This window comes from Peromyscus maniculatus, chromosome 8, assembly GCF_049852395.1.
Source record: "Peromyscus maniculatus bairdii isolate BWxNUB_F1_BW_parent chromosome 8, HU_Pman_BW_mat_3.1, whole genome shotgun sequence".
NCBI lineage: Eukaryota > Metazoa > Chordata > Mammalia > Rodentia > Cricetidae > Peromyscus > Peromyscus maniculatus.
In genome coordinates this window covers 90,486,818-90,606,767 of record NC_134859.1, presented here as the reverse complement: position 1 = coordinate 90,606,767, position 119,950 = coordinate 90,486,818, and the positions used below count along the sequence as shown (strand labels likewise).

Genomic DNA, 119,950 nt, shown 5'->3' with positions numbered 1-119,950 from the left:
CAGCAGCCTTGGTCCCCAGAGGAGCAGTGTGCCTGGGGAACCACTGGCCTGTGTGGCTGGCCATGGCTCCAAGCGGAGTGAGTGGCTCTCTAACCCTCACCCGGCTGCTCAGTTAGCTGACTGCGAAGGAGGCGCCTCCCGAAAGCTCCTTCTGAGCACGGATATCGGATATCCGGTGTTTCTCCGTGTGTCGACGTCAGTCAGAAACTTAAAGGACAAGGACTCGGAGCGTGAAGACGCGGGAAGCAGTGGAGGTCACACCCACCGCTGCCCCTTAGGAACGGTGTATAGACTCAGTGCCAAGGCCTGGGCTGTGACAGCCTATGCCATTTAAGCCAACAGTCCACCACAGCAGCATTGGTTACATTGTCTTCTGCTAGGTGTGGTTGGACAGGCCTGTAATCTCAGCACTTGGGAGATCCAGACAGGATGATTCCTGCAACTTCAAGGTCAGTCTGGGCTACATAGTGAGGTCCAGGCCTCTTTAAACTACATAGTGACACCCTGATAAAATAAAATTTAAAAAAAAACCCACAGGACTTGGAATGTAAGCAGAATGCAGCCTGCTCAAATACCCTAGACCACACATCATAATAACCTATTAGACCTTTGCAGCCTCTCAACACCTTGCCCTGCTACAGAGAATAGGGATATGGAGACACACAAACCTTGCTGTGGACAAAAGCCAGCATCCATATGGAAGGTGATGGCCACTCTTCCCAAGGACCAGCGGTGGGCAGGCACAGTACTGGGCACTTTAGTTACAATGTTATCACAGGGACAGAAACCCCTAAGCCAACTCCAATGCTGTACTTAAGGGGCAGAGGTATTGACCTTGATAATAGTGTTAGAAACAGAAAGCAGTTGACAGGAAAGCAGGGCTGGAGGAGCCTCTGCTCCTGGACTTCTCAAAGCCTGGGCTGGTCTTTCCACACAGCTGTTCAACAGCACATTGCTCATTTCTCAAAACAAGATTTGAGATATGTTATTCTCCACCCCAGAACTCGCAAAGCAAGCACCTTCTGGATCCTTTTGGTTCTTATTATTTATTTTGGTTTTTAGAGACAGGGTCCCACTCTGTAGCTCTTACTGTCCTGGAACTCACTCTGTAGACCAGGCTGGCCTCAAATTCACAGAGATCCACCTGCCTCTGCTTCCCGAGTGCTGGGATTGAAGGTGTGCGTGACTGTGCCAGGCTTCCATATCCTTTAGCAGATGAGAGAAACAGTGTTAGAAGTCAAGAGCTGCAGGCTCTTGCTTGATCACCTATTCCCATTTCTTAGGTGTCCACGTCCCTCTTATCATCCCTCCCTCCTCCTCTGGCCCTCACATTGTCAGTTCTCCTGGGAAGGAAATGTCGATGCACCTGGCCCTCTGGGCCATCAGAAGCATCGCTCGTAAGGCCCCAAGTGAAGTGGGAAGAATGAAAGGCAGGGAGAACAGAGCAGCCCTCAGACAAGAGGAGCTTAGGCCTTCTGTGTTTAAGAATTTATGGTTATCTAGAAATTGCCATCGTTCAGATAAAGAGTGTTACTAGAGTTGTTAGGGTCTAAGCCTATGTCCTAGAAACTCAATACAAGCTAGGCTCAGAAGGCAGATAGAGGAAACAGTCATGAAAAGAAGAGAAAGATTTATTCAATGTGGCCACACTGGGAAGTGGAACTCCAGGTTCAGTGATCCTTCTCGAGTTTATCTTTTTGGTCCTGGCGTAAAGTTTAGGTTCAAATAGAGGGCAAGAAGTATGCATTACTAAGCAGCCCTGTTCACAGTATGGCTCCGCCCACCGTCTTATCGCTGTTCCATCTCTCTGGCTGACACCAGGCTTCAACTTTGTCCTTTTCCCATCACTAGATTCTGGGGAAATTTCAATTTCTTGGAAATCACTATTTCAATAATGTCCTAGTTAGTGTTACTATTGCTGTGATAAACACCATGACCAAAAGTTAGTTGGGGAAAAGGTGTTTATTTGGCATAAGCTTCCACATTAGTGTTCATCAATGAAGAAAGTCAGGACCAGAACTCAAGCAGGGCAAGAATCTGGAGGCAAAAGCTGATGCAGAGGCCACGGAGGAGTGTGCTTATTGGCTTACTCCCCATAGCTTGCTCAGCCTGCTTTCTTATAGAACCCAGGCCCACCAACCCTGGGATAGCACCACCCACAATGAGTTGGGCCCTCTCCCATCAATCACTAAGAAAATGGCCTACAGGTTTGCCTATAACCCGGTTTTATGGAGGCATTTTCCCAGTCGAGCCTCCCTCCTCTCTGATGACTCGAGCTTGTGTCAGGTTGACATAAAACTAGTCAACACAACTAGTCTGGTATCCCAAGTGAGAGGGACAATATCTTCATCTCTGTGAGGATAATTATAAAAGCAGGGAAGTTTAAAATGGCTCAGTCTACAACCCAAATCTTTGCCCAAATTTCAGGAAAACTAATAACACCAAGAAATAATTTATTTCTTTTCTTTCTGTAAGTATTCTCCATTCTAGGAGTTAGGGTTCATGGGAGCAGAGAAGGCCATGTGCAGATAAGGACAGGGACATCAGCGTGGCTCTCTATCTTGCCCCTCTCAGGGTTTGCTGAGCCAGACAGAAGCTAAGAGAGTGAATGAATCCTCTTCTAGCTCACTCATATAAATTAATCTCCCCAAGCTCATCTGACTGCACCCCCTACCCTAGCCTACAGGAATGGGAAGGGACATAGGCAGGCATCCAGGCCTATGTTCCCACAGAGAATAAGTGCATAGAAGGCAGCCATAGACATCCAGGTGGCAGCAGGCATAGGTATGACCTGGGCTGATGTTTACACACACACACACACACACACACACACACACACACACACACACACATGAGCTGATCATGCTGTCTTTTTTCTATAGCCATCCTCCTATCTAGCAAGAGAGGATGGGCAGACCATCCATCACACACTTCTACCATGCCCATTATTACCAGCTGAAGAGGGTCAAAAGGTGGAGGGGGCATGACTGTACTGCCTCCCCTGCCCCTTCAGGGGCTCACTGTTCTTGGGGAAACCAAGCTGTTCATGCCATTCCATGACTTCTCTCCCATCCGTCACTCTCGCAGTTCCCCTCCTCCACCTGTGTCTCCTCTCCCTGCTGACATGGTAGAGACTAGACAGAGGCACTGTTTGTGGCTGCAGTCCCACCTTCCAGGGACAAAGGGAAAATGCCTAGTTTGAAGTTACACCAGAACTCTGGGCTGAATCAGATTAAGCCGCCCCCACGTGAAACTTTCCTCATCTAGGGAGAAGGTCCTACTGGACCCAGCTATTCCTAGAATTAAGACAAAAACAGGATAGAGACAAAATGCCAAAATTTCACCATACTTTTTCATCATCTTACAGACCCAAAAGAGAAGTTCATTCTTTTTAACAAAAGCAGTTTCTAAGCACCTGTATTTGTCAGGGTCTTCTAGAGGAACAGAACTGATGGACTTGATATATATGTTGAAAGGGAATTACGTTGGCTTCCATAGTATAATCTGGGTAGTTCAATAGGGAAAAGTGAGGCCCTGGCTTTCATCTCCCTCTGCTCCCTGAGTGTGGATGCAGTGCAACCAGCTGCCTCACGTTTCTCCACCATCACCTCCCACCATGAGGACTGTTCCCAGGAACTTCTTTAGGCCACACTATGCTGTCATTGTGACTTTATATATAATATTGCTGGGCTGGTGGTATGGCTCAGGGGGTCAAAACACTTGCCACAAACTGAACAATTCCCAGAATCCACAGGGTGGAAGGAGACAACTGACTCCTGCAAGTTGTCCTAATATCCACACACGTGTGAAGGAACAAGTGTGCCCACACAAACATATACACAATGTGCAGTTAAAAAAATACAAAGCTTGTGTTTGGTGGCTCTACATCACCCAGCAAAAGTGATACCTGTGACTAAAGGTGGTAGAATTTCTCTGCTAATTATATCTCTGATGGTAACATTTCTTAAATTATACAAAGAAAGAACTAAAAGATGTGTTTCAGCTATTAATATCTCCAGATTGTGATGTTGTGGTTCAAACAATGGAGAAACCAGCTCACTGGGCCTCGAAGACAATTCAGTTGACAGCAAACACAGGAACTCTATCATCAAGATGGCTCTAAGATCAAGTATCAGAAGGTTCAAAACGTGCAACTGTGAAGCCAGGAGCTCAGCCTTGTGTGGTGAGTGAGACCCCATTTTTACAGAAGGGTCTGCCACTCTGCTCAGTGACTATCTCATCATGGGCTGGATATACAAATTTTATCCACACTGCTGGCTGCAGAGGGAAATATGGCCATCAGCCCCACTGAAAGAACCTTTATAAGTCAACTGAGGCTAGTTGTGACATATGCTGGGATGAAATCTTATATTGCAATACAGGTCTTCATAGCCAATGAGCTGTCCTGTTTCATGCTACTATGCTTCTGGGAGTTGGAACAGAAGCAGCTTTATTCCAACAGATTAAACAGATTATAAAGAGTCATGAGGAAAACACAGTGCCCCTTACCTCAAGGCTTCATAGTTTGAAGTGCATAAAGAAATAGCATCAGGAACATTTCTGAATCTACATAAGGCTACAAATATGTGGGAACAAAAGATTGATGGGACACTCAGGGATTACAAGTTGAACAAAGAATCTTTTGACATTGTCAGATAGAGGTAGAAGATGCTCTTCAGCAGCGACCACCAAAGCCAGGAAGGACTGAGCCTCCTGCCAGTTAAGGTCTGGCCAAACAGTGAGTCCACAGAAGCAACTGAGCAAGTATGGAGAACCTGCTTGCAAGGAAAAGGTGAGAAAACACATGCCCCAAAAACAGCAAAGACCATCAGACATCAGAGTGATGGGGGGCAGTGAGAAGAGGTGAGAAGGGTCACCTCCAAAGATGTAGGGCTAGAGCGGGATCAGCTGAGTTCAGTAGAGCCATGGCCCAACTTGAGACAGGCCTCATTCTTCCTGTTGCTGAGCCTGGTAGCTCAAAGACTGTTGAAAGAGTTCATTCAGGGACAACAAAAGAAGTCAGGCAAAGACAACTCCAGCTGCTGAGAAGTGCCTCAGTTCTGACCAAATGAAAGTCCTGACAAGCGAACTTGATCCATGCTTCTATATTGAGAGAATTTATGGTGATATTTTATTTGTACTCAAATGTTATTTGTATGTTAATAAATAAAGTTTCCCTGGGGTCAGAGCTATTAGCAAGCCATAGGAAAACAGGGCAGTGGTGGCGTACACTTGTAATCCCAGCACTTGGTAGGCAAAGCTAGGTAAGTCTCTGTGTGTTCAGGGATATAGCCAGTATTGGATACACATGACTTTAATCTCAATACCAATCAATAGAAAACCTGGAGGTCTATACAGACAGGCCGTGATGAGGCAGTCATGTGGTTGGGTTTACAACCAATGAGAAGGCAGAACAGAAACACTATAAAAAAACAGACACAGGAAGTAGCTCTGGTTCGGAGAGGTAGGACCACAGCAGGAGGAAGGGTAAGGTTTTAGCTCTTAGCTCTGACCTCTTGGCTTTCTTCTTTGCATTGGTTCTGTGTTTCTTATTTAATAAGACGGTTGGTTACATCTACAAGAATTGATCCTAAACTCCTCAGCTAAAGATTGACCTAATGTTGCAGGATATTTGATCACACTGTGAACTTGGAGATTGCATTATTTACTGGAAAACCCTGAGCTGTGCTGTGGCTCAGCCCTAGCACACACCTTTAATCCAAGATTTTTCTGCTTGAATATTGTAAACAGGATTAAATAAAATCAACCACAGGTCAAGAGGCAGAGCAAGCAACCAGTTGACAGGAAAAAGCCATAGAGAGTGACAGGAAATCAGAGGATGGAGAGATTCACAGGACATAGAAGAGAGGGACATCTGATTGGAAGAATTTTGTTTGAGACAGCATAGGAGAAAGCTCTCTTGCTGATATGTCAGCTGAGGAGGAAGGTCAACTGGGAGCTTTCTCTGCCTCTCTGAACTTGCATGTTTTCACCTCAACATCTGGCTCCCAAGTCTTTATTGGTAAAATCAAATGATTGAAATTTAGTCAAAAACATTTGGTTCTCCAACGTGTAGCACTTCCACACAGAGAATCACACCAACTGCAGACAAATAGAGAAGACAACAGATTTGGTAAGACACCTGGAAAGTCCTCAAGGAGTTAAGTTATATTAAAAGTAAAATTCTTTCCCACATTAAGGATGAGAAATACCATAATAGAGGGCATTAGGACCCTGTAGAGTGCTACTTTAGATGGCTTGAAAATAGAAGCAGAAAATAAAAAGATAAATGACTTAACTGAGATTGACATAATATCAACTATAATTACTATCAGTCTAGTAACATTTTATCCTTAATAGCCATAGTGGGGTTTTTGTGCCAAGTATGAAAAGTGGACTGATAAGATAAAATCCTTAGAAAGGCATATAAATGAAAATGAGAAAAATACTCAGACACAGAGGAATTTAGACAAGAACCTACCATGCCACCACATGATGAAACTGAAGAGAATAGCCCAAGGTTGTTAAGAAACCAGCCTTAGTTTATCCAGTCACCACACAAGAACTACAAGGAGACTATAGGCACCCTCAAGGTTATCAAGAAGTTAAATGTAATCCTATAGAAATACTAGATTTGAGAAGATTTAAGGAAATGGTCATTTTATATGGTGTGCATTCATCCTATGTGAAGCAGATGTTAAAGGTGTATTAAACTCAGAATTATCCCCCAAGACTGGAAAGACTTGGCAACAGCAATATTGAAAACTGGTCCTCAGTTACAGTGGCGAACATGGTGGAAAGAGGAAGCTAAAGCCATAGAAAAATGAAATAGTGCTAGAGGTATTAATATTTGCCAAGATCAGTTTTTAGGTGAAGGCCAATATGTGGAGTTGCAAAGGCAGCTTGGATTTGATGATCACACCATGGTGTTATGTCATTTAGCACTTTAAATGCTTGGGACAAGGCTGAAGAATCAGGAAAGAGGTCTGAGTCATTTACTAAAATTATACAAGGTTCAAAAGAAGCCTTCACTGATTTTTTTTTTGCAAAGATTGATTCATCTATAAATAAAATAGTATCATATCCATAAGTCAGACAAGTATTATTTGAATCTCTTTTGAAAATGCTAATTCAGAATGCAAAAGGGTGAGTACACCTTTAAAGGCAAGATCAGCACCAATAGATGAATGGATTAGAAATACTGCTGATATTGGACCTCACATTTATCATACTACTTTGATAAGTAATTTCTAAAAGTTTTAAGAAAAATTAAAATATCAGATGTTCTAATTGTGGTAAGCAAGGTCATTTGAAAAGGGATTGTAGGCAAGGCATTCCTAGAAGCAATATTTTTTTTCTAGAGATAATCTAAAAAGAAGCACTCAGGAGTGTGCAGAGGTGTAACAAAGACCAGCATTGGACTAATAAATGCAGATAGATCAACAAGGGATAGGCAAGGTAACCCTTTGCCATAGGAAATGCTGTAAGGGGCCTCCCACAGACCCTGATATCAAATTCAATGCAATCATTTCCTGTCATTGTTGAAGAAACTCATCTACAGAGCAATTAAAAGGCTTAATGCCTATTGTTAAAAACAACACTGCTTTGGATGTAATAAAGGATAGAATAGCTTCAGTAAATAAAGCAAAAAATTCAAGAGAGACTAGAAAACAAGTATTTTAGCAAACTGCTATAAATGATCAGAGACCAAAGCTAAAACTACAAATAAATGACATTGAAATTGAAGGATTATTAGACATAGGAACAGATGTAACAATAATTTCACCAAAATCATGTCACCCATATTAGCCTCTCTGGGAGGTAAGTATTCATCTTCTAGGAATTGGAATTTTATCTCAGGTAAAACAAAGTACAAGGTGGGTTGTTCAAGTGTATAGGGCTAGAAGACAAATGGGAAAATTAAAGCCATATGTGGCTAATATAGCCATGAATTTATGGGGACATGATTTGTTACAGCAATGGAAAACACAGATTAACATTCCTCAAATCTCAGAAACAAATCATAAAGTAAAGAATGCTTTTGAGAAAAATATTAAAAGGTATTACCAAAACCAGTCATGGACGGTTCAGGTTGTACATAAGCAGGACACAACAGTGGTTGGTCTTTTAAAGGTACCAACTTCCCTACCATCGAAGCAGTTAACTGATAAAACCTATGTTGGTGGAAAAATAGCTTTTGACATCAGAAAAAATGGCATGCACTAGAACAGCTGGTACAGGAGCAGCTAAATGTTCAACATATTAAAGAATCAACCAGTCCTTGGAATTCTCCTATATTTGTTATTAAAAAGAAATCTGGAAAATAGATAATGATAACAGATCTGAGAACTATAAATAAGGTGAATTATCCAATGAACGCTTTAACAGCCTGAAGTCCCCTTGCTTTCTCTATTACCTAAAGGACAGTCTATTATAGTGATTGATTCAAAGGACTGTTTTTTTACTATATCTTTACAAGAACAAGATAGAGAAAAATTTGCCTTCACAGTGACTTCTTATAATTATTCCCAGCCTGTTAAAAGATACCATTGTACCACTGGAAAATTTTTTCACAAGGAATATTAAACAGCCCCACCTTATGTCAATATTTTGTACAACAGCTGTTAGAAATAATTCATAAACAATTTCCTCAATCTAAAATCTATATGGATGATGTTAGGCGTGGTGGTGGTGGTGGTGGTGGTGGTGGTGGTGGTGGTGGTGGTGGTGGTGCACACCTTTAATCCCAGCACTCAGGAGGCAGAGCCAGGTAGATCACTGTGAGTTCAAGGCCAACCTGGTCTATCTAAGGCAGGCACTAAAACTGCACAGAGAAACCCTGTCTCGAAAACAAAACAAAACAAAACAAAAAACTATATGGATGATATCTTACTGGCTGATTCAGATGCAGATACCTTAGAAAAAAATGTTTGATAAAATAAAGAGAATTTTGCCTTGCTGGGGATTACAAATTGCTACTGAAAAAATATACAAAGAGGAGATTCTATCAATTATCTAGGATATAAGATAGGTTTACAGAAAATTTAACCACAAAAAATACAAATCAGGAGAGATTAATTACAAACTATTAATGATCTCCAAAAATTGCTGGGAGATATTAACTGGCTATGACCCATAATTGGATTAACTACTCAAGAGCTAAGTAATTTATTTCAAACTTTATAAGGTGATAAGGACTTAAATAGTCCAACAAAATTATCAGCTGAGGCTGAGAGAGAATTGGCTCTGGTAGAAAAGAAATTACAGGATGCACACGTGGATCGCTTGGGTCCAAAGCTTGATTGTATTTTAGTCATTTTGCCTTTTACTCAATCTCCCTCAGGAATTCTGATGCAGAGAGAAAATCTTAGAATGGTTATTTTTAGCACACAAACAGCATAAAAAATTAGACTTATGTAGAAAAGGTTTCTAAATTGATTTTGAAAGGAAAAAATGAGACTTTGTCAATGAGCAAGAACAGACCCAGCAGAAATTGTGGTGCCTTTTACTAATGCTGAAATTTTGTCATTATGAGCAGAAAACAAACATTGGCAAAGAGAGTACAGTAATTTTTTGGGAGAGATTAACAAATATCCCAAAAGCCAGACACTTCAATTTATAAAAAGAACTAATTGGATTCTCCATCATATAGTAAAAGGGACACCAATTTCTGGAGCCCTTACATTCTATACTGATGCAAATAAATCAGGGAAGGCAGGTTATAAGTCAAGAAAAATAAGTAAAATGGCTCAAAGCCTTTATGATTCAGTTTAAAAAAAATCAGAGCTAAATGCCATTCTTATGGTATTATTAGATTTTCTGAATCTCTTAATATAGTTACTGAACTCTCAATGTGCAGAAAGAATTATTTTACATATTGAAACCACTGAACTTATTCTAGATGATTCAGAATTAACTTTGCTATTTATTCAACTACAAGTAGTCAGAAATAGAATCATCCATTGTATATAATACATATCAGATCCCATATGGGTCTACCAGGCCCTCTAGCATAAGGTAATGGTAAAATTGATCAGCTATTAATAGGAAATGTGTTAGAAGACTCAGGATTTTATAAGAAACATCACGTTAAGAGCAAAAGTTTGAAGGAAGATTTTTCTACTACTTGGCAACAAGCCAAGGAAATTATAAGGAAATGTCCTACTTGTTCTTTGTATAATCAAACTCTAGTACCTGCAAGGAAGTAACCCAAAAGGTACCCAAATGAAATTTGAAAATGGACGTGTTTCATTTTGCAGAGTCTGGAAAATTGAAGTATGTGCACCATACCATAGATACAAATTCAGGATCTCAATGGGCAACTGCTTTAAGTTCTGGAAAAGCTGACTCTATAATTACACATTTATTAGAAGTTATGGCTATTATGAGGATACCTGTACAAATTCATTCTGATAATGCTCCAGCATATGTCTCAAGTAAAATGAAACAGTTTCTTGCATATTACAACATAAAGCATATTACAGGTATACCACACAATTCCGCAGGACAAGCTGTTATAGAAAGATCTAATTTCACTTTAAAAGATATGCTTAATAAACAGAGAATTCACAAAACAAGAACTACATATGGCTGAAAGACATTTAAAGAAATGCTCAACATCCTTAATCATCAGAGAAATGCAAATCAAAACGACTCTGAGATACCTAACCTTACACCTGTTAGAATGGCTACGATCAAAAAACACCAATGACAACCAATGTTGGAGAGGATGTGGAGCAAAGAGAACACTCCTCCACTGTTGGTGGGAATGTAAACTTGTACAACCACTGTGGAAATCAGTATGGCGGTTTCTCAGAAAATTAGGAATCGCACTACCTCAAGACCTAGCCATCCCACTCTTGGGCATATACCCAAGGAATGCTGATTCATACCATAAAGATACATGCTCAGCTATGTTCATAGCAGCACTATTTGTAATAGCCAGAACCTGGAAACAACCTAGATGCCCGTCAAAGGAAGAATGGATGAAAAAAATGTGGTACATATACACAATGGAGTAATACTCAGCAGAGAAAAACAATGAAAGCATGAAATTTGCAGGCAAATAGATGGAACTAGAAAAAAATCATCCTGAGTGAGGTAACCCAAACCCAGAAAGACAGTTATGGTATGTACTCACTCATAGGTGGATTCTAGATATAAAATAAAGAACAATGAGACCACAACCCATAGAACCATAGAAGCTATATATATAGCATGGAGGTCCCTAGGACGACTGTGGCTTATAATAAATTTCAGTTTTACTCAATTATTGAAAAAAAATAGCCAAATGAATGGAAACACATGAACTATGAACCAAAGGCTGAGGGGCCCCCAGCTGGATCAGGCCCTCTGAATAGGTGAGACAGTTGATTGGCTTGATCAGTTTGGGAGGCAACTAGGCAGTGGGACCAAGTCCTGTGCTCATTGCATGAGTTGGCTGTTTGAAACCTGGAGCTTATGCAGGGACACTTGGCTCAGTCTGGGAGGAAGGGACTGGACCTCCCTGGACTGAGTCTACCAGGTTGATCGCAGTCCTCGGGGGAGGACTTGTCCTGGAAGAGGTGGGAATGGAGGGTAGGCTGGGGGTAAGGGGAAGGGGTAGGAGGGGGGAGAATAGGGGAACCCATGGCTGATATGTAGAACAGAATGGTATTGTAAAATAAAATATATATAAAAAAATAAAAATAAAAGATATGCTTAATAAACAGAAAGGGATAATAAAGAACCCAAGAGATAGATTACACAGTGCTTTATTTAAATTTTTTAAATACTAATGGATAGGAACAACTACTGTGGAGAGACATTGGATAGTAGCGGAAAAACTGCTGAATTAAATCAGCCTGTATATTTTAAGGGTCTTTAAAATATTAAAAATTGAGGTCTTTAATTTTTTTATTCCATTCCAATAATTTTTTTAATATTCCATTGACCTCAGAATGAAAACCAGGAAATGTGTTACGTTGGGGAAGAGATTTTGCCTTTGTTTCCACAGAAGAAGAAAAGCTGTGGATACCATCAAGATTGATAAAGATCAGATTCAAACAGGAGAGACCTCCTGAATAAGGAGAGGCTATAGTTCAGAGTGCTTGGTTAATCAGTTCAAACTAACTTATAAAAACTAACAAATGCCTTTGATCAGGCATGAAAAAATAAAAATAATATTTTTGAATGATAATTTACCAAAGGCACACTTGCCTTACTGGCATGAAATGAAAAATGTGTTCTCTTAAACCACATGTCTTTCTTCCATGTTAGAATGTTAGACTGTAGATTGCCACATGACCCACACCATCTTGGATATCAGCTTTTGAGTTTTCTTCTTAAATAAAAAGGATATGTTTGGTATTAAAAACACAGTTAAGAGATTTAAAATATTTTAAGTAAATTAAAAGGGATACTATAGTTGAAACTTGTTTTCTACATCTCTAAGAGTTGGAATGATTTGGAGCTGAGATAAAATATTTGAGCAGGGCAATGGTAGTCCATGGCTTTAATTACCAGAGACAGGGGGACCTCTATAATTAGTTATTTTCTAAATTCAAGAGTTACAGTGAAAAAGGTGGTGGTGCACACCTTTGATCCCACCACCCAGGGACAAAACTCAGATACAGCTCCTAATTGGTATGTTTGCACACTAGAGAAATCACATACCATATTTACAGATTATTACAAAAACCCTCTACTCTACAGGGTTACTAGAAAGGGAACTAATTTCCCAATAGGGACAGGAACAAAGAGCAGCTTTTGTGACTGCCAGTAAGCTCTTCTCAGAGCATGCAACCCTGACCAATATCGAACCAGATGATACCTTAATTGTAGATATCATATTAAATGGGGAATTGGCAACTGGGACTCTTCATAAAGCAAAAGGGAGCCCCCAAACATTTGCCTGTTGGCTTCTATTGCAAATAGTTCCCATATACGAAGAATATTCCCTCTTTGAGAAACAAATCTGGACATTTTAAGTAGCATGGAGAACTCTATACTCAGTCATTGCCAACCACCCTATGGTCATAAGGGCGCCTCTTAAAATGATGGATTGGATATGTCTGAAGGCAGAGTCCTTGCGGGCTCAGCCATGGAAGGAAAGCATTACAGTGGAATTGGTACCTGTCTGAATTCCTTCATTACCAAAGGGGTCTGTGCCTTCCTGCACTGAGGAAATAGCTCAGTTGCCCATAATCTCCATCCCTAAACTCCCTCCCCCCTCCCCCCAAAGAGGCACCTATTGAACTATGAGGACTAACATAATGGTCACAACATTTGACTAATGCATGGTTTACTGGTGCTCCATCAACCTCTGATGAAACCAGAACTAATGGGAACAGCAGCCTATAGACCAGGGGATGGAATGGTCAATACTGAGGAAGGAACCCCAAAATAAGTACAGCACTATTGGCTATAAGACAAACAACAAGGAAAATATCTTCTCCAATTCATGGTGCATGTGCTGTATACAGCTATGTGGTCATCAAAATGGAAAACCACTAACTGGCAAGACCTAACAAAGACAAATTTTATGTAGCTCAAACAGGCAAGACAGACAAAACATCTGAAGATAATGAAATAGTGGACAAATTGGCATCATGTTTAATTAAGACTAGAATATTAAAATTTGTCAGAGAACAAATTCAGAATAAATCAGAAAGAATGGTAGATTACACATTTGAAAAGCTTGAAAGTTTACCCATAACACTGAAAAATAAGGGGAAATGGAGAATCAAATGAAACCAGGACAACCCTATGAGAATCACTATTACAAGGAATCCACATCAAGGTGGTGATTCACACCTTTAATCCAAGCACTTGGGAGGCAGCAGTGGGCACATTAAAATTACAATGATTTAAATTTATAAGCCTTTTTCAAAAGACAGGCTAAAATGCAAAGTGAATGTCCTTTGTGATCTAAAAATAAATATACTTAAACCTTGAATTTAAATATAAAAGAGAAAGAGAATATAGGTATATTTACCCACACATACTAAGATATATTTGGTTTCAAAATTTCAAAGGAATTTTTTTAATTGAAAGATATTTTTTTCTGCTGCTAAAAAAAAATTTGCCCTAGGAAAGATATATAACCTGCCAAAAAGGAACCCCGCAGAGTTAGGGTTGAGACAGGGTTTTGTCTTTCTCTCTCCCAGAGAATAAAGGCATCCAAATAAGGAATCCAGAGACCACTGGACAAGTGAGGCATCTGAAGAAGAAAAAGAAGGACGGGTCATCAAGAGAAAATGTCCCAGGAAAAAGAATAAATTGGCCAAGTGGTATCACCCACCTCCAGTGTTCCATCTAGCCAGGATTGCCACTAAGCTGACAAACACCACCCAAAAAGATCAGCTTCGGACTACAAACTGCTCAGGACATTCCAATTGATGAGTTCATATGAGACTGACACAGACATTTTACAAAACTTTGAACTCAGAAATACTTAATCCTGAAACTAATAAGTGCAACCAAGAGGGACATTGTAGAAAGCTTGGCAGAAATAGCTTCATTATTATAAATAATGTTACTGTGTTAGAATTAAAACCTTTCCTTTTTATTCGACAAAAAAGTGTTGCAGGATATTTGATCACACCATGACCCCCGAGATTGTGTTATTTACTGGAAAAACTTGTTTCTAGTTGTGGTGTGGCTCAGCCCTAGCACATACTTTTAATCCAAGAGCTTTGTGCTTGAATATTGTAAACAGGATTAAATAAAATCAACCACAAGTCAAGAAGCGAAGCAAGCAACCATTTGACAGGAAAAAGCCATAGAAAGTGGCTGGAAGTCAAGAAAACTGGGAGAGAGACTCGCCAGAAATAGAGAAGAGAGGGACATCCGGTTGGAGGAGTTTTTGAGACAGTGTAGAAGAAAGCTCTCTTTCTGGGACAATGGCAGAGGAGGAAGCAGCTGGGTGCTTTCTCTGCCTCTCTGAGCTAACAGGTTTTCACCCCAACATCTGGCTCCTGAGTATTTGTTGATAAAATAAAAGAATGCCAGAGACTTAGCTAAACACAATTAACAACTGCACTCAGACCCGCTCTGTTGCAAGCCTAAGAGAAACATCCTGAACCTGCACAGCCTTCTACATCCATGGAAGCAAGTGGTTATGCTGATTTCTGGCGCCAGTTTGGAATGAAAGGAAGCACCAGCATACCGTCTCTTCAGTAAAGTCATTCTAGACAAAGACTTAAGAAGGAAATGAGGAATGTCAGGACAAGAAGCAACTAGGTTTCAGGAGTTTTGGAGCCACAGAGCAGGATTTACAAGTCTCTCCAGCACCAGCTCCCTCCCAGGCCAGAATTCTTTACATCCTTTTAGATGCCCTTCAATCCCTGTGTCAATAAGTTTAGAAAAACAAAACAAGTGCCAATCTATCCTCACCGACCCTCAGCCTCCTAGGCCAAGACTCTCCATGAGTGCTCCAAACAGGGGCAAAATCGAGAGAGCCCCCAAGTCCAGGAAAGAACAAATCCTGGAAGTGTGAAAAACCTGCCAAGACATTCGGCTACCGGAGCTTGACTGGAGAAGATTTGTATTAGGAAGGTATTCAAATGGCTTGGGAAGATGATGGGGCTGACCTGGACTCCATCCAGGTGGAGGAGGCAGCAGCCCACCTGGAGGGATGCTGAGGATCTCCACTGTGCAAGCGGATGGAAAGGCATCACTCGGGGGTGTCCTGCCAGCGGTGCCAAGGAGATCTGTGCCAGCACAAGCACACCTGATGCCTGCTCAGACCATGAGCGTCCCAATGACGGGCCTGATGTTGAAGGTTGAGAAGACAGAAAAGAAACTACAGAACCATCCTCCTGTTCTCACCAAAGCCCCAAGTCCAGGTTGACTTATCAACAGGGCTTCGTCCCTCTAAGAAGGAGAAGCCATCAAGCCACTCTGCCACTCTGCCTCTCCTGGCAGAACACCAGAGCTACCACGTGCACCAGAGAGAGAACCCAGATTTCTGGACTGCATTCGGCCAGCACTGCATACTCCAGCACCATGAACGCACATAGCAGCACGGGGTGACTCCAGGCACCCACCCCCCTTCGTTTCCCACTTCCACGACGCTTGACAAAGGATCACTCCTGCCAGGATTGGTCCTCATTACCCAATTTTTTAAAAAATTCCTATTATGTGTTACGTGTAAATGTCATATCAGACACAAAGGACAAAAGAAAACCCGTCAGATGACTAGCAGACCTGATATGATCCAGGGATTTAGGCTTACCAACTATTTCTCTTTCTTGAAGCCTGCTTTCCTGCCTGCTCAAGCTCATTAATACCAGATCCTAGGAATGAGCCTTTCAATCACCGTGGAATGCTAGACAGCACTTGATCTCTTCATGCATGAAACGTGAAGCTTGACCAACAGGGGTGATGGCCAACGAACTTTCCACAGGATTCCACAGGAAGAAACTGCACCTGTGTTAAATCAGCTACACAGCTGACTGACTGTGAGATGCTAAGATGTTACAAGCGGGGAGCCAAAGAATACCTCGGACAGTCTTTGGTCCTTTAAATAGTTGTTTAGTGCCCACCTCTGCCTGTGACCTGACATTCTTGTGACCGCTACCATCCTTTCATGTTGATGTGTGTTTTGAATGAGAAATGTCCTCCAAAATGGATTTCAACACATGGTCCCCAGTTGGAGGTGCTGCTTGGGAGGGTGGGGTGGGGGGATGGAGCCTTTGGGAGGCGCAGCCGCGCTGGAGGAAGCACATCACTCATCGGGCGTGGACTAAAGGCTTTGTAGCCCCGCCCCCACTTCCTGCTTGCGTTCTCTGCTTTGTGTGTGGCTGAGACTTCCTGTTCCTGCTGCCGTGCCTTCCCCACCATCATTGATTAACCTTCTAGAATCAAAATAAATCATTCTTCTACAAGTTGCTTTTGATCAGCAACAGCAAAGTGACTAATACAGAAGAAAAATCTGCAAAGTTCCAACACAATATCGAAAATGTCCTCAAATGAGACAACTGAAAGCCTGGCCAAAACCTGTTAACCTCAGAGACCTAGACACTGGCAGTACCAGTGCTCCTTTCCTGGGGTGCCTGCCCTACCTCTGCTTCTATCACGTATCCTTGCCTCCCCCTTCTCAATAAGCTTACACAGTTTTTCTCTTCCAGAATCCAACAAACCTGATTATACATGGTTTCTGACAACCACTGCTACCAAATTCATTCAAGAAAAACACTATAGTAATAGTTTCCAAATATGATGCCTTTTTACCTGAGGAATTTCATAGACAGTTCCAAATGGAGACTTCACAACCTTAGGAAAAACTAGGAGAGACTGTATCTGCCCAACTCAGTTCTATGACCCTATCCAGTAGCTCCAAGAAGACTGAATATCTTCCTTCAGGAGCAGACAGGCGCAGGAATAGCTTAGCAACCTAGGACTCCACTGGGCTTGGACTATAGAGACATGCTCACTAACAAGAGACTAGTGACGTGGGGCCCTCGCCTGCATCAAGCCGCATACACAGCACACTTCAAACAGTGGAGTGCTACTCTTTCCTCATTCCACCTTAGTAACTCTTTTGTGACCAATTTTCATTCAAATATATTCTAGAACATACTTAGCTATGAGAAGTAGAGGGCCAATCCAGCCTGAACTGGTTCTGGGTGCATGCCCAGCAAGGCAAACTCTGTCCTTCGAGGTTTTAGGGAAAATCTCATATTTATTATCTTATATCTATACATAATTGGCATGCACATGATTCCAATCAGATGCACAGTGGAAAAGAATGTTTGAACCAAGCAAAGACTTAAATAATCCAAGCCTATCAGTCAAAACAGAAAGACCACCCACAACCCACCACTAACAACCAACTCTGCTGCTCCCCAAACCCATGAAAGGAAGCTGCAAGTAGTGACCATTTTACAACCTGAGAGTCACAAAGTCCACAGCTACCTGTATGATTGTATTGTCTCTGAATAAGATCTCCTTGCCACTTTGCAATCTGTGTGTGCCTGAATTCTTTACACGAGACCCCAGGAGTCCAGAAACAGTAATCCAGGCAGCGATCCCCAGCAGTGTTTCTACAATCATTTCAGCTGTAAGCAGCCAGGTGGAGAGTAAAGAGTAGCTCATCTCCCATACAATTTTCAGGTCTCAACTCTTTTTAATTTCACTGATTTATTTCATTGTATATGTGTGTGCACATGTATAGATGTGCGTGCCACAGAAGATTTGGAATGGACATGCAGGGGGTCAGTTCCCTCCTTCCACCATGCGGGACTGAACTTGGGTCATCAGGCTTGGTGGCAAGTACATTTATCCTCTGAGCCATCTCAGCAGCTCTGGCCTCGGCTCTTGGGGTAGAATGTTGAGTGGCTAGACAGGCATTAGCAGGCTTGGAGGCCAGTGAAGATAGATTCCTCTCTGATCATCAGCTTTAGGTCCCAGCTCCAATTTACCATATGAGGAACAGGGCTTCCTTAAGACCCTCTAAGGGGCAGCTGCTTCCTCTTAGTTGAAAGAATAGAATCTTACTTCCCCCTCAGGCCCTAACTAGATATGGCAGTCTAATCAGTCTCTAGGATTAGAGATTACATACTATTGTGCCCTCAAAATGCTCCTGTCAATTGCCTGGTCAGGAAACCACCCCTCAGGAAAGCTGGTTTACCCCAAGGCTTGCTAAGGAGATGAGAGGAATAATTATCCCCCTAGTGAAATAATACACACACACATGCCCCTGAAAGCCCTCCAGACTTTCATTGCTAAGCCCGCCCTCTTTTCTCATTTCTAATTCAAAACCATATCTTTCTTTTCCCCTTTCTATGTCTTCCTTAGATGCTGACCAAAATCATAAGCATGCTTGCCCTAACACTCTGAGATTTCTGTTTTCTCTGAAGATTCCCATTCAACGGCTGCTTACAGATTTCCACTGCTGACTTCTTACTTGCCTCCCTCCAGCAGTTCGTGACTTTACAGCTTGCCTGGCGTGCTTTTGTCTTTCAAGCTACAGTAAAATGACCCTCCAGCTTCCTTCTGAGATCTTTTTAAAATTCTTTTAACAAGACTAAGAACATTGTTAGCATTCCCTGAACTACTTTTTCCCTAATGTACAAGATGCAGGTGATAACCTGGGTTCTTTTGCAAAATGAAAAAGATCATTGCAAAATGATCTGAAGAGACCCTCCTCTCAAACTTTCATACAAACTTTGAATTATAATAAGATAAGAAAGTCTATGTCACAGGGACAGAAAAGGAGGCTCCTCTCTGTCACCCACGGGAGCCTGAGGCATCTCCTAATCTGTTAGAAACCTGGTTCAGGCTAAATAAGGATTTGTGGCTTCAATTCAGAAAAGAATATCAGGGTGAGTCAGTCCAGAGTAGAGTAGAGTTGGGGTTTTATAGGAGATATTTTTCTGTAGGCCTAAGCGTGAGGGTTAAAAGAGGTTGGGAGTCAGAGGCAGGCAGATCTCTGTGAGTTCGAGGCCAGCCTGGTCTACAGATCAAGTTCCAGAACAGGCTCCAAAGCCATACAGAGAAACCCTGTCTCGAAAAAAACAAAGAAAAAAAGAGGTTTTCAGAAAAAAAAAAAAAAAAAGGCACATTCAAGAGCATGGGTGTGTGTGGCAGAAAAAGAAGAGGAGAGGAGAGGAGAGGAGAGGAGAGGAGAGAGAGAGAGAGAGAGAGAGAGAGAGAGAGAGAGAGAGAGAGAGAGAGAGAGAACTACTCCATTACTCCATTGTCGTTGCAGTAACACACATACTACACAAACCATCATTTTGATGGGGTTTGAAGGGTCTTTAAAGGTGGCTAAGGGACAGAAATCAGATCCCAAGGTGGTTCCTGAGGAGGAGCTGGGCATCTGAGAGGATTCCAATTGATAAGGTAAAAGTCTGGCTCTCAGGGATGAACCAGTAGGATAGCTTTGTTGTAAACAAAGATATAAGCCTTGTTTGGCTGGAATTCCCAGGAAACCTCTGGGAGGAAAGAGTAAACTTAGTGCTACTCAAGGTCATATACACTCAGGCTTCAAACCCGGTTCATGGCTATTTCAAAATTTAAAAGCTCTTTATTTTAAATTATTTATATCTATATGGGGGGCAGGTATTATGCACCTGAGTGCAGGTGCCCATGGAGGTTAGAGGCATCTCATCTCAAGGCCCTTGGAGCTGGGGCTACAAATGGCCGGGAGCCACCTGACATGGGTGCTGGGAACAGAACTTGGGTTGTCCTCTGGGAAAGTGGGCTTCTGTGAGTGACAGAGCAGAGCCTCCTCCTAGATATAAACCTTCTTAACCACTGAGCCATCTCTTCAGCCACCATTCCCCCCTCAAAAAAATTTATATCAAAGGAATATTATCTCTTTGTCAACAACCTTCACAGCACAAGTTCATTGTACTGGAATCCTTGCTTCTCAACTGGCAACAGGCTTCAACTAGACTCTAGGTGAAGGGCCCTCTTTCCTTCCTGTATCCCCGTCATTTTCCCCGTCTTTCTATCCTACCTCAACCTATTTTCTGGAAAATTCATTCATTTAAAAAAATGAAGGGCCGGGCGGTGGTGGTGCACGCCTTTAATCCCAGCACTCGGGAGGCAGAGCCGGGCGGATCTCTGTGAGTTCGAGGCCAGCCTGGGCTACCAAGTGAGCTCCAGGAAAGGCACAAAGCTACACAGAGAAACCCTGTCTCAAAAAAAAAAACAAAAAAAACAAAAAAAAAAAACAAAAAAAAAAAAAAATGAAGGAAAGTAATGATGTGTTAAGGAAGTTGCCATGCTTAGTCAGCAGTCTAGGTTTTTTAAGATTCCCAATTTAAATTTTTTGAAAAGAAACAAATCATCCTAGACAGAGGAAAATGGCCTTTCAGAACTGGAAAATAGGGAGAAAAGGCTCCATGGAATGAACAGCATCTTCAAGGGACCAGGAAGCATACAGAAAAAGGTACTTTAACACTGGGGGGGGGGGGGATGGAGGCAAAACTGAAGCAGACAGACATAGGGAAAATGTTAGTGACCTGAGAATCTCACTTGGTTTGTGGGCTATGCACATACACATCTATTAATCCACCCAGCATTCCAAGATCCTCCTGTTCACATGCTATGTATGTGAGTCAGCCAAGACCCGTGCCTGAATCAAGCTGCATGCGCATTTGATTCTGAACAATTGAATAAACTTCTCCCCTTAATGACCATCAAGCCATGGGTTCTATTCAGTCATATACCAGTTACAAGGATGGAGGAGCCCTCTGGCTTGAACTCATTTTGCATGTGTGGTGGTTTGAATGAAAATGGCCCCCATAGACTCAAAGGGAGTGGCACTATTAGGAGGTGTGGCCTTGTTGGAGTGGGTGTGGCCTTGTTGGAGGAAGTGTGTCACTGGGGTCGGGTTTTGAGGTTTCAGATGCTCAAGCCAGGCCCAGTGTCACTCTCTCTTCCTGCTGCCTTTGGATCTGCATGTAGAACTCTCAGCTACTTCTGCAGCACCATGTCTGCCTGCATGCCACCCTACTTCCTGTCATGACAACAATGGACTAAACGCTCAGCACTGTAAGTCAGCCCCAATTAAATGTTTTCCTTTATAAGAGTTGCTGTGGTCATGGTGTCTCTTCACAAGAATAGAGACCCTAACTAAGACAGTGTGCGTGCGCAATAAGGCAGTCTTTTAAGTGAACTTTCAGGGAAAAGTCCCTATTAGCCTTCTTGTGCCCATGCGTGATATATGTGCATATCCTGAAAAGGAATGTGTAGAAAAGAGGTTACAGAGCTTAAAAACTGTCTATCGAACTAGAGACCACCCCCAGGCAGTAACCTGAAGCCCTGCCTACCTTCACTCACACGGTCCAGGTAACTCTTAAGAGCAAATTTCTTTCTGTGTCTGTGATTTGCTTTGACTAGAGGATTGTCACTACTTTGCGATCTGCCCACACCTCTATTGTGTTCTTGAATAAGACGCCAAGGACATTTGAACCTTTTTTTTTTTTTTTTTTGAAGCATGTAAGTCCTTCATGGTTTGAACTGTAGAGCCTCCTTTGCTGCTTTAACATAGATGATTAAAACTTCACTGGAGAGAAATAAGCTAGACTCAGAAAGATAAATATTACATGTCTCTCTCACATCTAGAAGATAAGCTAATGACTGTGTGTGTGTGTGTGTGTGTGTGTGTGTGTGTCTGGGACCAAGCCCAGGACCTTGCACTTACTAAACACGTACTCTGCCACTCAGCTAAATCCTTAACCCTTAGATTGATATGTAGCATGAAAGTAGAAAATGAACTATGAGGGGTGAGAAAGGAGTCTAACCACGGAGAACAAGAGGCAATAATGGGAAAAGGGCAGATGGCACGTTTCCTCTCATATGTGGCATCTAGATTTAAGTGTATATATTATATATAAGCATATATTACATACAGTAATATATACATACATACATGTGACGTGAAAGGAAATGTATGACTTGATGGGGAGGGAGGGGCCAACAGAGGAGGGAAGGGGAGTGGCGTCATAATAAACCCACTATTGATGCATTGAAACAAATCACCCAGTCACTCCCTGCATCCTTATTGAAAATCCCATCCTTATCGGAGGAGTCCCTGCCCTGTAGATGCTGAGCCCAGTGACACGTGACATGCACGGGGTCTGCACATATCCCCAAAAGCCACAGTGGCCACCTTACAGAAAAAGACTCCCCAGAAAGCAAAACAAAACTCTTAGGAGTTTTCCAAGTCTGTTCTAAGGGCCCCACAATGCCTCTGGGCAGATCTTTGGATGTGGCTTGTCCTGGAGCATAGCCAAGGCACCAGCATAACAATAGCTCCACTTATCCTTTTCAACAAACATATCCCTTTAAAGAAGCCACCCTGGGCTGGAGCATTTTGCCCTCCTTCAGACCAACTCTCCCATGCAGACTTGCTGAGGTGAGGGAGGGGCTGCTCCTGCGTACCTAGCTGCTTTATCCTCCAAGTGCAATGCCCAAGTCCACAGCACAGCTGACAGACTCACAGAATTTCACCCTGCAGACTGCCTCTGATGAGCGAATCGTGAGTTGTTTCAAGGGCTCAACTGACTGGGCATGGTGGCTGATGCCTTGCAATCCCAGCATTGGGAATACAGAGGCCAAAGGACGATCTTGAGTTTAAGAGCAGTTTATACCATCCGGCTACACAGTGAGGTTCAGACCAGCTTGAGGTGTGAGACCCTATCTAAAAAAAAACAAACAAACCTGTAAAAGACATGTCTAGCACCCGAACACACGTTAGCTATCCTTCCTGAATCCAAATAGAATAGAAAAACTCAAGAGTGTATTTTCTAGAAACTTCTGACATCTGCATGCTGCCAACCCAGGGAGAAGGTCAGAGGTCAGAGCCAACCCAGGCCAAAGGTACACAAGCTTAGGGTCTCACAGCTTGGGACAGTGCTGACCCAGGGAAGAAGTCAGAGCCTACCCAGGACAAGGGTGTATGCACTAGGAGTCCCAGAACTCAGGGCAAAAGCTGAAGGCCCAGGGCAAGAACACACAGGCCAGTAGGTCCAGAACTCGGGGTGGAGGCTGCTGACCTGGGGAGACTTTGCACTTCTTTTTTTTTTTAGCCCTCCTCCCCCCCAACCACGGTGCTACTTGTCCACCGTGTGGCTGATCTCCGTATTGGTGTTAACACAAACATCATGGTTTTCTCTCTTCTTTTCCATTCTCCTCCTCCAGGCAGCTGCCAAGATTTATAGCTTTCTGCTCTGGGGTTGGTTTTTCATTTAAATACTTATAAAATTGTCCTCAAGTATTTGTCTCGGTTTGTTCTTAAATTCTTTCATTAGCAAGGCTAAGAACTCAAGAGAGGGTGGCAATTTCCCTGGTAACATGGGAGACTCCAAACAGGGCCCTCTAAAACCTCTGGTTACACATGGCAACTATGAAAGGAACCCCAAAAAAGTTTCTCTGAGGACAAAACAGGTTTCCACACTCCAGGAGGGTAGGCAGGCTCATTTTGGTGGTTCCCGCCTCTAGTCGTTGCTGGGGAGATGCAGCCTGCGGGCTTCATCTTCTCTTTCCTCAGATGTGTGGGCTCTGCCTCAGGAAGCGGGAAGGGGGTCCTCATCGCCCTCCCACCCCAGGCGGCCTTGTGGCTTTTCTTGGGAGGCTTTCCTGTGTTTACGTGGCTAGCTGTTGGCTGCATCATCCAGGATAAATAGCACCAAGTTTAACCATTCCCATCTTCGCTCTCTGGGCACGGCACCCCCTTCTCTTACCCTCACTGTTCATGCTGTATCTGTGCCAACCTAACTTGGGTGTTCTTTTCGTCAAAAGGGGTGGTTGCTGTTAGGTCACGTTTTCTGGGTGTCTCAAGTGCCACGTGATAAGGTCAATGCATTTCCTACATTAGACTAAGGAGGTTCGTTGGATTTTAAGGCCTTATTTTACACAGTCTATCGCCTGGGTTCTAAAGAGAACTTGAGGCTTTCCCCAGCCGTGTGCTTCCGACACTGGCCAGCTGCCCCTGGGAAGGACTGCTTTGAGATGGCTGGACCTGGGGGGCTCGTGTGAGACTGCGGCTGTGCAAGGGCCAAGATTGGGGGGGAGGGGGGCAGATGGGGACACAGATCCCACTCGGGATCCCTATGACAGACTGCATTGTGCTAGACAAGCTGCTAATGATGGGCAGGCAGCCACACAGTCATCTGTGGGTTCAGGTTAGTTGGGCAGGGGGTTAGGGCACTGGCTTTATGGGGCCTTAATGCCTGCTCTTTCTGCCTGACTCTCTGGGCCTGCTTTCTCCTCATACTTAATTGTCTGCTTTTGCTGGTATTTTTCTTTTCTGGATTTGGCAGGCTCTAGATTAGGGAGTCTTTCATTGTTGTTTTGAGGTAGAGTTTCTCTGTGTAGCCCTGGCTGTTCTGGAACTTGCTCTGTAGATAGATAGGCTGGCCTTGAACTCAGAGAGCTTTGCCTGCCTCTGCCTCCCGAGTGCTGGGAGTGTGTGCCACTACCTCCGATGATGGAGTCTTACATCCAAGTTATATATGCAGTAAACTACACAGAGCTCTCCCAATCCAAGCAGATTGACTGACATCTCTTTAAGTGGGGGATCCACCCCAGGCACTTTGCTTTTCTCCCACCTAGATCTTAAAATGGGATATGGATGGAAGCTTACAAAGTTGGAACAACAAAAGGGTCAGTGGGAATGTGAAGGGAAATAGCAGAGGTTCAACCCACGAGGGAGCAAATGGAGCAGAGTTTGTGAGTGCGAAGTGGCTGCCTGGCCAGCCAGCCTGTGGATGAGCTGTTTGTCCTCGGCCCAGGCATGCAACCTGGCTGGAGCCAGAGAGAGGAGGAGAGTCTGAACACATGGCATGGCACTTCTGATGCCACTGAAGACCTAGCAAAGACATCAGACAGTTCTCACGAGACAGAGAAACGAGGCAATCCGTGAGCAGCACAGAAGAGACGTAGGTTGGAGGCAAAGCGAGGCTGCCTAGAGCCTGTGAAGACAGTTGAACTGGAGCGGTTGGGTCTGGGCTGTAAGCTAGACACTCCCCGGCTCTAGGGAAACCTTGCTGGTGGCGGCGTTGCAGGAGAAGGGATTGAACATGCTCCATTATCATTCTGTAAGTCCCTCATCCCCCAAATGTCCCTTATTTTATAACTACAGCATGTGTTAGTATTGTCCCCTTCATGTGACAGCAGACAAGACAAATTCGTGTTCAGGACAATCAGTGGGGATTGTGTGATGGAGGGGAAGGCAAAGCCTGGGGCCAAAGTCCCCAGCCATTCCACAAGCTCAGAGGATCTCCAGACTGATGTTCACATCACCCCCAAAACTGACTTAAAATGATAAGCACCCACTCCTTGCAATGTATTTAGTTAAGAGTTCGAAAGTAGCTTGAGCAATTCCAGCTATGAGTCTTTGATGACACTGTTTGATTTGGGCCAGGGCTGTGGCCATCCAAAGGCTTCAGTGAGGCTGCAGGATCCATCTGCAAGGTGTTTCATCGCCCACATGGCTGGCAAGCGGTGCTGGTTTTGGTGAGGCCCCCTCAGTTCCTGCCTACGCTGGTCTTTGCCCCCATGCTACTTGGCTGAATGTTATTAAAATGTGGTGGCTCAAGAGAGGTGGAGGAAAAAGAAGAAACTTTTTATGGCCTCGCCCTAGAAAGCACATAGCATCACTTCTGCCTCAGCACGTGAACAGTTAAATGCCAGTCAACAAATCCAGCCCACATCCGAAGGTAAGGGATGTTACACGCCATCTTTTGAAAACAGAAGTCCCAGAGGTACTGCGATCGTGTTGACACACTGCTGATGGAGCGAGCAACCTCTTTCTCTGCTCCTCCACTCAGTTCTGGCCTTCCACACCAGCTCCTGCTAACTGTCTACAGACAGCTACAGGGAGTGGGCGGGGCCTCATGAGCCCCACCCCCTAGGAACTGTTAACTGCCTCTAAAGCCGCAGGGAAGGGCAAGGACTCAAGAGTCTCTCTCCCTAGGAACTGTTAACTGCCAGTAAATCCTCAGGGATGGGGCAGTCCTTGTGGGCCCCTCTCCAGCTTCACAACAGGAAGTTTCATGAGCTGATCTCGTGCAAGTCTTCTCAGAGCTGCTGAGAGTTCAAGAGGCAACTGACATGTCGTATCTAGGGGACAGCTTTCCACAAAGCCACTTAGATCTGTGTTGCTCGTTTTTTCAAAGCAGGTTTTCAGTAACCGTTATAAGTTTCTACCCCACAAAAAGGACAGGGCAAGCATTCTCCCTCCTTTGCACATGAAGTTAGAAGCATCACCTGCTTGTGAGCGTACACCTGAGTCAGCTGTCCTCAGTTCTGAAGTTTCCACATCCAAGGGAAGGGGATGCTAGGCACCATCTTTTGAAAGAGTCATGGAATTTGTGGACCCATTTTACACTACGTAAATGGGTGCGGGGTGAGCACACTTTCCTCTGCTGCTTCACTATTCTCAGGACTTCTGACACAAGTGGAGAGGGAGGACCCACACCGAGCAACTTCCCAGCTCTCTGGGGACACCAGCTACGTGTCCCCAAGTCAGCTGAACTGGGCTCTAGCTGGAGTTGGTGGCAGACTGCCCAGAGAAGGCTTGGCTCTACCAGGGGCCGTTGAGATGGCAGTCCCAGTCCAGGTTGTCACTAGTACCAGCTGGACGGCCACCTCAGGGTTGGTCACCTGCTAGGAGGACTTGCCGAGCCCCGGAAAACAGTTCTCTTCCTACTGCTGATCTGTTCCACAAAGAATTCAGGGGTGCAGTGAACAGCCAGGGTAGGGGGCGCACAGGTGAGGTGAGCTGGGAAGGCTCCCATGGAGTATGGAGCTGGGGGGCAGAACATTCCTTCCGTGTGTGTGTGTGTGTGTGTGTGTGTGTACGTGTGTGTGTGTGTGTGTGTGTGTGTACACGTGTGTGTGTGTGTGTGTGTGTGTGTGTGTGTGTGTGTGTGTGTGCTCATCAACCCAGAACCGTTCTGACCCCGTGTTTGGAGACTTTTATGGGACCCTTCATCAAAGCCCAACTGACTTTTGAGACATGGTCTTATTAGCCCAGGCTGGCCCAGAATTTGTAATCCCACATCCTCAGCATTCCAAGAGTGGGGGTTTCCAGTGTGAGCCACCATACCTGGCCTGACTGTTTATCTCCACCTCCTCACCTCTCCCCAGGGCACATGGGCTGGAGCTGAACATTGCAAGCATGGAATTGTGGCTTGGTCTTGCTGATGACTAACCTTAATCCAGAAGCCCACCAAAAGTCACCTCATTCAAACAAATGGTACTCAGGTGGCAATGAAAATTTCCAAGTGATTTAGGAGCTCTGTGCCAACAACTGGGTGGCAGGTACCAAATATGCATTTCCTGATATAGCACAGTCCCTCAGACAAGACACTAGAAGCCATTCTTAACATTTTACTCCAAAAAGACTAGTTTCTTGAATGTAATGTTAGTGTGTCCTTGTTTATTACAGTAAATTAATTGTATGAAAGAATGGGTTTCATTATGACTTTCTGCTTTATTTGTTAACGCTGTGTACCGGTTGTGTATGGGTTTGTGCATGTGGGTGCAGGTGTCCATAGAGGCCACAGGAGGGCCTCACATCCCCCTGGAGCTGGAGCTAAAGCTGGTCATGAGTCACCTGGCGTGGGTGCTGGGAACTGAACCCAGGCTCTCTGTAAAAGCAGTACACGTCCTTTGGTTACTGAACCACCTGCCCCCCCCCCACACACACACACTTGTTATGTGTATGACACACTTCGATCATAGTCACCTCCTCTGTCACCGTGTCCTCTCCTCTCCCTACCAGAGTTCCTCTTCCACTTCCCCAAAAGTCTGTCCGATGCTGTTGTGTCTCCAAAGGGATTTTGTCCAAGTCATTAGTGCTTTTTGTTGAAGGTGCTGGGGTTGGTGACAGCTGGTAAGGGACTGTACCTCTAGCTTTTAGTTTCCTTTGTCACAGCTGCTTTCAAGATAGTCAAGGAGTCGGTCATCTGGAAACATCGGTCATTTGGAAACACTGCTAAGGTTAGTCTCATTGTTCCCCAGGCTGCTGACTGGAGTGTGCCTAGCACACTCACTTAAACTATACCAAGGTACCACAGGGTAGGCAGGTAGCAAAGATTCTCGGGCTTCTTCCAAGCTGGAGGTCACCAGGGAGAGGAGTTGGTGAGGGGCAGGATAGAGCAGTGTAAGGAAGACTGGTGTCTAGTTAAGTCTGACAGGGAGGCTGGGTTCTCACCTTTGGGCTTCCCAACACAGATAACATTGCCCAGATGGACACCCACCTTGTAGCCCAGGGCCTCTTACCAGGCCCCACAAGCTCTGGCTCCTAATGTCTTGGTGTCATCTTGAGACCTGGAGGATAGGAAAAAGGGAAACACACCCTAGTCGCCCTGGGGGTGGGGGTGGGACTTGAAGGCCACAGCAGAAGTGGAAAGAGGATAAAGTAGAGGCTTTCTGTTAAATGATGCCATTGAAGAAGGGTTTGGTGCACAATGTGAAAAGTTTGGGCATCTGCAGCTGAAGAAAATTGAGATTTAGATGTGTGGATGCTATGGAAGCTTCAGAGGAAGGCAGTATCCATCCCGAGGAAGATGCAGCAATAAGGCAGATCCTGGGGGAAGCCAGAGGGCTCCGTGCATCAAGGCTCAGCCAGGGAGTTCAGCCCTAAGTTCAGTCCCAGGGACTGGGTAGAAGTTTCTTCTACGTGGTAGAAGAAAAAACCCCTACAAATGTCCTTTGACCTCCACATGCACTGCACACGGTGGCACGTTCCCTTCCAACACACACACACACACACACACACACACACACACACACACACACACACACCGCCAAATTTCATTTCAAGGGTTCCCTTTGACAGTACATATAATAAAGTTGGAATGATACTGAGATTAACATGACCCTGTTCAAGGATGACACCCACATTTGTGCAGCATCCCATATATGTGTGTATGTGTGTGTGTGTGTGTGTGTGTGTGTGTGTGTGTGTGTGTATTATAATACATATATAATTTAGCTCTGAAAAAAGAAAGTCAGGAGCCTCATACATGGGCTACCAAATTTGCTCTGGCCTTTTTGTTGTTGTTGGGGTAAGGGATTGAGATAGGGTCTCAACACTGTAGCTCAGGCTAGCTTTGAACTCACTTTGATCCTCCTGCCTCAGTCCTGTAAATGATGGGCTTTAGCTCTAAAAATAATTGTTGGGGTTTTTTTGTTGTTGTTGTTTCTTTTTGAGACAGGGTCTCATGTAGCTCAGGCTGCTACCCGACTACTATGTAAGAAAGACTTTGATATTATGACCCTGCTGTTTCAACCTCCTGAGTGCTGGGATTACAGGACTGTGCCATCATGCCTTGGTGCTGGGATGGAACCCAGGGGTTCATAAGCTGGACAATCACTGCCAACTGAGCTATATCTGGACTCCTTTTTACTATTGTATATGTGGAGTAAGACTATGACAGAGGGGGGCAGTGTGGCAAGACCATGGCACTGGGGGGGGGATGGGGGGGCAGTATGTATGCAGAGGTCAGAGCACAGCTCTATGGTGTGGATTCTATCCTCCAACCTTTATGTGGATTCTGTATATCAAACTCAGGCTTGGGTCGCAGCAGCAGCAGCAGCAGCAGCAGCAGCAAGCACCTTTATCCACGGAACCATGTGGTGCCCTGCCCTGGACTTAACCACATTATTCCATAAGCTTCTTTCTTAAGCAACTGTGTGCTGGTTCTTTCTTTTGGCATGAACTTAGACTCTAATAAAAAGGAACGGGTTAGCCATTGCCACAAAAAACGCGGTGGAACAAACCGTTCTGAAATGTAGGGGTTAGAACAAGAATCTTTGTTGGTCTTCAGCTGGCTATGTTAGTGACGCCACAATGCTGGCTGGTTTCCAACTCCCTGCAGCCCAGTTCCACCATTGCTGACTCCACCATCCAGGCTGGAGAGGCAGCAGGAACCCGAGAGAGGCTCTTCAGTGACAGCAGAGAGCAGTACGAAGTCAGGAAGCCTCTGCACATGCTCACTTTGTTCTTCCTGGCATAGGCCAAAGCAAGCCACTGGGTGAAGCCCAAAGTCAGGGGACAGGAAAAGACGACCCAGCCACAGTGAGACTGGATGCTGGGAAGTGCTGGAAACCGGGGCCGGGAACCTGTGTGAAGAGCCCTGGTTTGGAAACTACATAACCTGGGCTCATTCCTCTCGTGTTCACCATAGTGACAGGAAGTGCCTTCTGGACTGAGTTCTCTATGGGGTCAGAAACCCTGACAGGGCAAGAACCGTATCTCCTTCCTCTTCAAGTCTCTTCCCTTACCCCCAGGGCTTAGTACCAAGCCCTGCCTCACAAATGACTTGGGAATATTCCTGAGTGCAGTTCAGTCTGTTCCTTCAGCTTCCCCATGTGACTCGTGAAATACAGACCAGCTTATTGAAGGTTATCACGTTCCGTTCAGTACTTCCTCCATAAACTATAAAGAGACTGTGCCCTTTAGAGCTGAGGTCTGTGTCCAGAAGTGCCTGACACCAAACTCTGAATCTATTGCCTCCCAGGGGAATTCCAGAAGGAAGGGCTAAAGAAGAAAACAGGCTAATGACATCTATTTCCACAAACGCAGCATTCAGGAGGCTGAGGAAGAAGATCAGGAGTTCGAGACCAGTCTGGGCTGCCTAGTGGGTTCAAGAATAGTTTGGGCTACATAGTGAGACAGGGTCTCATCTCTCTTGGGAGCCCCCCCAAAATATTCTCTCATCACCTGAAATGCCCTAAGAAGGCCGTCTAAAGGCGCAAATCTACTCTGCGGCCCGCTTAGGTAAGGAGAACTCCAGGTATGATGAGTTTGCCTATCAACATGGCACCGCTCCTTTCAAGGCTCCTTGGGGCACCCATCGGGCCAAGGCAAGGCTCGTTCGTACCTACCAGACATTCTACTGCACCTGCGGCCTTCCTAGGAGACATTCTAAAGGGAAACCACTGAAGGAGGATTCCGATGAGCCCTCAAGCGGGCCACCGCTACCAGGCTCAGGCCACGCGGGTGGGAAGGGTACCCTAGGCGGTAACTTGTGACAGTTACTCCCTAGTCCCTAGTCATTCAGTGTCGAGCTAATTCAGGGTTAGGCTGAGAGAGGGACGGGACAGTGAGAGTGTCATAAGGTGTCTTGATTATAATGTATGTGGATTATTTTAGATCTTGTTATAAAAACTAACGGCCCCTGGCCTCCAGGCCCTTGGTGGTGGATTTTTAAAATGAGGGAGAGATTAAAAAAAAAAAATCTACTTCTAAGTAATGTAGGGGTTGGGAAGTAAGGCTAGATCAGCAGAGTGTGTATGAGGTGAGATCAAGCATCATGCGTTTTTGTTTGTTTTTGGTTTTTTTTTTTTTCATTATTTGTTTTGGTTTTGAGACAGAGATTCTCTGTATAGCCCTGGCTGTCCTGGAACTCACTTTTTAGAACAGGCTGGCTTTGAACTCACAGAGTTCCGCCTGCCTCTGCCTCCTGAGTGCTGGGATTAAAGGTGTGCCCTACCACTGCCCAGGTCAAAATAATAGTTTATGTGTCTTTAATTTGTAATACTTCTTCTGAGCCATTAACTGTGCCACCAAAACACTCAGACCCAATCCGTCTGCAGCCATGGAGGATGGTTCACTTCTACTGAGAGAACTATTTGTAGCACGGATCTTAAAAGGTCTTATTAATAAAAACAAACCTAGTGCCAGTTATTGGGGTGGATGCTGGAAGATCAGAGAAGCAGAACAAGCCACAGCCAACCTCACCAACTCCTCAGCTGATCCTGTTTCCTCAAACTAGAAAGCTCTGTGTCCTCATCTGAATGGCTCTCAGCTGAATTGCTGCTAGAAGCCTAAAAGCTTAACCAGCTAAAAGCTTCTAGTTTCTGATCTTCACGCCTTAAATACCTTTCTGCTTTCTGCCCTCACTTCCTGGGATTAAAGGCTGGCTTTCTGGGACTAAAGGCGTGTGTCACCATGCCTGCCTGTTTCCAATGTGGCCTTGAACTCACAGAGATCCAGACAGATCTCTGCCTCTGGAATGCTAGGATTAAAGGCATGAGTGCCACCATTTTCTAGCCTATGTATCTAGTGGCTGTTCTGTTCTCTGACCCCAGATAAGTTTATTAGGGTGCACAATATTTTGGGGAACACAATACCACCACAACTATTGACCTGGTAACCCCCAAATAGGATGAGGGCACCCTGGAAGCAGACTGTGTCCTTGGCCTTTAGAGGCTAAAGTCCAGGTGAGTTGGACCAAAGCTCTCAGGCCGTTAGAGCTTGGGGTTGGGGATGGCTGAGAGTACAAGCATTTGCTGGGCAAGCCTGGCCTAAGTTCCATCCCCACATAAAGGTGGGAAGAGAGAAAAGACTATATAAAATCATCTACAGACCTCCACACACAAAATAAGTAAATTGGGGTAGGGAGAGGCTTATTATCCAGCTACTCTGGGTACTCTTTTTTTATTATTATGTTTTTAATTATTTAAAAGTAACTTTTACATTTAAATATAATTTATCATATTCTTTCCCTTCCCCAAGTCGTTCCAGATCCTCTCCCCCTCCCAACTTCAAGTTGTTTCTCAAAAAAAAAAAAAAAAAAAAAAAAAACACCCAATACTACAATAAAACAACTCCCAAAAATAAAAATAAAACTGTAACCAAATAAAAGCAACTAAAAAACTGTGGAGTCCATTATATATTGGTCAACTACTCCTGAACATGAGGCCTGCCCTAGAGTGGTTGATATACCCAGTGTCACTCCATTGGAGAAAACTGATTTTCCCTCTCCCAGCTAGTATAAATGACAGTTCAGTTGTTAGTTAACCTTAACCCCAGTGGCTAGGTTTTCATTCATTTTTTTAAATTTGTTTTTATTTTATGTCCATTGGTGTTTTGCCTGCATGCATGTCTGTGTGATGGTGTCAGATCCCTGGAACTGGAATTACAGACAGTTGTGAGCTGTCATGTGGTTGCTGGGAATTGAACCTGGGTCCTCTGGAAGAGCAGTCAGTGCTCTTAACTGCAGAGCCATCTCTCCAGCCTCTCATTCATTTTTTAAACATAACAAAATAAAATATAATAAGATAAAACAAAAACTAGCTAGAGAGATGGCTCAAAGGTTAAGAGCAGTGGCTGCTCTTTCAAGAGGTCCTGAGTTCAATTCCAGCAACCACATGGTGGCTCACAACCATCTATGATGAGATCTGGTGCCCTCTTCTGGCATGCAGGCATACATGCAGGCAGAACACTGTATACATAATTAATTAACATTTTTTTTAAATGCCCCAGGCTTCCTTAAAAAACAAAAACTACCACATGAAAGTGAGATGAACAGAAGGAAAAGAATCCAAGAGAAGGCACAAGAATCAGAGACCCACTCATTTGCACACTCAGAAATCCCATAAAAACATAAACTGGAGGCCATACTATAAACATAGAGGACCTGGTAAAAACCCACACCCACAATTCCTTAGGAAGATGGGAATCTACCTTAAAATCCAGCTATACCACTCTTGAGCATATATCCAAAGAACGCTTTATCCTGCCACAGAGACACTTGTTCAGCCACGTTCATTGCTGCTCCATTCATAATAGCCAGAAACTGGAAACCACCTAGATGTCCCTCAGGAGAAGAATGGATAAAGATAATGTGGTACATTTACACAATGGAGTATAACTCAGTCATTAAAAAAAAAAGGCAACATGAAATTTATAGGCAAATAGATGGAGCTAGAAAAAAAAATCATCCTGAGTGAGGTATTCCAGATCCAGAAAGACAAATATGGTGTGTGTTCAGTTATATGTGGATATCAGCTGTTAAGTCAATGACAACCAAGCTACAATCCATAGAACCACAGAGGGTAGGTGCAGAGCAAGGGACTAGAGGGGACAGACAGCTCTTGTTAGGAAAGTGTTATGGATGGATGGGGGGATGGAATGGAAGAACCAAGTGGGGGGGGGGGGAGGGTTGGGGAGAGATAGCTAAAATTAAGAAGCATTTGAGGGGTAGTATGGAAACCTAATACAGGAGAAACTTCCTAAAATATATACATATATGAAGGCAACCTAAGTGAATCTCCAAATAATGCTGGAGACAGAGTCCCACCTGGCCATCTCTTGTCACCAAATGAAACTTCCAGTGCAGGGAGTGGGTTACATCTAATTGAGTTGTTGGCCAAAAGGACCCCATGGGAATCCTCAAACAACCCAGGGTGTTGCCAAGACTACATGTTGCTCTCCACAAACCGACAGCAGGTCCCATTGCTGAAGACAACACCTACACAACCCATTGAACCTGGAGCTGTCGATCTGGTGCCTACATAGAGCCTTCACCCTATGTTCTAGCATCTTTGGTACAGGAAGGCACTTTGCACATTACCAAATGTGAAACCAAACACCACAAACCCTTTGATCTACAGTGATGTCCTGCCTGCAAGATATACTAGGGCAATGGTGGCCAAAGCTTATGGGAGTAACCAACCAAAACTGATTGGACTTTGACTTCAGGAGATGGAATCCATATACCCGACATGCTTGGAGTGACCAGAGACTAGATAGCCCAGAGACTTAGAGTAAAACCAAATAATACTGGTCTTTAAAAAAAAAAAAAATGTAGTGATAAAATGACTCCTAATGATACTCTCCTATACTCATACATCAGTGTCTTGTTCCAGACATCATCAGCGAAACTTCCTCCTGCACCAGATGAGCACAAAAATAGAGACCCACAGCCAGACATTACGCAGAGAGTGAGAGACCTTGGAAGACTCAACACTAAATGGGATGGCTCCATCAAATCCCTCCCCTTGGAGCTCAGGGAACACCAAGGAAGACACAGAAAGGGGTATAAAACCCAGAGGGGATGGAGGACACGAAGGAAACCAGGCCATCTAAATCAACATGAGCAAAGCTCATATGAACTCACAGAAACTGAAGCATATTTACTATACACTCTTAAGGATTCTCTTTAACAGTCTCCACCTCTTTGGCCGGCACTTAGGTCTTAGTTTCCCTTTTGGGCAAAGTCTGCAAGGGTACAGTACCTACACCGCCTGTCCTGCCCTTTAGTAGCCGCTCGCTACTTCCGAGTCCATTCGGAAAGATGGGTGTCACTTTCTGTAACGGAACAAACGCAATTAAACGGTGAGAAGACGAAAAGTAGGTCCGCAGGGCTTCATGCCTCAAAGGGCTGACCGCAGCAAGCAAATTAACACATCCAAGGGAGCGCTCAGGGAGATCACGTGGTATAAGACAAGTCAAAACAACTGTTTTCTGTCTCCAGAAAACCAGACCTTAGGGTTCCACTTGGGTCCAGGATCTGCCCCCTCTAGTACTAATACCCTTGGGGAGGCACCGGGGTTAAGGGTGCGCATCTTCAGCTTAAGGAGACGAAACGACAGCCCTAAAGTCGCACGGATGGGGTTGACGGTCAGGTCTGAGGCAGATCTGCTGGAGGCAGGCGGCCCGCACGCTCCGAGTGGCCCAGCCTCTCTGCGCCACGCAGAAGCCGGGGGTCCCGAACCGCACGATCGCTCGCTCCCCAGCACCGAGACCCCCATCCCACCCCCACCACCGCGCCCTCCCCCGACGCAAGCCTGGGCAGGGAAAAGCTATCGGTCCCGCCCCTCGGCTTCTCCAGGCCTCGCGATTGGCTTCGCGGGCCGGAGGCGGGGCCGGAGCGGCGAGCCAACGTGATGGCGTCAGACGCCGCGCGCCGCTTCCTGTTGTCAGTGCCTCAAGAGCCGCAGCTTCTGCTGCAAGCCGTGGGGTCGCCTCGCCGGGAGCGCCGCCACCAGCTCCTGTTCCCTGTGGGTGAGTCTGGGCGTGAAGGGAAGCGAGGGGGCGGTGGGCCTGCAGCCTCGCGGCCGCTCGCGACCTCCGGGGGCCTGGAGACTTGGGGTGGGAACCTCGGCCCTTCGCAGTCCCGGCCTGCTCCCCCCTCAGCCAGCGGCCACCCGGTCGGTCTCTCCCCTCCGTCTGCGCCGGGTCCCCTCACCACCGGTCTTGCGTAAGGGTAGCCTCACTCGTGACTACTCTTTAGCCCGGTTGCAATCCGATCCGAGTCACATCCCTTGGTCACCTCTTACCTCAACGTCACGCTCATCCCTCAACTCGTCTGAACCTTCCCCCGACCCTCCCTTCCATTCTGGCTCACATTTCTTATCGCAGCCTCGCACACCCCGGCTCAGCCCCGCAAGGTCTGCCCGCTCATCCCAGACACCCGACGTCTGTCCCTCCTGCTGGCCACTGCTGAAGCGGGCTCCTGTTGAACTTGCCCCTCGCTTCTTGGTCATCTCAGCGTTATCTCTTGGCTTTGTGTCCCGTCCTTACCGACTCTCACCCTAATTTCCTAGCTGACCACGGAGGTAATTTCTCCCTGGCATCCCGAGGACAGTATGCTGCCTAAATCGTTTCTAAACTGTCCCCCAACTCGGCTGCCTCGGTTCCTACCGTCTTTCCCCGGTCCTCCTGTTGCTTTAGACTTAATATATATATACTTATTAATTCTTGGAGAATTTCATACATACATGTAGTGTACTTTGAACATATTAACGCCCCCACTCGTCGCTGTTAGTTTGGTTTTGGGTTGGTTTTTGAGACAGTGTCTCTCTATTTCGCCTTAGCTGTCCTGGAACTCAACTATATAGATCAGGCTGGGCTCAAACTCACAGAAATCCACCTGCCTCTGCCTTCCAAGTGTTGGGATTAATGGTGTGGGCCACTACTCCTGGATGTAGTTTGTTTTTTGTTCCTTTGGTTTTGTGCAGTCGGGGTTAGGTATGGGTGTTTGGTTTGGTTTTTTGTTTTTGTTATTGTTTGTTTTGAGACAAGGTCCCTCTCAATAGCCAAGGCTAGCCTTGGACTCCTGGTCCTCCCTGCCTCCACTTCCCAAGTGCTGGGATTATAGGCATGGGCCACCATGTCTGGCTTCCAGGAGTTACTATTAACTAGATCTAATGGGCCTCTGTCTATCCCTTCCTTGATCCAGCCCTCTTTCACTTTGAGAACTTAGGCCCGGCGCCCTTCCTGTCACACCTGCTGCTCTTCAGCAGCCATGTCTGCTCCTTGCTCAGAGCCCAGCAGACTAAACAGTGAAGTGGTGTCTGTAGGGATTCAGTTGGTAAATGAGTATAGAGCTTTCTCCCTCAATTCTCAAATGAGGTTTTTTCTGGTGTCTGGTCTCCTGGACGTGTCTCCACAGATGACTTTTCTGGCATTCATATTAAGTCATTGGTGCCTGTTGTTGTAATGGTAAGTGTCATTCAAATACCTGGAAGGTGAGAGGTGGCCAATAATAGGAAAGATGGGTAGGTCACTGAATCTACTCTAAAAAGAAAAAGGGGAAGATATAAAAATGACAAGGTAGATTACTGAATCTATTATGAAAAGAAAAAAGAGAGAATATGGATATGATAAGATAAAAAGAGAGATTATTGAATATACTTTTAAAAAGGAACTACTTGTTTTAAATAGGATAAGTAATGAAAATTTTTGTCTGAGTTTATCAAATGTTCCTGGACTGGACATTGTTATATATTAATGAAGTTTTTCTTCATTTGAACCTGTCAAATGTTAATGGACTAGACATCGTTAATGTAATCTTGACTGTGTATATTGTATATACTTATTGGATATAATTTTTCTGTATTAGTTATAAGCTTCTTTTAATTTTAGACAAAAAAAGAGGAAATGTGGTAGTATTGTGTTCCCTAAAATATTGGGCACGTTAATAAACTTATCTGGGGTGAGAGAACAGGACAGCCACAATATTAAACATAGAGGATAGGCAGTGGTAGCACATGCCTTTAATCCTAGCATTCCAGAGGCAGAAATCCCTCTGGATCTCTGTGAGCTCAAGGCCACATTGGAAACAGCCAGGCATGGTGACACACGCCTTTAATCCCAAGAAGTGAGGCTTTAATCCCAGGGAGTGATGGCAAAAACAGAAAGATATATAAAGTGTGAAGACCAGAAACTAGAAGCATTTGGCTGGGTAAGCTTTTAGGCTTTAGAGCAGCACAGTTCAGCTGAGACCCATTCGGATGAGGACACAGATGCTTCCAGTCTGAGGAAACAGGATCAGCTGAGGAACTGGCGAGGTGAGGTTGGCTGTGGTTTGTTCTGCTTCTCTGACCTTCCAGCATTCACCCCAATGACTGGCCTCAGGTTTGATTTCATTAATAAGACAACTGTTAAGATTCCTGCTACAATGGCCACTCACCCAGCTCATTCGTCCTGGGGCAGTGGAAACCAGCCCTTCTTTTTGGCAGGAGAGAGCCTCAGGGAGCACTGTGGAGTTGGTTGTGATCACAGAGCCCTGTCCATGTGTCCTAGTACTTGTGAGGAAGTGTTCCTTTCTGTATAGCTGAGTGCAGACCTTTTCCATTACTGAACCCAGGGACATGATGGCCTTCAGAAGCTGTTGTGAGTCATGAAGAGTACAGACAAGTGAGTCCTGGGTAGGCTGAAGGACAATTGGTACAGGGGCTGTAAAATCACTTCTCTTTTCATAGGTCCTGGATTATTTAGTCTTAGCCACTGGGGTTTGTAGGAACAAGTAAAGGTGAATTATCTGTCAGTAGTTGAGGCAGATGGGTATCTTTAAGGTCCTATGCTCAGCATTTATAGGCCCCCTGGGGACTTTCTGGTATATATTTCCTCCAGGTTGTGATGGGCTTGCTTCAGGAGGGTCAGCTATCTATGATGACAGCCCGTCACCCCCCTCCAGCCCTCACCCTCAGTCCTGGAGATTGAATCCAGGATCTTGTACATGTTAGGCAAGTGTTCTACCACTGAGATACACTTCCAGCCCTGTTAGCAATTGTAAGGACCCTGAGAGACTAGCGTTGCCACAGTGGTCTCTTTCTTTGAAGGCTGAATGCAATTCTGTCTTTAATATCCTCTCATGATGATGCAGCCCTCGGAGGAACGGCTTTTGCCTTATTGACGGTGTGGCGTACTGGCAGAAATTCCCCTGTAGTCCTACCACATCAGAGCCGTATGCCTCATCTTCCCACAGTCTGTCAAAGAGATGTTCCTGTTCTGTATGCCTCACCTTTATTTATTAAGTCATTCAAGAGGTGGATTTGTTGTTGTTTGCTTTTTTCCTTTTTGATTTTTTGAGTATCACTGTGTGCATAGTCCTAGGTACTAGAAACATTGATGATGGGGCTGGAGAGATGGCTCAGCGGCTAAGAGCACTGACTTCTCTTCCAGAGGACCTGGGTTCAATTCCCAGCCCCCACAGAGCAGCTCACAACTGTCTGTAACTCCAGGGTCCAGCACCCTCACACAGACATACGTATAGGCAGAACACCAATAAAATAAATAAATTTTTTAAAAAAAGAAGGAAACAGTGATGAAGGAGTTGCTCAAGGTTCTTTTTTTCACTCTTTCAGAATATATACATCGTTAGGATCCTATAGCAAAGCTAGCTAGGTACAGTGATACCCACCTGTAACCCGAGGTACTCAGGAGGCTGAGAATGGAGAGTTCAAAAGCTTTCCCAACAAATTTAAGACCTTCCTCGGCTACATATTGAGTGCAAGGCCAGCTTATGCTTCATAGCAAGACCTTTTCTCAAAAATAAAAAATTAAGTTCTGGGGATATAGCTCAGTGGTAGAGTACTTTCTGAAGTACAAAGCCCTGAAAAATATAAAAGCCAGGAATAGCTGGCCAGGCCTTGTAATCTCTGCATTGAGGAAGGGGAAAGCAGGAAGATTGCTTTACGTTGAGGCCAGCCTGAGCTACACAGTGAGGTCCTGTCTTAAGAGAAAAGAGAGAAGAATCCTGTACTGTATGGAACAGGAATATGAGAGAGATAGGTGGTGTTGGAGGAAAGGCAAGTTGGAAGGAAAATGTGCCCAGCGATGACAGGTGTCCTCACCCACACTAGTGTTGGGTCTGGTTTCTCACCCTCCAGCAGTATTTAATTGGAAGCTGTTGCTTCAAAGGCTTGTTCTCTTACCCCGTCCTACCCCTTCAGGACACTTGTCTAGAGACTGAGCTTTCCTCAGAAGGAAGGACATGCTGTTTACTCACTCAGCATTCACATGCCTGAGCGGTCAGCTGCCTTTCTGAATCAGAAGATAACTTGGTCATTCTTTTCCAACTGAAATACTATGACTCATCAACTGGTCCAGCAGCTGGCTGGCACAAGCGCAGGGCTGTTCAGAATGTTAGGTGTATGATCCAGGCAGTAGGAAGAGGGCTGTTGGAGTAGCTGAGGTGTCTAAAGAGAAGCCCTTGCCGTCTACTGATAGATACAGTGTTTTGAGAGCAGTAGAGCCCTGTTAGCCATTCTTTCAAGTCTCATCTAAGCCATTTTTCTCCTTTCTTCCTCAAAGTGTACATGAAGTAAGAGGACTATACTAGCTAAAACTGGGACAAATCCTTCCCATGTTGATCATTTAAGAAAGGACAGTTCTGAAACGTGGGCATCATGGAGAAGACCTGAGCTCGGCTTATTGGAGCTGTAGATCTATCTGGTAAGACAGTGTCTTACTGCCTTTAGTGTTTATTTGGTAAAAGGAGCTTTTGAGTTCTTTTGACCCGAGACAGCTTGAGCTGCAAAAAGAACTAAGGAGACCTGAGATTTCTGTTTCTTATCTGTTTCTTCTAAGTCATGATGATACTGAACTCCTGATTCTTCCACCTCTGCTTCCAGATTACATGGCCTGGGGTGGCTTTTGTTTGTTTGTTTGTTTGTTTTTAAAAGCTATTACTGGGCCACAGTCCTTATTAATAGTGCCCCCACCATGAGTACACTATTATTTTCAGCTAATTAGTTCTGGAGCTGTAATTGACATAGGCTATTATTTACATTGTTGAGGTCTGAACCCTAGGGTCCTATTCACCATGGCTGAGAGAAGAGCAAATGGAGTTTGAGGGCTGGCCAGAACAGCTGGACTGAGACTGAGCTAGATCTTGCCTGTGTAAAATAAACCTCAACCTCCACGACAGGCATATTGTGAGGAGTGACTTCTCGTCCACAGCAAACACCTCCTTTTCTACCATCCTGGAAACCAGAGTATGGAGCTGGCCTCCTGAAGAATCCTTGGGGAGGTGGAGTAGAATGTGGAAGGAAAAACAAACCCAGAGTTTTTAGTCAGAGCCTTTGTACTCGGAGCCAGAGCTCTTCCTGTCTCCATGAGGGTCATGCTTCTCTACACACCTGCCTCCCTGGACAAGGCCTGTCTGAAGAGGTCCGCCTTGGGTCCTGGCTCCTGTGCCCTTTTTATTACTGCCATCTAGGGAAGGCAGAGATTGGCCCCAACATTGAAGACCACCATGTTTCTCTCCTTCTTGGGCTTCAGGCTCCGCTTCTGTCTTTAAGCCTTTCCTGCCAGTCTGTCTTAATGTTTCTTGGGACTGCAGCTGAAGGGCACTCTGCCTAGCCCAGCTCAAGCTCGGAGGATGGCATTTACTTAGGAGTCTGGGGTTTCCTCTGGGCTGGGGTTGGCAGTCCTCTGAGTGGTGGAGCCAAGCCACTGCTGTGTAAATTTGTTCCTGGACCTGTTTCAGCTTCCTCATCCTCCTTCCTCTATCAGGTAGAAATAATGAAATGTCATTCATAAACAAGGCAGTCTGTGTAATGTCCCTTGCTTGTGCTAACTTCTTTGTGCCATAATTAAGCGAGACAGCATAAACATTCGCTCTGTAGTGTTCCCTAGAGACTTGTTTGCATGTGAATGTGCATGCCTAGCCTGAGTGCTTAGGTTTGGGCCAAGGGAAGAAGGCACCTGGCCCTTGGGATCTTCAACTGTGGATACATACATTGTTGATACATACATTGTGGGCAGTGGCATTCTTTGCTTATAGATTTGTGGCTACATCCACCAGAATGACAGAAACCATTTATACCCAAACACATCATGTTCAGTGCCTTGCACCTGAGAGATAAAATTCTATGCTCCCTTGGTCCTGCCTAGCTAGTGACAAATTGTGATGTCAGAACCCGTGTTGGTCCTTTAGACATATATCTGTGACACCCAAACTAAAGATTTGCAGCCCAGTGCGGAAGTGTGGAGAGAGTGCCGTCTCCTGAAGCTGTTGCAAGTGTGCTTAAAACCCTGGGCTGGATCCAGAGTTGAGTACAAGTCCAGCCTTGAGTTGTGCATTGTGAGGCCCAGCACCTGGTCCCCACCAGTTCTTAGCATCTTCACTGAAAGCTCCTCCTTCGGGCCCTGGCAGGCCTTCTGAAGTTTTCACATTCACAACCCCTTCTGTCTGCGAATTTTTACATGACCCAATAGGTAGGTGTATAAAGAGGACAAATCAAACATTTAATAATAATAAACCATAAATAAATCTATTTAAAAATTCTTTGGTACACACACAATTGTACTGTTTATTGAAGACAAAGGCAAATTTGCATACTGATAAGATGGCTGTGTTTGTTTATCAATCTAATTAAGGCTACACTAATTTGAATCTTACATGCTGAAGAAATATTCAAAGCCTTTGTTTTTGTAATTAAACCATTAGGTTTCTATAAAAGCAGAAAATTTTGTACAAGTTGTCTCAAATCTGAGCTGAGAACTGGGTGCAGTGGTGCACACCTTTAATCCCAGAGCCCAGAAGGCAGAGACAAGATCTCTGTAAATTCAAGGCCATAGAGTTCCAAGACAGCTAGCACTACATAGAGAGACCCCATCTAAATGGGAAAAAAAAAAGAGATTAGCTCAAATCTGAGCTGAGGTTGTCCAGGCAGTGCTCATTGTCGACGTATGATGATGTATGGTGAATTCCTGTGTAGTACAAAACACGTGTTGCATGTTCAGAACAGCAGTTGAGTCATGTGATGCAGTTCATGTGAGCTCTGTCAGAAATACTTCTGCTTCATTAGACACTGGTTTTGAATGACTTTTTAGCTGTTGTGCATTCAGAAACCTTTTTCTGCTAGGTTTTTTACTTATTGACTCCCACATTCAGTGTGCCACTCTATAGGGGCGTCAACCCACTGTGGAGAAGCTTTGCAAATTCCTATCTCATAGGCCCTGGTTTTCTGCACAGATTTTGGTGTGAAGAGCCCTTGTCTCCTGCTTGTGGTGCAAGGGTTCCACCCCTCCCAAGGACTGAGCCTCTGCCCTGTTTCCTTCCTTAAAACCCAGTCTCAGTTTTTCCTTCGAGTTGCTCCAAGGCCTTTCATTTGCGATTTGAGTGGCCTGGCCTGACTGCCTGCTGCCTGCTGGGAGGGGACTGGTTGTGGGGGTAAGTTGGGAGCATGTTCATCTAGCCTTCCTCTGTCCCTGCAGGTGTCATGTGAGTCTCCTTGAGCGCTGCTGCCTGAGTGGAAATGCTCGAAGTGGAGAATGGGCTGGACCCTAGGGCTGCCATCCAGGTATGTGGGCAAAATAGGATGGGGTGGGAAAAACCCCACAGGACCACCATTTCATCAGCTTTTCCCTTTAATTTTTTTTCCTTTTTAGATAGGGTCTCATGTAGTAGCCTAGAATGACCTCAAACTTACTTCATAGCAAAGGATAAACTCCTGATTCTCCTGCCTCAACCTCCAAGTTGCTAGAATTTCTGGCATGTGTCACCACACCCAGCTTTCATCTACTTTTCTTATTTTGAAATAAATGAACATGTCCAGAGAGAGGCTTCAGGTGGAGAAGAATTTACAACAAAAGCAGGCTTCCAGGAGATCCTGACCTTTCTAGATTGTGTATGTGTGTGTGTGTGTGTGTGTGTGTGTGTGTGTGTGTGTGTGTGTCTGTGTCTGTGTCTGTGTCTATGTGCCTGTATGTGTGCCCTATGGCGTGTGTGTGGTGGTCAGAGGAAAACCTATGGGAGTCTGTTTTCTCTTTCCATCATGTGGGTTCTGGGGACTGAAGCAGGTCAGACTTGGCAGCAGGTACCCTTACCCACTGAGCCTTCTTGCCAGTCCCCCACACTCTCTTTTTGAGACAGGGTCTCTCACTGAACCTGGAGCTTGCTGATTTCATTAGACTGGCTAAGCAGCAAGTCCTTGGAATTCTCCTGTCTCTTCCTCCCCAGTGCTGAGATAGCAGATGTCACCATGCCCAGTTTTTTTTGTGGGTACTAGGGATTCCAACTCAGGTTCTCAGGCTTGTGCAGCATGCACTTTGCAGTTTGCTCCAGCCCTTGGTTTTGTCGGAAGCAGCTGCTCTCGCTAGTTGTTTCAATTATGGGGTAAATTGGCAGCTCATATATATCTTTGAACATGTACTATTTTTCAAGCAAAGATGTTTGTGGCCAGTTTACCAGAACCTCTCTAACAACCTCTTTTTCCTGTGCTTGGCCCTGGACTTGCTTAGGCACTCGGGACTGGCTGTCTTGTGTCCTTGGAAAGGCCAGAGGTCAGATAGCTTTGGGGCTCAGTGAAACCCTGTGGTGGTTTTTTTGGAGAATCCTTTCCTCCCAGTATTGCTCCCAGTTACCAGAACCTTCTGTCAACAAGGAGCAGCAGCCCTGAGAGAGCTGCCTTCCCTCTCCTGGCCACTAGAGGGACAACTCTACCCTTGTCCCTGCTGGCTTCCAGCTGGGCCTTTGCAGTTATACCTGTCCCACCCTGGGCCCTCTGGGACTGGAGCAGAGCCCTGGCCTCCTAGCAAGGGCTGCACAGGCCCACCCTTGAGATGTGTGTCTGGTTTTCCCTGCATTCCCTGACGCAGCACCTGGTGACACTCAGCTGGAAATAGTTTATGCTTTTTATATGATCTAATAATATATTTAAAATAGCATTTACAATTCAACTCCAAGATCAAAATCTTTGCCTCAAAGGACAGCATTCGTAAAGTGTTGAGGGAGAGATGAAAAAATATAGTCCACAGAAAAAGGGAAGGTATTATCTCTGATAAAGGTCTAGTATCCAAAGTGGATAGAGAACTACTTCAACTCAGCAATGAAAAGATGATCTCGGGGCTGGGAGATGGCTGTTCAGTAGTGTGTGCTGGCATGAAGCCCTGAGTTTGGATCTCCACAACCAACATAAAAGCCAGTACTGGCAGCCTATGTCTATAATCCCAGTTGCCGGGAGGGTGAGGGCCTGACAAGTCCCCAGAGTTCATTGGCCAGCTAGCCCATGAATTGATGAGCTTAGGTTCAATAAGAGACCTCATCTTATACACATTGTCTATAAGAATAATGTGTAGAATGACTGAGGGACTCAACATTGGCCTCTTGCCTCCACACACATGTGCATGTTCACCTATACACACACTGACACATGTAAGCACACACACCACACATAAAAACAAGTTATACAGTGGACAGAGGATTTCTCCAAAGAAGTTATACAGTGACCAGTAAGTACACAAAATAATGCTTATTACTACTAGACCCAGGGAAATGTAAGGGAAAGCCGAGGTAAGGTGCTACTTCACATCATTAGGGCAACTGTAATCAGAAAGACAATAGCAAGTGTTAACAAAAATGAAAAAAAGTTGGGCCTCTTCTCTAGACTCTGGGAATGTAAAGTAGTGGTTACTTTGGCAAACAGCTCAGTTTCGTAGAAAACTTAAATAGAGCTTTTGGGTTTGTTTTTTATTCCTTCTCTTTCCAGTGTTGGGGATGAAATACAGGATTTCACAAATGTAGGTAGTGTTCTACCCCTGAGTCACATCCCCAGCCTGGCATAGGAGCATAGGTTTTATGTGATTGAACAATTCTTTGGATTTTCAGGCAGGTCTTACTGTGTAGTTTAGACTGGCCTCCAACTTACTATCAAGATAGCCTCCAAACTCACATGAAAGTCCTCAGCTTTTAAGTGTCAGGATTGCAAGCCATTGTGCAAGCTCTATGGCTTATCAATTCTAGACCTGGAAACAGGTCTGTGTAAAGATGTGGACACAAACACTCAGAGCAGCACTATAGTCAAAAAGTGGGCACAAGGCAGCTGTTTATATTCTCTCTCTCTCTCTCTCTCTCTCTCTCTCTCTCTCTCTCTCTCTCTCGACAGGGTTTCTCTGTGTAGCTTTGCACCTTTCCTGAAACTCACTCTGTAGCCCAGGCTAGCCTTGAACTCAGAGATCCGCCTGCCTCTGCCTCCCAAGTGCTAGGATTAAAGGTGTGCGCCACCACCGCCCAATCTGTTTATTTTCTTATGAATGGCCAAATAAAGCATGGTATATATACCATGCAGTAGGATATACTTGATTATAAAAAGGAATTAAATACTGATATGTGCTATAGTATAGATAAACCTTGAAAATATGCCAAGTCAAAGAAGCCATACTCAGAGTCACATGTTATATGTTTCCATTTCTTTGAAATGTCTAGAATAGATAAATCTGTAGAGACAGAAAAGAGATTATCCTCCAGCCACTCCACCTCACCCCCAGCCACTGCTACACACTTTCCTTCAGTGGTGTTGAAATGCTCTAAAATTAGCTAATGGTAAAGGTTGCACAATTCTCTGCGTATACTAAAAACCACTGAACTTTACTTCCTTTTCCAGAACTTTCTACGTTTTATTGACTTTAAATCTTCAGATCAAAGAAATTCAATGAACTCTAGACAGAACAAATACAATAAAACCACTTTGTTTTGGTATTGTTTGTTTAGGAATAGATCTATGATTAAAAATGCAGTTAAGGACACTTGCTGCTCTTCTTTTTTCTCTTTTTCTCTCTTTCTTTCTCTCTCTCTCTCTCTCTCTCTCTCTCTCTCTCTCTCTCTCTCTCTCTCTCTCTCTCTCTTCTTTCTTCCAAAACAGTCTCTCTATGTAGCCTGGCTGTCCTGGAACTCACTCTGTAGCCCAGGCTGGCCTTGAACTCACAGAGATCCGCCTGCCTCTGCCTCCCGAGTGCTGGGGTTAAAGTCATGTGCCACTGTGCCCGTCCTCACTCTCTGCTTTTGTGTGTACAATCTACTGAGCTCATTTAGTATTGCCCTTTTGCATATGGGACTGGATAGCCTACTAGTGCTCTTCCCTGAGCACTTCACTGATTCTCCTCTCAACAGCCATTGTAAATAAATCTTTATATCTGTTTTATTTGAGACAGGGTCTCACTCTGTAGCCCTGGCTGACATGGGACTCCCTATATAGACCAGATTAGCCTCAAGCTTACAGAGATCTACCTGCTTCTGCCTCCTGAGTGTTGAGATTAAAGGCATGGGCCACCATGCTCAGTGTCAATAAATTAAAAAAAAAAAGTTAGTGAAAGTAAAAGTTACCAAAATTCAGGAATATGGTTACTTCTGGGGATGACCAAAACAAACAAACAAAAAACCCCAGAAGTTTGTAGTTTAAATGGGAGAATTTAATGTTAATTATAACTTGTTAATTAATTTTTTTAGATTAAACTTTCCAAAGAACACTTACTGTTCAGCCTAAGTCAAAATAAAAGTGAAATGTTTATAACTTAACACTTGATGCAAACCAGTTTTTTTTGCAGTTCTGTCTAGTTCTTTGCCAAACACTAATATGACTTTGATACAATCATAATTATAATTATATACATTTTATGTTAAATTTCCACAACCCTTGATGTACATTTTATAATGCATGCCTTTTATATCTGTCCCGGGCACATTGGCAACTGTTGGGGACACAAGGAGAAATGAAACCCAATATCTACCCCCAAGCAATGGCCCCTGCTGGGCATGATGGTCCAGATAATCTCTCTGAATTTGAGGCTAGTCTGGTTTACAGAGTGAGTTCCAAGACAGCCAGGTCTGCAGAAACCCTTTCTCAAGAAACCATAATAAATAAATAAATGAAAGAAGAGGCAGCACTGTCCGAGTGTTATAGATCACGAAATATCATTTCCATTTAACCTTTAGGGAATTGAGGTTCAGAGAGGTTGAGCAAAGTATCTGCAAACAGCTGGTACTATAAGCCTTTGGCTCTAGGCCTGGGCTCTTAGCTAATGTAATTAGGCTTCTGTGGTCTTGACCTTTTTCCCCACTGTGTTGGGGATCTAACCCAGGGCTTGTGCCTGCTAAGCATACTCTCTAGCATGGAGCCACACCCCCAGTCCTTTCTTGGTTTTTGCTCTAAAGAAATATTCTCTGCCTCCTTAGCTTATCTCTGCAGAATACCCCCAAACTACCATAGTTGTGACTACATGGATCTGGTATTTAAATACAAGACTAAAGTTTCATTAAAAACAACAAAAGCCGGGCGGTGGTGGCGCACGCCTTTAATCCCAGCACTCGGGAGGCAGAGCCAGGTGGATCTCTGTGAGTTCGAGGCCAGCCTGGACTACCAAGTGAGTCCCAGGAAAGGCGCAAAGCTACACAGAGAAACCCTGTCTCGAAAAACCAAAAAAAAAAAAAAAAAAAAAAAAAAAAAAACAAAAAAAAAAAAAAAAAAAACCAACAAAAGATTGGGGCCGGAGAGATGCTTCAGTGGTTAAAAGCTCTTGTTTTTGCAGAGGACTTGGGTTCAGTTCTTAGCATCTACACGGAGGGTAGTTTACAGCAATCTGTAACTCCAGTTCCAGGGGATTTGATACCCTCTTCTAACCTCAGGCACCAAGCATACATACATATATACATGTAAGCCAAACACACATAAAATAAAATTAATAAATCTAATTAAGAAAACATGTGCAAAATCATTTCTCTGTGTGCTGGATCTTCACTTGCCACAGTAGCTAGCTTTGAAAAGGAGTCTCAGGTTATATAGATAGTGTATATGTGGTTACACACATTGAAAAACAGGCCATGGACTACATTCCAGGGACTCCATGTAGGATTTACCCCTAAAGTCTGCCATTGTGTTTGATATCACTTAGGTCATCAAGAAGAGGCTGGTGGGGTCTGTGAAGGCTCTGCAGAAGCAGTATGTATCTCTGGACACAGTGGTCACCAGTGAAGATGGAGATGCCAACACCATGTGCAGTGCCCTGGAGGCTGTGTTTATCCATGGCTTGCATGGCAAGCACATCCGTGCTGAGGCTGGAGGGAAAAGGAAGAAGCACACTCATCAGAAGCCTCTGCCTCAGCCTGTTTTCTGGCCCCTTCTGAAGGCTGTCACCCACAAGTGAGATACACTGGAGAGGGTTGGCATCAGGGAAGAGCTTCAGAGTACAGGGTACTCGACTCTCTGGAGGGTGGCAAAGCCAAAAAACACAGTGTTCTAGTGTAGGCACTGTGTGAGGTAGGGCTAGAGACGGCCTTATAGAAAGGCTATCTCCAGACCTTAAGGCACTCCACTCTCATTTAGAGCCTGTGGCTGCTTCTCACCCCAGCACTGTTGACCTTTGACTACACTAGGCTGAATCATGTAGTTACTACTGAGTTGTGTGGCCTGAAAAGACTAAAATATTCTCTGGTCCTTTTAACAGAAAAGGTTTGCTGACCTTGCCTTTGAATATTTGAGTCTCTATCTTCTAAACTTAATTTTTTAAAAAATTTATGTGTATGAGTGTTTCCCTACATGCATGTCTATGCACCATGTATGTGCTTGGTGCAGGGCACAAAAGCCATAAAAGGGTGCCAGATCCCCTGGAACTGGAGCTAGAGATGACCGAGCCACCATATAGGTACTAGGAATCAAACCTGGGTCTTTGCAAAAGCAACCAGTGCTTTTAACCAGTGAGCTATTTCTTCAGCTCCTGGTTCTAAACTTTTATAACAAGTTGTGTCTGGCATTTACCCAAGAAGCCAGATAGTGTCTGAATATTCACCCCAAGGCCCTGTCTTTGCCCTTGCCCTTGGCTACTTAGGCCCTAAGCTGGTAGCTGGCACTGCCTCCATGGCATATGAAATGCCACCCTTGGCCTGAAGATGCCTTGTCAGTCTCTGATTTGCATTTCTCTACCTGCTGCCACTGCCCTATCTTGGGTTTTTAGCTCTCTTCTGAGTAACAATGGTTTTCTTTCTTTTTTAAATTTTTATTAGTTTATGTGTATGAGTGTGTGTCTGTATATATGCCACATGCATGTGGGTTCCCAGGGAATCCAGAAGAGGGAATCAGATCCCCTGGAGCTGGAGTCATGAGTGCTTGTGAGCCACTCAGTGTGTGTGCTGGGAACTGAACTCAGATCCTCTGGAAGTGCAGCAAGTGCTCTTAACCACTGAGCCGTCTCTCCAACCCCAGACAGTGGTTTTCTAGTTGTCTCTGTATCTTGTTAAATGTTTCCTTAGTTCAGTTAGCCAGTCAACCTGTACTGTGCTGAAGTTAACTGGAACTTGGCCACTGAGTCCAGAGGACGGGGGGGTGCATTCCTGCACAGGACACTGTGGTAGCAGAAGGGATTTATGTCACACTGCAGCTTTGGGAACTGAGTTTGGTACACCCAGGGTCCACTCTAATGGTACTACTGTGGTCAGCTCACTTCGATATGCTTCACTTCCCAAATGCTTCACTAGTTGAAGCCCTGAATGTGTGTCCTGCTAAGTTCCCCAGGTGCTTTTGGCTAACACCCAGGTGTGGGATCCTGTGTCCCACATAGCCTGGTCATGTGATAGCCAAGCCCCCCTCTATTGCCTGGCTTTCTGACCTAACCCGCCACCCCTCCACCTGTAAGGGAGCTCTCCCAGTTCCCTGAGAGGTCCACTACTTTTCTTCCCATTATGTGTTTTTCTCTAATAGTCCATTGTGCTGAAAGTTTATCCATCTTTTTTTCTGGAAAGTCTTCAGGGCCTAACTCAGACACTGCCTTTTCTAACCAGAAGTGAAGGCCCAACCTCCCACTCTACCAACAAAAGGCCTGAACTCCATGTATTTCCTTCGGTGACAGTTACCTGGGGCTGAGAACATAGCTCAGTAGTAGAATGCTTGCTTAGCATACGCAAAGCCCCGGATTTATTCCCCAGGAGTTAGGGGTTGGGAGCTTAGCAAATATGTCTTGGGTTAGTAGATGACATCAGGTAGCCATAGCTCAACAGCTCGGCTTTTCTGTATTTCCTGAGACATTTCCCTGGAGTTTGGTGTGCTTAAGTATGTTTGTGTTTGTAGTACTTATCACTGGTGCTTGCTAAGCAGTGCCTTAAAACCATGCCTCTGAGATTTGAGGTAGTTTCTTGAAACACATCTGCTCTGTCCCCCTCCAGACACATCATCTCAGAGTTGGAACACCTGGTCTTCATCAATACAGATGTAGGCCGCTGCCGGGCCTGGCTGCGGCTGGCCCTCAATGATGGTCTGATGGAGTGCTATCTGAAATTGCTCCTGCAGGAACCCGCAAGGTTGTGCGAGTACTATCAGCCCACAGCCCTGCTGCGAGATGCCGAAGAGGGCGAGTTCCTACTGAGCTTCCTGCAAGGACTGACATCCTTGTCCTTTGAACTCTCCTACAAGTCAGCCATCTTAAATGAATGGACACTCACCCCACTGTCTCTCTCTGGGCTTTGTCCCCTCTCTGAACTTGACCCTCTCACTACCTCTGGGGCGGAATTACAGCGGAAGGAGTCTCTGGATTCAATCTCTCATTCCTCAGGCTCTGAGGACATCGAAGTCCAACACTCCGGCCATAAGATCCGCAGGAACAGGAAACTCACTGCCTCTTCCCTCAGCCTGGACACAGCCAGCTCATCCCAGCTATCCTGCAGCCTAAACTCTGATAGCTGCCTGCTGCAGGAGAATGGCTCCAAGAGTCCAGACCATTCTGAGGAACCCATGTCCTGCGACTCAGATCTGGGCCCAGCAAACGCTGATGACTCTGACAGGTCTCTGCAAGAGTGAGTAAGCTCCTCCACCCCTCGCCCTGCCTTCCGTACATGTGATCGCCACTGAACGCTGGGGGGACATGAGGAAGTCAGAGGAGACAAGGGCTCTTTCTGCAACTGAGGAGAGAGCTCAGTGAGAAGAATGGTTGCTTCGGGTTTTTGAAATGGCTCCCTCTCTAGTCCAGGCTACAGTACCTGGTTCTCCTGAGGGCTGACATTAGAGGTGTGAGCCATCACTCCCAGCAGAGGATAGGTTTAGTACTCAGAGTCGGACTGAGTCTTTGGCCTTTCTGAAGTCCATATAAAATAGTCTTTGTCATCTAGAGGGAAGTAGATAATAGTACAGAGTGCATATATAATTCTGGCAAATACAGAGAAGTAGAGTTCATAGGCTGTGACCTTGCAAAACACCTAGTAGACACAAAACCTCAGACAGATGTGGGCCTAGTGAGTGTGAAGAACGTGTAGGACAGACTGTCTTAACTCACTCCGTCAAAGAGGGGAGCGTGGGCCGAACTCCCGCCCCATCCCCAGTGTTACGTGAGCTGTCTGCCATGAAGCTGCGTTGCCTGTCCTGGCAGGTCCTGCTTCACCTCCCACACCCCTGCAGTGCTGAGAATCAAACCAGGGCCTTACATGAGCTGGATGAACTCTCTACCCCTGAACTACATCCCCAAACTCCAAAGCTTTGGGTTTTTATTTAATTTTGTGAGACAGAGTCTCATGCTATAGCCCAGGCTGACCTTGAACTCTTTGATCCTTCGCTTCCATCTCCTGATTACATATGCTTCCAAGTTCCTAAATGTTTCTGTAGCAAAAACAGTGCTTTTATTACCTTTTAATTTTCTCCCATTTCCTACAAAAGGTAGCACATGTATGTTGCTGGGGTGTCCGAGCCTCTTCATTCTCTTCATAAGCCTGTTCTTCCACTCAGTGGACACTGAGTTCAGTCAGTCCTTGAAGCACTGATGCACAGTTTCCACACATGCTGTCTGTTGACACTGCCAGGAAGAGCTCCATGATCTCTCAGTCTTACCACTGGAAAGTACTGTCAGGGTTGTGGGTATTTAGTGGCTTTCTGTTGAGTTAAAGCCTCTGTTCCATCAACTCATGTCTAGGGCCTTTTCACTACTTCTGTGCACCCTACAGCCTCGGTTCAGCCTACCTGCTGTAGGATAGAATTAGACCCAGTGATATGTGGGCAGGGCTCACAGAAGACCTAGTTTCCAGGCCTGCTCCACAATTTGCAAGTCAAGTAACGTCAGTCAAATTGCTGACTCTTTGTGAACTGTTTCTCCATCTTTAAGATGGAGATTTCTCACAGAGCTGTCTGAGAGTCAAATCATTGCCTGTGTAGTGAGCGCATGCAAGGCGGTGCAGTAAAGAAACTGTCAACATGACTGTTCCATGCTATGGTTAAGGGGATAGTCTTTATTGTAAATAACAGAGAGAAAATAGCCAGAGACATCTGGAAGAATTCAGAGCAGAGAGAGAGAAATAGACTGAACATGGCTGGCAGACTGGACATGGCCAGGGCTATCTGTGAGAGAAGGGAGAATAACCAGAAATATCAAATGGAGAAATCGAGGCTGGAGAGATGGCTCAGAGGTTAAGCACACTGACTGCTTTTCCAGAGGTCCTGAGTTCAATTCCCAGCAGCCACAATGTGGCTCACAACCATCTATAATGAGATCTGGTGCCCTCTTCTGGCCTGCAGACATACATGCAGACAGAACACTGCATGCATAATAAAATGCATAATAAATAAGTAAATCTTTAGGAGAGAGAGAGAGAGAGGAGAGAAAGCATAGTAAGCATAGTAAGAATAGCAGCGGCAAGTGGGGTAACCCTAGCCCTTATAGCAAACAAATGGACATCTGGGAAGAGGAAAGCCTGGGGAGGTGAGAAGGGCTGGGATGCTAGTGTGGACTTTGGAATGTATAACAGGTACTTATGATACTGAGGGAGCCTGGAGGCCAGTATGTGCTTTGATATGCAACTACAGGTATATGTCATTGGATCCAGATGTCCCTTCTGCCAGAGGTAAGGGAAATGACTCCTTTTGGTAGATGGAAACTGGTTTTACAAGTTCCTGAGGAATGCTGGCCTTTATCTAACCACTAGAAATCCTCTTCTAGTCCAGGTTGAGCTCATTTCTGGACAGCCTTTTGGAGTTTGGGGAATTGGAGTTTCCTTTAAACCTGACAGTGAGTTGCTCATGTGAGAATGGTAGGCTCCGAGGTAAAGCACTGAGTCCATGAGATGGCAATTTCAGATGTCAAATGAGGAGTTTAGATGGAGCACATTGGGGAGAAACCCCAAGGAGCCATCTCTGCCTTGAGAAATGCTGAGGTGGGGGTGATGCTAGCTTACCTCTCTCAGGCCTTCTCTTTGTCATATGCCTTGCCTTTATCTCTCATGAGTCTCATGACTGGAAAATTCCAGCATAAGGTCTTTGAATCAGTGACTGTCCACCCTGTCTGGAAATCATTGACGTGGTTCTTAGGGAGAAATACAAAAGGAACTGAGGGTCAGGATGTATAGATAAGCACCAGACGGTGATGTGAGTAACTGGACATTGACTGCACAGATGCAAATGCAGGGCCAGTGCTGTCGTTCTCAGAGCTGGGCCTCGAAGTTCCCCTTGGGGGGTTGCGGGAGAGGGTATGCTACACCCGCATGTAGAGGTCAGAGGACAACTTTCAGGAGTTGATTCTCTCTTTCCATCATGTGAGTCCAGCAGATCCAAATCAGGTCCTCAGGCTTCACAGCAAGTGTCTTTGCTTGCTGAACTGTGTTCTTGGCCCAGCATTTTTATTTTAAAAATGGGGGTCTTACCATGTATCCTAGGCTGGTCCTGAACTCTTGATCTTCCAGAGAAGCACCATTACACCTGCCTTGATGTTAGCCTGTAAGCTCAGAGATTAGCATTTCTAAGTGTGTGTTTTAAAGATAAAAGATCCTCAGAAGCACTTTGCTTGAGTTTATTCTTTAATGATGCTTGACTATTTAAGTTATTAATTAGGCATAAATATCCTGGCCTTAATGTTTCAACTCTTAAAACATCTGCAGGTTGAACAAAGTACAAAACATGACTTCAAAGTGAAACTTTTTCATTTACTATAAGGGGTCTGTTTTGCAGAAAGTAAATTGTAGCTTGCCTTGTGGGCCAAGGACTGACTGTTCTTTGGGTCTGTGCTATGATTATGGAGGGTTGTGGACTCAGGCGCTAGACTGCCTGGGTTGTCCATTTTACCAGCTTTCTGCTCCCTTGGTGTCATCTGTCCCCTCTGGCTCTTACAGTCTTTCCACTGCAGAACTTTGTCAGTGTGTGTCAGCTGTTACTTCCCTTGGGAAGTGACTCAGCATTGGAGTTCACCTCTGCGCTTTCTTCAGTGAACCTTACTTTAGAGTGGAGCAGAACCACAGTCCACCAGCATGAGGGTCTGCATGGTCCGGGATTCCAACCCTGCCTGGCTTGACAGAACTGCTCTCCAAGGTGTTGTTTGCACACCTTTGTGAACACACATGTACAGATGCACAGACAGGAGGGTGGGGAGAAGCTTGGTTGGTAAAGTACTCATCTTGCCTGAATTGGGCCCCCAGAACCCACGTTGAAAAATCTGGGAGTGGTGGTGCCTGTTTGTGTCCCAGTGCTCTGGTGGCAGAGACAGGTGGGTCCCTGGCGCTCACTGGCCAGCCAGCATAATTTACTAGGCTAGCTCCAGGCCCATGAGAGACCTTGTCTCAAAAATACAAGGTAGATAGATGATGCTTGAGGAATGCCACCTGAGGGTGTCCTCAAGCCTGCACAAACACACTTGTACCTGCACATACATGATCTGTCTCTCCCACACACACCAAAATGGGGAGGAAGAGAACTCAGCATTTTCCACTCCCTAGAAGTCACACTCTTAGATTTTCCTTGATTTTTTTTTTTCTTTTGGGGTGAGGGAGACAATACTGGGAGTTGAACCTAGAGTTCATTTATGCTAGGCAAACTACCACTGAGCCTTCCTGGGTCTCATTTATATAGCTCTGGCTCTCCTGGAACTCACTATGTAGATAAGGCTGGCCTCAAACTCACAGAGATCTGTAGCTAGAGTTTTCCTGCCTTGCCCACAGTCAGGACAAATCTTTGTCACCCGCCAGTCCCACAGCCGCTCAGACCCAACCAAGTAAACACAGAGACTTATATTGGTTACAAACTGTATGGCCGTGGCAGGCTTCTTGCTAACTGTTCTTATATCTTAAATTAATCCATAACTCTATACCTTGCCATGTGGCTCGTGCCTTATCGGCATCTTCACATGCTGCTTGTCATGGTGGCGGCTGGCAGTGTCTCCCTCCGCCTTCCTGTTTTCTCTGTTCTCCTCTCTGTTAGTCCCACCTATACTTCCTGCCAGGCCACTGGCCAATCAGTGTTTTATTTATTGACCAATCAGAGCAATTTTACATACAGACCATCCCACAGCAGAGATCTGCCTGCCTGTGCCTCCCAAGTGCTGGGATTAAAAAAGTGCACCACTATGCTGGCCTTGAATTCACTGTGAAGTTTGGCTGGTCTTGAACTTAGGATCCTCCTGCCTGGGCAGTGTTAGAATTATAGGTATGAACCACCATACTGTGCTTCTTGATTTCTGTTTGTCTGTCTGTATGTCTGTTTTTGAGATAGCATCTCACTTTGTAGGTTGTCCTTGGAACCCACTCTGTAGACCAGGCTGGCCTTGAGATCAGAGAACCACCTGCCTCTGCCTCCCAAGTGTTGGGATCACAGGCCTTGAGCCACTATGCCTGGCTTGATAAGTTGTCCTCTCACTCATGCCCCCCACAATAATAGTAAAAATAATTAAATTTTAAAAAATAATTTCATTCTGGCATTTTCATACATGCATATGTGTTTTGACCACGGCCCTCTTCTATTATGACCTCTTAACTTTCCTTTTTCCCTGGTTTTCTTCCTTTTCCCATACAGCACCCCTGTGATTTTTCCCTTTCTGTTTTCAATGTCTTTTTAAACCTAGATCCTACATGTGAGAGAAAATATACAATCCATGTCTTCCTGAGTCTTAGTTCTCATAACATGATTGTCTCCAATCCCATCCACTTTGCTGTAAATGGTGCAGTTCCTCTAGTTTATGGCTGTGTGTCCACCATGTTTTTCTTACCCAGCCATCTGCGGATGAGTAACTGGGCTGCCTCTGTGACTTTGCTGTTGTCAACAGTGCTGCACAAGAACTTGAGTCCTTGGGATCTACTCAGGGGTAGTCTGGCTGGTAGGATCTAGTTGTACTCCTTTTGTTTTTTGAGGAGCCCCCCTCCCCATACTGATTTTCATAGTTCTAGACTAACACTGTATAAAGGTTCCTTTTCCCCCTCACATCTGCCACTTATTTTTCTTTTTTAATTTTTATTTTTTTTTTTTTTTTGTTTTTTTTTTTTTTTGTTGTTGTTGTTGTTGTTGTTTTGAGACAGGGTTTCTCTGTGCAGTTTTGTGCCATTCCTGGAACTCGCTTTGGAGACCAGGCTGGCCTCAAACTCACAGCGATCCTCCTGGTTCTCCCTCCCGAGTGCTGGGACTAAAGGCGTGCGCCACCGCCCGGCTTAATTTTTATTTTTTATGTGTGTGTTTTGCCTGTATGTCTGTGCACCACATGTGTGCAGTGCCTATGGAGGCCAGAAGAGGGCATCAAATCCCCTAGATCTAGAGTTATAGGCAATTGTGAGCCACCCTGTAAGTGATGGGAATCAAACCCTGGACTTCAGCAAGAGCAGCCAGTGCCCTTAACTGCTGAGCTGTCTCTCTGCCCTCCCACCAGTCTTTTTTATGAAGATAAGATATCACATTCACAGCCGGGCAGTGGTGGCGCACGCCTTTAATCCCAGCACTAGGGAGGCAGAGCCAGGCGGATCTCTGTGAGTTCGAGGCCAGCCTGGGCTACCAAGTGAGTTCCAGGAAAGGCGCAAAGCTATACAGAGAAACCCTGTCTCGAAAAACCAAAAAAAAAAAAAAAAAAAAAAAAGATATCACATTCACATATCATAAAATTTACTTTTTTTTCCCTCAGATTTTTGAGACAGGATCTTGTTATGTAGCCTGACATGGAACTCATTATGTGGACCAGACTAGCTCAAACTCATCACAGTCCTGCCTCTGCTTCCCAAGTGCTGGAATTATAAGCATAAGCCAAAATGCCTAGTTGCAAGATCATTACTGTGTAACTCAAGAATATTTTTATTGTCATGGAAGGAAAAGGCATTGCATTGCCGTTTGCTCTGTATTTGCCTGTTCTAGACATTTTGTACAAACAGAACCATATAACATGTGGCCTTTTGTAGCTGGTTTCTTGTACTTAGTATAATATTTTCAGGATTCATCCACACCATAACAGGCATCATGTCTGAGTACTGTCCCATTCGGTGCACCTGTCACAATCTGTTCATTCATTCACCTGTTAATGGACTGCTCTTCACTTCTGACTGTTAAGGTGGTGGTGTTGAACAGATAGTGAATAGTCATTTCCAAAGTTTGGCTGGACATGTTTTGATTCTCTTAGGTGTGGACCTGGAGAGAGTTGCTGAGTCACATGGAACTCTGTTTAATTTTCTGAGGAGCTACCAAACTGCTTTCTATAGCAATGGTACCATTTTACATTCTTACTATTAACACACAAGAGCTAATTCCTTAGCTGGGAATAAGAGATAGAGACAAGAGACTCAGAAGTTCAAGGCCAACCTTGGCTAAATAGTAAGTTGAGACCCTGTCTACACATACGGATTTTTAAAAGTTAATTTCCCCAAATCTTTGCCAACACTTGTTATTCTCTTTTTTATTGTGGCCATCCTAGTGAGTATAAAGTAGTGTATCATTATGGCTTTTTTGCATTTCCCTGGTGGCCGGTGATGCCGACCGCCTTACCATGTACTTACTAGAGTTATCTTTACAGAAATATTTTCAATCTCTTTGCCCATTTTAGCTTCAGTTATTTGTCATTTTATTGCTGGGTTGTAGGAATTTTTATATAGCCTGGGTTTGGGATGGTACAAGTATTTCCCCTGTGTTGTGAGTTGTCATTTCTATTTCTCCCCTCAGGAAGGCAGTCAAATCCAGGACTTTGCATATAATAGGCAAGTGTACTACCAAACTGAGCTGTACACCCCAGCCCTCCCTCTCCCTTTCTTCTCTTTTATTGTGTGAGTGTGTGTATTGCTATTGTTATTTTGTTGTGTTGTTGTTTTCAAACAGGATTTCACTTTGTAGCCGGGAACTTACCGTGTAGCTCAGGCTGATTTCAAGATTCATAGTCTTTTGCCTCAGCCTTCCAAGTTTTGGAATTCAGGTGTTTACCACCCTGTGGAGGCTGGCTTCACTTCTTTTGTTGTTGTTTTAGACAGGGTTTCTTCATGTAGCCCTAGCTATCCTGGAACTCTTTGTATAGACCAGGCTGGCCTCAAACTCAGAGATCTGCCTGCCTCTGCCTCCCTAGTGCTGGGATCAAAGACGTGTGCCACCACTGCCTAGCCACTTTTTTTAATAGTATTTTATGAATCATAAAAGTTTGATTTTTTTTTTTACCAGGTGTGGTAGTACATGCTTATAATCCTGTCACTCAGGAAACTGAAGCAGAAGGATTAGCCTGAGTTACCTGGTAAGACCATGTCTTACACACAGAAGTTTTTAATTTTGATGAAGTCCAGTTTATTATTTTGACTGATTGCTTATGGTTTATATGTCACATCTGAGAATTACCTAACTCATTATTTTACCTAACTCAAAAATGCACTTATATCTATATTTTCTTCTAAGAGTTTTATAGTTTTAGCTTTTAGCTCTTACATTTAGGTCCTTAATGCATTTGAGTCAAGTTTGTATAGGGTGTGAGCTAGTAATCCAACTTTAATCTTTTCCATGTAATTGTCTCCTTTTCACAGCACCATTTGTTAAAAAGATTGTTCCCTTACCCAACTGAAATGTTCTGGCATCCATGTGAAAATCTGTAATGGCCTGGTTTAGTGACACCTGCTGACTCTATTGTCTTGGGATGTCAGTGGGGTTGGGACGGTGTGGGCAAGAGCAGAACTATCCTACGATCATTTCCATCAATCCGAATTAAGGGGAACTTGCTCCATCTAAGCCAGTGTGGTGGGCTCATGCCATCTTTGGACTCCAGGCAGCCTTGGTGCATTCTAAACCAGCATTTATCCAGAGCATACTTGTTTTATAAGTGGAAGAGGAAATAACAAATAGTTTATTTTAAAAAGGTAACTTGGATTCCCAGGAGCCCAGGAGAGGGAGGAGCAGTCACTAGCCAGGGCGCATTCCAGAAGGCCCAGAAGTATACATATACATCCACAATGGCAGTACTGTTGACTCTCTGTGGCCCCTCTGGGGAGACAAGGGGCAATAACCCCACAAGGAGACATTAGTAAGTTACACCCTGTGGGCTTGTGCACACCCTTCCACACCACGTGGGAAATCACTGAGTTCAGCAGTGATTGGGGGACATGAAGCTTCTCTCTGTCTAGTCAACCTTTGAGGAGCCTTTGTACCTCACTATAGTCCTGGTACCCCATGACTGTCCCATGGACAAAGTACATCCTCACTTCCCCCACCCCTGTCTCAGAGAGCAGACTCTCGCTGCCTCCGCTCTCAGCTACTGAGGAGCCCCACTCTGAGGCACCGCCTGTTCGGGAAGCTCTGCCGCAGATGACGCTAGGAGAGCCATTGTCTACACAACCGCATTGGACCACGCAAGTTCTCTAGGCCCACAGTTAGCCTGTTCAGTTTGGAGTCAGTTCCCACTTACATCAAGTTCTCATTTCTGCCAGGGAATGTGCCACCTGAGATGGGGGCCCTACAGCTCACCTGCCCACCCACTGTGCCCCAGGTCCTAGTGTAGCAAGGAGCATCAGAGGAGGTCTGGGTGGGAGCTGAGGAACAGTGAGGAATTAGACAGTGTGGTTTGGTTTTAAAATATCAGCAGCTTCCTGTGTCCACTGTTCCAGTAGCCGTGGACATCCTAGCCATCAACTTGTCACATGGGTTTCTTTGTTTAAAAACTTCTAGGGTGTTGTCAGAATTCAGCAAAGCCCAGGTAAACTCTGTGCCAAGCAGCGGACCAAGCCAAGAGACAGAGATCTCCACGCTCCAGACCCCCCTCTCCCTCCACAGCCTAGCTACCAGCACACATCTGCACTTTGAGGAGCCTGCAGAGCTCCTTCCTGCCCACGCATCCTCTGGGACCCCAAATGATGGCCACAAGCATCAGCTGCTTCCCCAGGAGACCCCAGACGTGCAGCAGCTGGGCACTGCCCAGGCTTCCCCTGCAGGGAGCACTTCAGACCAGCAGCCTTCCAGCCCTGTGGGTGGAACAGCTGGCCAAGGGAGCGGTCAGCCAAAGGCCCTGGAGTATGGCAGAGTTGGACCGAAGCTTGTGGTTTCCTCTCCTACCAGTCCGGTGAGTGTGAAGGCTGTTCAGGGGAGTCTCGGGAATGACTCAGAACTGATGTTTCCCCATCTGGTGAGCCAGAGTGGTTCTGCCTTCTCATTAGCTTCCCTGTCCCTGACTGGGACAATATTAACAGCACAGTAATGATGAGGGAATGTGTCTTGGTGTGTCAGTAGTGGAGATGAGCCAGGCATTATGCCGGTCAAGTCCCACAAATAACTCTTCTTGTCTTCACAACCACTCCATGAAAAAGATGATTCCCATCTAATACCACACTCTGCTTGGATTTTTGTTGTTTTGTTTTTAAAACAGGGTCTCACTCTGTAGCCTGGGTTGGCCTCTGATGTGTGATCTTTTAATATTACCTCAGTCTCCCAAGTGCTGGGATTACAGACAGGCACCAAACACTGTCCAATGTCTGTTCTGAAGCTACCACCATTCACTAGTTTACACTCTTGGAAAAGCCATCTCACCTGACTGAGATTTGATTTTCTTTTTAATACTTAAAATTAAATTTTCATAAGATCCTGAATATACTGAAATATCCTCTGAAAATACTCATTTTTCACATGGACCAGATCGTGAACTTTGTGGTCAGATGTGGCAGTCACTAAACCAACAGTGGTTATCAGGCACTCAAATGTATCCTGTCCCCAGATGGTCATGGTCATGTATACCTAGAATCTCAGTGCTCTGAGGCGGAAGCAGGAAGATCTTGAATTTAAGGCTACATAATGAGATACTATTTCAAAAAGAGAAAGAAAGAAAATGTGGCCAGTCTAGAGTTAGATGTGGTATGTAAAATAAGCATTGTTAAACTGACTTATTGGGGTATAATTCACACACCATGTAGAAGTATAATTTAGTGGGGTTTGGTTTATTTAGGATTATAGAGCTATCACTATAGTTTTAGAACATTTAAGTCACCCATCTAAAGAAGCTTTTAGCAGTTATTTCCCTCAAGCTCAGACAGCCACTGTTTGATCTCAATAGATTTGTCTGTCCTGGAAATATCATATAAATGGGACATGTTTTTGTGATTGGCTTCAGCTATTTATGTATATGTATGTGCACATGTATGTGTGGAGCCCAGAGGTAGGCTACTGTGTCCATCTTTTTACGTGGGTGCTGAAGATCCTAAGTTAGGTCCTCATGTTTGTGTGACAAGCATTTCACTGACTGAGCCGTCTCCCCATGCCCCTAAGCATGGTATTTTAAGAATTAATTCAGTTGAGTGTGATGGCTCATGTCTATTATCCTAGCACACAGGAGACAGAGGCAGTAAGATCATGAGACTAACTTATTCTGTATAAGAAGACCCTATTTCAAAATTAAGCCAATAAAAAGGTTCACCCATGTTACAGCATATATCAATTCTTCATCCTTGTTACTGCTGAGTAATAAATATTTTCCATTGTGTGACTAAGTCATGTGACATTTATGTGTTGATGGGCATTTGGACTGTTAACGCTTTTGGGATATTACAAATAATGTTGTAAACATGGGTGTACAAAATTTCATATGGGCATAAGCTTTTAATTCTCTTAGATACATAAAATTCTGTTAGTAGAATTTTTGGATCATATAGTAACTCTATTTTTAACCTTTTGTGGAACTGCCAAATTATTTTCCAAAGCAGCTGGCCTAGTTTACATTTCCACCAGTGCATTTCTCAGCATCCTTACCAACAGTTGTAATTATCTAGTTTCAAATGAATCTATTATTATAGCCATCCTGGTGGATAAGAAGTGGTAGTTCATGGTGTTCTTAATCTGTATGTTTCTGGCGATTAAGGAATGCCCTTTCATTTGCTTATATAAGGCCATTTTGTCTTTTGTGAAGCACCATCACATTCTATTTTGTTTAATTTTTATTTTATGTGTATGAGTGTTTTGCATGCATGTATGTATGCGCACTGCATGTGATCCTGGTGTCCACACAGGCCAGAAAAGGATATTGGATCCCCTGGAATTGGAGTTACAGACAGTTGTGAGTCACCATGTGGGTGCTGGGAATCAAACCAGGGTCCTCTGGAAGAGCAGCCAGTGCTCTTAACCACTGAGCCATCCTTCCAGCACATTCTTAACTTGAATTCATGTGCTTTGTTTCTTTTTCTGTTTTGTTTTGTTTTCTGATTTTTGAGACAGGGTCTCTTTTAGACTCTGCTGGCCTCGTGCTGATCATGTACTAAGCCTAAAATGACTTTGCATTTCTGATTCTCCTGCTTTCACTTCCCTGTGCTTGGTGTGAGGTAGCAGTCAATTTGTTGTTTATTGACTTACATCTATTGATTGTGTGTGTGTATGTACGAGAGTATATGTAGCCACTTAAGTGTGCTACAGCACACACATAGAGGTCAGAGGACATCTTATGGGGGTCAGTTACTCCTTCCACCTGTGTTTTCTGGGGATCAACCTCAGGTCGCCAGGCTTGGCTGCAAGTGCCTTACCCACCAAACCACCTCTCTGGCTCCAACTTAAAGTTTTCTATGGGAACATCTGCTTTATCCAGCTCCAGGTATTGAATATGACTATGAAAACCATGTAATTGTATAACTGAGTCAGATTCTTTGTAGTTACCATTCTGAAGATGGTTCCAGGTTTACTTCTGGAAGATGCATTTTATGAGGCCTTAACTAGGCAATCATGAAGGTATGTTGAAGGTTGGAAGGTCTGCAGCTCCTGCCTCAGACTGCAGAGAGAAGGATGCTTTAAGAAGTGTGGCTATCTGTGTCCCAGCTGAGCTCCCAAGTGTGTCCTTGACCATGCTGAGTCCACCCTTGCTGAGGGTCTGGCTTCTGCTTTGTAGGCTCAGACATAGTACTTCATCACAGACATGGTACCTCACCACGGACATAGTACCTTGTCAGGGTCCCAGAGATGATGGGACTGGGTAGCTGACCTCTCAACATAATTCTTCCCCGTCCACAGAGTTTTGACCCTCTGGCTTCCTGTCAGCTCCCTAGATAAAGCAAGGTCCTTACAGGCTCCAGCTTTTAACAGTAACCGTCTCCTGTGCCTGGACCCTTCCTGACCGTCCCCTGTGCCTGGACCCTTCCTGACCGTCCCCTGTGCCTGGACCCTTCCTGACCATCCCCTGTTCCTGGACCCTTCCTGACTATCCCTGTGCCTGGACCCTTCCTGACTGTCCCCTGTGCCTGGACCCTTCCTCACCGTCCCCTGTGCCTGGACCCTTCCTGACTGTCCCCTGTGCCTGGACCCTTCCTGACCATCCCCTGTTCCTGGACCCTTCCTGACCGTCCCCTGTGCCTGGACCCTTCCTGACTGTCCCCTGTGCCTGGACCCTTCCTGACCGTCCCCTGTGCCTGGACCCTTCCTGACCGTCCCCTGTGCCTGGACCCTTCCTGACTGTCCCCTGTGCCTCAGCACTGCCCGAGCCTTCTCTGACCCCCAGGTCTGAAGAGCACCGCCCCATGACTGTCCTTGTTATCTGCTCTACCTGTTTAGAAGGTGGAATTCACCAGTCCCTCTTCTGTTGTCTTGTTGACAACAGGAGTAGTCTAGTCGCCATCAATCTTTTAAAGTCCTGAGAACCATTCAGTCTTTCAAATGTTTTGTTGTAAGTCATTCAACATAAAGCATTGACTCTGAGCCAAGCACCATGATAGATGCTAGGGACACAGTGATGAAACAGGACAGACAAGAGCCCTGGCCTTTGGGGACAGTCACCAGATTAGACAACTGATGATGTACATTGTAATTACACCAGAGCTAAATGCTGAGGAGGAAGGGTGTAGGGAGTGGGGGAGCTCCTGGCGGTGACTAAGCCTGGCCTAATCACTGTCCCACACACTCTCTGTTGGTGCCATGGGTCCCCTCCTGCAGTTGTACATACAGGCCCCTTGCCTGGCATAATGAGGACAGCTGAGCAGAAAGTCCAGTCCCTTTGAAAATGGTCCAGAGACCATTGCCTTCCTTAACCATAGCCTCCTGACACCTAATAATGCAAGGCAGCATTTCTCTGACGTGGATCCCTAGTGGCATATGCTGCTCTGATGTAGATCCCAGGCCAGTGGTGATCTCCTCACAGCTTGAAGGGACAGAGCTGGCTAGATGTGAGGCCCTGAGCAGGCAGACATGGGATGGTGGCAGAGAAGGCAGGAGAAAAGGGAAACAGATGGTGACCATGCGATTGCCGTGATCCATTACTGCTCTAGAATTCTTTCTCTATCCCGCCCCATGAGGCAGATACACTCTCAGTGCTCTCTCAATGGAACCTACCCCCACCGTTTCTCACTGCGGTTGAGAAGAACAGAGCCTTTCTCTAGAGAATCATCTCTCGGTTGCTGCTTTGAGGTCAGGGGACTCTGAACATTTCTTAGTAGTCTCCCTCTTCTCAGTGGATAGAGAAGCAAGCCCCCCTACCTATAAATCCACAGTCATCTCCCGCCCTCCTGATCCTTCCACCCACCTCTGTCATTTTACAGTGAAGACATCTGGGTAGTCAGGAGTTAGTCCTTTGGGTTGGAAGATGGCTCAGTGAGTCAAAATACTTGCCACACAAGTCTAGGAACCTGAGTCTGATCACTGAAACCCAAATAAAGGTGGATAGAGAGAATTGACTCCACAGGGCTTTCACACACTTGTGCAAATGAAAATAGTCTCCTATCTTTTATGACTCGATGCCGTGCATTTTTGTTGACATTATCAAGAAAAGGATAGTTCGGAACAGCCTTATAGGATGGAGGTGAGCAGAGGATATCCCCAGATAGGGTGATATGCTGCCTGGGAGATGAGAGGACGCGAGCAGGGGGCTTGTGAAGAGGCTTCCAGATGGTGAGAGGTGACCCCTGATGGAATCCTAAGGGATAGTGCCCTCTCCTCCTAGGGCTTGCACAGGGCAGGACCCCCAGGTATGTGTGAGGTCACCAGGATGGCCAGGTGGCTCTGGGAGCTATTCCTCACACCCATTTTCCTCGGGGAATCATCTGGGTCTTGGTGAACCAGACAGTCTTTGTTTAGATCAGTTTTGCATTGTCCCTAGCAGCCACCCTGACTGACACATCATCTTGTCCCTAGTAGAAGGAAGCACCTGCCAATTCTGAAAGTCACATGAAGAGGCCCTGGGGGCCCAGTTCTGGAGAGCTCCCCCAAGTGCCCAAATCAGAGCTTGCCTCTCTTGGCCTCAACAGTCTTATCCCATCTGAATGTATTAAACTGTCCAAACAACCCTCTGCCGCAGCCCCAGCGTGAGCCCCCCTCCCAGTCTGCATCAGCAGGGAAGGCAGTCTCAGTTTAGGGGTTGGAAATAGCAGTGTCAGAGCGAGACTGGTAGCACTTAACAGCAGTGGGGCGGGTCCTGCCCTTGTATGACTCATTTCCTTTGTATAGACAGCCACTTAGTGCAACCAGCCGCTTCCTTGCCTCTGCTCTTCCATTTTCCAGCACAGAAAGGCAGGAGGGCTTACAGTAGTGAAAAATAGGAACTAAGCAATATTCTCACAGGCCGACTGGCTCCAGATATGCCCAACTTCCCTTGTCAGTGAGCAGCCTCGGACTCACATTGTAGAATGGGGGAGGGAGGCATCTCCCTGCCAGGGGCTTCAAGAACCTCAATGTGGGGAACAGAATTAGAAGCAATAATTTAGGACTAAACCCCACATACCACACCTCCCTCATCCCTACCTCCAAGACCAAAGAGCATGAAGGGCTGGGGCACCTATATTTCCCCTGCACGAGAATCAAGTTGCACCCCTTCCTTACATCTTACACAGAATTGACTCAAAATGGGTCACAGAGATGTAAGCGCTAATAAAGCTCTTAGCAAAACGTAGGAGTAAACCTTGGTGACATTAGTTTCAGCAGTGGCTTCTGAGATAAAACAGCAGAGTGCAGACAGGAAAACTGGCGAAATTGGGCTTGAAATTAAAACCTCTCTGCACTCCAGAAGGCACCATGAAGAAGGAAAACGGTAGCTAGGCATGGGGACTTGTAGTCCTAGCACTTGAGAGGCTGAGGCAGGAGGCTCGTCCATAGCTAGCCTGGGCTATGTAATAAGCTCTAGACCGACCTTGGCTATAGTGTCTCAAAAAGAGAGAAAGAGGGAGAGGGATAAAGAAAAAAAAAGACAATGTAGAATAGGAGAAAATATTGGTCAGTCAGATAGCCTGATACAGTTCTGGTGTCCAGAATGTGCCCAGAACTCTTGTAACTTGTACTGGTTTCCTAAACAGCGGTAACAAAGTACCATAAATTAGATGGCTTAAGACAGCAGCTGTGTGTTCCTCAGTCGTACTAGAAGCCGAAGCCAGAGCCAGATGTCCGAGGGGTTGCTTCCTTCTGCAGATTCTGAGGTCTGCAGATTCTGAGGAGCTGCCTCTTTCCCATAGTTCTTAGTATTCTTGGCATTCTGTGGCTTGTAGGTGCATCACTCTGCTCCCTCCCTCCGTGGTCTCCCTCCAGTTGACATTTTCTTCTGTGTGTGTCATCTCCTTTTCTCTTTGGTTTTGAGTCAGGGTCTAGCCTGAACTCACTATGCAGACCAGGCTGCCCTAACCCATAGAGATTGTCTTTGCCTCCAGAGTCCTGGATTTAAAGGCATGTGACACTATGTCTCCTCTTCTTATACAAACATCAGTCGTGTTGGATGAAGGGCTCATCCTGCTCCAATACAGGAGCATCCGAATTAATTACATTTGCAAGGACTCTGTCTAAAGAAGATCACACTCTGAGGGGTTAAGATTTCAGCAGGTCTTCTGGGGCTGGGGGCAAAAGTCAACCCTAACAACAAAACCATAAACCCAATTAAAAACAAAAATCCAAAGAAAAGGTAGAGATAACCAGTATGAAAGGATGATCTCTTGACATTAGACATTACGGAAATGCGAATCAGAACCACAGTAAGACAGCACTTCAGGTCAGCATGGCAGAAAGACTTACGACAGAGGTTGGAGAGTTTGGAAGGAAACTGGAGGGCTGGTGAGATGCTCAGAGGTAGTAAAGGTGCTTCCCACTCAAGCCTGGCAACCTAAGTGTGATCCCCAGAGCCCACATAAAGACGGAAGGAGAAAACTGACTAAAGTTATCCCGACCTCCATGCGCACACCCTCTCTCTCCCTAGTAATATCAGCCTTGTACATCGCTAGTGGGAATGTAAAGTGGTATGGCCACTTTTCAGAACAGCGGGTTAGTCTCAAGTTAAATGGGGAGTTTAACATAATCTACCAATTCTACTCCTAGGTGTATGCCCAAGAAAGGGGCTCTGAGAGATAGACACATCTCTTAGTGGGTAGGGGGTTTGTTTGTTTTGTGGGTGATGAAAATATTCCAAACTTAGATGGTTGTACATCTCTGTGAGTATACCAGACATGGAGTTGCACACCCATTTTTTAAGTTGTATTTTACCTATGTGAGTGTGTATGTGTATGTCCACGGAGGCCAGAAGAGGGTATTAGATTCCCTGGAGCTGGAGTTACAGGGGGTTGGGAGTCACCCAATGTGGGTGCTGGGAACCAAACTTCAGTCCTTTGCAAGAGTAACAAGTGCTCTTAACCTCTGAGCCATCTCTCCAGCTCCATATACACTCATATTTTTTATTTTATTGTATGTGAACTGTAACAAAATATTTTTAAACTCTTAAAAGGCTGCCTTGTTATTTTTTCCTTATAGAAAAACAAGAGCTGGATTTCTGAAGATGACTTCTGCCGACCTCCCCAGGAGCATGCTCCCAAGAGTGCTTCTGATCTCTCCACATCTCCTTTGCAAGGGACTCCAGAGTCAAGGCCTGCTCTCCATAGGTGTTTTTCTCAAGGACCAAGAAAGAGCTGTTCCCTGGGGGCATTAGACAAAGCGTGTGTGCCTTCACCAGGCTGGAGGAATTCCAGAGCAGCCCCAGCAGCCCTGCTGGCACAAGATCATAAAAATTTCTGCGTGGTGCATCGGAGGCAGATGGGTAGGTGGCTCTGCAGAGTCCCGTCCCCAGGGACAGTGTCTTTCAAAAGGCAACTCTCAGTCCTCTTTGCCATTGCAAGCAGGTGGTGTGTCCTTCCAGAGGGTAGAAGCAAGGGGACACTTAGACAGCCGGGAAAGCACTTCCGGAAAGGTGCTGTGCTTGTTTACACAGTCCACTAGAGCAGTGTCAGAACTGCCCGCAGGATGCCGCACTCAGGAGGCTCAGCAGGACCAGCCAGCCAGGCCACCTGTGCCTCAGAAAAACAAGGACCAACAAAGACATGATCACAAAATTAAAGATGCCTGTTTGGTCTTTGAGACAGGCTCTTTCTATATAGCCCTGGCTTTCATAATGCTCACTGCGTAGCTGAGAACGCCCTCAAACTCACGGCCGTCTTTGTGCATTAGCCCCTGAGGTCCTAGGAGTGCAGGCATGGACCACTGCTCCTATTTATGTCATCTACTGAAATGGAAATATGGTCAATGAAATTCAGGACGGCAAAGCCCAGTTGGGTACCATAGACCTAGAATCTCAGCTGCTCAGTAGGTGGAGGCAGGAGGATCTCACGTTCATGGGACACAGAGTGAGTTCAAGGCCAGCTTGGGGAACTTAGCATAAACTTATTTCAAAAAAGTAAAATGACATATAGCTCAGTGGTCAGACACTGACCTAAGGGGTGAAGCCCTGGGTTCAGGCTCCAGTTCTGTGGAAGATGAAACCATGGCATTTAGGATTGCAGAGAGCCCATGATTCCTTCTATAGCTCAGAGGAGAACCTGTCCTTGAAGGCCCGCTGTTCTAATGGCTCCTTTATCTTGGATGGTTCAAGGAACAGCCCTAGCAGGCTTTATCAGACCTGCTGTGAGTATCAGCTCTCTACGTGCTGTTTATGGTATGGCTTGATCTCCACATCCTGAAAATTCCAGAAAGCATTAAATAATCCTCATCTAATTTTTCAGTAACCCTCTGCCATGGACTGGCCCATCAGGGGTGGGAGAACCAGGGCTTGGGTAGTCAGGAAGGCAAGGATTCGGCGAATGACAGACGGACAACACACTCAGAAGTGGTTTGAATCTGCTGTGATTTTACTTCTGTAAATCAGTAGTTTATATACAGAAAAGAAAACTATCAAGTTATACAAGGAACAACAAGAGCTTGGCAATAATTCAATTACATCATCTTTAAAAACCAGCAAGCACATAATTATTAATCAGTGCTAGACATATCCCTTCACCCACAAGAACTTTATGACCCACAGAGCAGTCTGTGATTTCTAAACTTAACACAGTCCCTAGACTTGTGCGACTTCTTACGGTTGCAGCTGTGTCCTTCATCTTAGCTCAGCAGTTTCCTAGTTTTATTGTACACGTCTACTTTTTTGGTTCCCATGGCCCATTTAGCCAATTTGGATGCTGCAGACCCTCTCTAAGTCTTTCTTTAGTTCTTCCACCACATATCTCTTCTAATATAAAACCTTTTTACCTGTTGGGATATGGACTCTTGTACTTTTACACCTGTAAGGGGAAGGGGTTCTGCTGTAGTCTTTAAGTTTCCCATGATGAACTTCCTCAACAGAGGGGCCCACCATCTGCCTCCTATGAGATAATGTTTTCTACCATAAATCACTTTAGTTGGGATTTCTAAGAGATTCCTAGTGGGTGAGTGTTCATTCCCTAGAAGTACCCGAACCTTTATACTTTCTTTATCTAGCGGCTTGGGGTCTTTAAGAAAAGCTCATTCTGCTATATCTGATTAAGATCCATGCCCAGCTTCCCCTTTCCTCCATAGTTCACAACCCAAGCATTCATTAATTTTGGCTGTGCTTCATAGATTAATTAGAACATTATCAGAAAAGCAGTTATACAGAACCCATAGCTCAGGGAGCTCATGATCTGTGAAGTACATCTTCTTTGAGAAGTAAGCATAACTCGGGCACTCTGCCAGGGACCCCAGGGAGCTTAGTCCCGTGGGACACATATCTCCCATCCGCTATTATTGACATAATTGTTCATGTCACACTGACGACACTGGAGTTGGTATGGCAACCCTCAGAGTGTTTTGGTTTAGTTTTTGTTTGTTATTCCAAGACACGGTCTCGCTGTGTAGCTCTGGCTGCCCTGGAACTCACTATGTAGACCAGGCTGGCTTCAAACTCACCTGCCTTTGTCTCCTGAGTGTTGGGATTATAGGCTTGTGCTGCCACACCCAGCTGGTTTTGGGTTTTTTGTTTGTTTGTTTTGTTGTTTTTGTTTGTTTTATTTTTGAGACAAGGTCTCACACTGTAGCACAGGTTGACCTGAAACTCAACTGCTCAACCTAAATTGGCCTCAAATTCGTCACAGTCTTCTGGCCTTAGCTTCTTGAATACTGAGATTAAAAGCATGAGTCACCAAACCCACAGATTTCGCTTGAGGTTGCTCTCTCTCTCTCTCTCTCTCTCTCTCTCTCTCTCTCTCTCTCTCTCTCTCCCCTCCCTCCCTCCCTCCCTCCCTCCCTCCCTCCCTCCCTCCCTCCCTCCCTCCCTCCCTCTCTCTCTCTCTCTCTCTCTCTCTCTCTCTCTCTCTCTCTCTCATTTTCTGATGATAAGCAGTCAGCAGAGGACTTGTCAAAGCCCTGATCTCTGTGTTGGCTTCTCTTAGGCTTGTCTCTCATGGTTGACTGTAATCTCTAACCACAGAGAATCAGTGCTTCATGATTAAGGCTATTTGTTCCCTGTCACTCTAGTCCAGACTGGAAGAAAGAATCATGTGTCTTTTTGACTCCTGCTTGGGGAGTGGTTCCCGGGGAGTCGGGAACAATGAGCAGTGTGAGGTACACAGGTACTCACTCACTTACCAAAGCACCACTAATGCAGTAGATAGTTCTGAATGTGCCAGGTACCATCTGCGATGTGCCCAGCACTATCCCAGGTGCTTAGCACAGTGTCCTATCTTCCTGAACCTTCCTACGCTTCCCCCATCAGAATATAGGGAAATTGACCAGTAAATGTTGTGTGGTCAATGGTGATGATGGGGAGCCATCCATAGTGCTCAGAGAGAGGCAAGTGTTGTTAGGGTTTGACCAGGGCATCCTCACAGGTGAGGGGACTTTCAGGTGAAAGAACGCACATGAAGTGATCTGCATTTCAATCAGGAGAAGGTGGTGATAGCACCCTTCTGTTCAGACTTGACATGTCCAGGGGGCCATGGTAACCAGGGTAGGTGGGAGCGGGGAATGGTGGTATGAAGGCATGAGGTGTGTGGGACTGAGGCCCGTGGGCCACAGGACGTGCTTGGGCATTGGTTCTGAGCATCTCATGACCTGGCTGATTTAAACATATGTTGTTTTAGTATTATTTACTTACGTGTGCCTATGTTCACATAAATCCCTGAAAGCAGGTGAGAATAGCTAGGAGGGGGTGGCCATGGAGCTGAGGCACAAGCACTCAGCCCCAAGCATTTCAGGCATAGGGGTCGGGGAGATGAAGGCTAGAAGTGAGGGCTTTAGGGAGGCCTTTTTGGATTGACAAGGTAGGCTTTGGTGACCCTCAAGGGCTCAGTTGTAATGGCATGAGGAGATGAGAACGTAATGGGACCAGGTTCAAGAAGGAATGGGAGCAGGGAAGCCAGAGACAATGCTTGGGTGTTCCTCGTGGGTTTTGGGGAAGGAGACTAAGAAGCAGGGTGGTAGTTAAAGGTGGAGTCAAGAGAAAAGGAGTTTTTAAGCCTGGAAGGAAGACAGCAACATGTGTGCTGAAGGAATGATCCAGTAGAGAAAGGAGAAGGGGCAATATTGGAGAGGAGGAGAACTGCTGGAGAGATGTCCTGGAGTGGGTCAGGGGAGGGATTGGCCTCAGTAGAGGCCGTTAGCAGGTGTGGGTACAGATGCTGAGAGGGGCCGTGCAGTGAGGAGGCCCATGGAGGAGTCTGAGCACTTGCGTGTTTTCAGTGAAATGTTGGAGGGGAGGTCACCAGCTGTGGGGATGGCAGGTGGAGATTCGCAAAAACACTCCATCTGGCTTTCGGGGTCCCGTTTGAAAGTGCTTGGGGCCACTTTCTAATAACAGTCGCTCTCCCACGGAAGGACACTGGGCACCGGTTGTGGCTTTGAATTGTAAAGGGACAGGCCCATAGTCTAAAGTGCTTCTTTTCTTCCACTAGGCCTGTCTAACCCGTTCCGGGGCCTCTTGAAGCTGGGCACAGTAGCCCGGCGAGGGGCCATGGGCATCTGGAAGGAGTTCTTTTGTGAGCTGTCCCCTCTGGAGCTCCGCCTCTACCTGAGTGATGAGGAGCGCACCTGTGTGGAGAGCTGCTCCTTGCTGCGATGTGAGGCCGTGGGGCCAGCCCACAGTGATGGACGGTTTGAGTTGGTCTTCTCTGGCAAGAAGCTGCCACTGCGTGCCTCCTCCCAGGACGAGGCTGAAGACTGGCTTGACCGTGTGCGGGAGGCTCTGCAGAAGGTGCGTCCTCAGCAGGAGGATGAGTGGGTGAATATCCAGTACCCAGACCTACCTGAGGATGGCCTAGAGGCTCCGCCAGACAGCCTCCCCCCTCACTCAGCCCTGCTCCCAGAGCCTGCAGGTGGCCAGAGCATGCAGTTGGACTGGACATCTGCCCAGGTTCCAGAGCCAGATGCTATCAAAGAGTCCCTTTTGTACCTGTATACAGACCGGACCTGGGTCCCCTACATTTTTTCCCTGTCCTTGGAGTCTCTAAAATGTTTCCGTGTAAGAAATAACGAGAAGATGCTAAGTGATAGTCATGGAGTGGAGACCATCCGAGACATCTTGCCAGACACCAGCCTTGGGGGCCCAGCCTTCTTCAAAATCATCACGGCCAAAGCCGTCCTGAAACTGCAGGCCAAGAACACTGAGGAGGCCGCCCTGTGGAGAGACCTGGTCCGAAAGGTGCTGGCATCTTACTTGGAGTCAGCTGAGGAGGCTGTGACCCTCGGGGGAAGTCTGGATGAAAATTGTCAGGAGGTGCTGCAGTTTGCCACCCGGGAGAATGGCTTCCTGCTCCAGTACCTCGTGGCCATCCCCACTGAGAAGGGCCTTGACTCCCAGGGCTGCTTCTGCGCAGGTGCTGACTGACTCTCCCCCAACCCTAGCTGGCTGTGCTCTTCTTCCTGTGGGGTCCTCAGTTTGGGCTCCCCACCAGGGCCTTCATCCTTCCCATATCTGATACAGCAGGTAGCGCCTGCCCTGCAGCCTCTGCTTCTCCACAGCGCCCTCTGTGGACAGCCCCCTGCCTGTCACTTGACACCTACTGTTGGGTGGCCCTGTGGGTGGCAGTTCTGCTTCCTGAACCCTTCTGTCCTTCCTGCTTTATGTTATTGCTGCACTGAATATACTTTTGTTGCAAGGGATATAGGATTCTTCCAAAGCATGTGTGCTTGCAGACTTTTGTAAGACATGCCACTCAGTGCTGTCCAGTAGGGTTCTGTAATGATGAAAGCGTCTGGGTCTGTGCTTTCCGATCGTAGTTACAGGTTACATGTGGCCACTGCATGCTTAAAGTGTGACTATGTATAACTAAGAGCTGAGTTGTCCATTTACTTAACTTTAAAGATGGCCTCTGGCTTTGAGCCACTGTGTTGGGCAGTATATTGCTCCACAGTTTGGGCGCTCATCCTTCTCTCATGTCATACATAGCCCAGGCTGGCCTTGGACTTGTTATATAACCAAAGAGAACCTTGAACTCTTGGTCCTCCTGCCTTCCTAAGTGCTGGGATTATAGACATGTGCTACTGTTCCCTGACCTCCACACACATCCTTGGCATGTGTGTTCACACGCACGCGCGTGCGCACACACACACACACACACACACACACACACACACGAATTTCTTTCTTTCTTTTTGAGGTTGAGTCTCACTATGTAGCCGAAGCTGGTCTTGAATTCTTGCTGCCTCAGCTTCCTGAGTAGTGGGATTACAGGCATCTGTCATCACACCTAGTTGGCTTTTCTGTCCTTTTCTCATATACATATTGTTCTATGTGAAGGATTCTGCTTGTCAGTATCATGGGAGGGATCTGATCCTGTGCAGGGCACAAAGCCAGATGCTTCATTTGGATTATCTCAGTCTTTTGTTTGTTTGTTTGTTTGCTCAGTGTATCCTTGTAGAATTGAGGGCTACTATTTTCTCTGCTTATAGTATTGGTGAGGAAACTGGAGCCCAAAGCTAGTGTCTCGTCTCAGGCTCTTAGTATATGCGAGAGGCAGAACTGGACTTTGATGATTGTGGTCCAGGACCTGTGCTCATGGGCATGACACCAGAGGGCCCTGGTTTCATGCTGTTCCACTGTCTGCCTTCCATTGGCACCTCTTCCCACCCACCCCCTGGACTTACTGTCCAGGGGAGATGTCAGCTGCCCTGTTGCGGAAGAATGGAGCAGAAAGCTGAGCCGTCCTGTTGGGGTGGAGCCCATGGGACCATAGAGGGAAGCCCGCTTCAAGTGCCTGGAAGGAAGTGGCCTGTGGCAGCCCCTGGAGGGTGGGGGAAGGGGCTGAGCAGAGCTTCCTGCAGAAAACACCTGCAAACCTCTGCCTGCCCCAGCACTCACACTCCGCTCTTGTGGGGGAGGCTCCTGTCCGTGGGTGTGAGTACTAGAAGGAGAACTCTTCCCTGTGACTGTCACCTGCCAGCCTCCCATCAGAGACCTGTAAACCTAGGGAGCTTTCTGTATTGCTGCCCTGTCTGTGGCCAGGAAGATGCCAACCAGTGATAGTTGTGTTAAAACTCATAGTTTACAGGGCACTTGCATTATTTACACTTTGTAATGACCTCACAAAATAGCTGGCAGTAGCTAAGTTATACAGTGAAACAGAATCTTAGGACAGTTAGGTAAAGGTCAAGACGAGGCAGCTGATGAGCAAGAAAGCCAGCTCTTTGGTTGTGAGACCAAAGGCACCTCCTCCCACCCCCGTGCCCCACTCACACACACCCATGCCAATGGGAGGCAGGGGGTGATTACGCACTGAAGTTGCATGTTAGCTTTTTGCCCTGGGCACTCCTGACTCTCGCTGCTCTCTGGTATGGAGAGATCACTGCCCACTGTCCTGAGATACATTACTAGAGACGCAGTGGACTCCATGTTATGTCTGGGTCATGCTGTTCCTGCTGGCTTCCCCAGCTACTTCTGTGGCTGGACCTCTCTCCACAGATCCGTCACTGCCGGTCAAGGTTCCCGCCTTGTTGCTGTTGTTTCTAAGCCCCGTGGAGAGGTAGCAGTGCAGGTTGGCACTGGGGAGCAGGCCATGGAGCCCGTGCACAGAGGTGGCTGTAGAGAATGCTGGCTTTGTGGCCAACCGAGCCCAAATCTGAGTGCTACCTACCACTTGTCTTGGCATGGCCTGACAGATGTCTTCCTGTGAGTTTGTTTTGAGACAGGTTCTTATTGTGTAACCCTAAGCTGACCTCAAACTCACAATCCTCCTCCCTCGGCCTCCCTCCCAGACCCAGCAATCATTGTTTAATAGCATGCTGTCATAATCAGCAGTTTGGGCAGGTGTGATGCTACAGGCCTTTAATCCCAGCACTTGGGAGGCGGAAAGCAGGCAGGTCTCTGTGAGTTCAAGACCAGCCTGTTCTGCATAAATAGTAAGACGCTGTCTCAAAAAAAAAAAAAGTTATTTTAAGTGATGGAAATATGAGTGCTTTAAAAAAAATTGTATATTAAGAGAAAGAGGAGGTCAGAGGACTCAGTTCTCTCCTTCTACCATGTGGGTTCCAGGAATCAAACCTCAGTCCTTTAGTCGTCAGGCTTGGTGGCAAGTGCCTTTTCCCACCGAGCCATCTGGCCAGCCCATTGTGACTGTTCTTATCTTTATACTAGCAGGCCTTTCCCACTGTAGCAGGTCCCATGTTCTGTGAAGCTGCCTCTGAGCCTACTCCTCACTCACCCACCGTCCATTCCCTTAGGCTGTTCCCGTCAGATTGGCTTCTCCTTTGTGCGACCCAAGCTCTGTGCCTTCTCTGGTCTGTATTACTGTGACTTCTGCCACCAAGACGATGCCTCAGTGATTCCAGCCAGGATCATCCACAACTGGGACCTCACCAAGCGCCCGGTAAGTCCCCAGGCCAGGCTGTCATTGGTCACACAGAGCTGCTCTGTGACTGAGAAACATTCTCCCCTGGGCTGCCTGTTTGGAGGACTGTGTCTGTAGGAAAGCCAGAGTCACCGTTTCAGGCCCTGAGATGTGGGACTAAAAGCTTGGTGTTTGTCCGCAGCCCATGAACAGGGCTTTGTAAAACTCTGCCTTGGTCCCCAGTGGCCACCTCAGGACAGTTCCCTGAAGCTCAGCTAGCAACAGAGTTGTTTAAAACACTGGTAGTGAGGTTGGTCAGTGGAGAGTTAGGAGAGGAGATTTCCTACACTGGTGGATGGATGGACTGACATACAGATGGGTGGGTAGTGGCTAAAGGCCGAGCCAGCAGCTGCACCCCTTAGTCAGCTCTGCTTCTGTTGCTCCTCTGGGGCCAGGCCAACTGCACGTCACAGCAGGGAAGAGAAAGCATTTTTCTAGGTCATGCGGATGGTTATTACTTCACCCCTACAACTTAGAGAAGCCCAAAAAGACAGGTCAAAATTAGCTGTTATCGTTGAGGATAACCACTATTCAGAGTTTTTAACCTCTGATATCAGTGTTTTCCACTGTAAAATGGCCATGCTAATTTTTAAAGTATTTTGAGACATATCCTTTTCTGTGTATTTGTTTACATAACTATCTGGACTCACCTTGCTTTAGCACATTTTGTTTATTTAATATTATATCTTGGGTACTTTTTTTATTACTGTGTGTGTGTGTGTGTGTGTGTGTGTGTGTGTGTGTGTGTGTGTGTATGTGTGTACGGTATGTGCAAACACTAGTCTGTTCTCTCTTCCCACCATGTGTGTCTGGGAATTGAACTGGCTCATTAGGCTTGGCCGCAGACCCCTTTACCTGCTGAGCCCTCTTGGATGGCCCTTAGGTACCTTTATCATGTATACTTCTGGAGGAGATTGCTTACTTGCTTGTGAGAGTCTCATAGTGCCTGTCAACAGTGCCTTTCTTTCCTCACAAGCTGTTACACTTCCGTCCCTAGGGCCACTTACCAGGGTCTTTCTCCAGGAGAACAGACTTGGCTTTCTCCCAAGGGCATGGACCTAGAAACCCAAGGAAGGAGCTGTTTGCTTCTGTCAGAGCCTGTGGGCTGCAGTCTTGGTTTTGGATGTGTCCCACCATACAGGGATGGTGACTCTGAGTCAGTTTCACCCCTGTGGTGAGGGGAAACCCCAACACTGGCTTTGTTTTGGCCTTCTGTTGTTTACCTTGTCTCCACCCTTGTCCTCAGTATCGACTATTCAGCTACAAAGAGGAACGTAAATCTTAAAATTCAGAGATGCACATGAGCCCTCAACAGTAAAAGAACACTCAGCCTAGTACTTCTGCGGAGCGCCCCATTCACTGCTGGAATCTCTGTGCCTCATCTTTTCCCTCACTGGGGACATTGCAGTCCTGTTCCAGATGCCTCTGGGACCAGGAAACAGCCAGTTCTCCCTCAGCAATCACTGGCTTGGGAAAATTCAAAACAGAGAGTAGTTGGCCCAAGGATTGGGGACTTCATTGTTTGCTGCTCCTGCGCTGGCTGACCCACTTGTGCTGAGATCCAGCTGGCATCCTGGCAGAACATCAGCCCAGAACCAGGGTTCTGCTGTGGCCTGTCTCTTCCATGCCCATGGGATACAAACAGCCTGTGGGGCGCATGGAGCCCCGTGTGCAGGGCTAGGCAGTGTTTAGCACATATTGCTGGATGTTGTTTCAGCGGAACCTTGCCTAGGGACAGAGACTGAGTTGTGGCAAGAGCTGGGCTCAGTCTGGAGGGTAGCAATTTGACCCCAGTCACCAGGGTTTGCCACTGGGCTTTGCCTAGACTAGGGGCTGTTAGCTCAGGGCTCTGGCACATGGGAAATAGTTATCTATTGTTGGGGGAGATGATAGCTGCTGACAGTTGGGAGATAGGATCAGGGTCCCTCCAGCCCCGAGTATGTGGGCGCTCTCCTGAGGATCCCATTATACATGCCCTGCCCCTCGGGCTCTGGCACTGTGGCGGCAGCAGATTTCATTTACTGAGGATATGCATGCAGCCTGTCAGGCCCTGTGCCAAAGCTTATGTCTTTTAGTGTAAAGTCAAAATAATGTCATGAGTATGCTTCGATTTTCCTCTCGCAAACCTTAGCTCTTGGCCACAGGAAACAGAGTTTATGGCAGCCCTGTGTTGAGAGACCATGCCTGCTGGCCTCTGCCATCCACAGGCAAGTTGGAGGAGCCACTTTCGCTTCTCCGGGCTGTTTTACCATCTGTGAAACGGGCACTGCTACCTCTCCCCAGGGATGGTTCTGAAGATGCGAGAATATAAAGTGTGGAGCACAGGCAGATGAGACCCAGTAAGACTATCCTCAAGCAGTGGCAAGAGCTGAGGGCACTTAGGAATGTCATGGAGCTCTGTCTGCTCTGTAGCTTCCTGTAGCTGGAGCTTGATGGCAGCGGAGTCACCTGGTTCCTGAGTTAGGGCCCAGAGGACAGCATGTTTCCTGTAGGCAGGAAAGGGGGGCTGGGAGGACAGGAAAGTGTGGAGAGTCTGTGAGGGCTGTGGGGAGGGCACCTCCCTTGTCTCAGCATGGTCAGAGTCAGACAACAGGATTGGAGTCAGACTGGTGTCAGATATTGACAAGACTGTTTTCTGAGCTGCGTGACCTTGGTTAAGTGGCCTCAATTCTCTGACCTTCTTTCCTGGTCTGTAACTTGAAGAAAGTACCATTCCGTGGGGACAGGCTGCAGGCAGGTTTGAACTAGGTAACACAGCATCCAGCCAGAAGCCTTGGCTAAGCAGGCAAAGTCTTCCCTGGATTTTTCCAGGTCTGCCGGCAGGCCCTGAAGTTCCTGGCACAGATCCGGGCCCAGCCCCTTATCAACCTGCAGCTGGTGAACGCCTCTCTGTATGAGCATGTGGAGCGCATGCACCTCATTGGCAGGAGCCGGGAACAGCTGAAGCTTCTGGGGGATTACCTGGGCCTGTGCAGAAGTGGTGCCCTGAAGGAGTTGAGCAAAAGGTGAGCGCTCTTCATGTGCACATGCACCTGTGTGCACACACACCAGCCAAAGCCTGGGCAGTGTGTCCCTGGGAGATGCCAGAGCTGAGCTGGAACTTCCCTCTGGGCTAAATCACTGTATCCTTTGAGGGTGGTGTGTGGTTTTGTTCATACGTTCATTCATTCATTTGTTTAACAAATGTTTATTGAGAACAATTGTTCCAAGTGCCTGGAGAAGGAGGTGAATACTGTGCTGAGTAAAGCAGACGGAGGGCCTCCCTTCAGGAAGCCACTGCTCTGGTGGGAAGCAGGGGAGCCAGCAGCACCTCCAACCAGGGCCAAAGGGAGGGCAAGAGGAAGGATGCTCCAGATGTACAGAGAGACACATCTGACCTGAAGGTCGGGAAGATACATCAGAAAGACTTCTGGAGGGACTTCTGAATAGACCTAAAAAGCAAAAGAAGTTACAGAGGGAAGGAGGAGAAGAGGGTTGGCTGAGGAGAGACACATATGGGCCATGAGGAAAGCACCATGCATGGAAAGCTCAGGAGAGCTTTGGCTGGAGGAGGACAGGATGGGCAGAGCAGTAAAGGGCAGAACGGAGAAGGATGCTAGCCCGCCTCATCCCTTGGCTGCTTGCTGTCGTCTTTGGCAGCTTTCCTCTAGATCATCTGCAGCGTGTACAGTTGGCAACACTCTCGGGAGACCCCTCTAGAAGCCCCTTGTTACTCAGAGCCTAGATCTTCTAGTGCTCAAGAAATGGGAGGTGACCTTGGACTTCAGGATAGTCTTATAAGGTCTCTCTGTGACTGCCTTATAAACCTCAGGCCCCAACTCATGACCAAAGGTGTGACTTTTGAGGGGCTGTACTTTCTTTGGGCCTTGGAGAAGAGCGAGGTGCACTGCCCGATACGGAGTTTGTGTCTGCTTTGCTAGATGTCTGGAGACCAGAGGTGCCTACAGGCTGTCCTTCCCTAGCCTTGCTTCCCTAGGGGCCAGCCAGAGAGCACTGTCTGAGCATGTCTCCTCAGGCCCAGGCATACTTCAGTCCTCCCAGAGGCCTACCTGCACTGTGCCTTGGGGATAGGTGTGTCCAGTGATGATCTCCTGACTATTGGGTAGGGCAGAAGGGAACACTGGCCCTTTTCTGCTCAGAACAGCCAATTAACCCCCCAGAGCCTTACCTCCTTCCACGGGGCCTAGAAGAACAGCCTTTTGGGGGGCTCTGCCACCTAAGATCAGCCCAGTACCTGGGTCTCCCTTTTTCCATGAAGTTGACCCATTTTCTGCTCCCAGGGATTCCAGGGGCCGGGGCTCCAAAGAATGTGTACACCTGCCCAGGGGCAAAATCTCTGGGTAGGAGAAAAGTCTCACTGCCCTCTCTGAAGGGCTGGGTGGATGGGTGACTGCAGCCTGGCTCACTCACCTTACCTGCTGACTTGTCCCCAACAGCCTCTGCCAGGTGCTCAGGCAGCCTGTCTCTGTCTCCATCTTCTTGACTCCCTGTCCCCACCTTGGCTCAGCCCTGCTGTTAGAGAGCAGGCCAGGCTTGTGAAAGCCCTGTTTTATTTTAAAAATGTATTTGTATGTGTGTACATATGGTACATGTGTGCATGGGGGAAGAGAGGTTGCATACACCCATGTACGTGAATGCAGAGGCCAAAGTTCTGTCCTGCTCCGTGGCTTTGTCTTGTTCACTGGGGACAGTCTTTCACTGAACCTGGAGCTTGCCATTTTTTTGGTTAGACTGGCTGGCCAGTGAGTCTCAGTGGTCTTCCTTTCTCTGCCCCCCACAACACTGGGGTTGCAGCCACACCCCAGCATTTTACATGGGTACTGGGGAGTCCTAACTCAGGTCCAAATTTCTGTGCAGCAAGCATTCTTTCCCCCTGGAAGTTCCCTTTTAGAGGAAGCAAAGAGCAAGGGAGACTATAGGAGCAGCCCCTGCCTGACCTGGACCACTGCATGGCTCCAGGAAGTATCTTTGGTGCTCTAAGCCTGTTTACCCATCCGTAAGGTGTGGACCATTGGTCTTGGTTATATGGCCTTCCTGAGTTGTGGTTAGGACCACATGAGAGCCTCAGTGTCTGGGCCGTAACAGCCATAGACAGGCAGACAGATGGCTGGGTCCGCAGTGTATGGGTCCTCAGGAAGGGTACCCAAGCCAGCCTGGGCAGGAGCTAGAAGGGCCAGGAGGCTAGGAAGCTCCCAGGAAGTTAGTGGCCAGACGAAGGGTAGGACTTATATGAAACAGGCAAAATCCCTGGCCACCCATGAAAGGCTCCCCCATCACCTGGCCCTGGCAGGGTCCCTGCCTCCTTCCTCAGCCGGTTAACTTTGCTCCAGAGCACTGAGAGGGGTCTTCTTATTCTGTAGGGAGGGAAACTGAGGCCCAGGACCAGCTGTGTCCATCTCTGTATCTGCCCTTGACCAAACCTTACAGGAAAATTCGTTGACGACCACACTGGGAGTGACAGGCAAAGGGTACAGTGACTCCCAAGGAAGGCCCTGGACCTCCTGGCTCCTAGGACTGGACAAAGGGAAGATGACAGGGATAATCTCCCCCAGATCAACCCCACCCTTCCTGCCAACTCAGGGCCAGTCTTTGTACCCCTCTGTTTTCCTGACTGTAAATGATAGCTTCCTGTTCACACAAGCTGGAGGCTCACTGGGGCAAACTGGAGTCCTCACCCCAGGGTTCAGTGTAGCCTGCTCCGCTGTGTAGGATTCACCATCCTAGCCCCAGATTGGACTCCCTGTGGATCAGAACTGAGGCCATTGGCTAGGGCGTGGCCAGTCTCCTAGGGGCCCGGCACTGTCCTGTTCTAGATGTCCTGAGTACCCAGATAGGACCTGCACTTCCCCACTCCATGCCTTCCACTCCAGTACCCACACACATGGTCATCGGGTTCTAGGCCAGAGATTTTCTGCAGATGTTCTCTCTCCCCCCCTCAGGATGTGACCTGGGGTCCCCACCACTGTTAGGAACCTGAGCAGGGCTGGTGTCCTGCCTTCATCTTTTGCTCCTCAACCTGAAATAGGATCTGCTTTGCCTGGAGTATGAATCAGTTCCTCTCAGAGTCAGGGAAACCAGATACTTGAACATGATGGGGGGGGGGGGGAGGGTCCTCAGAACTGTTTCAGTGGTGGCACAGACTCAGTGGAGGGGTAGGTACGGGCCAGACGACTCCTGTGCTCAAGCTCTGATTCTTAACTCTGTGACCTCAGGCAAGTCATTGAACCTGTGTTTCCTGTCTTCTCAAAATGGGAGTTAAAATCAGACCGGCTTCACGGGATTACTACAAAGACTAGGTGCTTAGCCCAGTTCCGGGTACCAAGTGTCAGCATACATCATCCTCATCGCTCGGTAGTCACGTGTTTACAGTGTACCAGATATATTCAGTAAATTAGTTAATCCTCCAAACAATTCCATGTCTCCCGGGAGGATGCCTGAGGTTCAGAGGTCACTTAACTTGCCCCAGGTACCGGGGGCTAACTAATGCACTCAGGTGGGAGTCAGGCAGACTGATGTGTGCTCTTGGCCTGCCTGGTAACCCAGACCTGTGTTGCTGGCTGGTAGGCAGGGCTGAGGAGAAGAAAACAAGGACCTGGAGGTCTAACCTTGGAAGCCCGCCCTTCTGAGGAAGTGCTTGTATTGTCTTTGCAGGCTAAGCCACAGGAATTATCTCTTGGAGTCTCCTCACAAATTCAGTGTTGCTGACCTCCAGCAGGTGAGCATGCCGTACTCCCCACCCCTAAATCCTGGACTCACTAGAAGGTTCTTAATCCTGAAGAAATCTCAGAGAAATAGCAGAGGGGGGCGGGGCTGCAGAGATAGCTTAATGGTCAAGAGCACCCACCGACTGCTCTTCCAGAGGACCCGGGTTCAATTCCCAGCACCCACATGGAGGCTCACACATGTCTGTAACTCCACTTCCAGGGGAATCTGACACCTTTACTCCAATGCACTCCAGTGCAATTTTTAAATAAATTTAAAAAAAAGAAAAAAGAAATAGCAGAAGGGGCACCTGTGGTTAACTCAGGCCAGGCAGCAATCTTCAACAGTCCACCCCTCAGAATGGCTCCCTTTGTCCTCTCCTCCTGAGCAGTCATTGACCCCACCTCCTGGACTAACCAAAGGCTCCGGCCTCCCAAGGGTGAGTGGAGGCCTTACCTCCACAGAGTTGCCTGGGATCCATCTGTAGGTCCCATACCCCAGTGACCTCAGGTGCAGGCTGATGCAGGGAGTTCTCCTTGCCCACAGGAGAGCAGTGGAAACAGGGAAGTTCTGAGGCGGGTGCTGTGGCAGTGGAACCACCTAAGACTGGTCTCCACTTGCTCCTGCAGATTGCAGAGGGGGTGTATGAAGGATTCCTCAAAGCCCTGATTGAGTTCGCCTCCCAGCATGTCTACCACTGTGACCTGTGCACCCAGCGAGGCTTCATCTGCCAGATCTGCCACCACCATGACATCATCTTTCCCTTTGAGTTTGACACCACAGTCAGGTACGAGGAGTGACATGGCCAGCTACCCCTACAACCACAGTCTGACCCGGCGTCCCTGGTAACCCTCATCCTCTTATGCAGGGACATGCCGAACATCCACTCTGCTCTGCCAGTGCCCAGGATACTGTGACTGCCCAGAGCTGCCTGGGCTCACAGCCACCCCTTCCATTACCTGAGAGAGTAGATGGCTGCTGCCTCATGAAGTGGGATGTCTTTGAGCTCAGTCTACAGATGGTCGAGGGGTTGACAATCTAGCCCTAGCCCTTGAGCGCTAGCCTGAGGCTTAGCCAAGTGGGTACCTGGTAGCTAGTGCCTACCATGCCCCCAGCTGCAGTAAGTGGTGATTGCATTACTGCACATCATTAGAAGCCCCTGAACAGGGTTATATTCCCCAGTCTTCCCTTACCCCAAGTAGGAGTGGAAGGCTGAGCTAGAGGGATCATCCACTCACCTTCAGTGGATAAACCAGCCAGTGTCAACCCTGCATGGGCCTGGGCTGTTTAAACTGCTTTAAAGATAGGCAAGAAGTCACATAAACCCTCAAGCAGCACTTGGAAAGAATGAAGTAGGGCACAGAATATCAGTGGTCATGGGGGCACTTATGGGTTCAGTGTCTGAAGTGCTTTCCAAGAGAACTGGAGGCCAGCACACGTGAGTGTGGGCTGCAGACAGAACACAGCTTCTCTGGGGTTCTGTCTGAGGCCCTGGCCAGCCTGGCCCCAGGCACGTCTAGATGACTGCAGTAGCAGCATCTGATGCTCTCTTCTCAGGTGTGCTGAATGCAGAACTGTCTTCCATCAGAGCTGCCAGGCTGTGGTGAGGAAGGGCTGTCCCCGCTGTGCCCGCCGGCGCAAGTACCAGGAACAGAAGAACATGGTCAGCTAACCCTGCTGTCCTGACCTTCCAAGGCCATCCAGCTGGGTTTGTCGTCAGCCTAGGCTTCTCTGTCTCCCTGTAAGGAAGACTCTCAGTTGTGCCCAGAGCTCTCACCTCCAGAGAAGGCCCAGGAAGTCCCAGTGATGCCCCCTGGCCCCTCAGTACCCTTCTGCTCCAGGAGGTGGGGACCCACCAGGTGCCTCTGCCCAGGGCCTGTCATCAGGCCTGGCTTATCTAGCTGTCATGCACCTCCATTAGGGCTGTTCATACACTGTGGAAATGAGGCTTGGTGAGCACTTTCAACTCACATTCCTGATGAAAAGGTCTAGTTTTTTAAGGTGGGTTCCCCCCTCCCCTTCATATTTAAACAGAAAATATTTTTTTATTCTTGACCCTACCTAAGTCACCTAAGAAATGCAACCCTTCACCCAAGCAGATGGGCAAGAGCAGCCCCAGCCCAGAGACAGGCATGGGACTGGGTGGACAGGCCTCTGGACTGGGTGCCTTTCCTTTGCCCTTTTTGGTACTTTCTACCAAGAGTGCAAGTGTTATGTGCCAATGGCCCATCGTTGCAGGGCTGCTCAGTTTCAGCGTCCACCTTCCCTCCCCTCTCCGTGCTCTCACCTGGAAAGTGTCCCGTCCTCTGGCAGAGCCCCTGGCTCCTTTCTGGCCTGGGAGCACAGCACAGCAGGAGCAGGGGGATGACCAACACCAGCACTGTCAGCACTTTGAGCCTTCCTTGTTCAGGAAGGCCATGATCTTGCTCACCTCATCCCCATGCCCTCCTTAGTCCTGAATGTGGTAGTGCCAACCCCTGCCAGGGTAGAATAGGCTAGACACCAGAGAGGCTCCAAGGTCCAACTGTGGAGAATAGGTGCCATCCTTTGGCTACAGAGAGATAGAGGGATATACTCAGAAGCTGCCCTGCAGAAACTTCATCAGCCCTAATCTCACAAAGCCATGAGATCATAAAGCTTCAGTTTGCACCCAGCAGGACACTAGTGAGCTTCCTAGGAGCAGGGTTGCCCCTAAGAGGCTCTTGGGGCTGGTATAGCGTCCCGGATTGTTCTTGAGGTGATGTTCAGAGCCTTGAGGCATTTCGGGGAATAGGTATGTACTGTGCTATCCCCACCTCTCCTGGACCCCGCAACCCTTCTGGCTATCCCAGAGTACTCGACTTAAAGCCAGAGGCTGCAGGTGGAATGGAGGGCCTCCCTGGAAATGTGCCTGTCATGTCTAGAGCAGAGGTTTCCCACCCTCCCTGAGGTGAATGAGCTGAGTCACCTCCTGAAGCTTGAAGAATTGTGCAATAGCAGAGGAGGCTGTAGGCAGGTAGCAGAGGCTGCCACACAGTTCCTAAGTCCCTATTATGGAAGACGGCGCTCTCCAGAGGTTGGGAAACCAAAGCTTCCAGAACCACACAGTATATCCATATCTGCACTCCACAGCCAGCATTAACAGTTCCCCCAAAATGACAGAGCCTCTTTGCTTTGGATCCTGAATGGGCAGGAGTCTGTCCCCTTGGGCTTGTTACCTGAGAGTATTCCAGAACCTGCCTGAGGCAGCCAGATCCCTTCCACTGCCTGGACTGTACACGTTAGAGCTGGCCCTCACCCTTTCCTAAGCTGCTGATGTGCTCAAATGAGTCACTTACCCCGCCACCAGAAGAGCTCACGTGAACCTCGGCGGTGCCCACACTATTTAAGAGATGTGATTTTATGCAATATTCTGACAAGTGGGCCTTGGCAGTGTAGAGAAGGCACTGCTGCTGTGCTGTTGGGCTGATTTCGCAGTAAAGAGCTGGTCTTTCTAACCCAAGTCTGGCTTCTGAACCTCAATCCTGCGGCTGCTGGGGACACACCAACCATCCGACCCACTCCCCTTAATCCTAGGCACTGGGGATGCAGGGTCCATGGAGCACACTTGCCAGCCAAAGGGCAGGGGAGAAGAGGTAAGTTACAGAATTTGGGTGGAGGTGGGAGCCTTTCAGGTTTACACCACTCAGCTATAACTGCTGAAGCTCTCTTCCACCTTAAATGCCTGAACACAGATCACACACCACACACACACACACACACACACACACACACACACACACACACACACACACACACAACTAACCTGTGAAAGCTCAGGAATCTGGGTGAGGAGAGGAGCTCAAAGAGGGCAGGCAAGAAGAGCAAGCCCTGGCCCTGGCTCCTGGAGTAAGGGCTCAAGAGGCCTGTCTGCTGCCCTTCCCAGAGGTTCCAGGAGAAGCCCCCCACTGCCCATAAGAACAAAAGAAGGAAACAGACTAAGGCCTAGGGAAACCAGGTTGCAGGAAAATGGGACAGAAAAAGACAACCTCCAAGGCTACATTTCCTGACCTCGAGGACCTTCAGCCATTGAGTGGGGTGCTCCTTGGCTGTCTATGAGCCAGCTTCTCCAGGGACCTAGAGAGAGAGAAGAGGAGCTGGATTTGGAGGGTGGGGGAGGCAGGCCCAGGAGAGGAGCTGATGCTGCTCCATCTTTGTCTCAGTCTTTCCTCCTCCTCCGGCACAGTGCCTCTGGGCACAGTTTCCCCTTCCTCTCCTGACTAGAACGGGGTGGGTGGGAAGATGAGTTCTCATCCCCAGAAAGTGCCTCCTAAAATGAAAGTAACAAATAATAAAGTATATGTGCTTACCATCATTGTGTTTAGTGTATCTCATTTAAACTTCCCTGTGAGATTTAGGGAGGAATTGAGACCCAATAAAGCAGTACTCCATATCTAAAGGCCAGCTTGTGGCAGAGTTGGGCATCTGGCTGCTGTACCTGAGACAAGGTCCTAGCCGGCTGGCCCAGTGACTAGGGCAGTTAGGGAAGGACAAGGTAGGTGGAGGGAGAGAGTTCATTCAGCCTCTTCTTGTGCCATGTGCCTTCTCTGGTGGATCCTAAGATACCCGGCACAATGTGGACTCATTAGTGGACAAGACTAACAAAGTCAGAGATATGGAATGGAAGTTCAAGAAAATATGGGGGTGGGGGTGTCCAGCCGAACCTTCAGCCTTGGAGGGACATAGGCCTGGTGTGAGGGTTCCCGTGTCTCTGCTCAGGAGCCTTACGCAGCTCCTGGGTGGAGACCTAGTTGGACCCCACACTTTCTAGGAGACCACAGAGAATAAGTATTCTGGTGCTGGGGCTTGCCCTTGTCAGAAATGTTCACAGGCACAGCGCAGAGTGGTAAGGCTGCTTTCCCAAGAGGCAGGTGGTTCTCAAGAGCAAGGACCCTGGAACTACACTGCCTGCAGAGTACTGGACGGTGACTCTGCCCCCTACAACGATGAGGGTCAGTGGGAGTGTAATCTGGTCAGAAGTTGAGAGAAACTACCTCCCCCGCAGATCTCCATCCAGTCCCTGCCACTGCCTCCTCCCCGGAGACAGCCAGGTGTGGCCCAGGATCCCGGGGAAGGAGGGGGAAGGGTGGCGTCTCTGCTCCTGGAGCGCTGGCCCGGCCCAGAGGGGACAGGAAGCCAGGACACCGGGGATTGTCTCTTGCAAGCACAGCCCAGCCCCAGCCTGGGAGGAAGTTCTGCCGAGCGCTCTCCGCCGGTTATATTGTTGAACAGGAAACAGGGCACCGCGGGAGCAGGGCCGTGGAGCAGGCAGCGCCGGACGCGGACCCCACGCGCGTCTGCCGGGACAAGTGGAAGCTAGGCCAGCAGGCGAAAGTTCTGAGGTGCCCGGGTCGAGCTGGACTGAGGGAGGGGTGGTGTTGGGGAGGATGGTGGGAGAGCGGGAAAGGTGCCCCAGGTGGCCGTCCCCACCCTGGAGCCCTGCGCACCGCTTGCCCTTCTTGCTGCACTGGGGCAAGAGCAGCGCGAGCCTGGAGGAGGGCCTGGAGGCCTGATCCCCGGGGAGGAGCGTTAGGCGTGGGGCTGCCTTCTGTCTGAGGGCGAGGTGGGAATCAGCCCAAGTCCCCCAGTGCTGATTTAGGCTGATTTAGACGCCATGGCGAGGGGCGACCGGGGCAAAAGATGCAGGAGACCTACCGGCTAAGGGTGCATTCTTGCTTCCAGGGATCCTCCCCGCTCTCGCATCCCTCCCCTTCTCTTCGCTCTCCCCGGATAAAGGAAGGATCTGAGGCACGGGTCCCCTTGCCACACAACCCGAGACACTGCGCTCCTGTGAGTGTCCCTGCAAGGGAACTCTAGTTTTTCCAGGCCCGGGCGGGCTGCGCCCTGAGAGGGCGGAGGTGCGCCAGGAATGGGTAGTGCTCTCAATCTGGCTGCAAAGGGCTCGCAGTTCATGATTCAGGGTGCAAATAGCCTCGCTCAGAATGTGCATGCCGGGACGAGACAACCATCTCCCGCCGCATTCCCAGAGCATCGCACCCGCAAAATGCAGGGCCTCGAGGGCAGCAAATCCCTCCGGGATGGAGAGGGAGAAGCAGAACCAACTGACCCTTAAGCTCCGCTCGCTAGCTACCCGTCAGCACCCCTTCCACGCAGTCCTCCCTCATGCCTTTTTTCCTCTTTGAAAACCAAGTCTCTCACATCTCCCAAGGGCCCCTGGCACAGGCATTATGGCTCCTCCTCCTCACCTTCCTAGACAAGCTGTATTGTGGACTGGGGACAGTCCTACTGAGTGTGGGTCTCCGCCTCTCCTCTCTGTGTCAGCTGTTCTGCGTGGTTCCTTCAGTCTCAGTCCCTGGAAGTCCCGCCCTCAGAGATGGTAGAGACCTCATCAGCAACCCTCCGCCAGCCCCGCCCATCCAGCCCATGGGCAGCCTGAGACCCTCCCAGCTAACGTGAGTGCGTAGGTGGGGTCCTGGGGAAGGGGGCGTATCCGAGTGTCCACAACCCCAGGATTTGCTCGCCTAGCTCTAATCTGCAGTGATACCGCCTCCCAAGCTCAGGGTACTCAGTGACTCAGTTTACACCCCTTCCCTCATCAAGGATTCTTGAAAACAAGGCAAACTCCCCACTGCTGGTCCCCAGGCCACCTTGTAGGGCAGAAAACGGAGTGGTCAGTGTAGGGTTTTAGAGTGACCAGTACTTCCGGAGTAGGCCATCGGCCTCTCTTTGTTGAAGGCACACAGTTGGGATCGTTCCTCTCCCCTCTACACCAGGCACCAACCAGACTGAACAGGCATGGCGGGGGGGGGGGGGGGGGGGTATAATGATCACTCCAAAAAACTTTAGGGGACCCTGGTGACACTATCGCAATGCATCCTCTAGGAGCTACACTCCCGGGCGGGCAGGCAGTGTAGGGGATCCCTACGCAGGTGCGCACACAGGAACCTCTTCTGCTAGAGGCCGCCTTGGGAGCTGGAGTGCAGGGGGCGGGCCGGGCCGGGCTGGGCGGGCCGGACTCCTAGTTCACGTGTGCAGCCAAGCCACTGCGAAAGGAAAGAGAAACCCAGAGAACCGGTTCTCCAGCCTGAGCTGTCCAAGGCCCTACGTCAAAGTCCCTGGACTAAGAAAGGCAGGGACACCCCTAAGGAGGAACAACTTGGGGGCTGCCCCAGAGCCTGCGCCCCAAAGCTAACCTCGCCTGCCCGGAGCGCTTACTCCTAAAGGGAGGGAGCACTTAAGGGCTTTCCACCGATTCCCTGAAGGCTGGAGGCGTCAGGGTGGGGCGGGACGGGGGCGGAGGAGCGGCGCGACCGGGGCCTTAATTCCCAATTCGCCGACCCGGAAAGCGAGGCTCAGCCAACCATCAGGCAAATGTGCTATCTACCTTGCAGTCCCCGCAGGTCCTTGAGCCAAGGTTTCCCGGAGAGTAAAGTTGAGTTCCTAATCATCCTCAATTTCCTCACCTAGGGATCGCTGCGAGACACATATCTCACAATCAACGGCACAGAATGGAGACTTAAGAATGGGAGCCTAAGAGATGATTTTATCCAAGTCCCCACTTCAGAGATGGAAAAACTGAAGCCCGAATGCACGGGGCAAGAGCAGGAGAGGGACTCGAACCCTTGTCTTTGAGCCCCAGGCGCGGTGCTCTTCCAGGCTGCGCGGTCCTGACTTCGGCGGCTCCTCTTCTCGTTGCCCGCAGGAAAACGCGGTGGCCGCGATGGCGGCGGACGTCGAAGGGGATGTGTACGTGCTGGTGGAGCACCCCTTCGAGTACACCGGCAAAGACGGGCGCCGAATCGCCATCCAGCCCAATGAGCGTTACCGACTGCTGCGCCGCAGCACCGAGCACTGGTGGCACGTGCGGCGCGAGCCGGGGGGTCGCCCCTTCTACCTCCCCGCGCAGTACGTGCGCGAGCTGCCCGCACTCGGCGACCCGGCCCCTGCCCCGCAGCCTTCCGTGCCGCAGCCGCGCCCCGCAGTCCCGGAACCTCTAGCCTACGACTACCGCTTCGTGAGCAGCCCGGTGGGTGCCGATGGCTCCTCCACCGAGCCCCGGGGCCGCGCCAGCTCCCTGTGTGGCCCTGCGCGACAGCGCGCCGGAGGCCAGCGCAGCAGCCTGGCGCCGGGAGGGCCCGCCTGCCTGTACGTGCGGCCCGCAGCGCCGGTGCGACCGGCCCAGTCCCTGGACGACTTGGCGCGCCGCGGCACCGCGCCCCCTGCCGGCCTCCTGGGCAGCGCGGGCCACTTCAAGGCCTCCAGCGTGGCGGGCTCCTGGGTTTGCCCGCGGCCCCTAGCGCGCAGCGACTCGGAGAACGTCTACGAGGCCATCCCGGACGTGCGCTGCCCTCCGCGGGAGGAGAGACCCAAGCAGGTAGGTCGCCGCGAGCGAGGGGACGGGAGGGAGGCCACGGACGCGCAGAGCCCAAATGATTTTTTAACTGAGGTCGGTGTGTGCCCCTTCCTCTCACTCATCGTGAATATTCATGTTTTCATGCAAAAATGCAAATGGACATGGCTATAGGGTGCTGCCCCAAACCCTGCTGGGACATTAACTAACCTGTGGCAGGTCCATGCACCGAATAACGTTCCTAATCTGCCACCTGCTCTGTAAGGAGCGGTTTGGAGCTGTGAACTCTCACTCTTCTTTCGGGTCAGATGAGATTTTAGTTGGTGGATGTGAAAGTCGAGCATCTGCTTCCCTTGGGGGCCGCTTCCAATATTTCGGTTCCTTTAAAACAAAACAAAAACTCTTAATGGGCTCTTTTTCAAGTTCAGTTGCAGTGAGGTCTCTTCTCTTTCGGATCTCAAACAGCGGAAACAGAGCGCGTTTTTAAACACTTATAGCCTCGGAATTCTCTTGCTAGGCCCTGTAATCTTTAACTTTAGAACCCTTTAGGGAGGGATGGCCTGCGGGAGGAGGAAGGGATACCCCCAACGGGTTGACATCTGCCATTTCACTGTGGCATTATCCACAACTCACTTCCTCTCTCGGGCACTGAGTCCCAGGTGCCCTCACCCAGGAGGTGCGACCCCATAGGCCAACTACGTGGCCTTGCGGCTTGTCCTTGAGGCAGAGTTCAGGTTCTGAGGCTACTGAAACCCGAATTTGACTCTGCTGGGTCACTTGCCAGCTGCTGACGGGCTCGGTGTCCTCGTATGTAAACAATACCCAAGGAATAAAGTTGTTGTGAACCTTAAACGCAGCGAGGCGTGGAAGCGCTTGGCAGGAGCCGGTGCAGGGGGAGCCGCTAGGGTCCTGCTGGCTCGGCGTAGGCTGCAGCTCTGAGCCTCTGCGCTCAGGTTTCCGCGGATCATCCCTCCTCCTGGTGGCCACTGCGGAGAACAACACTCAACCGGCTTAAGTGTCTGCAGCCGATCCATGGTCGTCCTGCTTATCAGCCAACCCAGGCGCCTGTGGTTGGTTCTCTGGCGCCCTTTAGCAGGCTCCCTCCCTCTAGAGAACTCCCGGATCTTTCCAGATTATGGGTCCTACTAATATGTTGGGAATATGTCTACTGCCCCCATGAGTTCCTGGCTGTAGGAAATGGCCAGGTGTGCTGAATTCTGGCCATGGGATTGCTCATCCCTCTTCACCCATGAACCAGCACTTTGCAAGTTTGTCCAAGGGTGGCTATCCAGGCTCTCTGGGACCAAGGAGAAAGAGAATCTCCCAGATGCCAGAATCTCCTGAGAAATCTCCCCAACTACCAGGATCCCTGACCTTTCCCCATCCTTCCTCCAGCTCCCCGCAGGTTCCTGGTTGTGAGTAGTAGTTTGGGGACACAGTTGAAGGTGGTCTGATACTGACACAGAAGGAACCAGGAAGTCTGCCAGAGACCTGGATGCTGGTCAGAAAGGCTGCTGCTGGCTCTAATTAACTCTGTGGCTTCAACAGAGTACTCAGCATCCGTGGCCCGTTCTGCTTCTGTGTGCTAAGTATAGCAATAGCACACTGTCTGCTGTGGCTCTCCCTGACACCCCAGCAAACTGCGGGGATGGCGAGTTTGTTCTCCCTTGGGAAGGAAACCCCACCCCTGCTCTTCCTTGTCCCTAACAGCGTGGGAAAGAATTTCCTGAAAGGTGAGCCTGGCAGTTTTCCAGAGGACATAGATACACACACACACACACACACACACACACACACACACACACACACACACACCCTACTCATACTCCAACTCACTCATACTCTCCATCCTCACCCATACCTCCTCCGAGCCCTCGGCCATGATCCCCCCACATCGATTCGCTTACTCTAGCTTGTTCATTAAGCATGAATTGATTAGATGCCTCCCAAGTGCCCCCAGGGAGCCTTCAAACCTAGGGATGACGCTAGCACAAAAACAGCCCTGGGAGGTGACCTGTCTGGGATGTGACACGGATAGTAGACACTAGGTACTCCTGTCCCACACTGCTCAGGCCGTATGGAGCTGGACTGAGGAGAGGTGTGGACAGACCTGCATGGAGGTTTCGGAGTTCTGCCCTAACCCAGTTTGCGCTGGCTGTGGTATCCACCATCAGGCAGGGCTTTGTGGGAATTTGGACTTGATCCTGCAGCTCTTGGAAGGGAACCGGTTTGAGAAGGACTCCTGTGCTCAGGGCTGTAACACATGGTGATAATGGAGTCTGGGGCCAGGGAGGAGCAGTTGGGCGGCTCAGTCCCAGCTTCCCATTCACACTGGTGGGCAGATGTGGCACTGTTTACAGAGGCCTTGCAGGAGGCATGGGGTAGAGAAGAACATGGGGTGCACCTGAATATAGTTGACGAAAGGGGGGAAAGAGGAACTCAGGAGGAAACAAAGGGACCAAAGAGGAAAAGCAGAAGAAGCCTAGAAGTCAAGGTGAATGGGCAGAAGTTCAAGTTAGACAGAGGCCATAGGACATTATCCGACATGGCCGCCAGAAGGCGGGGGCTGAAGGGTGTGGATGGAGAGGGTAGGCAGCTGGCAACAGTTTGGTAGAGAAGAGGGAGATACGCCGTGGTCAGAGTGAGAGGGTGGAATCATCAAGGCATCCCAAAGTCTGAGTCAGTGGATGAGGCTGGGAGGAGGGATGGGGGCTGAGGCAGGAGGGGAATGGTTAGTTAGGATCCCTGGAAGGAGGGAGTGACTGGAAACGGGAGCAAAGGTGTGGACCACGAGGTGTTGAGGTGTCGCAGGTGAAAGGGCATCAGATGAGCCTGTCGCCTATCAGCTCCGTCCTTCGGGCGGGCCACTCAGCAGGCATACCCAGAGAAGACGCGAGCTCGTACCACATTCAGCGTTTTCTGTGCACAGCTCACGCAAGTACCACATGCTACACTTGGTGTGTGCTGATCACAGAGCTGGACACCGCCCCCAGGGGCTAACAGTCCTGTGTCCTCTCACTCAGAGGCCTGCACACACACAGCTCAGTGCCTAGCAACTCAGAAGGCAGCACGGGACACCCTTTTGCCCCCAAAAACAAACAGCATCATAGAGGAAGTGTGTTCAAATCAGACCCAGGTCTCCTGACTCCAAACCCCACCCTAGCCACCAAGTTTAGTCTCAGGGAGCTGGCCTTCAGAGGTGGCTAGCCTTGTTCCTCTGGGCCAGAACAGTGGGAAGAGGAGACAAGCAAACCCACTTCGTTCTGAGCATAATTCCACAGCCCTGCAATCCTCCCAAATGTCACTGCTGACATCCGGGCTACAGCGGGGGGGATTAGTCAGGAGGCCACAGCCAGCGCTCCTGACAGGGTTAGTGCCACACAGGAAGCCAAGGGACAAAGTGGCCTCTGGGGCCACGTCTGTAATCCCAGCTACTCAGGGGGCTGAGAAAGTAGGATCCCATTTTCAAGGGTCCTTGGCCTACAGAGTGAATGCAAAGCCAGTCTGGTGCACTTAGTTGAACGCTCTCAAAATAAAGGGTAAAATGAGAGCTGGGGTGTACAGTTCCTGCCTAGAGTGTTTAAGACACAGTGTTCAATCCCCAGTTCTGCCCCCCCCCCCCCCCCGTGGCCTCTGGCCTCCCTAGCTAGTAGATTTCGGGGTGTGGTCAAAATGCCTGCCCTAGCCTTGGAGGTGGGAAGGCCCAGGGTGCAGATGGACTAGGGCCCGCCCCTGTCGCCTGGGCATTGGCCACTGGCAGGACAGGTTACAGACCTTGCTGGGAACTTATGCAAACAGCCCGGAGGCTCAGCTCCTGAGCTCAGACCCAGCCTGAACGGAAAGGAGCCCCCTGGGCCCTCATTTCCCCCCACCTCAGCCCTCAGGAACTGTGAGTGATCCCTCCTGGGTATTGGGAATCCCGAGGGAGAAAGGGACCCGACAGTTTTCTCACTTGCCTCCCTCCTGGATTCCCCGCCTGATCCTCCCTCCCCCCCTGTACACTTCCTGGGACAAATGTCTCAGGGACAGACCCAGCCAACCATGTGCTCTGAAAAGCTTGTGATCAGTTAAAGCGGGGAGTGGAGGCCAAATTAAGGAGATCCAGTGAGAAGTCCCAGTTCGGGTCCCGTCCCCCCCACCCCACCCCCACCCCAGTCTCCCAACAGCTCTCAGGATCCCTAGCTTGGAAGACTGCCCTGGGTGCCTCAGCTGGCTTCTTTATACCTGCCCTGGTCTTTTCCTCCCTGCTGACCCAGGAGTCCCAGGACCTAGGCTCTGGCTTGGGGGGAGAGCAGGGAGACCAGGTCCTCCTTTCCTCGCTCCCAGCCTTACTTACCTTACTCAGAATGCTCCTCCTTACTGCCCTCACCCCTGCAAGCTGGGGGGGGGGGGGCTAGCCTGTGTCCTCTAGATCCTAGGGGGCTGAATTCTTGCTCACGCTTGGTCTCTGGTTCCCTTCAGCCCCTAGCCTTCAAACTGGATCCCAGGAGCAGCCCATTCCTGCCCCTCCCATCTGAACCCTGGACTTTTTTCCCCCTGCCCTCTGTTCAGGAGTGGGAGGGGACAGTCCTCAATGCCGAATGTCAGCAAGACAGGTGATCAGTGCCAGGCCTTGAGGTACAGGAAGGCCCGTGGTCATAGTAGCTGGTAGTTGGGAATGTGCGCCGGGCTCCATGCCAGAAGAGGGTCTAGGCTGGTGAGCAAGAGGACAATGGCCATTGGTTGGTGTCTGGGGGGGCTGGAAGAGCTAGGCCTGTGGCTCTGGAGCATAAGAATGCTTGGTTAAATTGGGGAAGCTCTGTTTCTAAATTGAGGAAGGACTGTGTGTGGAGGGGATTCCCAGATCTGCGGCCTTTCCACTCACTCATCTGCAGGCTCTTGGGGGTCCCCATCCTGCATCTTTTGTTCCTGGCTGGAGGTGTCTCCTGTGAGACATATAGGTCTCTATCTAATCCTGGACCCCGGCCTCCCTCTTCCTCATCCCGAGGCGGGAACACTCCCCAGCCTGTTTGAATGCGCGAATTACTATGCCCTCCCCTGTAAAACTATTTGACCTCCTTTTAAATGTTAGGGTAACGGGCAAATTGCAATCTATTTCTGCCAGCTTCGGGGTCCTCTTCCTGCGTCTGCTTCTCAGGCTTCCCTGTTGGGAGTTTGCACCCAGGCAGTTGAGTAGCTGATGGGAAAGGCACCTCCCACGTCTTTCAGTCCGTCAGAAATGGCGGGTACTGTGCTGCACATCAGGAGGGTAATGAAAGGAAAGCCCTGGCTGCAGGTAGCTTACTGTCCAGGAGGTAAGACAGGCCGACAAACGTACCATTGGGAGACGTGTGGCAAATGTGTCCCCGAGGTGCCACAGAAGGCACTTTGGAAGCTGCCTCTCTCCAGTGATGGGATTGGCAGGAAACATCTCAGAATGCCTCCTAAAGGAAGAAAGTGATGTCACAGATAGTCCTAAAGGATTCTGTAATTTCTTCCCATGGAACCTTCCAGATCAGGGCACTTTCCTATGGCAGCATTCCCCACCATTATCAGTAATCAGTCTATTCCAGTTTTTGTTCCTTTGCTAGTTCCCTAGTTAATTTTGGCTATTTGACATTTTATTAGGAAAGTATTCATTTGCCCTAGATTTGTAAAAATTCCACTTCTGAAATTTAGTATGAACTGGGGGGATAGCACACACCTGTCGTGCCAGCATTTGGGAAGCTGAAGCGGGAGAATCACTTACCGAGAACTCATCTCAAAAACAAAAAGAAACCCAGGCCAACTGCTTGTCTGTTAGCAGGAACATTCATTCTGCTCAGCTTTTGTTTAGCAGCCGATCCCCTCTGCTGGCTTTTGCTGAGTCTGGATTCTATTGCCCCATTGTGCACTTCCCGGTTAGCCTGTCTTCCCCCTCTGAGGGGGTTGTAATTGGCTTCCCTTTTTCGCTGTCATATTTTCCATTTCATCAATGGCTTCTGCCTCTATCCTTGTATCCCTAAGCAAATGAGAGCTCTACATCCTGTCTTGACGCTTATGAACCTGCTGGGCAGCACTCGGACCCCACCAGCACAGGATACTCTTGGTGTAGTGGGGAGCAGACTCGGACCCCGCCAGCACAGGACACTCTTAGTGTAGTGGGCAGCAGACTGGACCCCGCCAGCACAGGACACTCTTGGTGTAGTGGGCAGCACTCGGACCCCGTCAGCACAGGACACTCTTAGTGTATTGGGGAGCAGACTGGACCCCGCCAGCACAGGACACTCTTAGTGTATTGGGGAGCAGACTGGACCCCGCCAGCACAGGACACTCTTAGTGTATTGGGGAGCAGACTGGACCCCGCCAGCACAGGACACTCTTGGTGTATTGGGCAGCAGACTGGACCCCACAGCACAGGACACTCTTGGTGTAGTGGGCAGCAGACTGGACCCCGCCAGCACAGGACACTCTTGGTGTAGTGGGCAGCAGACTGGACCCCGCCAGCACAGGACACTCTTGGTGTGTGTATTTCTTCCCCCTTGTTTCCTCTCACTTGAGAGTTAGCACTCCTGAGTGGGTCCACTGGTTTATCTTTTCCCTCTTACTCCTACCCCTTTGTGCTGTGCTATGACCCTGGAGAGAATCTATTGATTCTTGAACTTGAGCAAATCTGAATCTGGTGGTGAGTATCTTTTCATTCGGTGAGTACAACGTTGTGTTTTCAAGTCCTTTTAACAACTCCTCACTTGATCTAACTCTCCTTAAGAGTTCTCATTTTTTGTTTAAGTTGTGATTGCATTGACCAGCCCTTCCCTCCATTAATAGTCTTGAATTTTTTAATGGAAATATGTATGCAGGGTTTTTTAAAAAAATAATTTCCCCCAAAACACAGTTTCTCTGTGTAGCCCTGGTTGTCCTGGAACTTACTATGCAGGTCAGGCTGGCCTCAAACCTGAGAACCCCCTGCCTCTGCTTCCTTAGTGCTGGTATTGAAGGCATGTGCCACTACCACCAACTTTAAAATAATATTTATTTTATTTTATGTACATATTTGTCTGTGTGAGGGCATCAGATCCCCTGGAACTGGAGTTACAGATAGTTGTGAGCCACCTTGTAGGTGCTGGAAATTGAACCCAGGTCCTCTGGAAGAGCAGCCAATGCTCTTAACAGCTGAGCCATCTCTCCAGCCCCTATAATTTTATTTTTTTTAATTGACATAGCAGTCATACACATTTGTAGCACACACAGTGAAATTTCCATACATGTTTAAAAACTGTGATTAGTGTAGTCATATTGATCATCACAGACATTCATTATTTCTCTGTAATGGGAACATTCAAAACCCTCTCTACTAGCTATTTTTAAATGTATAACTACTCGATGTCAAGCATAGACGCTCTTTGGTGCTCTAGAGTGCAGAAAGTTATTCCTCCATCTAACTGAGCCTCTGGACTCATTAACCTTCCCTTCCCTGACGCCCCTCACACACACCCTTCCCAAGCTCTGGCAACCACTCTTTGGTGTTCTATTCCTTCAAAGCCAACTCTTCAGGTTCCGCCTTGAAGTGGGAACACACACTATTAGTCGTCCCATGCCTGGTTTATTTCACTTAACATAGTGTCCTCCAGTTGCATTCCTGCACTTGTGTAGAATTTCACTCTGTTGTGGCCGCATAGTATTCCATTGTGTTTAGTCTTCTTCGTTCATCCATTGATGGACAGCTAGGCTGCTTCTGTACGTTGGCTCTTGTGAACAGAGCTACAATGACTGTGGTAGTGCAGATGTCTTCTTAACATACTGACTTCAATTTCTTTGAATATATGTCCATGGTGAGATGGCTGCAGCATATGTAGTTCTATGTATAGCTTTTGGGGGAACACACACTGATTTGCATACTGACTGTACTGTTTACATCTCACATCTTACATGCTGCAGGCAAATTCTGCTTTCCCCATATCTCACTAGCATTTGTTACTTTTTCCCCCTAGATTTAAAAATGTATGTGTATGTGTGTGTGCCTGTGTGTTTATGTGCACCATGTGCATGCAGATGCCAGCAGAGGCCAGAAGAGGGCATCAGAGGCCCCGAAACTGGAATTGCAGGCAGGTGTGAGTTGCTCAGTGTGGGTGCTGGGAATCGAACCTGGATCCTTGGAAGAACGACACAGCTCTTCACTGCTGAGCCATCTCTCCAGGCACCATTTGTTACCTTTAGTTACATAAATTTTCAACTTTAATTTTTTTTCAGTGCTGGAGATCAAATCCTATCTTATAGATTTAAAAAAAAAACAGCCACAGTATCACATGCTTGTATCTGCTACATTCTGGATTCTGAGGCAGGAGGATCATTTGAACCCTAGTAAGACTTGGGCAGGTGTGGCACATGCCTTTGATCCCAGCACTTAGGAGGCAGAGGCAGGCAGATCTCTGTGAGTTCAAGGCCAGCCTGGTTTACAGAGCTAAGGCTACATAGTAAGACCCTGTCCCAAAACAAAACAAAAGACCCTGCCTCGGCTTCTCAATTTAAAAAGAAAAAAAGATTTCTTTAATCACATTTATGTAAGTCCAGCAGGTTGGAACTCACAGTCTTAGTACTTTGGGAGACTGAGGCAGGAGGATTGAAAATTGGAGGGTAACTTGGACAACTTATCAAGACTCATCTCAAAATTAAAAAAAAAAAAAAAAAAAAAAAAAAACCAGAAAAATCTAGAATGTGGCTGAGCAGCAGAGCCCCTGCTTAGCCTCTAGGAAGCCTTGGGTTCAATCCCAGGTGCTGCAAAAATGAAATAAAATATCAAATGTACTTTCATTTATTTTGTGGCTTTTAAATTGTGATGCTTTATTATAGACTCAGTTAAACTGTTACAAATGTACTAAGGTTTTATGTATGCACACACAGTCATGTGTCATACACCATGAGGAAATATTCTGAGAAATGCATTGTTAGGTGATTTCATTGTCTTGTGGGTGTCATAGGGTGTATTTGACCAAACCTAGATGGCAAACAAGTCTGTCACTCGGCATGACTCTCGGATGTGACCAAGAGACATAGTAACCAAATGTATGAGGCCCCTGGTCATTCCACAGTAAAATTCCTGTCCTAAGTAGAAGGGGAAACTGCGCGTATGATAGAAAACTTGGGCCAGTAAACGCATTCCTTTGTCAGGTGCTGAGCACAGTCTGCCTAGTTGCATGTGCTGCATACAGGGTTATACAGTGCCACTGTCATGGATTCGTTTACCCTAGCGTCACCAGGAGCTGTGACTAATGCATTGTGCTGTCACCTACCAAAGGTGCCAGTGTTACTTGGGGAATAAACAAGGACGTTTCAGTTTAAAAAAGAAGACAAAAAGAAAAAGGAAAGAAAAGAACAAGAAATTAATCTCAGCTCCATAAAATCTCATCAGATTATTATCACTGGTGGTTGTTAATCAAGGCGTCCATATGCACAACTGTGTGTGTGTGTGTTAAAACTTTGTGAACTAGCCGGGTGGCAGTGGTGCACGCCTTTAATCCCAGTACTTGGGAGGCAGAGCCAGGCAGATCTTTGTGAGTTCAAGGCCAGCCTGGTCTACAGAGGGAGATCCAGGACAGGCACCAAAACTACACAGGAACCCTGTCTTGAAAACAACAACAACAAAAAAAAAAAAAAAAAAAAACTTTGTGAACTTTTCTTTTTCTTTATTTTGCATCAAATTTTGCCTGAACCTCTTCAGTGCCAAGATTACAACCTCTCTCTCTCTCTCTCTCACTCTCTCTCTCTCTCTCTCTCTCTCTCTCACACACACACACACACACACACACACACACACACACACTCACGGGGGAGGGGGGCAGAAAGCGCTAAGTTTATAAAACACCAGCAGAACCAGGGTAATCAAAAACAAGGGTGGATGGAGGTTGGAGGTGAAGCCTCCCCAGCCGGCGAGGCGGTAAGGATCCGGGTTAGAGAAGCCTACAGGAACAGGAGGCCCTGTGCCCTGCACTGAAGCGGGGGAGACGTCTGAGGAGTGGGTGGGTAAAGCCGCCCCTGGTCACACTTTCCTACCTCTGCCGCTTGGCTCAAAGCCACAGCCCTCCTGGCCAGCCCAGAAGTTCCTTGGTGGCCTCGGCAGGCTCTCTGCCCGCATTACTTCTAGTTATGTACCAGGGAGAAGCCTCACCCAGATCTTGCCCACCCAGGAGGAGCAGGCCCAGCAGGCAGCTCCGTGAGGTCATACAGAGGCTGGGGCAGAGTCCGGTGCTGAGGGTGCCCAATCCGAAACCCAGAACCAGGAAAAGAGAAGGCACGCCCTGCTTTCTCACCAGGGCCCCGTGGGTGTGGGAACTCCGCGGCCAGCTGGGCCTTCACAGAAAGCAGCCCTAGGGGCGGGGAGGAAGACAGGCTCCGTGCTAGAGCCAAAGAAAGAGGGCTCCACAAATTCCAGCCCCCACACCTCTGGATGTCTGGTCAGTCTGTGTTTATCAAGATAATTCAGCCCTGAACCCATTGGGTTTAGGATTCAGTTGAGGCCGGGCTCCCCGTAGCAGTGAAATGAACTGACTAGGATTCTGCAGTGAAAGCACCTGATACCGCCCCCCGCCCCCCCCCCCCCCCCCCCCGCCGCCGCCGCCCCATGGCCCCTGTACAGTCGTGAGCATGCAGCTCTCAGCCGGGCCTGGGTGGATACAGAGGGAAACTCAAGTCTCTGGCCCATAGGAGGTGTAGTGGGGAGGGACCCACCGTGTGACAACATTGAGTCAAGAAGCGCAGTTCCTTTCTCCTGTCCCTCCACCCAATCTGGGTGGCAAAGAGCGGCAGGCTCAGTGAGTGGACGGAGGCCGGTCCCTGCCAGTCCGACTGAGTGGTTGATTTGGGTCCCCTCTCTCTCTCTTTCTCCCTCCTTTCCTCTCTTTCTCTTTTGTTTCTCTTTGGACACAGATTCTCAACTAAATAGTCCAAAGGCTACAGTGGACAAATTCTAGGCTGCCTTTGAATTTACAGCCCTGCCAGCTCAGTCTCCCGAGTGCTGGGATTACAGGCATGTGCCATTGCATGCCCCCTGTTTGGGGACATTTATCTTACCTCTCAACCCCGAGGGAAGGTTTCCCTCTTGTACTGTCTGTCTGCTAGCAGCCCGCCCTTCCTAGGAGGGTTTTGAAGGTGAGGCCCCACTGGGAGAAGCAGATGGAGTGACAGGCTGCCAGTCTGGGCTGCTGGCTCTGGCCCTCCTGCTGTGAAACTCTTGCCTGGTGGCTTTGTGGGCACCAGCTGTGGGCATCGCTTCCGCCTGCTGGGGGGAGGGAAGCTACTTCAGCCTGAGAGCCAGCCGTGCATCCAGAGCGGCACAGGCTTCCCAGTACAGTGGACCAAGCGTCCTGGGGGCTTCCGATGGGGCGATGGCAGGATGCCGAAATGGTGGAGGACCACCGAGCCTGAGTCTTCCATGCTCTCACCAAGGGTTCAATTCCATGTCACATCTCCGTTCTGTGACATCGTGTGACACCAGGCCAGGCATCAGAGTCTAAACTGGAAACAAGCTGGAGACTCATGGGACAACAGGGCTCACGAAGGAAGGGCACCTCGGGGAGGGGACAGACAAGGTGGTCGCCAGGGACTTGGTGGAGCAGCCACAGCTGCTCCCCTGGGGTGTGCTGAGTCAGTGTGTGTGGCTGGGTTGGGGGCTGTGGAGGGAGGAGAGCTCAGAAGGAGGAGCAGCTGGCCGGCGTCCTCCATTCTCTGGGTCCTCTGTGGAGGGTGGACAGGTTCACACACAGATGGAGGGGCCCCTGTGGGGATGGGTGCGTGCGGCCAGCCAGGAGGAGGAGGACAGGTGTGGCTTGGTGACCAAGTCTGGAGGAGGCAGCGCCAGGTGGTCAGTGGGAAGACGGTGGTGTGGTCACTGTCCCTTCTTCTGGTCTCATGGCTGGCAGAGTCTAGACACCAGCTTCCCCACACCAGATGCGTCCAAACCCCTTCCTCGTCTGAATCTTCCACACCTTCCCCTTTTCTCTCCGCATTCTCCTGGGCCTCGGGGGAGTTCACAGCCACTCACCGTCTTGTGTCTGCCGAGGGAGCCACTAAGTACCCTAGGCTAGCCCAGGCTGCAGCCCTCTCCTCAGCCTTTCCTTCACCTGTCCCTGCCCGAGCCTCATCTTCCATCCACCTGGGACTCGTGTGTGGACATCTCGGCACAGGCTGCTCTGAGCTGCACCTGGGGCTGGGGTCTAAATCTCCTCTGTCACCAGAGCACTGAGGACAGGGGGACAACTCGCGGAGGAGCCCCGGAAACATGAAAACACCCCAACCTGCGCCACCCCCCACCCAGAGGCAACTCTGTCTCAGGCACTTCCGCAGCCCTGACAGGAAACCGGTCACAGCCTCAGCCTCCCGCCATCTCAAGGCAACTTCTTGTTTCCCAGTTACCCTGTGCCAGCCCAGAGTTGTGGTCCTGGGCTCCACCCCCCAAAAAAATCTTCCCAGGCTCCATCCCAGCAACTCAGAGGGGCCGGGATGGTGGACATGATTGCAAAACTGGCCAGGAGGCAGAGCCGGGCCCTGAGGGCACAGGTAAGGCTAGAAGGACTCTGGGGCAGGCTCGGCCTCTGACGGGGTGGCCAGGGGGGCCTTCTGGGTTCGGAGTTGCAGCAGGCCTGCACCCCACTCTGTTAGTAGCCGCCTGCAGAGCTCAGAAGAGTATGCGTCGGGTGGTCTAGGCACTTTTCTTCTAGAGGCCTTTCCTGTCCAAGGAAGGGTGCACAGAGGGATCGGAGATCCCCAGCTTGGGGCACGAGAACCAGGGCTTCCACCACTGTGGACGAGAGGGGGGGATTGAAGGCGAGGAGTGCCTTACCATAGGGAAGTGAAGGGGTGTCTGTGGTGAGAGGAAAGGTCTCTCTTGGCTCCGTCCTCTGACCTGAGGTGGGGAGGCCTCTTCCTCTTCCCCACTCAGGCCTGAGTCTATAGGTACAGCTTAGGAGCCCTTGATGCTATTTTTAGGCTATGGCTGCATGTGGGTCTCCAGAGTGGGGGCCAGCATGGCAAGCCACACTATCCCCTCCCCCCCCCAAAAAAAAGCACAGTGAAGGGCCTACACAGACCCTGGAGTAACGAGAGCCCAGCTGGACCCTACCAGCTGAGGAAAGCCCCTTCAGCTCATCCCTGGGGGCGGGGCAGGGGTGGGGAGGAGTCCACGGAGAGGTCCAGAGTTTGAGGGACCAGTGAGAACTACAGTTCCATGGCTGCAGCTTCAAAGAGGAGCGGGCTGTGCCTGCTTGCCTCTATGAGGGTCCCTCTCTCCCACCTCATGCATTTGGTGTCTCCGGGGCAGTACGGCTTCCCAACACTTCCCGCCCCCACCACATGGTTCTCTTCTTGCGATAGCCCTGACCTCTCTCTCCTCAGTGCCCCCATACCTGCTGGTGTGTCCCTATGGGAGCTCCTTAGCTCCAGTAACCTGTCAAGCATCATCCCTGCTCCAAAGAGCCCAGCAGCATCACAGCATCCCCCTAACCCCCATGGACCCTTCCAACCACCACCACCCTGTGCCCCATCCCAGTCCTGGAATAGGCAAAGCCTCCGCCCCAGTGCATCTAAGTGTGGGGCAGGAGACCTCTCTGCTCCCTCTCTGCTCCCTCTCATTATGGTGTCTGTCCTGTCCCAGTGAATCTCCTGGGCTCTGTGGCTCAAACCTTCCTCCCCAGCAAATCCTTTCTCACATTCTGCCCAGTGGGTATGAGTTTGTGTGTTTCTGACATTCACCACAGGATGGACTTGCATATCAGAGCAGCGTTTGAATAGACCTGTTATAGCTTCAGGGCATTGTCTCACCTGATGGGGGCAGTGGCATCCGCACATCGTCCAATGTCACACTCACAAGAAGAGGTGCGTGTCTTGGGAAAGGGGAGACGGCTCAGTGGGTAGAGCACTTGTGTAAGCATGAGGCCCAGAGTTTGAATCCCTGGCACCCATGTAGAAGCCAAGTGGATATGGTAGTCTGCCTGTAATCCCCGTGCTGAGGAGGTAGAGACAGAGGATCGCTAAAGCAAGCTGGCTAGCTCAAGTCAGTGCGCTCCAGCTTCAAGTGAGAGACCCCACCTCAATATGTAAGGTGGAGAGTGATCGAGGAAGACAGCCACTGTCAACCTGAGACCACACACACACACACACACACACACACACACACACACACACACACCACATCCACAAGGAATGAGAGAAGAAGGAAGGAAGGAAGGAAGGAAGGAAGGAAGGAAGGAAGGAAGGAAGGAAGGAAGGTAGGTAGATGGGCAGCTACCCAGCCTCCAAGGCAGAATGCCACTGGACCCTAACAAAGCGGTAAGCAGCTTAGATCTCTGCCCTGAGAGGCTGTCACCTGAGGCTCCCTAAGAAGCAAAGTCAGTGTGGGGAGGACAGGAGAGGGGGCAGACGGGCCAAGGGGACAGCCTAAGGAAGTGGTCATCGAGGAAGCAGATAGGTGCTGCTTCTGGTGCGGTGGGATAGCCTGGTGCAGCTGAAATACAGGAATCCACATGAGGTCTGGGGTCAGGGAAAAGGAGAAGTGTGCAGAAGGTCCTGTCTCCACCGTGCGCACGAGCCTGGAGGGGTAAAGGAGAAGAACTGTAGGGCTCAGCTCAGCACCTGCGTTCTGGGCCTAGCCTCCCGTGTCTCGCGGTGCCTTTACATGTCTTTTTATTCTATTTTATGTATTTGTTTCTTGCACACACCATCACGTGTGCCACGGCACACACGTGGAAGTCAGAGTCACACACAACTGGGCAGACTCAGTTCTCTCCTTCCCTCCACCCTGTGGGTCTTGGTGTTCCAACTCAGGTTGTCAGGCCTGGCGGCAAGTGCCTTTAACTGCTGAGCCCTCCCGCTGCCCCCCCCCCATGCAGTCTTCCTCAGCGGTGACACCCCGTCATTGACAAGCTGCGCTTACCACACCCCGCACCTGCCCTGTGTGCACTTGAGGCCGGCTCTGCCAAGCAGGGACTGGCCTCCTCCATTTGTTCTCTGCTGCATCCCCAGCGCCTGGAGGCTCGGGTCCTACCGCACAACAGAGCAGAGGAATCTGTGAGATGAGTGACCGGGGAGGGGGAGGGGGGGCAGTAATAGTTACTTATTTTTCTGTGTGTGAATACAAACACTCATGTATGTACATGCATCACATGTGTGCCTGGTGCCCAAAGAGGTCAGAAGAGGGCATCAGGACCCCCTGGAACTGGAGTTAGAGAGTTGTGAGCCGCCACGTGTGTGCTGGGAACTGAACTCAGGGCCTCTGCAAGAGCAGCAAGTGTTCCTAACCACTGAGCCATCTCTGCAGCCCCAATGAGTGCCTTTTATGTTCTTCCTAAAACACAGGGAGAAGCCACGTTGAGAACGACAGGCCTTCCCTTACACGGGTATCTCAGCCAACGTTTGTGATGATTGTGTCCTTGTGTGGGTGTGTCACAGCACACACGTGGGGGGACGGAAAGCACCCTGTGCTAGTTAGTTCGTTAGTTTTCACCCTTCACCACGTGGTGAAGTCACACTCAGGACATCACTCTTGGTAGCAGGCGTCTTCACCCACTGAGCCATCTTGGCAGCCCAGTTTGTGTTTTCTTAAAAAAAAAAAAAAAAAAGCCGGGCGGTGGTGGCACACGCCTTTAATCCCAGCACTCGGGAGGCAGAGCCAGGCGGATCTCTGTGAGTTCGAGGCCAGCCTGGGCTACCAAGTGAGCTCCAGGAAAGGCGCAAAGCTACGCAGAGAAACCCTGTCTCGAAAAACCAAAAAAAAAAAAAAAAAAATACTGTTAGAAAAAGTGGAATCTCCAAAAATTTGAAAGGAAAAAGAGCTCAGAGCCGGCACTCAATGGATGAGTACTTATTTGCCTTCTGTAATTGAGACCCAGGGTTCAGTTACCCAGCAGCAGCACCACTACCCCCCCAAAAAAACGTAACCCCTATAATCACACTGCCCAGATAGACCATTTGTCAGCATTTAGTTTGACTTTGGTCCTTTGGGGGCAGGGTCTCATGGACCCCAACCTGGCTTCAAACTCCACATGTAGACGAGGATAACCTGGAGCTTGTGAAGTTCTGCTCCTCTGAGTGCTAGAGTTACAGGCATGTACTGCCAGGCCTGGTTGTGTGCAGTGCTGGGAATCGAATCCAGGGTTCTGTGTGAGCACTCTCCCCAGGCCACCCTTATTAGCTTTTGGGGTGTACTGTTGGCTGGGAGCGTTGTCTATTCTTAGAAGACTATCAACCCCCCACCCCCGTGCATTCTTGCTGCCTTGGGGTTGACGGTGAGGCTGCCTGTCTCTCTTGGGGTTGGCGTTGCTGGGCTGCATGTTGGTGGGATCTGGGGAGATGTGGGGAGAGATGTGGGGACCTGACACTCTCTGGAGCTGAGACCTGAAGAACAAACTGTCAGTTGGGTGAGCCGGTAGAGTTGGACACAGACAGGCTGCAGAGGAGCTGAATGCACTGGGCCCCAGAAGGTCCAGCAGGGGGGTGGGGGTGGGGACCTGTGACTGCCGCCCTGTAACTAGAGCTTGAAGTTCAAGGCCAAGAGCAAGCAAGGAGTGGCAGGAAATAGAGCCCAAGCCCAGGCAGGTGATGGATGGGCCTCTGTGGGCCTCAGACTTTGCCCCTCTGCCCACGGGGGAGGCAGAAAGTGTGACTCACACCAGCTTCTCCTCTGTGACTAGCCAGACGAAACCCCAGATGCCCCACTCCTTTGTGGGGGAAAGGGGCCTCTCCTTTCTTTGACCCTTTATTCTCCAACCCATCAGGCTGCTCTCTCTCTCTCTCTCTCTCTCTCTCTCTCTCTCTCTCTCTCTCTCTCTCTCTCTCTCTCTCTCTCTCTCTCTCCCTCTCTCTCTCATTCCTAAACCTGCCCCTAGCAGTACGGACTCCATCACAGGAGCTTTCAAGGGTGGTGGGAGCCTTCAGTGGGGCCGTGGATTGCAAAAGGACCCCAAATGAGGCCCATGAAAAAAACAGGCCCCGGGCCATTGGTCTGTTGCTGCCGATGCGTCCCCTTCCTCTGAGTGCAGACTCCCGAGAGCTGAGTTATTGCTGTAAGATTAACAAACTGACCTCCCCATCTGTGGCGCGCACTGCTTCAGGCCGCACTTTCCAAAGCGTTTCCTTACTTTTACCATAATTTCTGGGATGGGCAAAGCACACATTTTCCACCCAGGGCAACTGAGTCAGAGGGGTAACCAGCGCTTGCTGAAGGTCGCCCAGGTTGCAAATGTCCAAGGCCACACCGTGTGACTACTCTGGAGTTGCCCCAAATGTCGTCTGCTTCTGCCCCCGCAGGTGGATGACCCCCCGGAGCCAGTGTACGCAAACGTAGAAAGGCAAGCTCGGGCCACTTCGCCGCGCTCTGCCGCCGCTCCTCCTCGGCTCAGCCCAGTGTGGGAGACCCACACGGACACGGACACTGGGCGCCCCTACTACTACAACCCCGACACGGGCGTGACCACCTGGGAGTCACCCTTTGAGGCCTCTGAAGGCGCCACCAGCCCGGCCACCTCCCGGGCCTCCGTGGGCAGCGGGGAGAGCCTGGAGACGACAGAGTGGGGCCAGTACTGGGATGAGGAGAGTCGCAGGGTGTTCTTCTACAATCCCTTGACGGGTGAGACGGCCTGGGAGGACGACGAGACTGAGGACCTGGACGAGGAGCTCCAGGAGCAGCTGGAGATGCAACCCAGCCTGAGCCCGCGAAGCCCCGGCCAACAGAGGGTGAGGGGCGGGGCCACTCCAAGGGCATCTGATCCCACCTCCTACTTCTCGGGGTTCAGAGGAAAGGGGTGGGACGGGGAGGGGGGGCGGGCATTTCAGAGCATCTTTGATTCCTTAATCAGAAACCGGAGAATGGGGACGGGGCCACCTCTGAGCGTTTCTGACCCCACCTCTTGCTTCTCAAGAACCAGAGAGTAAGGACAGAGCCGTCCCTGAGGGCCTCTGACTCCTTTTCTGGCTTCTTGGCCCCAAGGGCTAGAGGGTGATAGGTGAGTCTGGTACTAAGTGGAGGAGGCAGGAACCTCTGACGCCATCTTCTGGTCCCTGCAGCCCCCGACTCCTGAAACAGACTACCCGGAATTGCTGGCCAGTTACCCGGAGGAGGACTATTCTCCTGTGGGCTCCTTCAGTGATCCTGGCCCCACATCTCCCGTGGCTGCGCCCCCTGGCTGGGACTGTCACATTACTCCAAACAAGCAGACGCTCTACACCAACCAGTTCACTCAAGAGCAGGTAGGACATCACTAGCTGACGGACTCCCTCCATCTTTCACTCCCTCCCCAGACTTCCTCAACTAGGACCTCCCTCAAGATTAAAGTGCAGACCCCACGCCATTCATTGCTAAGTCAGGTGCTCCAGCCCCTGGTACCATCCTGGACTCTGGGCTGAGGGCCCTGACCATCCCTGTGTCCACAGTGGGTGAAGTTGGAGGACCAGCATGGGAAGCCATATTTCTACAACCCAGAGGACTCCTCTGTCCGGTGGGAGCTGCCCCAGGTAAACAGCTGGAGAAGGGAGAGAGCCGGGGAGGGTGGAGGGGGTGATAGGTCACAGCGTCTCTCTCCCCAGGTCCCGATCCCTGCCCCTCGAAGCGTTCGCAAATCCAGCCAGGACAGTGACACGCCAGCCCAGGCTAGCCCTCCAGAGGAGAAGGTGGGAAAGGGCCATGGAGTCTGGGGTCAGGGATTGGTGGAATATATTCCTCCCTTCCCTATAAGCCCCAGAGCAGAGGGAGTCCTGGAGAAATCTCCCTGTGCCTGCTCCTGTAGGGACATCACCCTCCCTCCCAGCAGTGGGGGTGGGGGTGGGGGCAATGACAGGGTTCAGTGAGCCTCAGGCCTAGCCTGTGGGGGAACTTCCAGATGAGGAGATGCTAGCTTCGTCCCTTACCGCTTGCCCCCCTCATAACCATTCCCTCTCCCCCCCTAACCCCCGTTCTCTTAGACCAAGACACTGGACAAGGCAGGAGTACTTCATCGTACCAAGACGGTGGACAAGGGGAGGAGACTTCGGTGAGGGCCTGTCCCAACCCCAACCATGGCAGAGTGGGCCTTGATGACAAAGTTCACCAAGTGCTAAGCTCCCTCATGCCACACTCTTACTAATCCTCGTAGCAACTTCATCCAGGGCCCTGTCAGGAAACTGAGGCACCTAAGGTTCCTTGGCTACCAGCTATTAGGGGTGGGAATCCAGCTCTTTCAGGCCAGGGCCCAGAGCTGTGTTCTTAAAACTCTATGTCCTGTGAGGGGTAGGGGGGAGGTGAGTCCTCCAGATTAGGAGCAAATCTAAGCCCCACCCACGCCCACTTCCCTCCATACTCAGGAAGAAACACTGGAGTGCCTCCTGGACGGTGCTGGAGGGCGGCGTCCTGACCTTCTTCAAGGACTCAAAGACCTCAGCTGCAGGCGGCCTGGTGAGACCTGTCCCTGAGCAAGGGACACTTTCTGATCTGTTTTTCTGGTCTGGTTTGGGAAAGGCTGGTCTGAAAGATGGGTACCCAAGTACCAAGGAGCTGTATATTAGCGGGGGGGGGGGGGGGGGCAATGATGGCAGATTCACTACAGTACAAGCCGCTCCAGTCACTTGGGGCCTGAGGAACAGTCCTTGGGGATGGACAGCTCCAGTCTGGAGAGAGGGAGGCTAGGACCCGGCATACCTGCTCACAACATGGGCTTGGGCTCCTTCCTTTCCTTCCTTCCTGCTGTCCAGTAGGTTCTAGGACAGAGATGCACCAGGAGGCTGGTATGTCAGAGCCCAGTCTGGGTGGATGCCCCTTATAATCTTGCTTCCTCCATTCCTCCCTTCCCCCACAGAGGCAGCCTTCCAAGCTCTCCACCCCTGAGTACACAGTCGAACTGAAGGGGGCCTCTCTCTCTTGGGCCCCCAAAGACAAATCCAGCAAGAAGAATGTGTTAGAGGTGAGTGGGGCCCGTGAATGATGAGAAAGGGGCCCGTGAATCCCACTACAGACAGGGCCCAGGAGTAGGGACCTGCAGAAAGAAAGAAGGGTCGTAATTCTCAAAATCAAGGCTGCCCCATCTTGGGCTCAGTGTTTCTGCCATCATGCTGTCCAAAGCCCCCACTCTGGATAAGAGTTAATACCCCCTTGCCACTGAGGGTAAGAAGCAAGTCTCTGGGAGATGAAACCGCCGTCCCCAGAGTGGTCTTCTTCTCTCAGCCACCAGCCTGAGACCAGAGACTCTGACTCTAGCCGCTCACTGTGATGGGTTGAGCCAGGGACCTGCTTTCACTGTCCAGAGCCCAGATTCCAGCTTGTATTGGGTCCCCAGTGAATAGAACAGTGACAAGCTGGTCAGGTTCCCCCAGCAGGTAGAGCAAGAAGACTCTTGGGGCTCACCACGCAAGGGCCTCATAGTGCCACGCCCTTCGCTGTTCAGGGTTTTGACAGTCCCTAAGGGCTGTGAGGCAGAACACTAGAAAACACAGGCAGTGAGGGGCTGATGGTTTAATCAGTGAAGTGCTTGTCTCACCAGCTCGAGAGCCCAAGTTTGATCCCCAGAACCCATGCAAAAGTCTGTTGGTGGCACATGCTTGCAATCCCAGGGCAGGGAAGACCCTGTCCACAACAGAAACAAAGTAGACAGTGCCTAAGGAATAACACCCGAGGTTGAACTCTGCACACACCTGCATGCACACACCCATGCAGGCACACACCCCACAGGCAATGAACTGGTAAAAACCACCACCAGCACCACCACCACCAAAAAAAAAAAAAAAAAAAAAAAAAAAAAAAAAAAAAAGAAGAAGAAGAAGAAGAAGAAGAAGAAGAAGAAGAAGAAGAAGAAGAAGAAGAAGAAGAAGAAGAAGAAGTAGCCAAGCCAGTAGCTGGGAAAACAAGTTAGGGATGTTCCGGGATGGGGGGAGCTAGGGGCAGACAGTGAATAGGAGGTGCGCTCTGGTGGTCACCGAGAGAAACTTAGCTCTGGTTCTTCAGGCAGCAGAAGAGAAGAGGGACGGGAGTCAGTCACATAGATCTTTACTATTAGGGAGGGGAGCCTCTCTGGGTTCCAGGGAATCTAAACGTTTCCTAACCCTTGGTTCTTAAAGAACTTTCTAATGGGTAGCCCTATGAACCTGGGGCCTAGAGGAATATATGCTCTTCCAAAGAGCTCCATGGAAGCTGAGGCAGGTCCTTAGGTCTGCTTCAGATAGCATATTATGAAGAAAGTCGGAGGCACAGTCCAGACACTCTGCAGGGAGCTTGGATGTTTCGTTTTTGATGATTCTCCAAGCTTTATTCAATTCTAGATTTATGTGTTCTTCCTCTATGTGTGTGTGTGTGTGTGTGTGTGTGTGTGTGTGTGTGTATGCCACACGTGTGCCTAGTACCCCACAGAAGTCAGAAAAGAGCGTTGGATTCCTTGGAACTGGATGCTTGTGAGCCACCAATGAGTGCTGCTGTCTGCCTCTCTGGACCGAAGGGCTGGATTGATATGTCCTTCCAAAGCTAGACATTGCAGCTGGAACAACTCTGCATGTTTGGAGTCAGCCATGGGCCAGCCATGATCTAGCTCTACTCTCCTATGTATTTTTTTTTTTTTTTAATCATTGCTGTTCTAGCAGCCAGGCTCCCACAGGAATTTTCTATCACTTTGCCAGTGCCCCAGGGGAGGCCTGCTGTGTTCTGTGTTGGGCAGCCATGACCCCAGCCAGCAGAACTCTGCTCTGTCACTGCTGGCTGTGTGCCCATGAGGAAACTGACTCAATTGTACCAGACCCCACTTAGTCCACCTGTCACAAACACTGTCACCCACAGCATTAAACAAAGAGGATGACTTGGATCTGGTTCGAGGCCTTTGCTCTCGTAGGCTCTGAGTCTCTTGGGGAGGGACAGGTCACCTCCCTCTCAGTACACATACACACTCCCAAGACAGACCCAGAGAGCAGGGGAAACTGACTGACTTGTGTCCCTTCAGCTGCGAAGCCGAGATGGCTCCGAGTATCTGATCCAGCATGACTCAGAAGCCATCATCAGCACCTGGCACAAGGCCATTGCCGAAGGCATCGAGGAGCTGGTAGGCAGAGCCTGGGGCCTCGGGGCTGACAGAGAGGGACGTGGGCCTTTTACGCAGGACCCTCAGCTACACACAGAGAACCCATGACACCAGTGGAATAGTGCCATACCCTTCGAGAGTAGCCTATCTGCTGATAAGAGGGCCTTTCCAGAAGCCTGTGACTCCAGCTCTGGGCCTGCTCTCGCAGGATGATGCGGGAGGCAGGCGCAACCTGAGGAAGCTTCTCGTTATAAGGGTGGCGGGTGGGAAAGTACATAAAGATGGTGGGAACGGGACTCAGGCAGGAGTGACAGCTGAAACTAGGAGATGAAGGGCCAACAGACTGAATTCAAGCGCCTTGTGTCTGCTAGACAAGTGCTTTGCCCTGGTGGTGTCAATCACACCTTGTGGATACACAGCCGGGTGACAGACTGGCCTAGCATGCAGAGTCAACAGCTATTTACGTGGCATCGGCCTGATAGTATTTGACTCTGAATTCCATCTGAGTTAGCGCTGGGTACAAATTGTGACTGTGTTAGGAGAAGCAGGAGTCCAAATGCAGAAGGTAACGTTGATGCGATCAGCCATGGTCTGACCTAATGGGAACTTCAAGTTCTCGGGAGTGCTATGTGAGGAGGTCAGGAGCTGGGAGGCGCCTGAAGATGGCCTGGATAAGAAAGGAAGGGGGAGGGTAGAGTGATCCTGCAGCTCCTGGAGGACTCAGCAGCCAGGGAAAGTGGAAGTTGATTCCTAGACAATAACCTGCCAAGAGAAAGCAGGCTCCTCCTGGGATGTCTCCAGGCCAGAGCTGCTGGGGAGAGGCCCCAGCTGGCCCCAGGCCTTGCTTCTCTGAGGCTGTGTGATTCCAGTCGGCAGGCCTGCTGCTCCAGGGGGAGGAAGGCGAGCCCAGCAGTGCTGATTTCGGGTCCAGTGAGCGCCTCGGAAGCTGGCGGGAGGAGGACGCGCATGCAGGTGTGCAATGGGGCCAGGTGGGGAGACCACCAAAGAGTCCGCGGGGAGGGGGGACCCTGGCTGGGGTCTAGGGTCGGTGCTGTCACTGCCACCTACTGACTAAGTTCGGTCTGTGGCAGCCTCACCCTCGCTGAGCCCCGGAGGCCAGGAGAGCGACTTGAGCAGGGTCCGGCACAAGCTCCGCAAATTCCTACAGAGACGACCCACACTGCAGTCTTTGCGGGACCGGGGCTACATCAAAGGTACCCGCAGCTCGCCGGGATCCGGGTTCAGGTGGCCCGGGTCTGGGCACCGCTGACCAATCTCTCCCCCAGACCAGGTGTTTGGATGTGCGCTGGCTCATCTGTGTGAGCGCGAGAGGAGCCCCGTGCCGCGCTTCGTGCAGCAATGCATCCGCACCGTCGAGGCCCGGGGTACGCAAGCATGCAGGCAGGGCAGCGCTCCTTGGCCGGCTTCTAGGAGCAAAGGGTGGAGACCCCTGGGGGAGCACAGGGTCAAGGAGAAGGAGATGCGGAGATCCTGAGTAGAAATTGCTAGGGTCCCAAGCCCTTCCAGGGTCAGCCATTCATTCCCTTTCCCTCAGGGCTGGACATCGACGGGCTCTACCGCATCAGTGGGAACCTGGCCACCATCCAGAAGCTGCGCTATAAGGTGGATCACGGTGAGGTTCTTCCCCAGTCCTTACCCTGGGGGCTGAAAGCACAAGCGGGTGCTGACTGCCTCTCAATCCCCACCCCCACCCCCGCCCCCTCCTCACCGCAGATGAGCGCCTGGACCTGGACGATGGGCGCTGGGAGGACGTCCACGTGATTACGGGCGCCCTGAAGCTCTTCTTCCGAGAGCTGCCAGAACCCCTCTTCCCATTCTCGCACTTCCACCAGTTCATAGCGGCCATCAGTGAGCGGCTTAGGGAGAGGACGGGTGGGGAGGTTGGGCCACTTTTGTCACAGCCAGCAGACCGTCTCTGGTCCCTTCCTCCACCCAGAGTTGCAGGACCCGGCCCAGCGCAGCCGCTGTGTGCGTGACCTGGTGCGCACGCTGCCCACCCCCAACCACGACACGCTCCGACTGCTCATCCAGCACCTGTGCCGGTGAGCAAGCCAGACTCCCCGGGGCAGAAAGGAAGGGCTGGTCGTGGCTGGAGCCCCTGTTGAGAGACTCCCCAACCTCTGAGCTCTTGGTCCCACGCTTCCCACTGCAGGGTGATCCAGCACGGCGAGCAGAACCGTATGTCTGTACAGAATGTGGCCATAGTGTTCGGGCCCACACTGCTGCGGCCTGAGATAGAGGAGGCCAGCATGCCCATGACCATGGTGTTCCAGAACCAGGTGGTGGAGCTCATCCTACAGCAGTGCGCGGACATCTTCCCGCCGCCGCACTGACTGCGGACCCTGGGTGGCTGAGGCCATGAGGCTGGACCTCCTCTGGGGCTCTCCGCCTCCCACCCCGCTGCACTGTGACTTCTGCACCCCTCGATTCAGAGGATACGGTGACTCCCCCCTTCATGACCCCAGTTCATGAAATGTGATTTCTCCCTGTTGTATCCCCATTAGGGGTTCCTTAGGGCCCTTTCTTGATTACAGCGCCGCCTATTGTGTGAATGCGAGAATGTGCCTGGGGGGATGAGTGCTTTCTAGGGCCGCGGCTGGGAGGAGGGATTGGATGAAGGCATTCTGGCTTCCTCAGGCCTGCACCTGGCCAGGCCTCCGTGGAGACCGTGTAGGACCCGTGCTATGCGGGACGTCCTGCTCTGATCCTGAAGCAGCTACTGACACTGTCCCAGCTGCCAGGGCTGGACTGTCCCTGGCTGCCAGCCCAGGCCACGGGCTGCTTTCTTCAGCCTGATGGTCCTGTGCCACCCTGTTGCAGGCCACCGGAGGGCTTTTCCTAGGCTTTCCTCTCTCCCTGGGCCACACCTGTTCTCTACAAGGCTTGTCCATGCCCACCACATGCTTACCCTGCATCGACTACACAGGATTCCAGGGAACCGGGGCTTGCAGAAGTCAAGTGACTTCAGGTTCCAAGGGTGATCTGAATCCCTGCAAAGACTCTCCTCCGGGCAGCAAACCCAGCTTCTAGAGGAGGAGATGAGTCCCCTCCCCCACGGCAGCACAGCCTCTGGACAGAACAGAGTAAATATGCTGGAGTGCCCTGCATGGGCTAGAGGTGGGGGTCCCTTCAGGAAGCAGGGAACTTGTCACAGCTGTTCTGGTGGAAGAAAAACAGCATAAAGAGAAGACCCCAGCCCGTGCCTGAACCCTGGCTGGGTGCCCACCTGGTACCCACTTGCCGTACAGAGCTGGGAGAGGCCCGTTGGAGAGGTCACTCACAGCCTCGGGCAAAGAGAGTTGGACATGTGTCAGCTGTCCGCTTCCTTCTTCATGCACACACCACCTCAGTTCATCTGAGCGCTCCACCCACCCTCACTGACTCAACAAACAATAATAGCTGATATTTATTGAGCATTCATACTATGCCAGCCTTTTTCTCAGACTGCCCCTTGGTTTCTTGCAGTCAGTATTTATTGTGGGCCCTCATGTGCCAGGCACTGTGCTCTGGGGCAGGGGTCTACGCATGCTATCTGGAGCGTAGGGCCCAGGGACTAAGGCTGACGCAAGCCCAGCCCTGATGGTCGCAACGCCAAGAAGAGAACAAATGGAGGCCTCTTGCCGTACACCTACATATTTAAAGTCTTAAGGCAACCTAACAACTGTTAAATAAAATATGTTTATTCTCCTATTTGGGTGACTGTACTCTGGTAATGGCCCGGAAGGCTAGCTTCTAGCTTCAGCATGTTGGACTCTTCCAAGTCCATATGTGAAGAGCTGCATGGGTCTTCGGTCTGTCTGCATCCCCACCCCATTGGCCTTGAACTCCTGACCATCCTGCCGCTACCTCCCAAGTACTGACCTTGCTTCACCAGGCCCAGCTGCCACCTTTTCCTTTTTTTTTGGGGGGGGGGTTCGAGACAGGGTTTCTCTGTAGCTTTGGAGCCTGTCCTGGCCTAGCTCTGTAGACCAGGCTGGCCTCGAACTCACAGAGATCCACCTGCCTCTGCCTCCCGAGTGCTGGGAGCTTTTCTTACTTATTTGCAAACTGAAGGGTCTTTGGGTCCGATCCTCTTGAGGCTGTTGTGACAGGCACTACTGTACAAGTGTGTCTGTGGCACAGCGGCTTAGTGAGCCTGCGCTGCCATAACACCGCAGACCGGAGGCTTAGTCAATGGAGATGTGTTTCTCACAAGGCTGGAGACTGGGTGTTCAAGATGAGGCTGCCGCAGGGTAGGGTGGAGCGAGAGCATCTTTAGCTTGCGGGCGGTACTTCCTCACTGTGTTCTCAAGTGGCAGTGAGGCCAACGGCCGGGTCCTTCCACCCAAGGACTCCGATCCCAACATCAATCATGACCTTGCTTAAACCAAGGCACCACCACCCCCAAGCCCCCATTTCCAAGCACATCACTCCAGGGCTCGAGCTTCAGTGTGAATTGGGGGAGGCTGTGAGCTTCCATTCCATCCTCTTGGGTACGCACGCGACTGTTGCTGGGTCCCACAGAGGTCCCTGCATCTTACTTGTTGGGGGACCTTCCCTGCCATCTTCATCAGCAGTCACTGGGGTGGGGGGTGGGGGCAGGGGTGCTGACCTTTGTCCCACCGCTGGCTTTCGCTGGCTCTCCTCACAGCCCCAGTCTGCCTCCCTCCCTCTCACAGATGGCTGGCCTCTGCCCCCAGCAAAGATGGAAACAGCAACCACAGTGAGCCCCAGAACAGACCTGCCTCTCCCCAGCTCTCCACATCCCCAGGGATAATGATGAGTTTGCCTTTCCTTCCAAAACATACCCACGGTGGTTCTCCATGCTTCTCCCATACCGAGCTGCTGTGCTGGGTTGAAGTCACCAGGAAATAGAAGCAGGAGGTCTGCTTGGTGTACCCAGGACCGACACCAGCGAAGGGATAAAGGGCACAAGACTGGGCCCATGTCCAGACTCAGCCAAGCTCCCAGAAGCTCTGGGTGAGCTTACGCAGTGTCCTTCCTGTGGCAAAAAGCCAGGCCTGCTGGCTGCCCTTTTAACCACCCAAGCTGCCCAGATCTGGGCAGAATATCTCCTTTCAGCCCTGGGCATGTCCCGGAGGGGCTCAGCTGAAAGCCGTTGGTCACCATTCCTAACCAGCTGGGCCTCCACCCCCAGGGGAAGTTGGTGCTTCAGTCATGGAAGAGAGGAGGTTGTGGCACCCACAGTATCCACTACCACCCCACCTGACCCCAGGGGAACATGCTCCAGTCACTGTCACCCAGGGAAACCCTCCACCATACACTTCTCTGCGACCACAGCCGTTCTGTCCCCCCTCACAGCCAGACTTCTTCAATGATAACATTTACTTGTTCACATGCTGTGTATGTGTGTTGAAGCTGCGTGCATGCTATGATGTGTGTGTGTGTGTGTGTGTGTGTGTGTGTGTGTAGATCAAAGGACAACTTGTGAAAGATGGTCCTTTCCTTCACCATTTGGACACCTGGGTTGTCAGGTTTGA

The 119,950-nt window shown here is 48.9% G+C and overlaps 3 protein-coding genes and 1 pseudogene across 12 annotated transcripts; 3 read left to right on the top strand and 1 right to left on the bottom strand.

The window, feature by feature from the left end:
* Positions 1–27,588: 27,588 nt before the first annotated feature.
* Plekhm1 (pleckstrin homology and RUN domain containing M1) lies at positions 27,589–88,479 on the top strand. 5 transcript variants are annotated; one of them, XM_076543486.1, is made up of 13 exons: positions 27,589–27,762; positions 28,379–28,443; positions 43,688–43,773; positions 49,139–49,386; positions 51,402–52,028; positions 61,084–61,474; positions 69,094–69,376; positions 73,515–74,435; positions 77,278–77,423; positions 80,256–80,449; positions 84,096–84,159; positions 84,776–84,933; positions 85,704–88,479. In XM_076543486.1, exons 3-13 carry the CDS (start codon positions 43,729–43,731, stop codon positions 85,816–85,818), a joined length of 3,192 nt encoding a protein of 1,063 aa, XP_076399601.1. In that variant the 5' UTR covers positions 27,589–27,762; positions 28,379–28,443; positions 43,688–43,728; the 3' UTR covers positions 85,819–88,479. The 5 variants fall into 5 exon arrangements, 4 of the variants coding, with proteins under 4 accessions (XP_076399601.1, XP_006970619.1, XP_076399602.1 ...); XM_006970557.4 differs by lacking the exons at positions 27,589–27,762; positions 28,379–28,443 and adding an exon at positions 36,099–36,241; XR_006074938.2 differs by lacking the exons at positions 27,589–27,762; positions 28,379–28,443 and adding an exon at positions 36,109–36,241 and having other exon boundaries at positions 80,256–80,566; positions 82,872–84,159; positions 85,704–87,627.
* LOC121831875 (U6 spliceosomal RNA) lies at positions 29,271–29,371 on the top strand (annotated as a pseudogene).
* Positions 88,111–96,950, bottom strand: LOC121831475 (uncharacterized). 2 transcript variants are annotated; one of them, XM_076543493.1, is made up of 4 exons: positions 96,812–96,950; positions 93,322–93,461; positions 92,686–92,856; positions 88,111–88,241 (listed from the first exon to the last, which is right to left on the bottom strand). In XM_076543493.1, the coding sequence occupies exons 2-4, from the start codon at positions 93,441–93,443 to the stop codon at positions 88,187–88,189; spliced, it is 348 nt and encodes a 115-aa protein (XP_076399608.1). In that variant the 5' UTR covers positions 93,444–93,461; positions 96,812–96,950; the 3' UTR covers positions 88,111–88,186. The 2 variants fall into 2 exon arrangements, with proteins under 2 accessions (XP_076399608.1, XP_076399607.1); XM_076543492.1 differs by lacking the exon at positions 96,812–96,950 and having other exon boundaries at positions 93,322–93,643.
* Positions 89,243–118,160, top strand: Arhgap27 (Rho GTPase activating protein 27). 5 transcript variants are annotated; one of them, XM_076543488.1, is made up of 18 exons: positions 89,243–89,506; positions 90,447–90,577; positions 91,593–92,499; positions 109,729–110,154; positions 110,485–110,667; positions 110,851–110,931; positions 111,004–111,087; positions 111,379–111,446; positions 111,757–111,847; positions 112,248–112,352; positions 114,372–114,470; positions 115,319–115,421; positions 115,541–115,663; positions 115,736–115,834; positions 116,005–116,082; positions 116,184–116,318; positions 116,407–116,512; positions 116,623–118,160. In XM_076543488.1, exons 3-18 carry the CDS (start codon positions 91,846–91,848, stop codon positions 116,801–116,803), a joined length of 2,616 nt encoding a protein of 871 aa, XP_076399603.1. In that variant the 5' UTR covers positions 89,243–89,506; positions 90,447–90,577; positions 91,593–91,845; the 3' UTR covers positions 116,804–118,160. The 5 variants fall into 5 exon arrangements, 4 of the variants coding, with proteins under 4 accessions (XP_076399603.1, XP_076399604.1, XP_076399605.1 ...); XM_076543489.1 differs by lacking the exon at positions 90,447–90,577 and having other exon boundaries at positions 89,370–89,506; XM_076543490.1 differs by lacking the exons at positions 89,243–89,506; positions 90,447–90,577; positions 91,593–92,499 and adding an exon at positions 96,236–96,364.
* The last annotated feature ends 1,790 nt before the right edge of the window (positions 118,161–119,950 follow it).

What these genes read in the sequence shown, in the direction of transcription:
- LOC121831475 (XM_076543492.1), bottom strand. Translation starts at nt 93,509, where the DNA reads ATGGATCGGCTGCAGACACTTAAGCCGGTTGAGTGTTGTTCTCCGCAG. An exon ending in CACGCCTCGCTGCGTTTAAG is followed by an intron (nt 92,857 to 93,321) that starts GTTCACAACAAC and finishes TTTGTTTTAAAG; the next exon opens with GAACCGAAATATTGGAAGCG. An exon ending in GGTGCATGGACCTGCCACAG is followed by an intron (nt 88,242 to 92,685) that starts GTTAGTTAATGT and finishes CTCTCTCTCTAG; the next exon opens with GTCCCTGGAGAAGCTGGCTC.
- Plekhm1 (XM_076543486.1), top strand. Translation starts at nt 43,729, where the DNA reads ATGCTCGAAGTGGAGAATGGGCTGGACCCTAGGGCTGCCATCCAG. An exon ending in ACCCTAGGGCTGCCATCCAG is followed by an intron (nt 43,774 to 49,138) that starts GTATGTGGGCAA and finishes GATATCACTTAG; the next exon opens with GTCATCAAGAAGAGGCTGGT. An exon ending in CTGAAGGCTGTCACCCACAA is followed by an intron (nt 49,387 to 51,401) that starts GTGAGATACACT and finishes GTCCCCCTCCAG; the next exon opens with ACACATCATCTCAGAGTTGG.
- Arhgap27 (XM_076543488.1), top strand. Translation starts at nt 91,846, where the DNA reads ATGGCGGCGGACGTCGAAGGGGATGTGTACGTGCTGGTGGAGCACCCC. An exon ending in ACCAGTTCACTCAAGAGCAG is followed by an intron (nt 110,668 to 110,850) that starts GTAGGACATCAC and finishes CTGTGTCCACAG; the next exon opens with TGGGTGAAGTTGGAGGACCA. An exon ending in CTAGCCCTCCAGAGGAGAAG is followed by an intron (nt 111,088 to 111,378) that starts GTGGGAAAGGGC and finishes CCGTTCTCTTAG; the next exon opens with ACCAAGACACTGGACAAGGC.